This window comes from Neovison vison, chromosome 6 (genome assembly GCF_020171115.1).
Source record: "Neovison vison isolate M4711 chromosome 6, ASM_NN_V1, whole genome shotgun sequence".
Classification (NCBI taxonomy): domain Eukaryota; kingdom Metazoa; phylum Chordata; class Mammalia; order Carnivora; family Mustelidae; genus Neogale; species Neogale vison.
Genome location: NC_058096.1, coordinates 121536904 through 121672691, shown reverse-complemented (window position 1 = coordinate 121672691; position 135788 = coordinate 121536904). Strand labels below are relative to the sequence as shown.

At 47.3% G+C, this 135788-nt stretch overlaps 1 protein-coding gene across 1 annotated transcript; it reads left to right on the top strand.

Moving 5' to 3' along the window:
• The first annotated feature begins 18655 nt into the window (after positions 1–18655).
• On the top strand, positions 18656–109653 carry PDIA5 (protein disulfide isomerase family A member 5). Its single transcript, XM_044252201.1, has 17 exons — positions 18656–18811; positions 39613–39739; positions 42662–42749; positions 52333–52416; positions 52711–52756; positions 56765–56857; positions 60212–60272; positions 68790–68857; positions 75939–76030; positions 76121–76192; positions 82503–82639; positions 94692–94762; positions 95282–95442; positions 98397–98527; positions 102523–102593; positions 108884–109018; positions 109416–109653. Exons 1-17 carry the CDS (start codon positions 18767–18769, stop codon positions 109494–109496), a joined length of 1563 nt encoding a protein of 520 aa, XP_044108136.1. The 5' UTR covers positions 18656–18766; the 3' UTR covers positions 109497–109653.
• The last annotated feature ends 26135 nt before the right edge of the window (positions 109654–135788 follow it).

Below are 135788 nucleotides of genomic sequence, written 5' to 3'. Positions count from 1 at the left end.
TCAACACAGATTGGGGAGCCAGAGCGATTCTGAATGTAGAAATAAGGAGCGAAGGCACCGGTCTGCAGACATTTTAAGGAAGATATTTTTCTGTCTCCTTAGTCTCCCATTCAACGACTCTGAATGCACCTGTCGCTCGTTAACATCATCTGCATTGTCACATTTCAGAACCGGACATTTCTTGGGCATCCTCCTCATTGAACCTATTGTTTCACAGACGAAAAAACTGAGGCTCAGAATGGGGACTGATTTGCTCATGGTCATCCTGTAAAATCCAGGCAGGACTGCAAAGCAGACAATTGACTATTTGTCCTTTGACAATTATCAGGACTCTTGGGCAGGGTGAAGCGCTGGGAGCTATTCAGGGGCTTCCGCAAGGTGTGTAGTGACTTCCTCATTAAGGTGTTCCCAGTCTCAGACAGACATCTGAAAATACACACAAGGCATTTGTTTCCACTGAAGTAGTAACACAATCACGTGATAAAATCTTGGGGAGTAGGGAAGAGAAAAAAAATGATCCAATCATTATTGGATCATATCATCCAATCATCTTATTGGATGATATGATCCAATCATCATCACACAATCTATGTTAGCATTTTGTTCTTTTCCTCTCTGATTATTTTTCCTTTACATTTAGTCTTGCCTGCATGCAGTTGTGAAGAGTGTGTATCTGCACAATCTTCATTTGAACAAATGGAAACAAATTTTCATTTAACTTTATGGCACAAGCACTTTCCATGTTATTGCTTCGTCTCCATGACTGTAATTTTCAGGATTACTTAATATTTTACCAGATAGATATGCCACCGCTCACTTGCCCATTCCTGTATCATTGGACATTCAGGTCGCTCCGGTTTCCCATCATTACAAATAATGCCACAATGAGCGTCTTCCGCATAGAGCATCCCACTCCCCTCCCCTTATTTATGTTATTTCTCTAGGATAGTTTCCAAAAGTGAAATAACTAGGCCAACGATTCTAAATAGTTTTACAGCTCTTGACACACATTGCCAAATTGACCGCTAAAAGCTTCTTACCAATTTACATGAACAATTTTGAAGAAGAGTCAAAAAGGTGACCAAATAAAAACTTAGCAGGGAATTAAGAACCCCTTCATGTATGCACCCCAGGTCAGTGCACTCTGACTTGTCTGTTGTGGGATAATCCTCTCTCACAGGGTTGAAAGAGAGGATGAGAGTAAAGACCCTCAGGCTTGTCACGTTGTTATCATCTCCCGGCTTCTAGGCTGTAGTTCTTGTGATTATACAATAGAATCACCTGAAATACTTTCCAAACTGCTAATGTCCTGGGTGGGTCCCCAGGGATTCTGGTTTAATTGGCCTGGCGTGTGGTCCAGCTCTGAGATTGCAGAAGTTTTCCAGGTGATTCTAGTGGGCAAGCGAGCTCCCCTGCGTGGACTCAGAGGCAGGCAGGGAGGCAGAAGAGGTCAACAGAAGCAAAGACCCTGAGTGATGTCTCCAGACATACTTCCTTCTCTGTTTCCTGTGCCCCAGGGAGGCCGCAGCCCATGGGTGCCAAAAAGTCTCCCACTGCTCCTCCCATCCTGAGGCCGGATGTGTCTGCTGCATCCAGCTCTCACGCCCTGACTTTAGAGGCCCAGGGAGTCCAGCAATTAAGACATGTGGAAGAGTACAATGTCAGGGACAACTGGGGAGACTCTGAGTTGTCAGCCTTAGGGGACTTAAAAGGATGGGAATGTCCAACCTCAAGCACCTCATAGTACCTCCATTCACCTCGTGGAGTGTCATTCAAACATTACATAATTTATTTGTGCTACAATGAAATGTTCTTCAAGATACTGAATGAAAGGGACGCCTGGGTGGCTCAGTTGGTTGAGCGGCTGCCTTCGGCTCAGGTCATGATCCCAGCGTCCTGGGATCAAGTCCCACATCGGGCTCCTTGCTCGGCGGGGAGTCTGCTTCTCCCTCTGCCTCTCTGTCTGCCTGTGCTTGTGCTCTGTATCTCTCTCTCTCTCTAACAAATAAATAAAATCTTTAAAAAAAAAAAAAGACACTGAATGAAAAAAGCAAGGTGCAGAAGGGAAGTACAGAATGTTCTGATTCGGAGATAAAAAGAACCTATTGAGAGCAAATTCACTTGCATACACACGGAAGGTGTCTGAGAGCTACATAAGAAAAAAAAAAGGAGGGGCTCCTGGGTGCTCCATCGTTTGGGCCACTGACTCTTGATTTCTGCTCAGGTTGTGATCCTGGGGTCATGGGATCAAGCCCCATGTCACGCTCCACACTGAATTTGAAGTCTGCATGAACTTCTCTCTCTCTCCCTTTTCCTTTGCCCCTCCACCTGCATTCTCTCTTTCAAATAAATAAAATAAAATCTTTTTAAAAAGAGGAAATGAATAGGAGTGGTTATCGTGGTGTGGGGTAGAGGCATGGGATGAATGAGGGGAAGTTGAGTTCTTCACCTCAGGCTGTTCTCTCCCACTTTACTGTGTGTCTCAAGCATGTGTTACTTTTAATTGTAGGTATAAGAAAATAATTACAAGGTTTTCCAATAACAAAGGGCAGGAAAGAAAGACAACCATAGCAATAATAAACTTGTACGTCCTTCAGTACCTTAGCGTTCTAAAAGCACTACTACTATCTCTTACGAGATGAGTTGTGTCAGTATTTTCCTGTTTTAAAGACAAACCGAAGCTCAAAGAAGTAAAGAGCATTGGGACTACTAAGAAGTAGAGTTCAAGGCTCCAGACTTCCAGCTTCTGACCCCAGCATCCTTTCCATAATCCCATACTTCAGAAACAAATTCCAGGGGGACAGGGTTCGGAGGACCCAGAAAACACTTATTTTCATTTGCCCTAGCTTCTCCTGACCCTGCCCCATACATGGTGAGGCCTCAGGTAGTATCAGAGGAGCCCAGAGGAGATGGGAGGTGAAGAAGAGTTAGGTAGCTCACCTTCCAGGACCTCAATGGCAGAGATGAGACCCAAGAGGCAAGCAGGACCCCCTTCCCGGAGGGTCTACGGTGATAGGTCTCTGCCTCCCAGCCTGTGGGTTGAACAGAGGAGAATGGCAGTCTGAGGGTGAGCTGGCTGGAAGGGTTTTGGGGGAGAGGAGGAAATACAGTCATGGACAACTGAAAATGCAACACATGGCACGAAGCTTACCGGCAGCTCTTTAAGCAGCCAAGACCTGGCTCCCAGCCCAACCCTGTCAAACCTGGCCAGAAACGGTTAACCATCAATCACCACCTGAGTCTGGGCCTGAATTCCCCCAGATCTGGGGCAGAGCCCTCCAGAGTAGGAGAGAGAGACTGAGTGAGACAGAGAGAGAGAGAGAGGAGAGAGAACCAGAGAGAGGAAAGAGGGAAGACAGAGACAGAGAGACACACACACAGAGAGTGACAGAGACAGAGAGGTAGAGAGGGAGAGATGACAGAGGAGAGAGACAGACAGACAGACAGACAGACAGAAAACACCTCCAACACTGTCAGAGCCCCAGAAAACACCACACCTACAGAGATTATCTTTTAAAGGTCATCTGTGTAGCTGCCTTTTGTGCCGTATCTTTTCACCTCTCCTCAAGACATCTGGAGTGCTGCGGGCTGGAGTGCTGGGAACGGGGCGGCGGCATGCCAGCAGCCACCAAAGCTCAGAGGGAGGCCTGGACCAGATTCTCCTTCACAGCCCTCAGGAGGACACCCTGCTGACATCTTCGCTTCAGATTTCCACCCTCTAGAACTGAGACAGTGAATTTCTGCTCAAGACACCCAGTTTGTGGTACTTTTTTATGGCAGTCCCAGAAAACTCATACACACACTGCTTTTGGTGAAGGTCTCCTCCCCTCGCAAGCCTGTGGTTTACTCTTTTGGCTTCTGCTCCTGCTCCCTCCTCAGGGCCGTGGCTGTGCTGATAACACAGAGCCCCCCAGAAGGTCCTTCATGGTAGGCACCACTCCAAGCACTCTAAATGCAATCTCAGTAATAATCTGTGAGGTGGGTCCTCTTGTCATCCCTATTTTACAGACAAGGAAACTGAGGCGTAGCAACCATAAGTGCCAAGTGTCACACTGCTAATTAATCACAGCGGCAGGGTTAAAACGCGGGCAGTCTGGCTCTGGCATCTGTGTTCGATCCTCTGCGCTGGTCTGGCACCCCTCCCACCTGGCCCCGGAGTGACAAGATGTGCCCCGAACTGGATCAATGCGAGCACACTCTAAGGATTTTCTTAAATTGGATTTTGTGGAGAAGAGCCAACCTTCTCAGAAGCCAAGATTTATCGGGTGCCATTAGTGTCCTTTACCATGTGGAAGGAGTAAGCGTACGTTAAGAAAAGGACACTCGCAGGCAGAGATGAGAAGCGAAGAGATGAATGACGTCCAGTCCCTGTTACCCTCTGTCCAGGGGGCCTCATGTCCGCCCTACCCATCCTGAAGCTTGTTTATCAGAGCCATAAATCATGTTTTTGTCCAAGCTAGTTATGTTGGTTGTCCATCACTTGCAAGGAGAAGATTCCTGACGGGCACACCTGCAGATTGGAACCCGGGACTGAGAGACTCCATTCCCACTGGGGAGTAGTTGCTTGAGTGGTGGGGATAAAAATCAACCTTGGCTCTAGTGAGGCAGCACCCTTGTGCCAGGAGCTGAGTACCAGAGAGAGCCCGGTGCATGGAGAAGCAGAGGCTGAGAAAGGCAGAGAGGGGATAGGAGAGAACCCCGTGGAGTCCCGAGAGTTTTCCAGATGTGAGGCTTGGTTGCATTCCTGCCCTTGGGTTCTAGGAGGTCTCCCCTTATCCGAGTAATCAACTCCTGTTCTCCATTTAAGCTGTCGCATGATGGTTTCTGCAGGCTGCGTGCAAAGAATCATAAATAATACACACGCAGTAGGAACTCAATACTTCAACTATAATTGAAGGTTTTTAAGGGAAGGGCTCAGTAGGATGGGGACTGTTCCTTAGGAATCTCACTCTAGAACCTGTGTGTGGGAGAGACTACTTGGGGGAGCCTTGGAGAGCCTACAGAAGCCAGTGTGAGAGAGGGGCTGGGCTTCAGTGGCCTCAGAGACGTGGGGGATGTCAAGGGAAAGGACATGAGATGTGAGGGGAAAGATCAAGGAATGTCAAAGAGGACAGGGAATTGGAGCCTGGTTTCCAGGACGAAGGATGGTACATTAATAGAAAGAGGGAGGCAGGCAAGAAATGAACAGGCTTTCACACACTGATGAGCTGAGCTCCCAGGGACAGAACTAAGTGAGCCGCTGAACAGAAAGAAGTGTGTCCTGGCATTCGGGAGAGGGGTCGGCAGTAAGAGTAGAGACCCGGGGGTCACCCTCAGCTGAGAGGCCAAGGCAACTGAAGGAGAACCTTCTGAAGAAAAGACACCTTGCTTTTCCTGAGGCACCTTGCTCAGGAAGCCAGAGAATAAAAAAAGAGAGTAGCTGAGAGATGGGGCTGGCCTATGGCACGGACAGCGTAGGAGAGATGGAGGAAGGTGACAGTTTCAGAAGTGGTCGTCGGGGGCCAGAGACCAGGTGCTCTAACTCCGCAGGGAGGAGAGCATGGGAACTCCCAGGGAGGTGTGAGGTGATGATGAGGGTGGAAGATAGATGTCAGGGAGTCAGGGAGAGGCGGGCCCTAAGGAATTGAATGCCACAGCAGTCTGCAGCTGCTTTTGCCTTCTCAGGGAGTGGCGGGGATGATCTCACAACTGGGAAAATATCTGGATGGTCTGCCTGAGAGAGAAAGGTGAAGACTTCAGGACATATCTGGGCTATGCCTGGGAGAGCAAGAGAAACCAGAGACTGAACTCCCCTGCCTGAGAAAGGGGGAGGGCTGAGAGCCTGAGGCAGCAGGCTGGGGGACGAGGGGGAAGGTGTGAAGAGGTGGTACTAGCCAGCGCTCTCGGTTGCCAGCAGCACAAATGGACTCTAGCTAACTTCCACAGAAAAAGAATTTATTGGAAGGTTTTTGGGTGGCCTACAGAATCCATAAGGGCCTTCACTATTCATGCTACATCACAAAATGATTTCAAAAGTTAGAGGCTAAAAACACTGTACATTTATTATCTCGTAGTTTCTGGAGTCAGGTATTCGGAGCAGCTTAGTGGTGGTGGTTCAGGTTTGGAGTCTCTCAGTAGGTTGTAGTCAAGATGTGGGGGCCAGGGGAGGTTCAGTCATCTGAAGTTTGACTAAAGCTGGAGAAACTGCTTCCAAGTTGGCTCACTCACTTGAATGTTGGCAGGAAACCCCAGTACTTCATTGGCTATTGGCAGGAGGCCCTTTTCCCTTGCATATGGGTCTCTCCATAAGGCTGCCTGAGTGTCCTTATGACATGGTAGCCGGCCTCTTCCAGTGGGAGTGATCTAGGAGAGTATAAGGAGGGAGCTGCCATGCCTTTTATGACCCAGTCTTGTGAGTCACACGTTGTCACTTCTACCATATTCCATTCATGAGAGGTGAGTCACAAAATCAAGCCTATCCTTGATGGGAGGGGAAGGAAGCCCCAGCTCCTGAAGAGAGGAGTATCAAAGAATTTGTCGGCATATTTTTGAGTGAAAACCATTCCAGGAAAGTGGGAGAACTAGACTTGAAAAGCAGGCTGGAAGAGGTACCACAAATGGAGTCCTCAGATGACCCCCACTTTTGCCTGCCTGACTATAAACTTAGGGTTTCCCACAATTCCTCTCAGGTTTGATAACTCACTAAAATGACACACGAACCCAGGAAAACACTGTACTTATGTTTACTGGCTTGTTAAAGAGGATATTCCTCAGAAATAGCCAAACAACACAGTACATGGCGGGGAGGGCACACAGAGCTGCCACGCCTTCTCTGGGGACACCACCTTCCCAGAACATCAGTGTGTTCACCAACCCAGAAGCCCTTCCCAATGTTATTTTTCAGGAGTGTTTATTATATCTCAATCTCCAGCTTCCTATGCCTCCCTGGAGGTTAGGGTGGTGGCTATAAGTTCCCACGCCCTAATCAGGTGTTGGGTCTTTTTGGTGACAGGTCCATCCAGAAGCTCTCTAGGTTTATGCTCCTTAGCAAAAATGCAGATATAGTCAAAAGAGGCTCTTTATGAATAACAAAAGACACTCCTGTCACCCCTTGGGAAATCCCAAAGGTTTCAGAAGCTCTGTGCCAGGACCTGGGGACAGAGACCAAATACGAATATGAATATAAATATGAACATTTTGGGTGGGGCTTGAATCCAGACCCTGAGATCAAGACCTCAGCTGAGATCAAGAGTCAGATACTCAGGGGGATACAAATCAAAACCACAATGAAATACCACCTCATACCAGTCAGAATGGCTAAAATGAACAAGTCAGGAAACAACAGATGTTGTCAAGGATGCAGAGAAAGGGGAACCCTCCTGCACCGTTGGTGGGAATACAAGCTGGTGCAGCCACTCTGGAAAACAGCATGGAAGTTCCTCAAAAAGTTGAAAATTGAGCTACCCTAAGACTCAGCAATCATACTCCTGGGTATTTACCCTAAAGATACACATGTAGTGACCCAAAGGTGCATGTGCACCCCAGTGTTTATAGCAGCAATGTGCACAATAGCCAAACTATGGAAAGAACCTAGATGTCCATCAACAGATGAATGGATAAAGAAGATGTGGTATATATACACAATGGAATACTATGCAGCCATCAAAAGAAATGAAATCTTGCCATTTGCAATGATGTGGATGGAACTAGGGGGTATTTTGCTGAGTGAAATAAGTTAATTTCACTGAGTGAAATAAGAATTATCATATGATTTCTCTGATATGAGGAATCTGAGAGGCAGGGCAGGGGGTTTGAGGGGTAGGGAAGGAAAAAAGAAACAAGATGGGATCAAGAGGGAGACAAACATAAGAGACTCTTAATCTCAAGAAACAAACTGAGGGTTGCTGGGAGGTGAGGGAGGTTAGGGAGAGGGTGGTTGGGTTATGGACATGGGGGAGGGTATGTGCTATGGTGAGTGCTGTGAAATGTGTAAGCCTGATGATTCACAGACCTGTACCGTGGGGCAAATAATACATTGTATGTTAATAAAAATAATTGAATAAAAATAAAGAGTCAGATGCTTAACTGACTGAACCACCCAGGCGCCCCAAAATATATTTTGGTTATACCGTTGTTCCAGAGAGAGGGTATGTAGTAGCATGGTGATGGGGGAAGGAGGAGGTCTGAGAAGAAACCCCAGCCAGCGAGGAGTTCCTTGGGGCAGATGCCACAGGCTTTTATTATGTATTTTTTATTCCATTTAGGCCATTTGCCATTTGTGGTGTTTGCCTGTTAGTCACATATTGCAACTCTCCTCCCTAATCAGTAAAGCTTTCAATAAAACTCTGTTGGATCCTTGTATTAATGCTTGCCTCCAAGAATGGGAGGAAAGGGGGCTGCATCATGTTTGCGCCAGCACAGGACGGAGAGAAATCAAAGTGCCAGTGAGATTCAAAAGCTTCGGTGGAAACCAGATTTGCGTTCTCAGCCCTGAGACTTCTCAGAACTCCATCCTTGATTATTCCCAAAACCTCTAGAGGTACTTGATGGGGGAGGGTCTTGGGTTTTCCACCCTATGTGGGATGAGGTTTTGAGCCATTTACATGTAACTATTAACAGAAGGGTGACCCCACAAGGCAGAAGATATGAGGACATTCTGGCTTTTGACACTGGGCTTTAAATGTCAACTCGAAGTCTTCCATAATGTGAATACCGTTGATAAGGAAGAAAATGGTATCATCTAAGGTCAATTCAGGATTTAGTTGGAGCAAGCCAAAGATTTTTTTTTTTTTTTTTTTTTTAATGAGCTAGAGCCTGAGGCCGTGTAGGTGAAGTCAGATAGAGAGCTAGCAAAGTTCTAAGAAGAAAGGAGAAAGTGAAAAAGAGGTCAGGGACATAACTCTCTCGGACATCTTCTGACCATGACAAAGGAGTCGGGGTGCACAATTTCAGGGTGCTATGGTCTCACCTCTAAAAAGACCTAAAAGCTCAGGCCAGAGGACAGTCACATGGAAAGGATGATGGTTCCAGCCGAAGGACAAAGGGTCAGCTCGAGGGGCCTCAGGTTTAGGCAGTAGCCTGCTAACCATAGGTAAGAGAGGCCGGTGGGAAGGAGGGTGAGGCAGCTGGAAGAGAGGGATCAGTCTCCAAGAGGACAGCAGAAAAGTGCTCTCACTGACTTGAGAACTGGGCTTTTTAATGTAATATTTTTTTAATGAAATGTCAGAGGGAGACCCTGCAAACGAGCCTAGGATGGATGTTCAATCGATGTCCAATAATGAATTACTAATTATTATTCAATGAACAAGCATACTCTTTCCAGGCCTGCCATGGAAACGCGGGCTGACAGAGACCCTGAAAGGGTCACCTCCACACCCTGGTTTTGGGAAGGACATGCTCTAACCCAGACCTGTGAGGATTATTTTGGGTCTTCAAATTACTTGATCAGCCTGTTCTGCCGTTTGTCTGGATTAATGTTGAGAAGGTTTCCTTTTCTGTGTTGTCAAACCCTTTTGCTAAACTTCACTTCAAACATTTAATGATCTCCTGCTATGTGCCAGGCACTGGCTGACCACTGGGAACAAAGGCAAACAAGGTAAAACAGAGGTAGTCTTTGTCCTCAAGGGTTTGCATCTAATGCGCATGTGTGTGCAGGGGTGTAGGCAGTTATGGTGGTTGAGAAATGGGAAGCTGTAGGAGATTATAATGCTTTGTAAAGAGGGTTGTCAGATAAGAAATAAACATTCATACAGTAGAAATGCTACCTAGATATTTTGCACATATAATCCCAAGTAATCCTCAATACTGCCCTGTGAGGAAAGTACTCCTCCTGTCCCATTTTACAGAATGGGGATCTGAAATCACATGACCTCTCCAAGGTCACACAGCTAGTGAGTGGCAGAGACAGGACTCACATTTCATTTTTTAAAAATTGTGGTAAAATAGACACAACATAGAATTTACCGTTTTAATCGCCTCTTACAAAAAAACTGGAGTCTTATTCTTTAACTTATTTTGACATTTCATTTTTTATACTTTCAATTTTTTTACTTTTTTTTTTTAAGATTTTATTTATTTGACAGTGCGAGACACAGTGAGAGAGGGAACACAAGCAGGGGGAGTGGGAGAGGGAGAAGCAGGCTTCCCGCTGAGCCAGGACCTGCTGGGATCATGACCCCAGCCGAAGGCAGATGCTTAACAGCTGAGCCATGCAGGCACCCCTATACTTTAAGTTTTTAAAAAATTGTGGTAAAATATACATACCATAAAATTTACCATCTTAACCACTCTTAGGTATACATTCTGTAGTGTTCAGTATACTTACACTATTGTGCAACCAATCTCCAGAACTCTCTTCACTTCCCAAAACTAAAACTGTATGAGACAACTGCCCATTTCCCTCCTCCACCAAGCCCTGACAACCACCATTCTGCTTTCTGTGTCTATGAGTCTGACTACTCTATGTACCTCCTATAAATGGGCTCATAATATTTGTCCTTTTGGTGACTGACTTATTTCACTTAGCACAATAGCCTTAAGATTCATCCGTGTTGTTCACATGCTGGGATTTCCTTCCTATTTTTTTTTTTAAGATATTATTTATTTATTTGACAGATAGAGATCACAGGTAGGCAGAGAGACAGAGAGGCAGGCAGAGAGAGGGGAGGAAGCAGGCCCCCTGCTAAGCAGAGAGCCCCATGCAGGGCTTGATCCCAGGACCCTAAGATCATGACCCACTGAACCACCCAGGCGCCCTGATTTCCTTCCCATTTTTTTTAAAGTTTTATTTATTTATTTATTTATTTGACAGACAGAGATCACAAGTAGGCAGAGAGGCAGGCAGAGAGAGAGAGGAAAGCAGGTTCCCTGCTGAGCAGAGAGCCCGATATGGGGCTCAATCCTAGGACCCTGGGATCATGACCCAAGCCGAAGGCAGAGGCTTTAACCCACTGAGCCACCCAGGCGCCCCTCCTTCCTTTTTAATGTGGATCATACTCCATGTCTTGAACAACACAGAAGCTCTTCTGCACAGTCAGACATTCACATATGGGGGTGCCTGGGTGACTCAGGTGATTAAGCATCTGCCTTTGGCTAGGGTCATGATCTCCGGGTCCTGGGATCAAGCCCCATGTTGGACTCCTTGCTCAGCAGGGAGTCTGCTTCTCTCTCTCCCTCTTTCTCCCCACCACTCGTGTTCTCTTTCTCTCTCTCAAATAACTAAATAAAACCTTTTAAAAAAAGAAAATAATAGAGAATAAAAAACACATTTATAGTACTGTCCTGTAAACAATTTGCTTGTGAGTGGACCCTCGCAGTTCAAACCCATATAGTTCAAGGATCAGCTGTATATTCCACATCTTATTTATCCATTCATCTGCTGATGGATACTTGGGTTGCTTCCACCTTTTGGCTATTGTGCTGCTATGAACACCTATGTACAAATATCTCTGAGATCCTACTTTCAATTCTTTGGGGTATATACCCAGAAGTGGAATCGCTGGATCATTTGGCAATTCTATTTTTAATTTTTGAGGAATCACCATATGATTTTATATAGCTGCTGCAACATTTTATATTCCTACCAACTGTATGTTAGGGTTCCAAATTCTCCACATCTTTGCCAACGCCTGTTATTTTTTGCTGGTTTTTTTTTTTTTAAATAGTAACATCTTAATGGACGTGAGATAGTAGTTTGTTGTAGTTGTGCTTTGCATTTCCCCTGATGATTAGTGATGTTGAGCATGTTTTCATGGGCTTGTTGGTCATTTGTATATCTTCTTTGGAGAAATATTTATTCAACTTCTTTGCTTGTTTTTAATGTTGTTGTTGTTATTGAGTTGTAGGTATTCTTTATATATTCTGGATATTTAGTACTCTCAAAAGAAACATTCGGAAAGTTTTATTTAGTATGAATATTTTATTGAGCAAGAAAAAACTGTTCAAAAACAAGGGCTTCAAACCCAAAATGGTTAGAAGCTTGTTTTCAGCAGTGACAGCTCAGTTTCTAAAGGATGAATGAGGCAACACCTTCTTCTCTATTGTGATTGATTATTAGAATCTTATATTCCTTCTCATGGCATAAGCTTGCTTATTTGTAGCTGACTGGCTTGGAAGCTAGAAGATCTGAAGAAAGCTTAAGCTGAAGCTCCAAGTCAGCATTTGAGGAACATCAGATGAGTTCTAAATTCTGGTTATGTGACTATGAATGATGGGTCCAGGGGTATATTCAAACTGTGGCCTGTGTTTTGGTTTTTCTTTAATGCATCCTTGAATATATGATTTGCAAGTATTTTCTTCCATTCTGCAGGTTACCTTTTCACTCTGTTAATGGTGTCCTTTGATGTAAAGTTTTTGTAAAATTTTGATATTGTCCAATTTATTTATTTTTACTTGGGTTGCGTGTGCTTTTGGTTTCATATTTAACAAATTGTTGCTAAATCCAATGCCATGAAGCTTTCCCCACATGTTTTCTTCTAAGAGTTTTATGGTTTTAGTTCTTACGTTTAGGTCTCTGATCCATTTTGAGTTAATTTTTGTATATGGTATACGTAAGGCTCCAGCATCATACTTTTGGGTACAGGTATCCGGTTTTCCCAGCACCATTTGTTGAAAAAACTATCCTCCACTTTTAACCATTTTAAAGCATACCATTCAGTTGTAGTAAGCACTTTCATGTTGTGGGGCAAACATCATCACTTTCCATCTCCAGAACTTTTCATCATCCAACTGAAATTCTCTACCCATTAAACAAAAACTTGTCATTCCCCTCTCCCCTCAGCTCCTGGAAATCACTGTTCTACATTTTTGGTCTAGGAATCTGTCACAATCCCTGCTCTTTTTTTTTTTTTTTAAGATTTATTTTATTTTATTTTATTTTATTTATTTGAGAGAGAGAGACAGTGAGAGAACAATCCCTGCTCTTAACGACCATGTTCCAACAGGATGGAACTAAGAGCTCCATGCTGTGTGGGAGCCCAGAGAAGGGACACTTAGACCCAGATGGGTGGGGGTATTGGTGGGAGGCTGATGAGTGTCCCAAGAGGTGTTTGGAGCAGAGTGGGGAGGATGCCCCACCTCGGTGTGTACCAGCCGAGCAGGGGAGGCTGGGGGAGCAGCACACCTGCTGACATGAAGAGCAGAGGCAAAGGTTGGTGAACAGCACCAGGAACTCTGGGCACTAGGAGTCATCGTGTTCAATCTCTCTTTGTTGGGACTAGAGGCTCACCCCGGTGTAGGGATTACAGAATGATTTCCCAGCTACCTCTTCTTTACAAGTTCCCTTCTTTTCACCTTTCCTTTTCAGAGCTGACTTTTCTTTCCCTCCACCTCCTTCCTCTTCTTTTTTGTTCTTAATTGTAAATTGTAATTGTAAACTTAATGAAATGTAACATATGTTCTGCTTCCCCTGTGAATATGGGTGATGAATTTTCACCAAGCTGGCCTCCCCAGGTGCTCTGTGCTCAGAGAACCCCAGCACTCCAAGAGACCCCTTCTGGCGATTCCCCACACCCTTCCCTCAAAGGGAACCACTACCTTGACTTCTCACAAAATAGGTAACTTTTGCCTTTTTGTACCTTAAATATATGTGGCATCATATGGAATATGCTCTCTGTGTCTGGCTTTTTGGCTCATCATTCTTCCTGTTTTGTTCTGGCCAATTCTCATCTGTGCTTGAATGTTGTGAAAATGGTCATTGTGTTAGACCTCATCCAACCTGAGATGATGGAGAAGAGCTACACAATATATAACACAAATATAAGGTGGCGACACAATTCACAATAAACTGCAGGACAAGAAGTTTCTCTGGCCTGACCCCTGGGGCTACTGCTGGGAAATGGATGGCTCCCACGGAGGGCTGTAATGGAGGAGGGACAGCACTTGCCCTGTGCTAGTCTCCTAATATTTCAAGGAGAATGGAGCTTAGAATTGTTAAACATTCCCAGAAGGGCCATAAATCTCATTTTAGTTAGTTTCAATTGCAGAATGAAATGGCCTGTTTTCTTGGCAATTTTTATTTTCCCCTCTCAGTCCCTTGCCCTCTGGTTCTCTGGCTCACAGGCTCATGACTTCCTTCCTTCCTCTCCCGGACTCTTTCCCTTTTGGCACTTAAATTTCTGCAGAGTCCAGTCCTCCTCCCAACCTGGGAGCTTTTAGACAGCCCTGGACTCTGGAGATACAAGAGTTACAAGGGATGATAAAGATGAGTGGATTCACCCTACCCTGCTTTTTTTTTACTTTAAAAAATTGAGCATGATTTACATAAAGTGCATGAATCTTAGAGTAAGCTCATTATAATTCAGTTCAATTAATAAGTCATTTTTACATATGCAGGCTGTTATGTAACTATTATTTAATCAAAATACAGAACATTTCTAGCACCAAGATTTGCTCATATTTTTTCCCAGTTGATTTCTCCTTGCCATCTCGCCCCACTCCATATCACCCCGCACTGGTAATTCCTATTTCTCTTCTAACACAATAGATCATGCTAGCCTGTTCTTGAACTTCTGATAAATGGAATGATACAGTATGTGCTTTTTGTCTGGTTACTTTCATTCAACATTATGGTTTTGACATTCATTCATGTTGTATATCTCTACATTGTTCTCTTTGATTGCGCAATATGCTATCATTTATTTAACTATTTTTCAAGGGCATTTGGACTGTTTCCAGTCTTGACTACTATATCAGTTTGTTAGAGCTACCCTAACAAAGTGCCACAGACAGGGTTGCTTAAACAAGAGAAATTTACTCTTTCACAATTCTGGAAGCTAGAAGTCCAAGATCAAGGCCTCAGCAGGGCTAGCTGCTTTTTTTTTTTTTTTTTTTGAGTGGGAGAAGAATCTTTTTAAATTTCTTTATTGAAGTATAGTTGACATACAATGTTATGCTAGTTTCAGGTGGTTTCACAATTCTATACATTATGTAACGCTCACCATTATAAGTGTACTTACCATTCTGTCACCATACTAAGTTATCACAATATTATGAGCTATATATTTCTATGTTGTGTTGTTCATCCTCATGTCTTACTTATTTTACAGCTGGAAGTTTGTGCCCCTTAATCCCCTTCATCTGTTTTGCCTGTATTCTCTATGTTGTACTTTTTATCCTTGTGACTTAACTGGAAGTTTGTACCTCTTAATCCCCTTCACCTATTTCACCCCCCCTCTTTCCTCTGGCAACCCCTTGATTGTTTCTGTATTTATGGGGGGTTTGTTTGTTTGTTTGTTTGCTTGTTTTCATATTAAGTTTCCACATATAAGTGAGATCATATGGTATTTGGTTTTTGCCTGGCTTATTTCACTTAACATAATACTCTGTAGGTCCATTCATGTTGTCACAAATGGCAAGATCTCATTCTTATTTTTTAAAGAGTTAATTTATTTATTTGAAAGAGAGAAAACAAGAGAGAGTGAGAGAGAGTGAGCACAAGTGGGCGTGGAGTGAAGGGCAGAGGGAGAGGGAAAAGCAGGCTCCCCGCTGAGCAACAAGCCTGATACGGGACTTGATCCCGGGATTCTAGGATCATGATCAGAGCCGAAGACAGATACTTAAATGAGTTGTTGCCCAGGTATCCTAAGATCTCATTCTTTTTAATGGCTAAGTAATGCTCCATTGTTTATTATGTGTATATATACACTACATCTTCTTTATCTGTTCATCTATCAATGGGCATTTAGATTGCTTCCACATCTTGGCTATTATAAATAATGCTGAACTAAACAAAGGGGCACATATATCTTCTCAAATTAGTGTTTTCATTTTCTTTGGGTAAATACCCAGCAACAGAATTACTGGGATTGTGTGGTAGTTCCATTTTAATTTTTTTTAAGGAGCCTCCATACTGTTTTCCACAGTGGCTGCACCAATTTACATGCTCACCAACAGTGCACGAGGGTTCACTCTCCTCCACAGGACTGGTTTCTCCTGAGGACTTCTCTTCTCGGTTTGTAGATGGCTGTCTATCTCTGTCTTCACATAGTCTTCCCTTCTGTCTTCCCTACTGTCTCTTTTTGTAAGGACACAAGTCATACTGGATAAGAGCATCCACCCAATGAATCCACTTAACCTTAATTAATTCTTTAAAGGCCTTCTCTCCAAACAGTCAAATTCCAAGGTACTGGGGGTTAAGATTTCAATATATGAACTTTGGGGGACACAACTTAGCCCACAATAGCTACTATGAATATAACTGCTATGAACATTTTGGTACATACCTTGTACTGTTACCCAAAGTGGTTGAGCCAGTTTTCACTCCCATTAGTAAGTATGAGAGCACAGTTGTGCTAACATCCTCACCAGCCCCTTCATCATATAGATGAGAAATGGAGACCCACAGAGCTGAAAGGCCCACTTTCCCCAATATAGATCACGAACTTGAAGTTCAGAGCAGAACATACAGAGAAAGTCCTGTTTCCAACCTGAATTAGGATTTCTTGAAAGTCCCAAACATATCCCCTTACCTAATCATCCAGTCACTCATCAAGAACTCTGAGAAACACCAGAGGCTCTGGTCCGGTGCTAGGCTCGGAAGGTGGGTGGCAAACAAGAGAGATGTGAAACTTACATTTCGTTTGTAGCAATAGACAATGTGACTAAGTGTATATTGCAGATTGTGATAAGTGCTAGGCAAGAGATGAACAGAACCTGAGCTAGAGAATAAGGGGCTTGGGAGTGGGGAGGGTAAAATCTCCTGGAGATGGGTGGCTCCAAGGGCCTATCTGAGGGGAGAGTCATGGAGGATTTGAAGGAGCCAGTCAGACCAAGGGCGAGGGAAAATGTCAAGGCAAGGGATATAGGAGGAGTATTGTCCCAGAAGCAGTAACAGCTCTCAGGTGGGAGATGGGCAGAAAAATGATGGTCTGTGTAACTGGAGACAAGTGCACAGGGTAGGGGAGAGTAGGAGATGAGGTCTAGAGGGCTGGGCCCAGAGCATGCAGGGCTTACAGGTCATGTGGAGGGTCTGAATTTCATTCTAAGGGCAACGGCAAGCCACTAGAGGGTTTCAAGGAAGTGACAGGCAAGCTCTAACTGACATTAACAAATGCATTATGGGGGGTATGAGGAGAAAGAAGCAGGAATACACCAAGAGATTTTACCCTTGCTCAGGTGAAACATGTCAGTGACTTCAACTCAGGAAGTGGCAGAAGAGATAGATTGTGGAGGTAGAAATGATGGGACATGGTGATGGGTTGGATAAACTCACTGTCAGCTGAGAACCGATAGTGAGTCAAGGATGACTTCTAGGTTTTGAGCTTTGAACCTCTAGCCAGTGGGCAAGGATCTTTCACCTATAACCTACTAAGCCCAGTCTGTGCATTCCCTTGTTCATCTTACTGGTGTGTATCTTGAACCTCAGGATTTAGTAGGTGTTCAATAAACATTTTTGAATGAATAACTGCATGCAAGAATGTTTTAGCATGGAATGTGTTCAATAGAGTTTTTTTTTTTAAAGATTTTATTTATTTATTTGATAGAAAGAGCACAAACAGGGGAAGAGGCAGGCAAAGGGAGAGCAGGCCCCCACTGAGCAAGGAGCCCAATGTGGGACTCGATCGCAGGACCCTGGGATCACGACCTGAGCCAAAAGCAGACACTTAACCTCCTGAGCCATCCAGGCATCCCAGTAGAGTTTTGTGGTTTTTTTCTTTTTTAATTTTTTGCTGATGTAAAATTCACATAACATTAAAGTAACCATTTTAAAATGGACAATTCAGTGGCATTTAGTACACTCCAATTTTGTCCAATCATTACCTCTTTCTAAAATATTTTTACCACCCTCAGAGGAGGTCCTGTACCCACTGAGCATTCACTCCACAAACCCTCCTCCCTGCCAGCCCCAGGCAACCACTAGTTGCTTTCTGTCCTGATGGATTTACCTATTTCTGGATATTTCATTTAAATGTAATCATACAATATGCAATCTTCCGTGTCTGACTTCTTTCTCAGCATAATATTTCAATAGATAATATTTTCTAGGTTCATCCACATTATAGCACGCATCAATACTTCCTTTATATGCCTGAGTGATATACCACCGTACGGATGTACCATATTTTGTTAACCATTAATCCCTCAATGAACACTTGAGTCGGAAAACTCTTGGCTATTGTGAATAATGGTGCCAGGCACATCTATGTTCAAACATTTGTTTGAATACCTATTTCCAATTCTTTTACATATATGCTTAGAAGTGGATTTTTAGGTCATGTGATAATCCATGTTTAACTTTTTTTGAGGAACTGCCATAGTGTTTTCCGATAGCTCAGTAAAGTTTTTCTGAATGAACAAAAGACAAGGTAAGTGTGAGATTTTTCTACCCTCCACAAGCAGCACGTTTTGCTGCTTTTGCACCTTTTGCAAATTATGTGATTTGAGTCAAATTACTTAACTGCTCTGGGCTGCCTCTTCATCCTCAGAGTGGGGAAAATAAAACTTACCTCCGTTTCTGAAACTTCAGGCACAGACTTAGCCCTGCAAATTAATTGTCTTCCCTTACAGGCTGACCTTGCCATTTCGCACTCCACTCAGGCCCCTCTGTGCGCTTAGGGCCAAGTCCACGCTAGAGGCCCCCAGCCCAGCCTTGCTGCAAACTACGACTCCCAGCAAGCACCTCTTCCCGGCCGCCTCTCCCACCCTGGTGCGCATGCTTTGGCAGACGTGGCACCGGGAACTCGGAGGCGGAGAGCGGCTGGGAAGTGGCCGTGGCTGTTGGACCCTACGGAGCTGCGGGAGCGGGAGCCTGAGTGGAGAGCGGAGCCCTCCGTAGGCAGCGGCGGCAGGGATGGCGCGGGTCGGGCGGGCATGGCTGCTGCTGCTGGCGATCTCGGTGAGGCTGCGGAGCTGGGGTCCGGGCGGGGGCGGCACGTGCGCCCGGCGTTGGGGTCCGCGCCCTCTGCTCCCGGCCCTCGTGGGACAAGCGGGGAGAAGCCCCCAAGTCCCGGGGTGGAAGCGTGCGTGCTGGGCAGGCAGGGACCCAGTGGCTGTTGGGGGGAGGCGGCGGGGCGGCCCCTGCGCCTTCCTCACGGAGCGCTCCAGGGCGCAAGGGTTGGAGGGAGCCGCGCTGGATGCTTGCGCCGCGGGCACAACTTTGCGGGGGTGCAAGTCAAGGGGCAGCCGCCGCCTAGGGCGGGACCCGGGCGGTTTGGGGGGTGCGCCGAGCCCGGGCTCTGGGCCCTACACTTGTGTGAGTGCCGGGTGGTATGGGGGTGCTTTATACCTGCACTGCCGGAAACCTCGCTTTAGGGCCACCTCGCTCTCGGTTTTCACCCTGAGCAGCCGGGGTTTTCCACCCTGAGCAGCCGGGAAACTGCCTGTCACCGCCTGGGCCCCCGCCTGCAGGCACTGCCGGGCGGGCTGGGTGGGGTCCGCGGAGGAGTTCTGCTCATACACCCGACGGCCTCCCGCTGGAACCCCAGCCACTTTCTAGCTTGTGACGCAGACTATCACTTAATATATCTGACTTAGTCTTTTCATCCATGAAATGGGGACGGTAAAGGCACCCCGCTCACAAGACCGTCAAGGGGGTCGGATGAGGGAAGTTCTGGGAATTGCAAAATCGGAGGAGAGTGAAAGAGGGGTGGTCGGGTCGGTGTGCTGGGAGTGGTGGATTCTCTGAGAGGAGTTTGCTACACTTGGGGTTGGGGGTGGTAGCTGTCCCGGGGCATCCCTAGAAGAGGCCAGAATGTGTGTGGCCACCGTGCCCTGGACTCTCTGGGTTTGGCCTTGGTGTTACTGTGGGGGTGTGATGGGATAATCTGGCCTGTTTCCACTTATCTCCATAACTCCTGGTCTCCCTTGTTTTAGGGCAATCTTGGTTCCTTTTTTTTTCTTTATTCCCTGAAGTTCCAGTGGAAAGCTTTCTGCTGCACCCTCTCCAGCCCAGATTTTTCAGTTTTTTTCTTTTGGGTGTGGCAAGGATGCAGGGCAACATGAGGAAAACTGGAGTGTGGATTTAGTTACTTGAAACACTTCCATCTCCAGATACCCTGCCTTCTGGGGATCACCAGTGAGGAGCGGCCCTGTCTCTTCCGATTATCTGGAAGTGGGTGGGAAAGGAAGCTCCCTGCCTCCTGGATCTGGCCTTGCTCGCTCTGGGAGAGAGTGTGGAGTGGGACACTGTCCCTTCACTTGCATCTGTGTGTGTAAGATCTGTTTTGCATTCTGTTTTCTGGAGCCAGCTGGCCAGGGCTGGTCTCTAGGCCAGGTGGTACTGCAGGACTGGGCAGAGGGGGCCAGCTCCAGTGGGAGCCCCTAGCAGGTCTTTGCACTTGGGCTGTTTTAGCGGGTCCTGCTTCCCTCCCCCCACCCGTCTGTAAAAGTAGAGGGCTTGGGAACCTGACTGGGAAGAAGTTTCATTCAGCAAACATTTATTTGTCAACCACATTGTTTGGGGTTGGATTGGATTTTGGATGGAGAGCAAAGCACAGACTGTCCCTACCCTCCCCAGTGCTGTGCTAGTTTGGGCAGGGGAGTCAGTCCTGTGAGCAAATAAAGACAGGACAGTGAACTCTAATACCCGAAAGGCTGAGAGCCTCCATTGAAGAGGGGGGCCACACATTAATTTGGTGGGAAGGTCAGCCCCAGCTTTCTTGAGGCAGTGGGTTGTACAGTCTGGAGGGAGTGTGGGGAGAGTGCAAAGTGCAAAGACCAGCCTTTGAGGTCTGCTCCTGCATTGAGGTACAGAAGGGTGGTGAGTAGGTTTGCCAGGAGCACTAGAATGGGGAATCTGCAGAATGAAATAGACATTATCCTTTCCCCACGCCCTAGCTCGGCTCAGCAGGTGTCATTGGTACAGTTTCATTGTTGAGTGGCTTGTGGATACCAGGGTGGGCCTCTGTAAATTTAAACTCTATGTCCATCTGATAAGGGCTCCCAGGTCCTGGGAGTGTATTGGGTTTCCTTGTTCACTCAATATTTACCGAGAGCTGATATGTGCAGAGCACTAGGCTGTGACCCAAGGAACATGAAACAGTATAAAGGGGTCTACAGAGATTCATGAACAGTGATCCATACCTACCACATTTTTTACAACAGCAAAAATTTGGAAATGGCTTAAATGCTCAACAATAACAGTTTAAATGACTTTTGGTCCTGTCCATGCCGTGGAAAGTGATGTTTATAAAGAATGTTTGTATTTACTAGAATGCCATGATTATCAAAATATTTTATGATGCTTATGAGGAATATTTAGGGACGTGGGAAAGTGCTTGAGTGTGATAATTAGGGGGGAAGCAGGGTACAGCATGAGTCCCAGGGTGGCTGATGGTAGCTGCGTAAGTGGTTGAGGAATTAGCCCTGCACTGGAACGCCCATAGCGATTGTTTAGGAAGGCACAGTTGTGTGTGATGTTTGTTTACTTCTTTGCTTACGCTTTTTTTTCTGTTCCCCCAAGTTTTCTCTATGAATATGTATTAGTTTTTGATCAGAAAAGTTAATAAAGGAAAAAAATGTTCCTTTGGGTCCGGCCTCTCAGCCTTGCACAAGAATATGGGGATGAAGAGAGTCACAGTTAATTCTTTGGACCAGTTAGTTTCAGCCCCTCCCTCCTGGCTGGGTGTCTCTGCCCTAGGCCTGAGGAGGCTGTGCTGTCCTGCCCGTGCCTCTGGGGCTGACTGTCCCTTCCTGCTGCCCAGCTCAGCTCCCCTCTGCGGCTGCCCCTTCCCCAGACCATCCACGCTGACTGTGGTGTAGTCTTTTTCCAGTCCTCAGGATGGAGACTTGTTGCAGCTGGAGAGGACGCCAAGTCACCCAGCTCAGCTGGTTACAAAGTTAGGCCAAGGACCAAAGCTGGGCTCTGACAGTTTTCGTAGGATAATAGATACATTGGAAAAGTAGCAACAGTGAATGGTTTTTCCATGAATCCAGATATTTTCAGTTTAAAAACTTGTCTGCTTTTTTTTTTTTTTTTTTGACATGATGTCATGTTGGAGGGAGGGGGTGGCTTTCAGTGTCCTTTTGAAAAATTAAAGTAGGAATCATATATTGTGTGCTTTTTTAGAAGGTATTGATAAAATTCTTTTAAATATTTAATATACATTATGTATTATATTTAAAACTTATGTATTTAAAGTATTTTTTAAATATATGAAATATATTTAAAAAAAATATATCCTGACAATCTCTGAGATTCAGAAGTCTGAGAAATACCAACGTAACTCAGCTCTTTCATTTTAGAAAAGCAAGGCTTTGAGAGGGAAGGGTCTCGAGGCCACCATGTTTGTAAAAGCAGAGCTGGGATTGGTGCCAGGCTCCTGAATTATAAATCAGGTTTCTTCCTGCTCCATCTCTGCCATCCCAGCCCCCTACCTTCCACCTGCTTCCCTCGTCTTCAGTCCCTGCTCTGCTCTCTGCCCTTGACAGTGGCTTGACGCTCAGCACCTGGTGGGATGGCGGGCGGGGCTGCAGGAAGCAGAGGTCTGTCCCCAGTCTTTCCCGCAGAGCTTTCAATGTACATGTATTTAGGTTCTACACCATTATATATTTAATAGGCTTTTGTGGGCTGGCCTGGGGACCTAATTGCCATTTATAATGCTGTTTGGAACCCGGAGTGCACTTTTCCCACAGAAATAAACACATTACAGAGGAAGTTTTAAAACAGAACCGGCACATGAGTTGGAGGAACAGCTGAGAGCCATATGGAAGGGAGACACTGAGCACTGTGGATCTGGGCCAGGGTGGGGCCACGGGGCACCTCGTCATTGAGTGCTGTGGATTTGGACCGGGGTGGGACCATGGGGCACCTTGTCACAGAGAAGGGTCCCAGGTCACGCCTTACAACGAGAGCTGGCTCTTGAGTTCTGTGCCAGTGGGGATCCTCCTGGTTCTGCCCATTGTGTCCCCAACACCTAGCCCAGGACCCAGCATACAGTCGTCCCTAGTCCATAGTTAGCCGAGGGAACCATTGTCATAGGCAGAGAAAGGAAACTGTCTGAGACAGAAATACAGGCAATGAGGAGTTATGGTCCAGGCTGAATGGAAGGAAAGATTTGAGTCTGACGAGGGGGAATAAGATTGGGAAAGTGGATTGTGAAGAAGATTACATGACTGGCAAAGCTTTGGGGACTTGATTCTGTAGGTAGTGGAGAGATATGATGAAAGCTGCCCTTTTAATAACAAGAGCAGTCAGTGCACAGTGTAGGCTTGGGTTGGAGTGGAAGAGACTGGATGAATTTTCCCAGAACACTTTCTTCTCTGTTATCTACAAGATAAAGTCAAGTGTGATGCTGTGGACAGAACATGGGTTTTTAGCCAGCCTGACACTCAGTAGCGGTGAGACCTTGGGCCCTGCCTCCGTCTTCTTTCTTGTTAGTCATGGTGATGATACCCTTTTGCAGAGTTGAAAGCATCAGAAATAACACAGGAAGCAGCCAGCACAGTGCCGGCACACAGTGGTGGTGGTGGGGAGGGGCAGTAAATGGGAGCCATGGCAGTTATCTCAAGTTGGAGAGGAGAGGTACTCAGGAAGCCAGTTAGGAGGCTGTGGCCGTGGAGGGCCAGAGGGGGTGTAGGCAGAGGCTTCAGGCTGGGAGTTGGGGGGCTCTGGTGCTGGGATTCTCCCGTCACAGGTCCTCTGAGCTGGGCTCTGGACTCTTTGTCCCTCTCAGTGGGTGGGCCCCCACAAGAGGCCCTGGATGAGGGGGAGGGGCTGCCAAGGGGCTAAAGATTTAGGCGCTCTGGGTTTCTGTCCCGTTTCTTCTGAATGTGGATCCTCTCTTGAGAATGAGGAGAGTAACCACACCATCTCCCCAGAGGGTTTGCTCCAGCTGTGTGGTTTTGTTCCCTGGGGCTCTCGTGTGTCATTTAGTGGTGGTGGCAGGTTTTGGAGGCTTAGTGACAGTGGTCAGAGAGTGATGCATGGGGTGTAAGGAGCCCAAGTTCTCTTGTGTTCCTAGGACTTCGTGGTTTCTTTGACTCCCTCCGGCCCCATACCTAGCATCTCAGGTCCCACGGGGAAGGGAGGAGCAGTGATGCCTGTCTGTCGCTGGACTGCCTGGTGTATCTTGCAGCGCTGACTGGAGCTTCTGGCTACCCAGTTGATCTGTTGTCGAGGATTATAGGACACTTGGCACATTTGTAGAGGTTGTTAGAGTTTGCAAAGCATCTCCATGTATTTTATGCTGGTGAAACCACTTCTAAATACTAGCTTTGCCATCATGGGGTCGGGGGTTAACTACACTCAGATGGACTGTAGGTTTAGAATATCCTTCTGATGTCTTTTTATTCTCCAAGGTCATCCTGAGCCCCCAGGTAGATGTGCATTTTGTTGCCAGATGGCCTGATGGCAAGCCTATGGCTGACTTCATGGCAGCTGGCTGGGGTCAGGGTAGAGGTGGCCACCCTCTGCCCCGCCCCCCCATCTTACCATTCTCCCAACCCTTTGGCTTGAGCAGATGTCTTTAACTCATAAGCAGATGCTTTAATCCTTGCTTTGGAAGGTATTGATGGAGACCTAGGTCGAGGGCTCTATGCTGGGGCTGAAACATGGAGGTGATCTAGTATCTGAGTTGAGAAGTGGGGTTGCCTGGAAAGTTCTGTTGTTGGGTCGAGTCGAGCTGGCTTGCAAAGACTAAGTGGGTCTGCTTTTGTCAAGGGGTCTGACTTTGCTAGGCCCTGGACAGAGTACGGTACATGCTCTGTATCTCTAAGGCATGTGGACAGACATCTGCATGCTACTTGTGTCACGGTGTTCATTCATCCCCCAGGTCTTTCTTTTTTCTTTATTTTTAAACAGATATTTCTTGATGGTCTTATAAGTTAGATATATCATGCTGAGGCATTAGGGACATAATGGTAAATAAGATGGACATCATCCCTTCCTCCCCTTGTCTGGTGGGGGAGCCACTAATTTATTAATTCGGGCAGGAAGTGCTGGAAAGAGGAAATATAAGGTGATAAACGAATGTGTAACACGGGTCCCTAACCTTAATGCAGGGAGGCAGGAAAGACTTCTCTGAGGACTTATGGACTCTTTCTTAGAATAACGTTGTTGTTTTTTTTTTTTTTTTTTGAGGGTTTTTTATTTTTATTTTTATTATTTTTTTCTTTTTCCCCAATTTATTTATTTTCAGAAAAACAGTATTCATTATTTTTTCACCACACCCAGTGCTCCATGCAAGCTGTGCCCTCTATAATACCCACCACCTGGTTCCCCAACCTCCCACCCCCCCGCCACTTCAAACCCCTCAGATTGTTTTTCAGAGTCCATAGTCTCTCATGGTTCACCTCCCTAGAATAACGTTTTTAAATGTATAAAACAATGCACAAGATTACAAAGCAAACCAATGGTACTGAAATACAGTTAACAAAATACTACAACAAGTACGTAATAAAAATATTTATATTCATAAATGCATCATTTAAGAAGAACTGATGGCAGGTTTGGTATTTTCTGTACTATTTAGTGATGAGCATCAACGATGTTTCAAGATCTCTGCACCTTTTGTTATGAGAAAAATGTGGTTTCTGTGGGACGAGGGTAAAAAAATTTGTACGATTTCTGTGTCACAGACACCTGCTAGTGCTTCTGTAGTTTTTTACCTACCTTTGTAATAAAGGTAAGGCCAACTTTCATTTAGAGGTTAGTGAAAATAAAGGTAGAATTTTTCCCCACCCAAGTTCACAGACCTCATTGTAAAGAAGAATTATCCCAAAACTTGGAAAGAAAAGCTGATTTAGTGTCTTTATAATGTCATACTAGAGCATTGTCTAAGAAGGATGGCTAAGGGCCACCTGGTGCTCTAGGGAATATAACTTTGTTTATTATTCTTTAGGACCCATACTCTACAGGTAGATGAGATGCAAATGATTTCTCTTTGGTAGAGAAGAGAGAGGTGGTTTCTCTGCAGGACATTAACCAGTTTGATACCAGATTTAGCAGCCTTCTAACAGGATGCCTTTTCCTCCCTGTGACCTATATGCATATTAGTTTCTTGTAACTTCTTTTTTTGAAACATTTTTAAGTCTTTTTTTCCTTATATCTTTTTTTGATGTCCCTTATTAAGAGCTCAGTGACACTTTGGAAGAGGCTCTGTATCTCTTTGTTTGAGATTTAGGTTTTTAACATTTGAGAATTCTATGTGACCCCCATTTAAGAGCCACTGAGTAGGTAAGATGTGAGGACGTGGCACCGAGGAGGGAGGTCTGGGCTGGACATGTTAACTCAGGGGTGCTGCTCCAGAGGTGGGTGAGGCCCCCCCATGGCGAGTGTAGAGAGGGGAGAGAAGGTGGAGGCAAGTGAGCCCCGAGGAACTTCCACACTGAAAGGCTGGGGGGACAAGGGATTGCAAAGAAGATGGGAAGCGTGACTGGAGAGGTAGAAGGAAGCCAGGAGTGACCCGCTGGGGCTTACAGGTTGAGGCACAGAACTGGAGATGTCTGTGGGGCTATCTGTGTGGAAGTCATTGCGGGTCCTCCTCAATCAGCGTCTTCTTGGTGGTGGTGGTAGGGGAGCGTATGAGGGGGCTGAGGAATGGACAGGGGGTGACTGGAGATGGGGGATTCTGGCTGTGAAAGAGAACGGAGTGGCGTGGAGTCCAAACATGGGTGGGTGGCAGAGGTTTCCCAACCTGGCTGTGGATCCAAATCCCCTGGAGGGGATACGTGTATGGTTGGATTCCCGGCCTCTCCAGATCTGTGGGCTGATGCTCTTCAAGGATAAGGCCCAAGAATCTATTTCTAAAAAACCTATACTTAGAGCTGTTGTGCCTACAAAGCAGGAAGATTTACCAGTTTTTGTGCATAGTGTTTTGCCCGCCGAGGCCGTTACTCTGTGCTGAGTGGCGTGGAACACGCTCTCCCGTGTCGTGATCCATGGGATGCTGCAAGGTGGCCCTTGGCTCGAGCCTACATTGCTTTGCTTTCCTCTGAAGGCGTGTGGGAAACTGCAGGGAGCAGGTAGCGGGGAAGATGGGTCAGGTTGTCGCTGCAGCTTCTGGACTTGGTGTCCCTTAATGGCTGCCCCGGAGGGGAAGGCGGTCCTGGTGGCCTCCCTGGTCTTGTTTTGGGTGGAGCTCTAGGGAGCCCAGCGGGCTTGAGGGATATCTGGGAAGTGTTCGTGTGGACTCGCTGTTCTCAGAAGTCAGGCAAGTCTTCAGCTTCACCTGAGGGCTCTCCCTTCGCTTCTGTGAGCCTCAGTTTTCACATCTCTAAAGTGGGGATAACACAACCTCTCGCCCAGATTGTTTATGACAGTTTTTTGAGTATTTTTACTGCAACTGCTGCAAACACAACTCTACATTTTACATCATTGCCAAGTGTATATGTACGTAACTACAACAGATATAAAGGTTTTACAGAACACTTAGTCTTGCTGTTTATGATACATACTGATGTTTTCTAGTTAGCATCATTTTTAAAATGCTGGTGGTAATCCACTGAATTGATTTTGTGACTCGGCTCGTGAGTTGAAGCCTGAAGGGGAGAAAACACTGGTTTAAACCCTGCACCTTAAGGGACACAGAGAGAGAATGTGTGTAAAAGCATGGATATACACCATGGGTCGTGAGCACCTGAATTGTTACCTTCTTATCAATTAACGAAGCTTTGAGGCAGAGTTGGATTTCCGGAGTGGGAATTTACCTGCTCTCCCTCCCTCCCTGCTGCCTGATTCACTGCTCCCTCTACCCCCTCTTCCTTGTTAGCAGGCCTGGCACACCAGGCTGGCAGCAGCCCAAAGCCCTCTTGGCGCTAGGAGAGGTTTTTCAAAACATTAAAAGCTTTAGGGACTTAAGTCCTGGTTAAATGCACTGCAGTTGCAATTTCAGGATAAGAAAACCTGTTTTCTTAAGCTCTCGGATCAGTTGTCCTGCCCCTGAATTGTCCCTTGTTGACCGCCACATGCTGTGGGGAGCACTAGGGAGGAACCCTGTATTGCGTGGCCCACATGTGCGGTGTGGCGTTTAAACGAAGCAACATAGAGGAAGTGCACCTAGTTTGGTGTTTAGACGAGCCAGCAGGAACATGTGTGTGGCTCCAGGGGTCTGTGGTCTCCATGGTCCGGCCGGGGCATCCGAGCCTGTGAGTTGGGGCTCTGGGTCACTCTGCACCTATCTACTCGCTGTGTGATGTTGAGCAAGTTTCTTAGCTCCTCCTCGTCTCAGTTTCCTTATCTATAAAATAGTGATACTAAAAGGACCTGCAGAGTTCTCGTCAAAATGATTAAGTGAGACGGGCGTGTGGATTTCTTAGCTGCTCCTGGTCCCGCAGGAAGCACTCCGCACTTGGAGCTGTTGTCATGATTGGGGGCTCATACCTAGGCCCTGGATTTAGGGACTGGAGAATTTGGTCTGTTCCATGCCAAGTGCTTTCCTATCTCTTTCTTTCTTTTTTTTTTTAAAAGATTTTATTTATTTATCTCACAGACAGAGATCACAAGTAGGCAGAGAGGCAGGCAGAGAGGCAGAGGGGGAAGCAGGCTCCCTGCTGAGCAGAGAACCTGATGTGGGGCTCGATCCCTGGACCCTGGGATCATGACCTGAGCCAAAAGCAGAGGCTTTAACCCACTGAGCCCCCCAGGCACCCCTCTATCTCTCTTTCCTAATAAGCACATTTAGCTCCTAAGCTGCAGCTAGTCAGGGCTCCATCACTCAGAGCCAGGCCCTCTCTGTGTGTCTGACACACACATACACACACGTACACACTCACGCACACACCCCGTTCAGGGACTCACGGTACTTGTTTTCATTTCAAAGGCTGCTGGGTAGACATTTGTACATTGGGAAGGATCAGTGGTGAAATTCCCAAATTTGGTTTCTGGTGAGGCCTTCATCCTGGCAAAGAGTGCTGTTTAGCCGTGGTGGTTGGTGACAGATGCTTAAAATTTGCCTTATTAAAGGGCATAAATTACCCATATTTAAAAAGGAATGTTCTTTTGTATTTCTTTTTCTCTCTCATCAAAGCCATTCTAGGTTTGCGCTGCATGCAGAGTGCTTTGCAGATTTCATATAATAGATCCTATAAAAAACTACAGTGTCAGGTGAGCAGAGGAGCAGAGAGTCAGCTGGAAGGGAAGAAGGGCAGATAAGCACTCCTCCTACCTTGGAAGGTGCCACCAGTGTGTGCTGGCTGGCACAGGGTTTCAGGAAGAGGTGGGGACAGTATTTGCTTGTGTTCTGGGCATCTTTTTTTTTTTCCTCTTCCCTGTCTTTTTTTAGGGAAGTTTTTTTTTTTCTAACTAATTTCAGACTTACAGAGGAGTTGCAAGAAGAATACAAAGGATTCCCATCTGCTCTTTACCCAGATTCCACACATATTAACATTTTATCACATTTGTTTTTTCACATTCTCCCCCAGCGTTTATGAAGTTCAGAGGCATGATGCTCCTTTGCCCCCTTCAGTATTTCCTAAAAGGCAAGGCTATTCTCTTACATAGCCACAGTACAACGATCGCAGTCAGGATTGTGGCATTTGGCTCAGAACCCAGTTCAGAATCACACGTTGAATTTATTTGTCGTATCTCTTTAGTCTCCTTTAATCTGGACTAGTTTTTCAGTCTTTGTCTTTCATGACCTTGATAATTTTTAAGAATGTCCTTCAACTTTTTTTTTTTTTTAAGATTTTATTTATTTATTTGACAGAGAAAGCACAGGTAGGCAGAGCCATATACAGTTGGAGAGGGAGAAGCAGGCTCCCCACTGAGCAGAGAGCCCAATGCAGGCTCAGTCCCAGGACCCTGGGATCATGACCTGAGCTGAAGGCAGATGTTTAACCGCCTGAGCCACTTAACCGACTAAGCCACGCAGGCGCCCCTCAGCTGGGTTTTTGAATGATGTTTTCATTCAGTGCATTCTGTCTGGAGGCATATGATGTCAATTTTACCCATTATCTGTGTTGCTAGCACTGGTCCCTTAGTTAAGGACGTTTCTGCCAGGCTTCTCCCCTCTGAAGTTATATTTGCTTATGGGGTGATAGTGTGAGATTGTTAATTATTTCCATGATGGTGTCCAAATGGTGATAATTCCTTTTTTTTTTTAAAGTTTTAAATTGGACATGCATATTGTGGTGACAGAAAAATAGACAAAGGGGAAGAAGAATAAAATCTATCCAAGGACAGAGTTTTACTTTGGTGCATTTTTTCATCCAGTCTTTTTCTGAGCATAATTTTGTGTATAGTTGTAATCATACTGTGCACATTTGAATTGTTTTTGATTTAATTTTTATTAAAAAAAATTTATTTCTGTATTTGAGAGAGAGAAAGAGCAAGGGCCCACACACGAGGTGTGGGCGGGAGCAGAGGGAGAGGGAGAAGCAGGCTGCATGCTGAGCAGGGAGCCCAATATGGGACTTGATCCCAGGACCCTGAGATCATGACCTGAGCTGAAGGCAGACCTTTAACTCACTGAGCCACCCAGGCGCCTTCCTGGATTTTATTTTGTAACACTTAATATTAAAACAAGTATTTTTTTCATTGTGCAGTCTTTGAAAACATCACTTAAATGGCTGTGTTATTCCATTGAATGGTTTCCTCGAAATAACCATTCCCCTGCTCTTGAATATTGAGGTTGTTTACAATTTTTGACTCTTACAAGTGGGACCCTGTGAGTCATCTGTCAGAACCTCTGCTCATTTCCTCAGGACAGATTCCCAAAAGTGGAATTACGAAGTCAAGGAGCATAAATACTTTTAAGATACTTGACCAATTGTGCCAAGTAGCTTTCCAAAAGAACTGTACTTTTGCCAGTGCTGTATGACATTTGGGCGCCATAACTTAAGAGATTCGTTAATGATGTGTCTCGGCTTTTTTTTTTTTCTTTCTCACTGTGACCCACTGGTCAAGATTTGTGTTGAGATTAATTTCCTATATTTTGAATTATGAAAGCAGAGGTATTTATTTCCCAGAATAAATTCTAGGAATATAGCACGTTGTTCTTTCCAAGCTCTAAAACTTGGCTGCTGGCGTGGGATAGCTCTGAGAGCCATGAGCATCGTCCTGTCTGAGGTATGTCATTCAGAACGGTGAAGGGCTTGAGGGCATAGGTGAGGAACTGAGGTATTTTACCTACAGAATCCTAAGAAGGAATGCGTTTGCCATATTCAGAGTGTGATGGGCTGATAGAGTGGCCTGGGAGAGGGGGCCATTTTTGCTTTCTAATGACCAAAGCTATCTGGAATGAGATGGTAGTGTGGAGGGCATGGACGTATGAATATTTAGTTCCCAAAGCCATGGGGACCCACTACGTTGAACAGCATCCAGTTTTGAGTCCTTGGTCTGGAGGGCTACCTGGAGGCTGCATATGGCATGTGAGGAATGTGGAGAGGAGTCCTGTATCGGGGAAACTGACCAGCCCTACTCTAGTCTGGGAAGTGCAAGGCCTTTTGGTCTCCTGCAGTGACCCCACTTCTTAGTAGTAAAAGCCCGAGGTTGCTGGGAAACTGAAGAGCTACTAGCTAATTTTCCTTTCATTTGTGGGTAGTTGTCACTAACTGACCAATATACATGATTGGAACAGACATAATGAAGCACACAGTAGATCAAGTAGATCACAGTAGATCAAGCCTTTGATACTTTCTCTATCTCCTTCCTTATAACAATTTATCTGAAGTATAATACATGATTTAATGCCTTAGACACTTTGAAATATCCCAACTGGAGCAGGTGTTAATATTTCTTTCTAGTTTAAGCTTTTGTTCCGCAATAGATCCTCAAGATCTATTTGTGTGTGTGCCGGAACACCCAGAATGATAGTACCTTACAAAGATAATATATTTCACTCATGTCAAAGCCTAGAAAGCAGTGTTCTAAGGCCAGTATATACCCGTGGAAGTCAGGGACCCAGGTATTTCTATCGTACTACTATACATCTTTAATAGATCCATTCTCCTCATTGTCTCAAGGTGGCTGCCCGAGTTCCAGCCTTCTTGTCCAGATTCCATCTGGCAGGGGGAGGAGGGGACTAAGACATAGATGTCTATTAGGAACAGCTCCTAAAATTTGCACATGACTCCTCTGCTTATATTCCAAGGGCTGGAATTTAGTTACATAGCTACACTTGCTGCAAGGGAGACTGAGAGGAGTGGCTTTTAATGTGGGTGGACATATATTCAGAGAAATTTGGCAGGTTTTTTTCACAAGGTGTAATTACTTTGAGGTACTCTCTGGTAGTGGTCATGAGGATGGATTTACCACAATGTCATAGTTGCAAAGAGCTTTGGAAAAATCACTTTTGGCCCCTTCATTTTACAGGAACTTAGAGAAGAGAGAGGACTTGTCCAAGGTCACACAATCAGTAAATAAAGCTAGTGCAAAACTTGGGTTTCTAGCTGTTTCCACCGAACCTTCCGCTCTAAATTCTCAGCCACCTCAGGTTCTCTGATCTTGGGTTCAGGTCATCTGTTTTTAACATTTTTTCCTGGATTCCTTTACCACCAGCTTCTTAAGAGTCTAGACTTTCAGATTCTGACATTTGAAAACTATTTTGAGCCAAATGTGGGTTACACTAAATTAAACTGGTTTCTTCACAGCTCCCAACATAAGAAGGGTATCTTTTTTCAGGTGACAGAGTGAAAAAGGTCAAGTCCCACCTCCACCCTTTTTCCTAAATGCTAAACTTCTGTCTTCAAATCCTCCTTCTTCAGCAAACTGCTTTTACATAACGGAATACCTCCAGCTTCGTGGTCAGCATTGAGGAGTGAATCTGTAACACCAGCCTCCCCAGCTGGAGGGAACATGAGGGTACCAGCATGCACCCCAGAGAGCTGGAGCTTTTTAAAGCTGAGGGTGTGATGTGGCAAGGAGTGTTCTCCCTGTTATTTTCAAGAATCATATTGCTCTTTATCTCATTAGTCTGGTGGGGATCATGGGTGAGGTTAAGTGAAGAGAGATGAGCTTAAGCGTGCTGTGGGTCAGGGAGAGAGGGAGCTGGAAAGGGGCACAAACTCCTGTACATGACCTCTGATGAGCAGTGGATCTGGACCAGTTGCCCCAGCAAACTGAGAACCAGGACAGACAACTGGGCACTGTGGGCTTGCAGGAAGCAGAAGTTTAGAAATCCCTTCTTGCTGTGGGATTCTGGAAGTTGGGGGCTTTTCTCCAAAAGGCCCTGCTTGGGAAAGAGGTGCTCCTTTTCTGCATGGGTCCAGGGAGCTCATAGGGTTGAGAGAAATAAACTTCCTCTGGCCAGGAGCTGGGAGACCCGAGGTGTAGTCCCAGCTCTGCTGCTTACCTACTGTGTGACCTTGGTAAGTGATAGAACCTTGCTGAGCCTCAGTTTCCTTTTCGTGGGATGAAGCTAGTCCCCAGTTATTGGGTTTGGTGAGGGGCAAACGGGCATGAAATCTGGAAAGAGTGCTCTGCCTGTGCTGCGTGGGCTCCTGGTCTGGGTTGCCATGCGGGTGGGTGATGATTTCAGGTTTTACATCCTGAGTGTGTGTACGTGCATGCTCCTTCCTGCCTGGACTTGCTGTTTTGCCTGATTGCAGCCAAGGCCCTGGAGAGGAAGAGGTGGTGCCCATTTCACTGTTGTTCTTGCTCTATCTCTGATTTGTCTCACTAATAGTACTAATAAAGATAATTATGATTATTATGTACTTCTGTGTGCCAAGCATTATGTTAGGTTCTCTATGTACTTTTCTCCCCCTCATTGAACCCTCAGCTAGCCCCACAAGGGAGTTTCAGTACAGTCCTCCCCTCTTTATGGGTGGGGAGATGCCCCCCTGAGAGGGCTACTAACATCTGAGGTCATGTTGCTGTAAATGATGGCCCCTGGGTCTGACCCCAGGTCTGTATGGCTCCAGAAGCAGTGCTTTCTCCCTGGTGTGTCTGAGGGGTGGGACTCTGATGAGGGTGGGGTTCTAGGCTGGCCGTGATACAGGCAGGAGCACGCTCAGGGCGTCTGGAAGATGAGAGGACCCATTGCCTCCAGCTCTGGTGGAGGTGGGGCGAGGGCTCCTGCCCCTGAAGAGGGCCTGGGGCGGGGGATGAAGGCCCGAGGGCGGAGGTGGCTGCTACTCTGATGGAGGTGCCTGGTGTTCTGAGGGGGTGTGCACTGTGACGGGGTCGGGGGTGGCATTGGGGGCCTGGATTCCCGGGCAGCAGAAAGAGGGCAGCTGTCCTTCCCAGCCATGGCCTGCCCTGCGTTGGGGGCGGGGGGCAGTTTTACGAGCCTCAGCCCAGCCCATGGTGGGCAGCCCAGCCTTGCTGTAAACACTGCTGAAGCTGAGGGATGGTGAGCAGAAAGAAAGCAATCATGGGGAAAGGTCAGAAGGAGTTTGCATGGTGGACAAAGGGGATTTTTTTTTTTCCTCTCTCCTCTAACACCAAAGCTAGTGACTTAGAATGTAAAGAGCCTGCCACACCCGGGGACAGTTCTGTGGCTGGCTGGGCAGGTGGCTGGCTTCTCAGATACCGCCCTCTCCTCCAAAGGCTTGACAACCTGAGCGTGTATGCACCATTAACATGGTTGTTATTGCTGTTATTTGTGGGTTGTGACTTAGGAAGTCTGTGGGAAGGTGCTTGGCAAGGCGATCCGAGGCTCACTGGAGCAGCATCTCAAGGAAGGGAAGGAGCATGCACTCTGCAAAGGTTAAAGAATAGAAGTGGAGGAGAAGGGAGAATGTTAAGTGGCTGGAGGAGAGGCTTAGGGAGGGAGGAAAGGGACGGCCTCCTGGCCGCCCCCTGGTTGTGAGCTAAGGGGGTGGTTCCTCTGGGGCCAGGCACCAGGGGGCCTTTCATCCTTCCCCCTCTCAGTGATGTTAAGCCTGCCCCCTTTGCTCCTAGCACACCACGCCATCTGTTTCCCCTGGATCTGGCTCTCCTGACTATGTTTTCTCTCTTGCTCCTGAATCTCCTCCCCTCTAGGTAGTCCTGCCTCTCTAGGCAGTCCTGCTCCCCTGTACCCACACGCGTGCATCCCTCCACAGGGGAGACTGCCCACCCTTCTCCTGACGGCTGGGCCACCTGTGCGGCTTCCTGTTGTCAGTCACTGCAGTTCCCAGGCTGGGTGTGTAAGCTGGCTTCTGGCTGCCCTCCCCGCTTACTGCTGGGATTCACTCATGATGTCCCAGGGGACTTCGCCATGGCCTCGCCCGCAGGGTCATCACCCCCTTTTCTGTGGGTCTCCTCCCTGGTCTGTGTTGATGCAGCACTTCCCACCTTCTCCTTCCCGACTTTCCTCTCAGTCCTCTTCCTCCCCTCAGCTGAGGTGTTCCCTTGTTGTCTTCCTCTGAACCTGGCCCTGGAGCCTTCACTGGCCTCAGGGCTCACTCTCCAGCCTGGAGGATGTCTGTACTGGCCACATGTCCACACCTGAGTGTATTATCTACCAACTTTCTCAACAGAAGACTACAGCCTTTCCTGCCACCACTGCTCAGTTCTTCCATTTTGGCTGTCATTGTGCATGCCTAGCCCAGAACCCTTTGAATCATTTTAGCCTCTTCTCCCTTCCTTCCTTGCTTACATAGGAATAATTGCTGAGTTCTCTTGTTTCCCTCTGAGGCTCTTGGGTAGACCCATTTCTATCCCCTTGGGCAGCTGCCCAGCTGGTCCTCCCACCTCCAGCCTCCCTGGTGGCTGCCCAGTCTAAGGTCATGGCCGGATGAGGCTCTTGAGCCAGGCTTTCCAGACCCCCCAGTTGGTCCCACCCGTGCTCTCCCACGATTCTCCAGTCCAGATGATGACTGCCCTATGGTCTGTCTGCTTTCGGTGGTCCATCCTGGGTCTCGCAGGAGCTGCCACGGACTCACTTTATGACCTCCTCTGTAGAGGTCAGGAATGTGGTGACCAGTTGATTCTTCATGGTTATGATGCTGAGTAGACACTTCCTGAGGGCTTTCAAGGGGCTAGGCACCATGCTGGGCTCCACCCTCCAGACTTCTTAGTCTAGGGGTATGGTAGGGATGGAGGGAGAGGGGGAAGGAGACACTTCCATAGGGAGTTCTAAACCAGGCTGGCCACGGGCAGTGCCCAGTTTAAACCCTAGCATCATACTGGGTGATAGTGTTCAAGTATTCCGTTAGCTCAGTGCGTTTCTTAGGGTGAGCTTAAGTTCTCTGCTGTGTGAGGGTAAATGTTGGGTCAGAGGCTTTGGTGGCTGGCTGGAGAGTGGTTTGTTTACTATGAGGGTGGCTGTTGGTTAGATGATTGGAGGGACTGATTGGGTTTTAGAGAAAGGAAGCTGTGGGTATGCCATTGGACTTGACTCTTGAGGTTTCTGCTGTAGACCCTTTGCTATCAGTGGCCCAGCGGCGTGCCACTGCACTGCCTGGGCAGGTGGGCACTGGGTCTGGCCTGGCTCCTTTCCCTCCCCTTCTTCCCCATTCCACAAGGGTAGGTGCCTGCCAGTCTCAGGAGGGCTGGTCTACAGGGTAAAGTACTGAGGCACTGGGCAAGGGCAGTTTGTTTTTCCCAAGTTACCGTATTATCTGAGGATTAAAACCACAGCAACATCAGTGTGTTTTTCCAACAGATTCTTTTCTCTTTTTCCTTCAGTCATGTGTTTGAGCTATGGAGTTTTTAGTCTGAAGTCCATTAGCAACCTGAGAGCAGTAGAATAACAGGTAATAATATAAGGGAATGAACTTTTTGGCGGGCTCTCAAGGTGGGTTGCCCGGCTCTGGCAGGGCAGAATGAGGGGCACAGTTCCTCAACTCTTCCTCTTTGATGGTTTGACCCTGGGCAGAAGGAACATTTGAATTCCAATGGCAGATCAGATTTAGAAATGCTAGAATATGGCCACATTTTGGTCTTCTACTCTGCAGAAATGGGACATTGTATTATATACTATGGTAACTGATAGCGTTGGGGTGCTTTATGATTTATAAAGCATGTTTGAGAAGTTACCCCATTTCATCCTCACAGCCATCCCACTAGGGAGGTATCATTATTTCCATGTCAGATGCAAGGCACTAGGCTGTAAAAGGTCAGGTGATATGGACTAGGCATCTTAGCTACTGACTGGTAGAGCTCAGATGCAGCCCAAGATTTCTGGCTGCAAAGAGGCAATGGACTAAGAGGGCATTGGGTCCAGTAGAGAGACTAGGGTTCAGGTTCTGGCCCTGTTACTTATTAGCTGTGTAACTTTGGTCAGATTATTTAACTGATCAATACAGTTAGGCATATCAGATAATCTACAGTTGCCTCCTTTTATTGGCCACATTCATCCATAACTCTTTCTCCTTTCTCCATTACGGGCTGGTTGCTGTGTAGTCTACAGGATATATATCCTGGACTCTTGTTCACCATCGACATAGTAATTCTTGCCTCCCTTTGTGGGATCCTTTGTTTCTTAGATTCCCTGTCTTTCTCATTTTTTTTTTTTTAAAGGTTTTATTTATTTATTTAACAGACAGAGATCACAAGTAGGCAGAGAAGCAGGCAGAGAGAGAGAAGGAAGCAGACTCTCTGCTGAGCAGAGAGCCCGATGCAGGGCTCAATCCCAGGACCCTGGGATCATGACCCGAGCTGAAGGCAGAGGCTTTAACCCACTGAGCCACCCAGGCGCCCCATCTTTCTCATTTTTTACTATTTTGTTTTAATAGAGCATGACTTCCAGTATTTTCCTTTGAAAAGGTATATTGGTGGTAAGTTTTTCACATCTGAGCTCTTAAGCCTAAGTAAATCTGTACTTATAGTTGACAGATAATTTGGCTGGATATAGAATTCCAGTTGGAGATAGTGTTGCATGAGAATCATGGAGGCAATGCTTCATTGTCATCTTGTGTGCTGATGAGCAGTCTTAGGCCAGTTTTGACTCCTGATCTTTTTGTGTGTGGTAGGTTTTTTTTTCTTTGAAACTTTCAGAATCTTTTCTTTGTCAGCAGTGTTCTGAAAGTTTTCAGTGATGTTCTTTGTTGAGAGTCTTTTTTAATTCATTGTCTGGGACCTTCTCAACTGGAGACATATATTCTTGAAGTCTGGGGTATTTTCTTGAAGTTTTTTTTTTTTTTTTTTCTTTTTTAAGTTTCTTTTCCTCGAGTTACTTTAATTTGGCTCTTGCACTTCATGGATCCATTTTCTTATTTTCCTTAACTTTTTCTTCTATTTTGTATTTCTTAATTTTATATTTTATTTTCTAGGAGTTTTTTCAAAATTTTACTTTCAACTCTATTGGAATTTTTTTAGTTGAGAGTTTTACTTTCCAGGAGTTTTTCCTGATCCTCTTTGACTATTCCTTACTTGTGGCATTCTATTCTTTTTTTTTTTTTTTTAATTTTTAAAATTTATTTGACAGTACAAGGAAGAGCACAAGAGGAGAGATCAGCAGAGGGAGAGGGAGAAGCAGGCTCCCAGCTGAGCAGGAGTCTAATGTGGGGCTTGATCCCAGGTCCCCTGGCATCATGACCTGACCTGAAGGCAGACACTTAACCGACTGTGAGCCATCCAGGCGCCCTGCATTCTATTCTTGTTTTATGGATGCGGCATTTCATTTCTCTGAGAATAATAATCATAGTTTTTCTGTTTTTTGTTCTTTTTCTTTTCTTCTAAGTATCCTCTTTCTTCTACTTTGTTTTCATCCCTGTCTTTTGTATTGAGGGCTTTCCTCAAATATCTGGAGAACTTGGGTTATCTGTCTTGAATAGCAAGTCACTGGCACATGCACTGGAGACTGTGAGTGTGAGGAGGAGGTAGAGGGCACTTGTTTACTGAGAGGGCCTCACAGCGGGGATTTCAGTGGGAGCTCAGTTGTTTCACTGGAGGCTCTCCAAAACACCATCTTTAGGCTGTTTTTCTTGTGCTCCTCAGCTTCCACAGAGAAAAATTCTCTAATCTCCTGCCTGGGGGAATAAGACTGGCAACATTTTGGAAGATGGAAGGGAGATGTCAGGGGAATGGGGGCTCACGGGGTTGGGTGATCTCCAGGTTCAGTTTGCAGACTTTTCCTTAATCCCCTTGTTTTCTCTCAGGACCATACTTCTACTGTTTGCCTGGTGTCTCCCAGCAGAGCTTTTCTTATTCAGTCTCTCCATATAGTAACCCCGTGTTTTCCGTCAACTAGGCAAGGGGCTGCTGGCCAGCTCTGTGGGCTGGGTAAGGGGATCTGCTGTGAAACTGTTCCTTATTCAGACTTTTAACACATTTCCTCCCCAGCCTGCTTCCAGCCCACTCCTCGTGCCTGCAGAGGTGCTTGGGGCCTCCAGTACCTAAGGTTGTTCTCCGGGTTCTCTGGGAAGAATTGCTCGTTTCTTGTTGGCTGGCTTCCTGAGATCACTGGCTGAGTGGGAAAAGCAGAAAACCTTCCATTCCCATCCTAAATATGAGAAGTGATCTTACTTCTCTGTGGATTTGTGCTTCAGTGCTTCTAGGTGGGATGGAGTTTGCACATTGCTCTGGTGTGTGGTGTTGGGGTGCGGTGTGGGGTACAGATATGGACTTTCCAGAGAGGTCTGGATTGAGTAGGTGACTGGTACATCCAGCAGCCTGCTTGTGTAGAATGCAGCTCTTACAGCTTTGTATAAGGGCCCGAAGAGGAATGCTGAGGTGGAGACTGGGAGTGAGCTGGGCAGTGTCCTGGGGGAGAGCTGTTGGTGGTTTGGCAAAGCAGTAAGGTGGAAAGGTTGGAGTGTCCCGAGAGGGGTTGGTGTGCCCTTATCCCTCTGAAGTAAAGTGGGTTCTAGGCAGTGTGTTTGTAGGCACCCATCCTTCCTTGGGCCTGGCAGGAAGCTGGGGCTCACGGTCCTTGGTCTCTCGATCCCCAGGTGGTCCTGCCAACGTGGCTGTCCTCCACAAAGGTCTCCTCGCTCATCGAGAGAATTTCTGACCCCAAGGACTTGAAAAAACTTCTCAGGACCCGGAATAATGTGCTGGTGCTTTACTCCAAATCTGGTGAGTGCCCAACCTAGTTTTGGGGGTCATCCATCGGGAATGGGACGGTTTGAGTTTGGGGCACAGGTGGGAGGCAGAGACCTCAGGACCAGAAAGCATTCAGGGAGGGCCCGAGGGTCATCAGGCTTGTCAGCTTTCCCCAGAAAATGAAGCAAAGGCACAGAGGGGTGTTTGTTCCTGTCTTTTTGGATTCCTGAAATGCTGTTTCCATTCCCTATAATCAGTTGTTCTTAGGTAGAGCCTCTGGAGCCCTCACTACATCAGGAGGGAGAGGGTGTGTGTGAAGGGGAATGGAGGACGGTAGTCACTGGGCACGGATGTTCTGGCTTCCTGGACAGGTGCAGGCTGGCCACGACGGGCTGTTTCACCAGAGTTGTTGATTCAGTGATGGGGCTGGGCTGTCGTCAGCTGACTTGGTCCCAGGCTTGGGAGCACACACCCAGGCTGGCAGCCTTGGTCCTGCCCGGTCCCCATCTGTCCCACTCTGGGGTCAGAACACAGAATGGAGTTGGCAGTGGGCTCCAGGAGCAGGACAGAGTAGTTTCAGTGGGGGTTGGAGCTGTGGCTGGCCTCCTCTGACCTTGAGGCTGGCCAGGGCATAGTGGCTGGAGAGAGGTTTGCTTAGCTCTTGGCCACGAATATCCGAACATCTGACTGTTGATGTTGTTCCAGCAGAGTTAAGTGTTTTCACTGCTCCTCAGGATGCCAAGTTTTCTGTGCCCTGGAGAAGCAGCAGCCAGAGGCTGGGCCAGTTCCGGGCCCAGTTCTCCCTGGCAGCTCATCCTCGACACTCATTGGCACTGGGGGCTGATGGATGTTTTGGACGTGTGTCTCTCCTGAAGCCTGCATCCGCTAAGCACCCTGGCACTTGCTACTTCTTGCCCTTTGGAGGGCTTGGCACACCCTTCCTGAGCTGTTTGTTGGGAGCCTGGCCCGTGTCTAGCATTTCTCCGTTGTCAGGAGTAGGGGGAAATTGAGGCAAAGGAGAAGCAGAGCTGCTCCTAAAGCCTGGGGTGCAGGGCTCTGAATAAGCCTGGCTTACCTCCTGGGATGCTTATGCGGCTGCCAGTACAAAAACATGCTCCATCCCTTCTCTGGGTCCGTCCCGTCACAGGAGCTCATCATCTTACACAGGCTCCACAGGGAACTTGCAGGACACATTCCCATCTGCTCCTTTGCCACGAGGGAGGCACTGCAGTTTGTCAGAGAGCGTCTGGTTGTTTGGTGGGGAAACTGAGGCTAGCTGACTTGTCTGAGCTCTACTGGCTGGTGGATGATACAGCTGGCCCTCTGTGCTTCCCCCACCTCATTTCCTCTGCTGGAGCCTAGGAAGAAATGTGTGGATCCTGCAATGGCGGGGGTGCTCTGAGATCAGGAGATGATTAGGGTAGCTGTGGGGCAGGACGCAGGGCCTAGACCACTCTTACTTTCTCTTCTGCCCCTTACCCAGCCTCTGGCTCACTCATTGGCGGTGGGGTTGCGTTGCTTCCTGGGCGCCTCTCCGCCTTGGACTGCCGGGCAGTAGGACCCACGTGAAAATTTTACCTTCCTGCCCCCTTACCCAGCTCGTCACAACAAGCACAGTGGGCTGTGGAGCAGTGCAGTAACTGGATTTTCTCCACTTCTCTCCTCTCAAGCAGCATCTCCCTTTCCCCGGCTGAAAGATGGGGTTCAGAGAGGGGTGCTTCATATAGCTCAAGTTGAGCTCCCCCGCTGCCCCAGGGAGCCCCATCTGAGCCCCGGTGCGTGGTGGGGCAATGGCTTTCCCCCCTCTGCTGCACCCCCTCCTCTGGTTGGGTTTGTGGGGGTTCCCAGGAGTGCCTCCTTCGGGTGGCTTCATGCAGTTCTCTAGAAAGATCCTTTTTGTTCACTTCTGTGAAAGGCTCAGCGTGCTTTGTATTCACAAACAGCTACCATTATGCCTGCTAGAAAAGGGAATCTGTGGAAGCAAATAATTCAGACATCTTTTCTGCTCGGCTTTGGAATGTATCTTATGGTTTGGGGTGGTAGTGGGGGACAGTGGACCTGTTCTCGCTCCTGATGTCTGCACAGTAGGCCCTTCAAGTGAGCTCCCAGGTGTGATGGGGAAAGGCGAGGCGCCGGCCACAGACCCTCACAAGCTGGCCATGTTGGAATCCTGGCTGTGAGGCTCTGTCCCCAAGCACCTGACCTCCCACCATAGGTTCCAGGGCTTTGCCCAGATGCCTGCGACACTTGGCCCAGATGCCCAGTGACAAACTTACTTTCTCATGCTCACTCCACCCTGCCCCCAAGGCATAGTGCCTGTTTTTGCAGGTCACCCTCCAGGTACTGGGATGGCCCTTCTGTCACTGCTGGGGAAATGGGCTGTGAATTGTGACCTGGATCCACTTGACATTGGTCCATCAGGGACTAGTGTCACATATAAACCTCCTTTAACCACCAGGCTGTCCTGAGCCCCTGTTGAGGTGAGGATGTGATGCACAAGTAAAGGAAGAGTCTGGTCGTTGCTCTTGTAAGCTCCCAGCATGGGCTTCAGGACAGAGGAGTGTGGAATGGGCAGACTTGTTCCCAGTGTTAGTTATAGAATTGTAATCGTTTGGTTACAGGATTTTCACAGTTTGTCCCAGAAGAGTAATGAGTCAGAGATTCTACTGAGAGTTGAGCATCTGGCTGAGAGATTCTTAGAAGAATGGGGTGTGAGGTGTGGTGGAAAGGAGGGGTGAGTTGGGGGCTCTGTGTCTTGAGGAGGGCTCCGGAGGCTGGCGGAAGCAGGGGTTTCTGAGAAGAATTCTCACCGAACTGTTGATCCCAGGGTCAGCGTTGTAACCGGTGCTCTAGACCTCCTCCCTGGGACAGGCCTCCATCCTTCCTTGCTCCTGAGGGAAGATAGCTGGTGTGCTTGGGCACAAATGTTTAATTTTTTTGTTGTTTTTTTTACAGAGGCTGCAGCTGAAAGTCATCTCAGGTTATTATCCACTGTGGCCCAGGCAGTGAAAGGACAAGGCACCATCTGCTGGGTAGACTGTGGGTATGTCCAGGGGACATGGGGCACGGGGGCTGAAGGGCAGGGCCTCCTTGGGGATTTTACCCCTCCTTTGGGTGGGGTAGGGAATGGTTCCTGATGAAGGCTCTGGGAGAGAGGATGTGATGGAGAGACTGGGGTGGGAAAGCCTTTCTCACCTTACCGCAGGGTCACCTGTTTTCTGGAGAAGGGGCAGTTCTGGCTTCCCACCTTTTCTTTCCAGCCTCACCACTCTTCTTCCCTTTTTCCATAGTGCCACGTATGAAATGATTTTTTTCTTCCCAGTGGGTGGGAGAGGGGGCCTTGATTTCCTGAGAGCAAGGTTATTTTCAGGGTCACCCGGCAGGCTTGCCTAGAAGGGGTCTGTGGCAAGAACCAGGGGCTTTACCCCCAGCCCAGGTCATTCATAGAGCTCTCCGATGCCCACGGCATGAAAGTGGTGGAATCAGCTGGTCTGAGGGACGGCTGCCTTGCCTTCTGAGGTAGCTCCATTAGATCAGGCCTGGACAGGTGGCTTTGTCCTTCCAGCGCTCTCTTCTGACCCATGTCTCCCTGCCCGCCCCTACCTGTCCCCGTGCCAGCACTGCCCCGCTCCTCCTCCTCCTTTTCCTCCTTCCTGACCTCCCTCTACCCAGAGACTTTCTTGTCAGTGTTAAGGTGGCAGGATCAGACCCCAGCCCACAGGCAGGCGTCTGGGGTTTCTTGATGGAATTTTCTTGATGGAATTCCTCGGATTCTTCCGAGTATGGGAGTTTGAGTCTAGGGTGTGCTCAGCTTCCCTTTCCTTTCAATCATCAGGAATAATTTCCACATCTGTCTGTGCTGTGTGTGTGTGTGCACATACACACACCCCCTCATTATATAATTAGCTCCCAATTTGGTATAGATTGGCCTAAGTACAGAAAAGGCACATAGAGTGAATGAACGTAGGAAGAACTGTAACCGGGAGCAGGTTTGTCCTTTGTATGTTTGGAGCACCTACTGTATGCAAGGCTCTGTGTTGCCCTTGGTGGATGCCAGTGGACATCTGCTTCTGACTGAGGATGGGAGTTGTTTCCAGAGCCCCTGTGTCTAGCCACATGTCACCTGGACTTCGGGTCCCTCAGGGGTATGGGCTTGGGAAGAGAAGGGGAAAGGAGGATATTGCACTGTTGTTAGTATGAGGAAGAGGCGGGGCTCTGCTGGGAAAAGAGGCAGTTCTTTTCCTGGATGGCCTACAAAGGCCATCCTAACCTTTCCTGTAGCTGTTCTTGCCTGGGCCACAGCCCAGCTACGAGCCCATGGGTTAATTGGGCTTTGCAGATTTTGCTCCAGTCCAGTCTTCTCCCACTCCAGTTGGAACTCGAAACGGCTGTTTTGGGCATGAACTTCTGGGACACACTGATTTATATGCTGACGGCCTCAAGTTTGTCTTCCGCATGATTGGTGAAAATTGAAGGGGGATTTTATTCTGACAAAGCTCTGGATGAGACCAGGAGGAGAAGTCTTAGCTGAGTGCTGTTTGCCGTAGGGGTATCTGTGTATGTGCGCGCTCCTGTCTCCAGCCTCACCCCTCCTGATTTACTCAAACGTTGTTTTAGTGGAAGAGACTGCTCACCAGATATTTGGGGAGATCTTGGCCACTGGTTAATTCTAGTTCATAGTTGATGCAAGAGTGTTTTTGTGTCCTAGGTGTGTCTGAGTCTCCTGCATTCTCCCAGGAGTGCACTGTGGAACTGGCAAAGCGACAGAGCCTCTTTGAGGGGACAGGGCACTGTGGAGTCTCCGTATTTGGAGATGACACTGGCCTGCCAACCAGGAGAGCCTATCCCAGAGAGTTCATAGTCTTGCAGGTGGCAGAAATGGGAAGGAGAACTTTGATGTAGTTGCTGCCTTCTCCTGGAACATTCCTAAGCACTTCCTTTATGCCTTAAGGTACACAGATGGATAATAGTGTCCTCAGCGTGTGAGGCGGAAGCAGACACTGAACCCGGTGATTACAATTCTTGTGAGAAGTGCGGTCAGCAGAGGCTCTGGGTGTGAGGGGTATCCCTTTATTCTGCCTGGAAAGGTTGAGAAAAGCTTCACGGTGAAGGCAGAGTTACAGTTTGGGGCAAAGACCTTTGAGTACCCGGTCTTTAAAAGTGCCCCGGCTTTCCCTGCAGGCAGCTCCCTGTAGTGTGGGCCCCGAGCATGGCCTGGGGCCCTCTGCTGCTGGGCGTGGAGGGAGCAGTCCTGCTCTGCTGCTGCTGGGGCAGGACTAAAAGGGACCAGGTTAGAACATCAGAATCCAGTGCTTGCTTGGAGACACGACATCTGGAGTCCATAAGAGTACCAATGGGAGAAATAACCCTGTGACTTCTTATGTGCTAAGATGAAAATCTAGGGGGGCACCTTAGAGCTTAAAGGGGTGACCTTAAGACAGAAGGACACACTGTGCCACATAGTTGCCACTCAGTTCATCCCTCCAAGAGGAAGTATGAACTGAAATGTTAGATGGCTCTTAAAATAGCTGAGATAAGTAGATGGGTTATGGAGCTCTAATGGGTTGTGTTGGAAGCAGGAGGAGGAGGATCTGGGTCCAAATCTGAAGTCAGAGGCAGGGTGCAGTGAGATCTTCCCACAGCAGCCCAAGAGACAGAACCCGGGGCTCTAGTCCATGCAGGCCATTGGGGGTGGCAGTTCTCAGGGACAGCCATGACACAGGGAGTTCCCCAGGGGCGTGAGCTGGTTTTGCCCTCCTGCTCGGCTGCTCCAGGTCATAGACTTCTCAACATGCTCTATAAACCATTATGGGATCCCGCCACGTTGACCCGAGGGCCTGGTGATGACAACTCTCATTGTGTCCTAAATGTGTTCAGTGTGTGTTTTTGAGTCTGAATGAGAGGATCAGGGATGGGCTGAAGCGCTCGCAGGAGGACTTCCTCTTATTTTCTGCAGTGGGGTGTGCAGGGGGAATGGAGCCAACGTCTGCTCACTTTTTATCCTAGCAGCTACTAAACAGCAGGTGGTCAGCCCGAGCGTGCCTCCCCTCGCATGGGCCCTCCTGAAGTTTCCCTTCTCTCCTCCTTTCCAGCTGTGCCTTCTGGCTTGCCAGCAGAGGGTTGGAGGCTAGACTGAGGATGCCAGGGCTTGGAAGGGGGTGACAGGAAGGTCTCGAGTGAAGAGCCCACTCTGCTTTTCTCCCTCTGAGGGCAGGTGATGGGGATAGAAGGCCTCTTAGGGCAAGAGAAGGCAGTGCTGTGGCGTGAAGTGTCTTTGAATGTGTGCGGAATAATGGCAGAGGCCTGGGTAGAAGGGTCAGCTCTGCTACTTATGAGCCCTATGACCTTGGACAAATCTGTTTCCTCATCTGTAAGTGCAACCATAGTATATATTCTGCTGCCTTTCCAGGTCCGTGGTGAGGAGCCCGTAAATGCAGGTTCTTTCTAGATCGTAATTTTAAGTGTGAGATCCCATTTTTCCTGTTACTTTTCATCTGGGCAGGATTGTTTTGAGCATTCCCGGAAGAAGCCAAGGGGGAGAAACCATGCGTGCCTTCTTCAACGGCTTTCTTGGGGGAGGGTCCCTTGGGTGTTGAGAGGATGTCCCTGAAGAAAGTTCTGAGCATGAGAGTCAGCCCCAGTGCACAGGCTGTTTTGCTCTGACCTTTAAAAAGTTTAGGGTACAGTGGGACATGTAGGACTGTAGGTCATGGGACCTGGCCTTGAGTCTAGATGGACAGCTAATAGCTGTGGGACCTTTGGCAAGTTGCTGCCCCTCTCTGGGCTTCAGCGTAATCTTGTGTGAACTGTGGAGTTCGGCTTTCCGGTTTGCTCTCATTCCTGAATAGCATGGCTCAGAAAATCCTGGAAGCTGCCAGGTTTGGTGTGTGTGTATGCACGTGAGTATGTGGCGGTCTTGTGGCGGGCGTCTTCCTCTGTGTCTCCCCCCATTCTGGGTGTCTTCTCCTATGTTTCTCCTGTCCTTCCCTCGGAGCTGCTGGCCTCTCTCTTGCTTTGTTCCCTCTCCCTTACTAGTTTCTACCGCCTCTTCCCCATCTCTGGGTCCCTGCCTCCCCCAGGTGTTTGGTCTTTCTTCTCCTCTCTTTTCTCTCTGGGTGTTTCTTTCTCCCCTTTTCTTGATTTTCAGGCTCTTCCCTCCCTCCCCTTGCATGTGTGGCTGCAGTCACACGTGCCCCTCTGTGTCGGTTTTCTCCCAGGTTCCAGACCCTGTAAGCTTGTCGCTGTGAGGTGTCTGTGGCGTGTCTGGCTTCCGTCCAGGGATTTGTCAGCTCTCCCTTCCCCTCAGTCTACCTCCTGGCTCAGAGCTCAGCAGCCGCGCTCGGGTTGGCTGACGACGGTTGTCCGGCCGTGAAGTGGGTTGTGTGTGAGGGCGTTGGTATTCCCCTCGTGCCCCGCAGCCTGGCATCGCGCTCGGCCTTGGCGCGGAGAGCTGCTGTCGGGGCAGCTGAGCTGGAGCCAGGAGGTGGGAGCTGAGCCTGGTATGCTAATTCCTCAGGCTGATTCTCACTGGGCCGAGACTGCGCATCTATCTGGAGCTCACTTCTCGGCTCTTCCTGAGGGTGTAAGGTCATTACCTAGCCGCAGTTTCCGTCTTCCCTGCTCTCTTTCTCCCATCTGCTCTGCTTCCCCCGGAGTGGTGCTGGCTTCCCAGATCCAAGCCATGGGGCCTTCCAGGGCAGGTATCACATATTTTGAAGTCTTCTGTTTTCTTCTAAAAATTGTTTGCGTTTAGCATTTGCTTCTTCATATGTAAGCATGTTTAACACAACTTACCAGGGGATAAAGAGGACTCCCAGGAGAAGTGCTGTGTTTATGTTGTGGCTTCAGATGCCTTCCGGCACATCGCCCCATGCTAGTGGAGAGGGGGGCCATGCTCCCTGCTGAGGAGCACAGCCTGAGACTCTCTGGGCTGGTGGTGGAGGGGGGTGAGGGGGAGGAGAGGAATGTGGAGATCTTCTTACACCCTGTGCCGTCTGGAGGTAGGTACCATACAGAACGGCCAGCCTGGGATGATCCCTGTTTTTCCAAGTCCCTCATCAGAAGGTGCTATGTGACCACCAAGACTGGTCCAGGTTTAAGATCCAGCCCTTCCAGGCTGTTCTGTCTCCTTCCTCAAGCCCTCCAGCAGCGTTCTTTCAGGTTGTCCTGGGTACGTGGCACCTAGCAATCACTCTGACAGCATTTTCTTGCTCACTCGCTCCTAGTCCTCTCCCATTTTCTTCATGTCTTGGACGTGAGACCCTTCTTACATTTCCTGTAGGAAGTCCCAGGTCCATCTGCTCAGAATCCCACCATGTTGGACCCGGCAGATGGGAGAAAGAGATTTATTCTGCTTTGAGGGAGCGATAGAACCTGGAAAGTCTGGGTTATCCAGCGGGCACGCCATGGCTGGGACAGCATGTTCCACATCCTGCCCATGTGACTCTAAGGATGCCGACTTGTTGAGCCAGGACACGGTTGGGGGGCTGGAGGGAGAAGCCTGAGGTTCAGCTTTCTCTGAGTCTCCACCTTGTGTCCTGGGGTCTGATGCACCTGTCAGGATACAGGCAGCCTGCTTTATGTGTTAGTAGTATTGGATCCTACAGAGGAATTAAGAGCTCTATTTGCCTTGTGTGGGCAGCTCCAACATTTTGCAGCTTGGGACACCACAGGCCCCACCAGAGGTCACAGGCTGGCTGATGGCTGGGCAGGATCTAGAAGCTGTCAGTCCCTCCCACCGGTAGCTACACCTTCCTCCAGGGAGGGCGTGGTTCCATAGGCTGTGATTTGGGAAAGGCATGCCTCCCTTCTCTGAGCTTCCAGCACCTTGTTTCTTCTCTTCCTTCCTACTGTCTCCCCCAACCTTTCATTCCTGGGTCTGATTCCCTGGAGCAAGAGTGGCCAGCCTCTTGGACAACCATGCCCCACAGGAAGATCTAGTAAACACGGCAGCATGCCCCATGGAGGCCACACTGGGCTCCTAGCCCGCCAGCCCACAACACCTACAAATACATGTGTGTGTCTTGTCCCTCCGGCCTGGCAGCCTCTGGAATCTTTCCCTCACATTCTGTGAAGAGGAGGGCCAAGGTGGGGTGGGGTGGGACAGGACACAGCCGGTCTGGGTGAGTAAACAGCGGAGTGAGGCAGGGCTCCAGCCTCCCTGGCAGACAGACCTGCTGACAGTCTGTTCTTGCAGGACTGTGGGGAATGGCAGGTGAGGGCCTTTGCATAGCAGTCCTCTCTCTGATCCATGCTGGTTTTCCCCTGCCTCCTTATCCCAACAAAGCCTCTCATTTCCCTGATTGCTGCCTTTGTCTCCCTGCGTTTTTCCCCCCAGAGCCTCACTCACTGGCTGGGGGAGGGAAGCAGAAGGGGAGCTAGCCAATAAATCAATTAGTTGTGCTTCATCTATCAGCTCAGATCCTTTTAAGGTCCTGAGCTTGGGTAATTTCTCTGCCTTTCTTGAACTCTTGAAGACATTTATTGTGTGTACTGAATGATTAGCATGTGCATGTGTGCACACATGCATACACACGTATTCTGAGAAACAGGAGGACGGGGCACCAGTCGGAGGAAGTACTATGAGGAATTGTCACCTGGCAGGATTCCTGGCGCTAAGGATACAGAGCCCAGAGAGCCAGAAGTGTAGAGCCTTACCCCAGGAGTGACAAGACACCCTCGTCCACTCCCTCGCTCACTCAGGCTTCGGAGAGTGCCCGCTATGGGCCAGCTGCAGAGTTGTCTCTGAGCCAAGAAAAGCCCTCGCCTTCCTGGAGCAGACGGGGGTGACAGTGGACACGGTCAGATGTGGAGCCACACTGCCGTGGACAGAAGACCATAGGGAAGGGCATGCGGGCCCGAGGAAGGTGCTCGGCTGAGGCTCTGGGGTCTGGGCCGGAGGTGCTCGGACAGGCCAGGAGGCCACCTCCCCACAGTCCACTCTGAGCACGTATGCATTCACAGTTGTGTATGTGCGTTTGTGAGTATAGGGAGCAGGGAAGAGGAGGAGATCCTTGGGGAGTATCACAACCCAGAGGGAAGCGCATTGCACCGAGTCTGCAACAGGGAATCATGTGGCAGAGGCAGCTGTGACTTGCTTTACCGGGGCGGGGGCTGCAGCTTGGGGGTCCTTGCTGAGGAACTGGCGGGGGACCCTCTGTACCCTCCTGGCTCCGCTCAGCCCAGCAGGTTGCATTGGAGCATCAACCCCTGAGCCTGTCCTGAGCTCACCAAGGACCTATAGCTGTGGCAGCCAGACTTTTCTTTGGAGCAGGTTCTGGCAGATCAAGGCGGGGATTGGGGTTCGAATGACTCTGAGCCCTGTCCCACCTAAACTCTGCTTTGTGAAAGTCACATCGAAGAGGGTGCCAGCTGGGCTCCTGGAGGAGAGCCAGCGTGGGGTGGCACATCGCCCCTCCATTGGCTGCCTTGTGCAGTCTGAGCAGCCCCCTCAGGTGTGGCAGTGGAAGCAAGCTGGTTGGGTGCCCCTGCTGGGTGCCGGGATGGGGCTGAGGGAGGCCTGAGCTCTCAAGATCCCTTCCTGACCTGGCCGCTGTTTCTTGTTGTGGTTGGGTAAACAGCAGGTGGTCGCCCAGGAGAACAGTTGAGTGCAGCAGAACAAAGCTGGACCAGGCAAGGGCCAAGTGAACAGTTGTAAACACCCTGAGTGGAGTCCTCTCTTGTGGGGAGTGAGTTCAGGCAGGGAAATGGCTCCTTACATGCAGTGGTCTGGAAACAGACCTCCCCACCCCTTCAGCCTGACTTCACTACAGAGCCTCTGCAGCCAGCGCAGGCCCAGGCTGTAATGGCTCCTGTCAGTGGAGGGGTGTATGGCATCCCCACAGGGCTTCTGGGTATGGCTTTCTAGCTCCTGGATTCCGGGGGCTGCCCTTCCCCATGCCTTCAGCTGCATCCTGACGGCCTATCTGCATCTCCTCCCTGCCCCTGCTGATCCCCTCTCTGGGGATTCCCTGTCTCTGAGTGTCCTTGCCTCCTTGGGGGAGCAACCACTGTCATGTGAATTAGCCTTTCATTCTGGAATTCATCATGCATTTTGTTTGAGTCCCCGCTGTTTGCCAGGCCTGGGGCTGGAAGCCACAGCGGCTGCAGGGGTGCCTGCCCCAGGTAAGACTAGATAGGGAGGGAAAAGCCTGGGCCTGAGTTAGGCTAGGGCCAGGAGAGTGGTCCCCTCTCTCATCCCCACACATCTCTCCAGTCAGACAGGCTTCTTGAATTGCATAGTGCTTATTCACACTGAAAATGAGATGCCACAATGTCACTTGTCCATTAATGGGAGTTGCTTTTAGAGCTGAGCTGAATGGTTTAATCTGCCTGTCCTGAGGCCAGCACACAGCTGTGTGGAGCCAGTGGCTGTAGAAGGTGGTGGGATGTATGCACAGGTGGGAGATGAGGGGACTTCCCTCAAGTGGCTGTCACTCCCGGCAGAACAGAGTGGTTCATGCAGTGTAGCCAAGGGGAACCAGTGGGGACCTGTGGCTGACAGACCCTCGCCGAGCCGATGCTGATCTGGGGAGATGGCCCTGCCTGGGTGGGGCAGCTGGCTGCCTCTGGCTGGGCAGACTTGGCTGAGTATGGTGAGGTTATAGGGAAAGCCCTGAGTCAGATGAGGCTGCTGAGCAGCTGGTGGAGGCCATAGGGGACACGAGACCTTGGAGAGGTTGGGGAGAGGAGGAAGAGCCCAAACAGGACAGGGGCCTACATCAGAATCACCTTGCAGGTTCTTTAAGGAAAACATACTCGCTCAAGTCCCCACAGAGTTTTGATTCAGTAGGTTTGGGATGGGGCTAAGAATTTGCATTTCTAACAGATTCCTGGGCGGTGCTGATGCTGCTGGTCCAGGGACCCCATTTTGAAATCCATTGATCTTCCAGGAAGAAAGCCAGGTCAGGTGAGATCAGGCATGAGCACGCTGTAAGCCATCAATGGCAGGGGACCGATGGCATGGGACCGATGCCATCGATGTTTTGTAGGAGAATTGCTAGAGTGTAGATACTGCAGATGCTGCACTTGGCAGAAGCTCGCTCCTCTCTCCCGGTGGCTTTGGTCAAACCTGGTCCAATTTCATATCTTTGTCAGCATTGTAGAACGTCTTCTCTTACCCTGGTCAGATGGTGTCTAGCAGGTGGCATATGGCACACATTTGTGCTTTAAAAACAAAAACTGGCATGGCCCTGAGGCAGAGAGTCTGAAGTAATGATCTGGGGAGGGCTGGGCTAATCTGTCTTTTTTTTAAACTTCCCCAGATGATTCTGATGAGCAACCGAGATGGGGACCACATATGTATACCGTAGTTTGTTTTCTTCTTAGAATGGGCTGCCCACCCTCTGTGCTGCCGGGCCCTGGCTTTGTCCAGAGCTGTCCACGCTACCCCTCACATGTAGGGAGACACTCTCCACATCTGCTTGTCTCTTTCCTGATTGAGCCTATCTCCCGTTGGCTACCCTCCTTTTCCAGTCCTTGGAATATGCATCTGCCATCAGGGCCTTACCTGCTGTTGAGAATTCTAAGGTACCAGGCTCTTCTTAGACCAACAGCAAATTTTACTCTGTCAACACCTTTGTGAGGACCTCCAGTAACAAATGGCTTCCGACATTTGTGTCTTTCAGTGATGCCGAGAGTAGAAAATTGTGCAAGAAGATGAAAGTTGACCTGAGTCCAAAGGACAAAAAGGTTGAATTATTCCATTACCAGTAAGTACCTGTGGGCATTTCCAATTTCCAAGTAAGTGCTGAAAGCTTTCATTGGTATTCTCAGGGAATGGTGGTTTTTAGTTAGGTTAATTTTCTTTCAGAATGATATTTTTTCCCTGTGTTTACAGTTCATTTGTTCTTTCTTTCTTCTTTCTTTCTTTCTTTCTTCTTTTCTTTCTTTAAATCTTGAACCGTGTTCAATAGCTGAATGTTACTGAGATGCTGCAGGAAACCAAAGGTATGTATCTTCACAACCATTCTTAAAGTTAACACCTTTTTCTCCTCATTTGACAGGGATGGTGCATTTCATACTGAATATAACCGAGCTGTGACATTTAAGGTAAATTTACTTCCCTCATTCTCAGCAGAGATAGCGTCTGAACAGATGCCAAAGGCCTGGCAGGTTCCCTCTGAGAGAAGGAAGGGCAGATTGCACAGATAGCTCTTCCAAATGACCTGAGGGATTCTTATCTCTAGAGCACATGTCAGCAGAATATCTGGAGAAGTTTGTAACTGTTAACACAAGGGGGACTGGCCTCGTAGATAAGTGTGCAAATCTATCAGCAGTCATCCCAGGAGGCAAGCCACCATCTGCCTCTCTCCTCCAGAGGCCTGGGTCTCCCTTTGCTGTGATGTGAACCTCGCCTCGTCTCCGCGGCAATGTCCATGCTGGCTCTCCAGAGGCTTGGGGGTGGGGGGACTCCCTGTGCCCAGGTGAGCACAGGGGGTGGGACATAGGCAGGTAGACCCCGTCAGTGGCTGCAGCTCTGTTCAGATGACATCCCCATGTCACCGAGTTGCTCCCTGCTACAGAGCCAGTTGGGAAGTCAGTGGAGAAAACCATCAATGAAAATAAGTGTGGAGGGGCTGTGACCCGCAGGTGCTGTCACCCCAAGGCCCCAAGACCTTCTGTTGCCCTTGGATTCTCCTCCTCCAGCATGCCCATCCTCTCCATCAAGCCTGTCTCCTTCTTTGTCTGGTCCAGGCGGAATCCCCCTGCCCCAGAAATACCTGAGGCCATGTATTTCCTCTCTTCCCAACACAGGCAGAACTTACTTTTTCAGACTCTCCTGCTTATCTCACTAGCTTGAACCCCATGCTCCTCTCTCTCTGTCTCTCTCCATCTCCTTCCATTCTTTCTTATCTGTCTGTCTGTCTGTGCAGCCTCCAGGACCCCTCTACTCTGCCATTCATCCTCAGCTCCCTGGTCACTTCCTGTTTACCTACAACTTTCATTCTTTTTTAAGTCTACAGATTTTACCTTCTACAGACTCGCCCTGATTACTCATCTTAACACCCACTTAGACACTTAGAGAAAGTTCTCCCAACTAGGGTTGCTTAAGCCTCTTATTCTGTGTTGTTAAGACGTCAGCTAAAGCCCTGGGAGAGAACATGTGCTCCCCGGGAACAAGGTGGGGAAGTGCCATGCAGGGATGGAAGGGGGTGCTGGGGGCTCTTCGTTTTCATATCTGAGGCTGTGTCCAATTTATGTTTCGTGGCTCCCTCCCAGCTGGCTGTTCTGGGGTCGTGGAGCAGGAGATAGCAGATGCTCAGAGCTGTGGGGGCGGGGAAGAAGCAGGGAGCCTGAGCACTTGGAGCTGGCCTAGGTAGGGGAGGCTGAGGCCTGGTCTTTGTCCACCCCTTTACCAAGACAAGGTGTGCGACATCTGCTCACTCTCCATCCTTCCTGTGACTTCCACTTGGCGAAGAGGTCTAAGTGTTGGATAGGATCAGGGTCTTCAGTGGAGAAAAAGCATCCTTAGTCCCAGGGTCTCTAAAAACCCCAGGGCTATCAGGGCCTGGGGTAGAGCCCCTGGAGCTCTCCAGAGCTAAGAGGAAGTGGCATAGTGTTTCCCATGACTGCCTGAGGGCTTCTGCTCTTCATCCAGCAGGAGTGGTCAAGACCAAAGCCCTCCTTGGTCCCAGGTTGGTGTTCCTCTCAGGGAGTTTCCTGGGCCTCAATGTGCAGAGAGCTAGAGGAGTCCAAGCCCGGCCGGGTGCCTGTGCAGGCCCCTGCTCTGGCTGCTGTCGCTGTCCTGCTGGATGGTTCGGCAGGGACCTGGCCGCCGGCACTGTGCGGTGGCCCCTGCAGAAGCCAGAGGCCAGACAAGGGAGGGGAAAGAGGGGGCCTTCCTGTGTAAGTGGCCTTCTGCTGGTCACCAGTCTCCAGCAGAATCCTTACTGTGTGTAAGCACTGAGGCCCGGAGGTGCCTGGAAGTCAAAACTCAGATGAGCCTCTGATGACCTCCCAAGGCTGTGTAGCTGTGTGTTTTCTCAGACACCAGGATGTCCTGAGAACCAGGTGTGAGTCCTGGGGCCATTTCCCTGGGATTCAGGGCACAGAGAACAAGAGGGCTGGGAGAGGGAGGCATTCCAGGTGCAGACCTCCACTTCTGATGTTGTCAGCAGATGGACTTAGAGAGAACCTTTGAATGGGGTTAGTCATCTTCAGTTAAACAAGAGTAATCTCCACCTGAAAAGCAAGTATGAGGATTTCAGTTACTACATCAGCAGAGGTGACCCCTTCCCTTTGGTGTCCCCATGTCTTCTCTCCCTGACGCTGAGGCGGGGCTGGGGCTGGCATAGGGGGGATGGGAGCCAGGGCTCACTCTCTAACTCAGCTCATCTCGCTGTGTGGACAGGAGCCCCCTGGGAGCAGGAGTTCCTAACCTATTTTGGGTTCCTCATCCCACTGAGAATCTACTGGAAGGCATAGATCTTCTCCCTAGAAACAGTATGTTTGCAAAAATTAAATGTAAAATGTGGACATGCCAGTAAATGGAAATGCTAAGTAAAGTAGTGTATAAAGTAGGGCTTTCTTGGGAGTCTGAGGTCTCACAGGCTCCCGAAGGCTGCCACATGTCCTGCGCTGGGAACCCCTGCCCTAGGTTTTCTGAAACAGGTGGGTGCCTAGAAGCATCTCTCTCACACGGCCTGGGTGGCAGCTGCCTCTGCAGCTGTGGGTGAGCGTGGGTTTCAGGAGGCCCCGCCATTTCCATTTTGGCTTATCTTGTCGCGGCAAAGCTTTTGCAAGGACAGACCTGCCTTTGCCATGGTGCAAATGGCCCCTCTTCTCTTGCCAGGAGTTGTTTTACAGCTCCATTTGGACAAATAAGGAGCATTACCTGAATGAAATTCTGCGAAATCTTAGCTGTTTCCCAGTGTTCCTTGGTAGCTCTTTCCAAATAGGAGTTTCCAGAACTAGTCAGTCTCACTGAGGTCCTGTGTCTGTGACCAGTGCCTGGGCCAAATGAACCGCCTTGCTAAGAGGGTGTTTCCTTTTCTCGCCCAAGCCCACCTCCTTCCCACCACACTTGTGGACACGCCTAACTTGTCATCTGCTTGTTGGAACTTGATCAAAGTGGAAAAAAGTTTCAAAATCTTGCATCAAACTGGGGACACTGCAGGCTCTGTGTGTTGACAGGGAGACCAGCAGCTCCCCTCTGGGGATGGAGGGATGGAGGTTGGCTGGTTTCTGGTACTCATTCCTGGCTCTCACAGACTTTGAGCACCGGTTCCCAGAGTGGCTGTCTGAGGGAAGGGAATGCCACTCCTGTCCCGGACCAGTGAAGTATGGCAAGGCTGGAGGGCAGTGGAGGGACGTGGCTCCTATTTCCTGTCCCATGTGTGTCTTCTGCAGAGGGGGGTGAGATTTGAGGCAGTTGTCCACATGACAAACGCTAAGTAAGCCCTTTAACCTGCAGGTCTTTGTCAGATCTTCATCCTGGGCATCTAGAAGGGGGCAGCAGTCTTCAGGGAGAGAAGTGCACCAACCAGGCAGGCCTGGGGTTGAGCACCCTGCCTAAGCCCCACAGAGGATGCAGGATTTAACCTGCTCCCTAGCCAGTTTAGATCACACGGTGTTGGGCAGGTGACAAGTAGGTGTGCTTACCTGCTGATACAACTGACAGTTTTGGTGCCTGAATGTGGAGCACTTGGACAGGACTGGAGGCCTTTAGTCAAATTGATCAGAGAGCTTCCTGGAGATGAAAACTAGCCGAAGCATCAATGTGTCTCTGATTTTAGTAAACCAGTGAATTGTCTCAAATCTCATTTCTGTGTATGAAGAATCACAGAGGTGTGGATCAGCTGACCAGAGTCAGGTGTCACGTGGCTGAAAAATTTTGGTGGAGGTGGTGGGGGTGCGTTTTTTAGGGCCCTCAGCAGGGATGTCTGTGGACAATGGAACTGCACCCTTGCCCCCCATGTGGTTGGCCACATACCACACGTAGACTCTTTCCATAGGTGCATGGGTCTCCAGGTAGGGAGATGGGGCAGGTTCCTGATTTCCCCACCTCCCTCTTTACCTGGCTAAAATGAGTTTTTCCTTTTCTGTTCCTTTCCTCAGTCTATAGTGGCCTTTCTGAAGGATCCAAAAGGGCCCCCACTGTGGGAGGAAGATCCTGGAGCCAAAGATGTTGTCCACATTGACAGTGAAAAGGTAATTTATTCCCCGTCAATTCTTGAAGCCTCCCCCAACCAGGCGCTCCCTAGGAGCAATGCCCAAGGAAATGAGAAAGGGGAGTCTTCAAGGACGAGTTGTGCTTTCCTCCAAGATAACTGGACTGCCAGGCCCCTAATATTTGTTCTCCTTCCCAGCTCCATGATGGAACCCACAGAAGATCACAGGCTTGCTGCCTGAGAGCTTCTTCCCTTCTTCACCGCCTTATTTAATGTATTTTAATGGGTTTAGATTTCCTCATAGGAATATCCATTTAAACGTCCTTTCCTTATGTAACTCAGTTGTTGCTGGGTTTGGCTTTGTGCGTGTGTGTTTTTAAAAGCGTGTTTTTTTGTTTGTTTGTTTTGTTTTTCCTTTTCTTTTCTTTAAGAATAATCTCAGAGGTTTGGGTTGGATTTCCAGAGACTTGGGTCAGGTCTCTACAATTCTAAGTAATATAAATTTGAACAAATTATTTATCCTTTTAAGCTTTCAATTCTGGATTTCGCTAGAATGGGGTGTTGGGGTGGAATGGTGGTTGAATTATAATCTTCAGACAACTGTGACCCTCCTTCTTTCTAAACCTGCCCCACCTGTCCTGAATGTGCATCTTTACCCATGGGTACCTTCATATAGGATGGGCAAGAGCTTCTTTGTTGTATTAACAGGGACTGTAACAGTGAGGCAGGCAGTGCTGTGTTGTAGATGGAAGGAGAATGTCCTTTTTTTTTTTTTTAAATATGAAATACTGTTGACACACAGTGGTGTATTAGTTTCAAATATATTAACAATGATTTGACAGTTCTGTATATTACATAGTGCTCACCATGAAAAGTGTGGTTGCCATCTGTCACAATATAAAGTTATTCGTGTTATTGACTCTATTCCCTATGTTGTACTTTTCTTCCCTGTCACTTATTTTTCTATAACTGGAAGTTATACCTCTTAGCCCCCTTCACCTGGTTCACCCATTCCCCCCCACTCCCTTCCCCTCTGGTGACCACCAATTTGTTGTCTGAATTTATCAGTCTGTTTCTGGTTGGTTGGTTGGTTTTGCTTGTTTGTTTGTTTGTTTGTTTGTTTAAAGATATATAAGTGAAGTCATATGGTATTTGTCTTTCTCTGACTGGCTTATTGCACTGCATTATACTCTCTAGATCCATCCATGTTGTTGCAAATGGTAAGATCTCTTTATGACTTTATGGCGGAGTAATATTCCATTGTGTACACACACCACATCTTCTTTATCCATTCATCTGTTGACGGACACTTGGGTTGCTTTCATATCTTGGCTACTGTAAATAATGTAGTAAACATAGGGGTGCATGTATCTTACCAAATTAGTGTTTTCATATTCTTTGGGTAAATACCCAGTAGTGAAATTACTAGATCATATGGAATTTCTATTTTAATTTTTGGATGAACCTCCCTACTCTTTCCATAGTGGCTGTACCCAGTCTGTATTCCCCTAATATTCATATTTCTCCTAAAATGTTTATGCCCTGAAACTCCAAAGATCGTTCTGTAACTAGAAATATTAAGCAGAAAATTTTTTTTCATACCTATAGGCAATACTCTTGTTATACTTTGTGCTGTTTGCTCTCTTTTAGAAGTCTAAGGTACAGCTGCCTTTCTCCTGATTGAGTCCCCACGTAAAATAACAAAAAGTTCCAAATTCAGGTTTGAATTGCCGATCCGTATGCGTGAGCTTAGAATTCCACACTGTTGAAGGCAGTTAAGGATCTTTGAATGTAATGTAATATTTGTTTTTGCCCAGGGTATGAAACCACATTGTTACAGGCCCAGAAAAACCTTTTTGTCTCAGATCTTTACGAGGTTTTATCTCCAGGGATTTCAGAAGATCATTTTCAAAGCGTTTGCATTTTCTACCCATTGTCAGGGTCAAAGATCTTAGTAATTCTTCCTTATAGTGAGTAGAATTACATATTTCTAGTTACTTAAACAAGAGTGAACATTTTCAGAATTTATTATAAAATGTTTTGAATTCCTACAAAATCTTTGTAATGTTTTTTATCTAACCGAAAAATTATGAGTAATACATATGCATTGTTGAAAATTTGGAAAATACAGCTGAAGCTTAAAAGAAAAAAAGTTACCCTTTCCCTTCCCATTGAGAGATACCCACTGCTGGTATTTTCTCTAGCCTTCCAGGCTTTCAACATAATGCATGCATAAACATTTTTACTCACAAAAGTGTTGTTGCATTTTATATGCTGCTTCGTAACTTGCCCCTCCCCCACTTAATGTAACATGCATATCTTATTGTGACGTTAAATATTCCTCTTCATCGTTTTTAATGATGCACTGGTATTCCATTGTGCGGGATGAACCCTCATCTATTTACCTAATGCCTTGTTGTTGCCAGAAAGCGGCATTTTGTAATCTCCTTTTATTTTCTTTATTATTCAAAAGAGAAAAACCTCTAATTTTCTTCTATGGAAACTGGTTAGAGAAGCAAATCATTTTAATCAAAATATGCTCTGTCATTGCGCTTCTCTGCAGTCCCTCAAAGATTTGCTTTTTCTGGAACATTGTTGACTCTCGTTGGAAGAAAGGTCTCCAACCCTGCTTTACACCAAGTCTCTCCATTAGCACTGTTGTGACCGTTTGTCTTTGTACATTTATTGTATTTATTTAAGAAACAGTTATATATTGCCTAATAACATGCCAGGTGCTATTCTTAGGGTTTTACAAATACAGATGATCTGTTTAGCTTGTAACCTCCTGGGGCTTTGGGGCTCGCTTTCTCTGTATGCTTCTGTGCCCAAAGTGGACTCCTGGGCGCTTGGACAGCAGCAGGGCTGGGGAAAGAGATTAGCGGGTGTGGGTTAACCCTGCGTTACCCTAACAAGCAGCTAGATCCCCATCTGGCCAAGCTGGGCTATGAGTAAGCAACCACAACCACCCCCAAGACCAAACCACTCCATAAATCCCATGAAGGGGCAGCCTCATTCAGCCACGTGGGACAAGATTAGCTCCTTGCAGTCTTTGAATGGTTCAGGCAGAGCTAAAAGTGAAGCTGTTGGCCTGATGCTAACTACTTCCTCCCACTAAGTGGCCTTGGGAAAGCTGTGTGCCCCCATGGGGCCTCTGTTTCCCCATCTGTCACATGTGGTAACATGGTACAGATTGTCACAGTCCTCCAGCTCCTGACCGGCTGTAACTCTGACTACATGTCCCTCAGCTCAGGTCAGCCCGTGGGGCTTCTGAAGTGCCCATCCACCCTCTCCGGCCGAGGTGCCCCCCCACCCAGCGGATGCTGATTCCCCATTGTGTTCTTTCGTGTCTGTGTCTGACGTGCCTGACCTGCCGTGTTCTCTGTTTGTGCCTCAGGACTTCAGACGGCTCCTGAAAAAGGAAGACAAGCCACTCCTCATGATGTTTTATGCTCCCTGTGAGTGATCTTTCTCCTCCCCTTCAGACTTGTGGAGGGACAGCTTGGAGGTGGGAGGCAGGGGACTGGGAACTCGCCTCAGCTTCCTGAAAGTGCGAAGTGTGTCCCTCACCCTGTTCTGTCTCTCTGCTTCTTTGCCGTTTCCCCTGGCTCCTCCCATCCTGCTGTCCGCATCAGTTTGTCTCTCACTAGAAGACATCCTTCTGCCCTCCTTGCCCTGAGCTCCACCCAGCAACAGCACAGGTCTCCTCTCCAGATCCTCCCGCTGGCTCGCCTTCCCGCCCCCCTGCACCCAGGGGGCCTGAAGCCTTTTCCCCCGGGTGTCTGCCTGGTGGAGCCATGTGCTCCTGGAGCCCTGCCTTCGGTGTCCTCTCCAAGGTGCTGCTGCTGCTGCTCACCCTGCTGAGGCTGGCTGGCCTCCCGGGGCAGCTGTTCGCCCAGTAGAGCTGCTGGAGCTGCCTACGAGGCGTGGGGGGATGGGGACCACAGAAGAAAGGGCCCCAAATTCTGGTTCAGTCTCTAGATGAGACAGGAGGCCACAGGAATAGCAGGAAGACTGTTGAGATGACAACCAGAAGACCTAGGTTCTAATCCCAGCTGTGCCACCAGCGAGCTGGGTGACCTTGGTCAAATCCTTCACTTCTCTGCCCCCCAGTTGCTATTTCTATAAGAAAGAGGGTTGGATCAGATCAATGGCTTTCAGAATTTGTGACTGTATTTCATAGTATTCATGTAAAAATATTTTTCGGGACACCTGTTTGGCTCAAGTCAGTGAAGTGTCTGCCTTCAGCTCTGGTCTTGATCCCGGGTCCTGGGATTGAGTCCCACATTGGGCTCCCTGCTCACGAGAGAGCCTTGCTACCACCTCTGACTGCCGCTCCCCCTGCTTATGCTCTCTTTCTGACAAATAAATGAATAAAATTTTTAAAAACCATAAAAAAAGAAATACTTTTCATTGTAGCCTAGCACTGTAAGTATACACAAATTATATATATATACACATATATAATATTTATGCACAAATTATACCTATACATAAATTACAGAATTTGTGTATACTTATAGTACATAAGCTGAAACAAGTTTTACAAAACCATACTTAAACTCTCACTACTTGCCATCCACTCTGCCAGATGTAGTACACACTATTTTCTTTTTCTGTTTTGTTTCATTTAGAAGTTATTGGTTTTTCCTACTATTTCATAACCCTCTAATAAAGTGTCCACAAACTGTGGCCCATGGACTGTCCACCTTTTTGGTAAGTTAACTTTTGTTGGAACATAGACACGTTCATTTGCTTATGCCTTGTCTATGGCTGCTTTCAGGCCAAGCAGAGTTGAGTCCTTGACAGTATGTTCTGCAAAGCCTCAAATACTGCGCCTGGGCCACCCCTGTGATCTGATAGGTCCCAACCCACTAACTGAAAATCCTCAGATTATAGCCTATGGGAGGCCCCTAGTGACTCTGTGTTCAACATATGCTCTTCAGGAAACCAACAGCCCGAAGGCTGGGGCCATGCATGGTGGGAGGGCAGTGTGCCGTAGCCTGTCTGTGGTTTGGATGAGGCTCAGAGGCTATGGCATTAGAGTTCTGTTTAGTTTTTTGGTTGGTTTGTTTGTTTTTTCCACTTTGGAGCTACTATGTTTATTTCAATAGTATGCATAAGACACAGTGTAGGTGCTCAAATCAATTATATATCACCCTGCCTAGACTGGATTTCTGCCTAGAAGACATATGGCATACAGCACATTTTCATTTTCTTTCTCCCTTTTTTTTTTTTTAATTATGTAAGTTTCAGGCATACCAGTTATAATTTGACTTCTGCATATACAGCAAAGTGATCACCCCCAAAAGGCTAGCTACCATCCATCACCCCACAGTGGACCCCCTTCACCCACGCCCAAGCCCCTTTCCCCTCTGGTAACCACTGAACTGTTTCCTGTACCTAGGAGTTTGCTTTTTTTGCCTTTTTTTTTTTTTTAAAGATTTTTATTTATTTGCAGAGAGAGAACACAAGTAGGCAGAGTGGCAGGCAGAGGGATGGGGAGAAGCGGGCTCTCTGCTGAGCAGGGAGCCGGATGCAGGGCTGGATCCCAGGACCCTGAGATCATGACGTGAGCTGAAGGCAGCCGCTTAACCGACTGAGCCACCCAGGTGCCCCTACTTTTGTTTTCTTTTTAGATTCCACATGGAAGTAAAGTTAAGTTTTTTCTTCTTTCTCCCTCTGATTTATTTCATTTAGCATAATGCCCTCAAAGTCTATCCATGTTGTTGCAGGGGGCAAGAGTTCATTCTTCTTTATAGCTGAGAAGTATTCTGTTGTACCTATATCCCAGATTTCTTTATCCATTCATCTATTGATGGTTATGTAAGTTGTTTACATATCTTGGCTATTGTAAATAATGCTGAACTAAATGTGGAGGTCCATATAGCTTTTCAAATTAATGTTTCTGTATTATTCAGGTAAATACCCAGTAGTGAAACAGCTGGGTCATATGGTAGTTCTAGTCTTAATTTTTGGAGGGATCTCCATACTGTTTTTCATAGTGGCTGTACCAATTTACATTCCCACCAACATTGTACAAGTCTTCCTTTTTCTCCACATCTTTGCCAACACTTGTTATTTCTTATCCTTTTTTTTTTTTTTTTTTTAAGATTTTACTTATTTATTTGATGGACAGATATCAAGTAGGCTGAGAGGCAGGCAGAAAGAGAGAGGGGGAAGCAGGCTCCCTGCTGAGAGCCCGATGTGGGGCTTGATCCCAGGACCCTGGGATCATGACCTGAGCTAAGGCAGAGGCTTTAACCCACTGAGCCACCCAGGCACCCCTGCCTTTTCATTTTGATGATGGTTTCCTTCAGTGTACAGAAGCTTTTTAGTTTGAAGTAGTCCCATTTGTCTATTTTTGCTTTTATTTTCCTAACCTTTGGAGTCTGTGCCATAAACACGTAGCTAAGATTCATGTCAGGGAGTTTACTGCCTACATTTTCTTCTGAGAATTTTATAGTTTCAGGTCTTGTGTTCAAGTCTCTAATCCACCTGGAGTTAATTTTTGTGTATGGGGTAAGATAGCTGTCTAGTAGTTTCATTCTTTTGCAGGTGGCTGTCCAGTTTTCTCAACACCATTTATTAAAGGGCCTGTTGTTTCTCTTTTTATGATCTTGACTCCTTCATTATCAATTAATTATCTATGTATGTGTGGGTTTATCTCTGAACTCTCAATTCTTTTCCTTTGGTCTGTGTATCTGTTTTTATCCCAGTACCATATTGTTTTGATTATTATGGCTTTGCAGTATAGTTTGAAATCAGGGAGCATGATCCTGCCAGCTTTGTTGTTCTTTCATATGTTTTGACTATTTGGGATCTTTTGCAGCTCATAAATATTTGAGAATTATTTGTTCTAGTTCTGTGAAATATGCCATTGGAATTCTGATAGGGTTGGCATTGAATCTATAGTTTGCTTTGGGTAGTATAGACATTTTAACAATATTAATTATTCTAATCTATGAGTGTGGAATATCTTTTCATTTATTTGTGTCATCTTCACTTTCTTTTGTCAATATCTTATAGTCTTCAGTATATGTACAGGTCTTTTACCTCCTTGGTTAAGTTTATTCTTAGATATATTATTCTTTTTGATGCAATTTTAAATGTGATTGTTTTCTTTATTTCTCTTTCTGATAGTCTGTTATTAGTGTATGGAAATGCCACAGATTTCTGTAGATTGATTTTGTATCCTATGACTTTACTGAATTTACTTATTACTTCCAACAGTTTTGGGTGGAGTTTTTAGGGTTTTCTATGTGTAGTATCCATATCATCTGCAAATAGTGACAGTTTTACTTCTTCCTTTCTGATTTGGATGCCTTTCATTTCTTTTTCTTGCCGAATTGCTGAGGCTAAGATTTCCAATAATGTGTTGAATAAAAGTGGCAAGAGTGGGCATACTTGTCTTGTTCTTGATCTTAGAGGAATAGCTTTTAGCTTTTTCCTGTTGAGTATGATGTTAGCTGTCGGTTTGTTGTATATAGCCTTTATTATGTTGAGGTATGTTTTCTTTATACCCACTTTGTTGAAGGTTTTTATCATAAACAGAAGTTGAATTTTACTGAGTGCTTTTTCTTTATCTGTTGGGATGATCTTATGATTTTTATCCTTCATTTTGTTGACATGGTATATCATGTTGATTGATTTGCAGGTATTGAACTATCCTTGCTTCCCTGGAGTAGATCTCACTTGATTGTGTTGTGATCTTTTTAATGTTGAATTTGGTTTGCTAATATTTTGTTGAGGATTTTTACATCTGTGTTCATCAAGGATATCAGCCTATAATTTTCCCTTTTTGTGGTGTCCTTCTCTGGTTTTGGTATCAGAATAATTTTGGCTTCATAAAATGTGTTTGGTATTCCCCTCCTCTTCAATTTTTTTGGAAGAGTTTGAGAAGAGTAGGTATTAAATCTTTAAATGTTTGGAAGATTCATTAGTGAAGCCATCTGTTCCGGGACTTTTGTTTGTTGGCAGGTTTTTGATTACTGATTCAGTCTCATTGCTAGTAATTGGTCTATTCAGGTTGGTTTTCTGTTTCTTACTGATTTAATCTTACAAGATTTTATGTTTCTTTTTTTTAAAATATTTTATTTATTTGACACAGAGAGAGAGATCACAAGAAGGCAGAGTAGCTGGCAGAGAGAGAGGGGGGAAGCAGGCTCCCTGCTGAGCAGAGAGCCCGATGCGGGGCTTAATCTCAGGACCCTGGGATCATGACCTGAGCTGAAGGCACAGGCTTAACCCACTGAGCCACCCACGTGCCCTGAAGATTGTATGTTTCTAAGAATGTATGTATTTCTTCTAGATTGTCCAGTTTGTTGGTGACCAATCATCCATACTAGTCTCTTAAGATCCTTTGTATTTCTGTGATGTGAGTCATAACTTCTCATTTCAGGTCTGTTTACTCTTGAAACCCTGTCTTAAATCCCCCTTCTAGAGAAGTTCTTTGAGCAGAGACTCCTCCCATTTCCACCTGAGTGATCATGCCTCCCTGGATGGCTGTCCTTCTAGGAGGATCTGGTGGTTCTGCCTGACTTGGACCTATGGTTTATTCACCATGACAGTAGCCTTTCTGCTACCCCTGTTGATTGCCAGGTGTCTCTCTAACCCAGCCTCTTCTCAGACACCTTGCTTGCCTATAGAAGGGAGATCCTGGTGTCTTGTTAGAGCTGGCTCTGCTCAGAATGATCTGCACTTTAACCCTGGGTCATTCTCTTCATTAATGTTCACTGGTTGGCTTCTCCCCTTTTTGTTTCTCCTTGGAGGGACATTATTAATGGCCCAGCTGCGAGTTGCCCCAGGAATTGTCCTGCCTACCCAGCCCTTGAGGTCAGGGCCTCTTATGGTTCATCTCAGAACACTTCAGAGCTCAAGGCACTGGTTAAATGAGACTAAAACTGAGTGCATATCGGTACATAGTACGTGTCACAAGGCAGGATCATGGTACAGTTGTGTGGGTTTCAGGATAATGATACTAGTTGACCACTTAAAAGAGTAGCTCCCTAGCAGTTTGTATTAGAATATGCAAGACATCTCTCCCTAGCCCTTCCCCAGGCTGTCTGGCAGTGGGCCCATCCTTCTCACCACAGCAGGCAGAGAAGCAAGCATAGTTATTATGGAATGGAAAGCTGGGGTAGGAGAAGTTAGACCCCTTGTTGGGGTCACAGAGCAATTAGTATTTGGGGAAGGAGGGAGAAAACTGGGAGCTGTTAAGTTCGGTTCTTGGAGGGTTCAGATTGGACAGCCTCCTGGGTCTCAGGTAACCCCAGGACTCTTTTTTGTGGTTGTTTTGATCGAAACAAACTTGTGCTTTTATTATACTAGTCCACTCAAGCCTTCATGGCTTCATAATTCAGCTTATTGCTGGAAACACCAGTTCCCTAAGTGGGAAGTCTTTTAGGACTCTGATCCTTTGATTGTGTTTGGGCTGAATGAACCCTAAGGCATTGGGAGGCTTTACTTGTGACAAGGAATCCAGGTCCTCAGGACCTACTGCTTATTCAGTGAATGTTTGTTGACTGAATTAGTGAGCAAATAAAAGAGTGACTACTATAACTTTGGGGATTTGAGAGTGACAGCTAGTCTTATTTCTTCCCCTGCCTCTCAGTTGAATCCATTGAGAGATAAATTCAGATAGGGATCACAGTCCTATCTCTATTTTTGGTGAGGTTAAATTGGAAACTGACTGGCTTGGAGCTTCCTATTACTCTTCCTATCACCTCTTCACCTCACTAACTTCTTCCAGAACTGCCGAGCTCCACCCACAGGGAGTTGGGAGGACATAGAGTTGGGAGGGCGTGGCAGAGGGTAAGGTCACTGCCGCTGCAGAGGGTCAGAGCTGGACGAGAGACGCCACCCCTGTGGGGACAGTTCATAAATTAGGCTCCTGACAGATGAACATGGCCCAGGGGGTGTCTGACTCTCACCCCCTCATCCGGTCACCAGGTAAAGAGTGGGTAAAAGCAAGTGCCCCCCACCCCCATTCGTTTTCCTTCCCGAGAGTGACAGCCTCTGTCCACTGTGGAGGAGTGTCCCCCCACCCTCTGAAATTACTCTGCTCCCCCGCCCCCCACAGATGTAGCGGGAACATACATTTTTGTCTTGTGTTCACAGTGCTGCCCCTGCTGAGTGTCAGGCACTATCCTTAAGCCTACGGGACAGGTACTGTCCCCACTCCACAGATGGCAAAGCTAAGGCTCAGACCACATGGCCAGCCTTTCAGAGGCAGCAAATGGCCAAGGGGAGGCACAGGCCTGGGTCTCCTACTCTCTCAGAGCTTCTTACTCTTCTGTGTGGCCTGTTGTCCCTACTGTGTGGCATCCAGCACGGGGCACTGGCCGAGGCGCCCTTGTTGTCCCTGTGTCCAGCCTCTGTGCTGTCCCACAGTGGGAACAGTGTCCCCTGCAAATGTCATGTTCCTTTCTTCATGACACTTGTGAGGGTGGTGCTGTGTGGGCTGCTGGAGAGAGGTACCTCTTATGTCTCCTAAGGGCAGAAGCGGTGGGCTTGTGCTGCGTGCTGGCCTGGCAACAGCTCCTGCTCTCCTGAGTCTCCCGGAGTCTAAGCCTGAACTAATGGCATGAGCCTGAGCCCACGCTTCATATGCTGGCATGTGTCCAGTGTGTGTCCGTCGGTCTGCCAGGCCGGCATGTCAGGGAGGGACTGTGGGCACTTGGGGGACTCCACGTCAGAATAGCCTACGTTACATGTGGTCCAGTAGAATTGGTGCTGGGGAGGTTACTGAGGCGCTGGGGGTAGCTTGGACCTGCTCACAGTTCTGCAGTGTCTGTGTGTGGTCCAGTGGGGAAGAGCACCTCTCTGATCAGTATCACTCTGCCTGAGGTCTGCCGCGCATTAGCTAACATGGATTAGAGCTTGTCGGCCTGCTGCCGCATGGCCCTGTCCCTACGGTGTCATGTTGAGATGAGATCTAGCCTGACATGGGGTTCTAGGCAGCTTTGGTGTCTGCGGCCTTTAGGTTGCATCTCAAAGCCTTTTTGCAGCAGAGTGGCTGTCAGAAAGAGGAACAGCCTGTCATGTCAGAATTCCTTATGTCTGAAGAAACCTGCGCTCATGTCCTGTGGGACTCAGTGCTGAAATGTGGACTGCTCCGACTGATGCAGGGTGGGGCGAGCTTCTAAATCAAGGTCAATCAGAAGTAGTCGTGGATCTTTGGAGCCTGACTCTCTGGGCCCTGTGTCCCCCAAGTCTTGGGGGACCTTCAGTGTCCTGGGAGAAGAGTGTGACCATGGTAGACCACAGAATCCCACAGAAGACTGAGCTGACCTCATAGGATTGTCCGATGTCAGAGCTGGAGGGGCCCTGAGGTGGTGTGCTTCAACCCGTGTCATTTGCCAGAAGGAGGCATCGGCCAGAGAGGACAGGTGACCTGTCCAGGGCCATGCAGTGCATGATGGGAAGATGGGCACTCAGGCACCAATCCTGGCCTGGTGCTCCACTCACTGCCTAGCTATTCTTGTGGGTGGAAGGAAGAGGGTTATGGAAATCCAGAGCTCATCGTCTCTGATGGACCATTTTCTTCCTGATGGCATGTGGTTCATGTTCATTCGTAGCCCCTGACTGGGCAGTGAAGGGAGGCTGTTAGCTGAGCTTTCCTGTCTCCATTCTGGTTCCTAGAATTCCTGGTGAACTCCTGATCAGCCCTAAATTATTCCCTGCTTTGCCCTTCTCCAGCCATGTTATGTTTGCTTAGGCCCATGTTTGATGAGGGACTGCTGGGCTGTATCCTATTTTATGCCATCGAGACTGTAAGCTCTTTGGAGAGCCGGGCCTCTGCCTCCCGTTCTTTCTGTGTTCCCAGGCCCTGGGGTGGCCCTGCCCTTCTGCAGGCTGGGTGAATGTTTGCTGCCGGAGGTCAGCCTGGGGTGAGGGGGAGCAGGGGGAGGACAGGGGACAGGGGCCTGGTACCTGGTGTAACGGCATCTGCTTTCTCTCCCACCCGTGACCAGGGTGCAGCATGTGCAAGAGGATGATGCCACATTTCCAGAAGGCTGCCACCCAGCTGCGAGGCCACTTCGTAAGTGAGGCCCATGGACCTGGCAGGGCTGGCTGGCTCTCCCGGAAAGTTGTGGGAGGAGGGGTTCAGGGCAGGGGGAGGGGGAGGGCGGGTTTGAAAATTGTGAGCCCACCCCCTCCTGTTACTGCCCCTGTTCCCTGCACCTGTGACCCAGACCTATCCTTGTTGGGTGATAAGAACTCTGCAGAGTTGCTGAGACCGGGAGAATCTGGTGCCTGTCCTACCAAGGCCAGTAACGCAATAGCCAGGAAACCAACGAGAAGCACAGGTGGAAGTGCTGGGTGCCCGGGGCCATCAGCAGACCATCAGGGCTCCGGAATGAGGGGGGCTAGGCACCAAGGTGGGCTGAGGCTCTTGGTGCTGGGTAGGCCAGTGGTAAAGAAAGGGGCGTGGTAACCAGTGGTGGGCCCGAAGTACAAGTGGGTTCAGGGCAGTTCCCTGCCAGGCTTGCCAAGGCTCTGGGTCCTGTGCTGTGGGATGACCATGGAGCTGACAGCAGGAAGAAGCTGGAGACCTGAGCTTACAGGCACTGTCTGAAGGAGACGGTGCAGAGTGTGGAGGGATGGAAATCCGACAGGAGGCAGGGTTGTCTTGGGGTTACCTACCTTTCAGGAACAGGATGGGGAAGAGGAGTCACTGAGGAAACGGTCCTCAAGAAGGAAGAGCAGCCAGGATGGTGCAGTAAGGGCGGGGAAGCTGTGCAGTCAGAGCTCACCAAGCTGAGGACCCCTCACTGATGGTCCTGGTCATCTCTGTGTGGCTCCCACCTGCTGACTTGTCCCTTTTCTACCATATGGTCTGGTCAGCTTTGCATGTATCCTGAGCCACAGAGATTTGGGGTTTGGTTTTGTTTTGTTTTTGTTTCTGTTGGTGGCAACAGAAAAAGAGCTGTTGGCTCCTCCAGGGAGCATGGAAAAATTCATACACGTCTTATGAAAGGTTGTGGGGAGGCGAGCCATCATGATGGAGCCAGCCAGAGTCCCATGAAGGGAGTTCTGAGGTCTTAAATCTGAATCATGATATTTACAGATCAAATTAAGTTGGTGATTAGTTCAAAGTCAATTTAGAAAGTTGACATGGCAGCTCCTGGGCATAGTGACAGCCCTGCCAGCCAGGCTGGCTGCAGGATTGGGTTGCAGAGAACTGGTGCTTTCTCTCTTGACCTCATTTTGGGGCGACACCAAGGTCCTGCTTGTTTCTCACTAATGAATTTTTAGCAACTCGCATAGAGATGTTTGGCCTTGGGGCACAGATACATCACTTGGGGGGGAAGTTTCACTTTGCATTTTGGGACCTCAGTAGATAGCATATTTCACAATTATTTTGCCTGGAGAAAAGACTTAATTGCCCAGTGTTCTGCCTGCCCACACATACCCTTAGAAAAGTCCTTGACTCCACTTCTTGGCTCTGTGGTGTTGGGGAAGTCAAACAACTCTAGCCCCAGTCAAATCACAAACGCCTCGCCAGCTCCGTCAGAGCAGGTGAGGTCCTGGGGCCAGTCTTATGCAACATCTGAAAGATTCTCAGCCAACGGTGCATCTCCCTGCTGAGCTCAGTGTTCTTCACAACCCCACCTGTGCTCCCACAGAGCTTGTCCCTGCCATGCATGGCCGGGTCTGCTCATCTTCACTTTTATTCCAGATCACATTCACCCGTTGATACTAATTATGATTTTCTCAATGTAGTGTGAGCTTCTTGAGCACTAGGGCTCAGTTTGGTTTGTGTCTAGTTCTTCAGCACAAGCACAGGGCAAGCTCAGAGTGGTGCCCCGTATGTGTTGATGAATGAATGAATGAGTGTGTGGCTTATCATTCCTGGGGACATTGTATTTTAAGCTCTGCATTTACATAAAAAGTGATGTTCCCCTTTTTAAATATTTTATTTACTTATTTATTTGAGAGAGAGTGTGGAGGGAGGGGCATAGGGAGAGAGACTCTCAAGCAGACCCTGCACTTGGTCCCACGACCCTGAGGTCATAATTTGATCTAAAACCAAGATTTGGATACTCAACCGACTGAGCCATCCAAGTGCCCTGATGTTCCTCCTTTTTAAGGGAATTCAGAGCATCAGTTATTAAGGACAGAGACAAAGTGGGACGAATGTTTGTGGGATGAGGGCTTTCCCATTAGCCTTGGGCTCATATGAGGCTCTTTCTCAAGATTAGCCTTGAAGATTACTTGTTTTAAGGGTATTTGCTTCCAAAAAAATGAAACAAACAAACAAAAAAACCCAAACAAGCAGTGTATGCTTCTCCTGCCTGGGCCCAAGTCCAGAAACATGAAAAGTGACCCTTTCAGTTCCCTAGACAATATTACAGAAAATTCAGTGGGATTGTCCGGGTGCCTGGAGAGCCTGGCTGATCAAGCCCAGCTTTGGCCAGGTGTTAGTTATGTTGGCCTAAGGCATCTGTGTTGTGTGAGCTCATTAATTGCCTCGCTTCTGTGTCTTCTTGCTTGGGGTATGTTTATACAAAACATTTCTTAGGAGAGCATCTTCAGAAAATTCTCGGCCTTTCCCAGCTCCATAACTGGGGAAAGATGTGGCCCCGCACACAGAGCCCATGGCAGGAAGCTCCTGGAGGCAGGGGCTCATGGTACAGCCATAGCTCCCCAGAAAGAGGGCGACCAGAAGCATGATGCCTTAGTGCCCTCACGTACAGGGCAGAGATGGGTGGTAGGCCCCTGAAATCAAACACTTGCCCCCTCACCACTGCTGCAAGCGAGCTGGACTAGCACCTCCGAACTCCTCTTTGTCTCCTTCATCTGTGAACCCTTTTGGGCAAACCGTGTCTGTGGCAAGGGTCAGAAACCTTCCTCCTCTACAGATTTCTTGGGGCATATTCAACTTGATGATGTCTTTAAGATGGAAGCCAGGCCAGGTCAGCGATGCTCATCAGCCATTGCCATTTTCCAGGCTCAGATCTGCCTCTCTTTGGCTGTCATTAACTTCTGCTGACTCATCGGTGTCTGTCCTGTGTACTGCTGCTAATTGACATCCTCTTCAGCAGCCGTTGCTGCTCCCTCTCTGAACAACTTTCAGAGCCTCTCCCCATCTGCCTCCTCTTCCCAGCTTTGCTAGTTACTGAGGTCCACACTGAATCTTTGGTTAACCTTGGCTGTGAGGGCTGTCTAGGTACAAACACCATGACAGGCGTCGTCATGGTGACAGACTGGGGCAGATCAGACTCTGGTGCTTGCTCTTACTACCCAGCTAGGAGATCTTGGGCAAATAGCCTTGGAGTCTCTGTTTCCCCATCTGTAAAATGGGGATAATGATGCAAACCCCATCTATCTCACTAGGCTGTTAGGAACAGCGAATGGCTGGCATATGGAAACAGTTCTGTAACCTACAGATAATTCACAGACGCACACGACTGACTCCCTCCACTGCCCTATGCTTACCGTTCCTCCTACTCAATAAATGAGGGTGCTCCCAAGCTTCCTCTTTTCAGCCTCTTTTCTTTTTAGCATGGTGGAGCAAGGGCTCAGCATTGTGTTCCTTGTTGTGATGGCCTCTCCCTCAGTGATTTTATCTACGTTCACAGTTTCAACAAAATGTAGCTCCGTGGAGCCCCTAAGTTCCACGACTGTGTATCAGACTCCCTGCTTGACATCTTGGTCTGAATTTTTCTCCTTTATGTCCCAAATGCAGGATGTCTAAAATAAAATTCCATGTCTTCCCACCCAGCAGACCGCCAGCTTGCTTTCATGACTCTTGTCAAGTACCCCAGGCTCCTCTGCCAACATGCCTTTTTGCTGGGGCCTCATCATACATCTCTCTCCCTCATGTCCTCCGTCCTCTCTCTGCCCACCATCCTGGGTCAGGCTTGGTTAGCTCACACAGGGTGATTGCCAGAGACTGCTGACTTCTCTCTCTGACCTGTGACTTGCCCCTTACACCCTGACCTGTTTATATTTAAAAAAGAAAATGGGGGCGGTGGGTTCCTCAGTGGCGCAGTCAGTTGAGCATCCAGCTCTTGGTTTCAGCTCAGGTTGTGATCCCAGGGTCCTGGGATCGAGCCCTGCTCAGTGGGGAGTCTGCTGTTCCCTCTCCTCTGCCCCTCCCCCCACTTTGCTCTCTCTGTCTCTCTCTCTCAAAATAAATTAAATCTTAGAAAAAAAACAAAATGCAGCTAGAAAAACCTCCAGCACCCCCTGAATAAAGTCCTGGTTTCTTAGGCATTAAAGCCTTTTCCAGAGTGAGCTCAGCAGTGAACCTGTCACCCTTCTCTTCCTGCCCCCTTCTGTGTCTTATAGTCCCGTTAAACCAGCATATTCCCTGTTTCTTGGGCTGCGTCTTGTTTTGTCTCACCTCCATGTCTGTGGAAGTCTTACCCTTCCCTGAGCACCAGCTCCATGAAGCTTCCATCTTGTTCCTGTCAGATTGTGAGGCACAAGCTCGTGTGGTTCTAGGTCAGGACTTGTGACCTTAATTTTTAAGCTGAGACCAGCTTTTGCCTCATTTGGCTTTATGGACCCCAGAAAGTGTTTGTACATAGTTTTTCAAAAAATATTTGTCTCGGGGCACCTGGGTGGTACAATCAGGTAAGCATCTGACTTCAGCTTAATTCATAATCTCGGGGTCCAGGGATCGAGCCCTGAATCAAACTCCTTGTTCAGCAGGGAGTCTGCTTCTCCCTCTGCGTGCCACTCTCCCTGCTTTGTGTGCTTTCTCTCTCTCTGTCAAATAAATAGATAAAATCTTTAAAAAACACTTACCTAGTTAGTAAGTATCCCCAAGAAGCACAAGAGTACTAAAAAAAAAAAACTCAGAGAATTAAAAGTTCATCACAAGCAATGGTGGTTTGGAAAGGCTGCACAGGAAGGTGGAATTTGATTTACCTTCAAGGATGAATCAATTTTTGATAGAAATTGAGAGGTCGGAGTGGCCATCCTAAGCAAAAGGACTAGAAGACACAAACTAAGGGCCAGGGGAACACAGCATGTGTTCAACAAATTTGGGCAGAATCACAGAGCTTCTCAGTAGTGTTAATGAAAATAGGTAACATTTTTTTTTATTAATTTGTTTTTTAAAATTTAAATTCAATTAACTAAGATAGTGATATGTTAGGTATAGAGATAGAGGTCAGTGATTCATCAGTCTTCTACAATACCCCGTACTCATTATATCACATGCCCTCCTTAATGCCTGTTACCCAGTTACCCCATCTCCCTCCCTCTGCTCCAGCAACCCTTAGTTTGTTTCCTATGATTTCGTCTTGTTTTATTTTTCCCTCCCTTCCCCTCTGATCCTGTTTTGTTTCTTAAATTCCTCATATCAGTGAGATCATATGATAATCATCTTTCTTTGATCAACTTATTTCACTTAGCATAATACCCTCTAGTTCCATCCACGTCATTGGAAATGACAAGATTTCCATTGTATATATGTACCACATCTTTATCCATTCATCTATTGATGGGCATCTGGACTCTTTCATAGTTCAGCTACTGTGGACATTAACAGCTAACACATTTTGAGAGCTATAGATACCTTGAGTGTTGAAGATCCCTTCCCTTTACCATCTCCCAGCAATCACAGAATGTGGCTGCTGATGAGGAAACTAAGGCACACAGGCAGCCGACTTATTCAAGGAAATGCATCTACTGAGTGGGGAGTTAGGACCCAAACGCAACAACCTGATGCCTGTGCCCAAGCGTCCTAGTCACGATGGTATACCCCTATCTGCCGCGTCCCTTAGACTACAGGCAGTACAGCTTCCTCCCTGTGCAGCCGTGTCAGACTGTCCCATTCCTGGGATCCTAGCAGGTGCACAGTTAAGGGTTTTGTAGGAAAGAAAAACTCAAAAATGAGATAGGGACCCTATGGTCTCTGAGTGTGGAGTTAGATGCTAGCCCGTATTCCGTGGGATTGAAAGGTTTTGTGCGGGAAAGTGATATCACAAACAAGGAGGACATGGAAGATTAATCTCATGGTGGATGTGTGCCCACACTAGGGAGATCAATTAGAATAAAAACAGAACTTTAAAGTAGACCATTATTACTGGAACAGGCTGCTGAATCAGTCTGGGGAAATGAGCAGAATGGCCATTAGAGGGTCCCAGGGCTTCTAGTAAGTTCTATTTCAGGCTTAATCTCATTGCAGCATCCCACAGATGGGGCAAAATCAGTAATTTAGTAAGCATTAATTGTGTGCCTTCTGTATGCCAGGCATTGTGCTAGATACCTAAAATAATTGGGAAGATGTGTTTAGGTGCTTCTAGGGATGGCACTGCCCAAGGCTCAGGTGACTTCTGTCACTGGGAGAATTTGGTGGGAAATCAAGAACTTGGTGGTTCTGAACTCCCTTTCCCCTCCATGCTGCCTTGCTTTGTGGAGCAGTCCTCCCGTGTCTGGCCACTCCGTCTTCTTTCTCTCCAGGGACTCTGAGTTGTTCTTAGTATTTAGTAACCCAACTACTGCAATTCTCCTTTCCTACCTCGGGCTATTGGATATGGGGACCCTGCAGCCAGAACAAGTTCAGACTTTGGAGGTGGTTCCACCAGGCTGTCGGGGATGGTTACAAACAGTAGGAGAGAGGCGAGGGCTCTAACAGTCTGGAGGGAGGAAAGTCAGGCGGGTAGATTGCCGCACAGGAGCTGTGAGGTGTGAGGATGTTGCACACAAAGCCAAGGTGGGCAGATGGGGGGCAGGCCACGAGGACGTTGTGGAGCGGCTGAGTGGTGGCTGTAACCTAGGAGAGGAGTTAAGCCTGAGTTCACATCGGCAAGGAGAAAGCTAAAGCGTGCTTGGATGACAGTAGGAACTGTTTGAACTTGGTAGCAAGGCCAGGTGTCCTCAGCCCTTGGAATTTTGTTTTTGCTCTGGGTGAGCTCCTCCTGCAGGGCAAATAAAAAGAATGCCTCTCCACAGGGCAGCTCCTGGCCCAGACCCTGTTGTCTTCCAGAGCTCCGGGCAGTCAGTCCCAGCTGGGTTGGCTTGCCTTACTCCCCCACTGCCCGGGGCTACATGTCAGTCTGTGAGGCTCTGTCCCCTTGGTCTCTTTGCAGTGGGATAGGCGGACAAGGCGGGGGTGTCTGCAGGGCAGAGTGTGGACAGGTCTGTTCTCCCCTTGCTCCTAGGTGCTGGCTGGGATGAACGTCTACCCCTCGGAATTTGAAAACCTCAAGGAGGAGTATAATGTGCGAGGCTACCCCACCATCTGCTATTTCGAGTAAGTCCCCTGCTTCCCTTCCGATGCTCACTTGCCTCCCGGATGGCGTTTTCCCTGGCTGAGTCCACGTTGTCTGTCCACATTTCACAGGAAAGGACGGTTTCTGTTCCAGTATGACAACTATGGGTCCACAGCTGAGGACATTGTGGAGTGGCTGAAGAAGTAAGTGGGAGAGTTGCCTGGTGGGGGAGGGCGGGCAGGGAGGGGCCTCAGCTAGACCTCGGGCTGGCCTCCAGTCTCCGGGCTGTGGCTGGGGTTGGGAAGGAGAACCCGGAAGGGAAAGGTCCCACTGTGCTGCCCAAGTGATGGTTTCTGGGTTAGCTCTAGGAGAAGATGGGGCCTTTGTGGGTTTAGGATGTGGGAATTGGGAGGATTTGGTATGACTCTGGCCATGGTGACTGCATGTCAAATAGTTCTTTTCCCCTTAATGTCTATCCTGTGATAGGGGTATTTCTCATCTAGGATGTCAGTTTTGAGAGAAGCTCCCCTGCAGGCCCTTCTGAAAATTGCACTGTCAATAGAACCCTTACTTCAAATGCTGTACTGTATTAGGTGCTGTGAAGCTTCTAAGAAATACTCTGATACCTTAGATTTGCAGAGTGCTTTGCCATTCATGAGCACTCCCCACAGATGCTGCCTTGTGGCAACCTTGGGATCCTTGTTTGTAATGTGATTAGAGCTTCATAATGCAGAGTATCCCGTACTGGACCCCCACCATGCTAGGCATGTGACTGGCATGTCCTTGACTGGTGTGTTGGATGGGGAGTCTGTGTCCCCAACTGTGTGAGCTGGGGAGGGGCCACCTCTCCTGGCAGCCTCCTCGGGCCATCCCAAGCGCTTGACCTGCCTGCTTTGAGCTCTGCCTGTCATCAGTTTGGCACTCACCGGCCCCTGCCAGTGTGTGGCTATTTGTATGTAATTCTTGGAATAATACCAGCTCACATTTTTTTGGGCTCCACTTCATGGCCGAGCCTATTCTAAACACCATATATGGATTCTCATGGAATCCTCAGAACAGCCCGGTAAGGAAGACATTATCCTCAGCTTTATTTAATAACTGAGTAGTGGAGCACAGTGATAAGGAGCTTGTCCAGGCTTTTGCCGTGGACAGGTAGCAGTGTGGGGCTTGTTCTGGGCGGCAGCTCCCCGGGGTTCTGGTCGGAGCCCCCTTTCCCCCAGTTGCTGGCACGGTGGATATTCACTGACATCGTTCCCTGAGCAGCACAAGGTTAAAAAGAATTAGTTTAGCAAAGATACGAAGATGAAAATGTGTATTTTCGGAATGGGAAGGAGGGTGAATTTTGTACCCACCCCCACCTCAAACAAACTGGCAGATTCTAAAGGTTGAAACTCTCAGTCTTCTGTCCTGTGGGTCCCTGAGAGATGAGACCCAACGTTAACCCCGTGTGTGCACAGCATCTTTTGTTCCTCGGAAACATTTTCATGTCTCTGTCCCCATCCCTCGTTTCCCTCCTCGTTTCCCACCTCTGCCCGGGAAGGTGGCCCCCTTTTCTCATGTATTCATTGTTTTAACCTGGGCCTTCACTCCCCTGTTTTCCTTTTTCATTTGATAATAAGCATGTCCTCGCCTCCAGCCAGACACCTCTTACTCTGCTTCGGGAAAAGGTTTCAACAAATAGCAGTCTCATTTGTCACCAGAGCATAAAATCTGTCTGCCTCCCTCCCCCTTCTCTGACCTTTTCTGGTTTCAAAATATACTCCTATCTTTTGGACGGATAAGGTTTAGGTTTTTTGTTTTGTTTTGTTTTTTTAAGTGTTGAGAATTGCTTGCTAACCCTACACAAGGGGAGCATGTCAGGGGAGTTTCTGAGACAGGTAATTGTCTCTGTAGTGGAGCCTAGCCCGCTGTCCTGTCCCCTCCTCTCTGCCCACAGCCTCCCCAGCTCCTCCTTCAGACTCTGCTCTGGACCCAGACTCAGGAGCAGCCCAGGGCTGGTGCCTCCTGCCCCACTTCCAACCTCTTCTTTTCTCCCTCTTCTCATCCATGTGGGGAGGAAATGTTAGCAGTTCCTGGTTCATTGCTGGTCTCTAGGCTGAGAAGTTTGGTGGAGTGACTCCAAGGAGTGGGGCACAGCATCTGGGTCTCCCTTGGCAGCCCTGTCCAGCTGTCTGACCACCAGTGATAGCTGTGTCAGGGGCACTCATGGGGGCAGCTCCTCTGAAGGCATAACTATAGCCCACCCCCCCAACACAGCAAGGGTAGTAGACCACCTCCTAAAGAACCCCCAGTGAGCTCCCTCATCTCACACCCCAGCAAGAGCTAGGATCTGTCTGTGCTGCCAGCTGCCTTAATTTTTAAGGAAATATTTTTTGCTTTCAAGGCTCTTCAAGTGTGATATGTTGTTATAGAGAAACTTGAAAGATATATTATATATATTATATAAAATATATATTTATACATATAAATATTTATTTATATAATTATTTATTTAAGATTTTATTTATTTATTTGACAGAGAGACAGGGAGAGCATAAGCAGGGGGAGCAGCAGAGGTAGAGGGAGAAGCAGACTCTCTGCTGAGCGGGGAGCCCAATGCAGGACTCCATCCCAGGACCCTGGGATCATGACCTGAGCCAAAGGCAGAGGCTTAACTGACTGAGCCACCCAGGTGCTCCTAAAAATATATTTAAACAAAAGGGAAAGCCCTTCCTTCTTCACCACCCAAAGATAATGTGTTGTAATATTTTGGTGAATGTCCTTCAGTTTCCCCCCTACGTGAATGTGATTTTTCCTTGTGGCAGGTGTTTTAAGTCTTTACCGGTTTTGACCCACATCCTGGTGGTTGGCAGTGTTCCCACCTTTCCTGCTTTCTGGCGCCTCGTCCCCTGGTCTTTCTGTTGGCTGCTCAGGGCTTCCGTGTGGCCAAGTATGAAAGAATGAGCGTGGATCTGGCCTTATTGACACTCTGCATGACTTTCAGTAGCCCAGGAGAGAGGAACCCAGATCTCACTCCCGCCCCCCCCCCCGCCCCCGCTATGATTGGCTGGCCACTGGGCACTGTGTGGGGCCAGGTGGAGACTTCGGGGTCTGAGTGTGCAAGGACGCTGGAGTGGGTGGGTTGATCATGGCAGGTTTGCTCCCTTGTGCTCCCACTGGCTACGTTTCTCATTCTCTCCACAGGCTTCATGCTGCTGTGTTGGGCTTGGCACCTAGAGGGTGTACGCACGGTAGTCTATTTTGACTGAGCCGTCGTTTCTGCCTGTGTATTTTTATTTCAGCCAGAAGCGTACTGAGCGCAAAGTTTGCTTGACTTATAATGCTTACTGCATCTTCTTTTCTACCACATGGGCACTGGCCTCAGATAAGGGTCTGATCTGTATGAACTCCCCAGTCTGGAGAGCCCAGGAAATCGGAGTCGCAGGGTTGGAAGGAAATAGAAACATCCGTGACTCTGCCCCTAGCGGTCTGCCTTGTCATGTTTGCATGACCTCAGAACACTCGTCGTTCCCCCAGCCCCACTCAGACATCTCAGAGGACAAGGGCTTCACTCATGTTGGGGGTCATCTACTTCTGCTGGAATAATTTCTGCATTTCATATAAATGATCTCTAGGAACATGCAGGTAGGACTTTACACATTCCTAAAGTATCTTACTCTGGAGCATTGTCTGTCTAGATGTAGCAAAGAGGGAAAGAAAGGCCTCCAGATACATTGTCTTGTAGATGTTTGAAGTCAGGTTTGTTGCCTAAGCCCTGGAGCTGGTGAATGGAGGAAAGCAGGCTCAAACCCAGCTCGTCTGACTCCCAGCGTTCCTCGAGTCTGCTCTAGAGAGAAGAGTCTTACTTCCAGTGACTGGTTTCCTTCTCTGGAGCTTCCACTTGTTGGCATTGCTTCTCTTCTTCAGAGCCACAGGGAAGTTAATTTCTCTTTCTGATGCAGTCTGAAATATTTGAAGATCGCTATTGTGTTGCCTACGTCTTCTCTTCTCCAGGTTCCTTCAACTGTTCTTCTCTCATTCCATCATTTATTCAGAAAGCTTTCACTGGGTGTGTGCTGCCTGTTCGGTGAGGAGCGGTCAGAGGTTGCCCCGGTCTTCAAGGAGACAGATTGTGAAAGGTCTAAGTCAGGAATAGTGTTTGGCTTCAGACATCTACTCAGTCCTTCTCTTTGCAGTGAGCCGTCTTACCACCATGCCTAGCTTTGCAATCCTCTCTAGAAAGTTCAGCGGTTGTCTGCTGGGTGGGAGAGGGGTGTTCACCTGGCTGGTAGCCTGAGGGCAAGGATCTGAGGGCCGAGCTGCTCAGGTTTCTGGTATATGCCCTTGTTTCCAGCCTCTGCCGTGGCCCCGCTTCCAGAGGTGTTGCCCTGGGGTCCTTCAGAGCCTTCACCTTTGTTCCTGGTGTGGTTGTCGGGCCCCATAACCCTGTCCGCACCTGCACCTCAGGTCTCTGCCCTCTGTTTTGCTGGGTCACTTTCCTAGCTTCTAAAATTGCACTGACCTCTTTTCCTCTCTTCACCATCATCTTCTTTCCTGTTCCTTTTGTTCCTGTGGGTTCTTAGGTTTTTTAAGTCCTGTTCTGTTATTTTAGTGGTCTTAGAGTGTGTTCTTGTTCTCTGTGTTTAACTAGAAGTTTCTCAGGCGCTTTCATATGCTTGTACCGCATCTAAGCCGTGGCTTCTCCATTCTGTGCTCTCATAGGATGTTTAAAAGTTATTTTAATTTCTGAATAGATTCCATTCACTTAATTAAAATAATTCTTTAAAAGATACTTGAAAATTATACATTGAAAAGTCTCGCTTTCACCGGTTTTCTTCATCCTGTTCTACCTCCTCCCCCCTTGAGGCAACAACTTTGATTAGTTTCTTTATGCAGATGCAAGCAAATACGGATGACTATTTTTTTAATCTCTCCCTCCTTTATGCAAAAATTAGTACACTGTGGCCTGTTCTGTGTGTCCCAGTGGTCTATCCACGTCAGTGCCTCGAGAGCTTTTTTTGTTCCTCCTTATCATGCTCAGCCCCCGTTGTGTGGCTGGACTGCAGCTTACGTAACCCTTTCCTCCCAGTGAGCACTGGGTTGTTCTAGTCTTTGGCACGGCACACCGTCTGCAGTGAAGGCTTCAAACATACACAGTGTTGCACGTGTGCATTTGTACTGGAACGATAAATTCCCTGAAGTGGAATTGTTGATGTTTGGAGCCCAAGTACAGGAGCCTGGGTCTCTGGGTGCTGGTCTGGGACTGTTGTCTGGCTAGGGACTCATCCCAAGGCATGATTTTGCCACCAGCACCATCTGACACTGCATGTACACGGGCTGGAAATGGTTTGCCCCCTTCCCACTGTGTCTCTCTGCCTGGGCCTAGGAGGCCCCGCTGAGGCCTCCAGCAGGGAGGGCTTCTGAAGGTGACATTGAACCTGGGCTCTCAGTGGGGGCGGCCCATCCTGTTGTGTCAGCCATGTTCTCATGATCTCTACCCTGGCTGCCGACACTGTACACATTTTTCTACAGTAAGCTCTCAAAGACAGAAAACAATGGTTGTCTTTTCACATTTGTCATCCTAAAGGGCTTTTTCAGCACGGCAGTTAAGGGGCTCTGGCAAAGGTGCCTGTGGCAGCAAAGTAGCTGGAGCTTGTGGCCCCCGGCAGCCTTGTCCCCCACTCTGGAGCAGTAGAGGGCCCCTTCGAGCCTCTCCCTGGAGCAGCTGGTGATGCAGCTAGTGGCTTGCAGCCTGCCCAGGTTTTCAGCCAGCAGGTGGGGAGTGGGCATCTGACCTCCAAGCCCAGCTCCTCCTGCTCCAGCTCTCTGCCTCTGGGGGAGCTGGATAGCTTTGTTCCTGGTCTCTGGGAAGGACTAGTGATGTGGTGTAGATGCTGTCAAGGCTAGGGTGCCCCCAACGTGCTTCCCCTTGGCCCCCCACTCTTCCTCATGACCATCCTCCCACGCTGGTCAGGGAACAGGTTGCAGCTCTCATGTGACAGCCCCCCCCCTTTCCCAGCCCGGAACCCGGGACCCAGATTTGGTCCTTCTCAGACACTTGGCCTCTCTTTCCTCCTTACCACTGCCCCCCGCAACCCGTTCTTTCCTCTTCCCACTCTCCGCCCTTGCCTGTAGGGAGCTACCAAACCAAACACAACAGTGAGCCTTGCCAAAGGTCACTTTTTGTTGTTATTGATTCTCTTTGGGTTTGCTGGAAGTTTGAAAGAGCTTGAGGTGCTGTCAAACCCCCAGATTCCTGGGAGGCAGGGGGATTTCTTGAGCTGCCTGGGAAGCTCTAGCTAAAAGCCACTGTTTGTAAGAAGACATTTGGCTAAGCCCCCGTGTGGCTCTGGGGGGACAGCGAGGTGTGCAGGGCCAGATCGCTCAGCCCCTGCTCCTCCACTGAGGGGTTTCCAGTGAGCCCCGGCCACAGGCAACGCGAGCTGTGGGGGCTACGGCCAGGGGGCTGGATTTCGGAAGGGCTGCCCAGGCCCCGGGGCTTGCTCTGAGCTCTGCCTGTTTTTGGTCTTCCAGTCCGCAGCCGCCACAGCCCCAGGTGCCCGAGACTCCCTGGGCAGATGAGGGCGGCTCCGTTTATCACCTGACCGATGAAGACTTTGACCAGTTTGTGAAGGAACACTCCTCTGTCCTCGTCATGTTCCACGCCCCATGTGAGTGGAACCTTGCTCCTCCCGCCACGTCCTCTCCTCCCTGAGTAGAGGGCAGGCACTGCTCTGGGACATGTGTCCAGTGAGCACTTGCCTGTTGGATGCCTCCCCTGTGCGGATGCCCTGGTGCCAAGCGAGGTCCCCACCCCCACAGCTCACACAGCCTACCCCACGTCACCATCGGAATAACTCCGGCACCCTGATCAGGCCACAGAGAGCCTCCTTGCCTCAACCTGGAGGGCCTGAGCGGCTTCCTCTAAGTCAGCACAAATTGGGAAATGCAAACAAATTGCCCAGAATTGGAGGAATTAGGACTGGAAGGGCCCTGAGATACCAGCTAGAATAGTAATCACCCCCAAATCTAGGTGGGGAAATTGAGGCCCCCAGCAGGCCCTGAATCTTGCCAAATAGCTAAGAGGGCCTGGTGAGGCTAGGGCCAGAGCCTCAGATCCCCCAGCATCTGGAATGCCTTCCTTCCGCTTCAACCTGAGAGTTTCGTAGCCTGAAGCAGCCACAGTGGATCAAGGAAGGGACATGTGCGAATGCTGTAGAAGGCATTTGCAGAAATAACTGGAAAGCCTGCAGTCCGGGAATTTCCTAGGCCAGTGTTCTCCCCATTCCCACGGAGAATGGAAAATTGATAGTAATTTGTTTCTAAGCGGGAGCAGATTGCTCCTGTGGAGGTGAGCAAGGGGATGACAGCCCAGGAATGCAGAGTTCCTGGGAAAGGTGGGCCCATCCCCCACCCCCATGGGTGAGCAAGGTGGGTCCCCAGAACCCTGGGACAGGTGCGTATATGGTGGGGGGCGGGGCAGTGTGCTCTTCTCTCAGAGCTTCTTGCTGGCTCTTTGGCCCAGTGATGGTAGGGAAGGATTATGAAGAAGAAGAACGAGCAAGAAATAACTGCTTTATAGACCAGTGCCATAACCGTCCAGTCCACGGAGGCACCTTCAGCGGGGAATATAGTGGTCATCAGCACGGGGGTGAGGATCTGTGTGCTAACAGTTGTGTTTCAGCCTGTGGCGATAAAGCAGCTCTCTGCAGGGTCCCCTTCTTTCATCTTACCCACAGTGCCGCAAGGCCAGCAGGATGAACCCCATTTTACAGATAAGGAGACTGTCACACAGAAATGGCCCAAATTGTTCACGGCTCCGCAAGTGCAGTACTGCTGACCCCCCCTGCGCGCCCCTGCCTTGGGGTAGCATGTGGGTTAGTCAGGAGCGATCCCTGCTCAGGATTTCCCCAGCTCCTTCTTTCTGAGAAGTACCAAATTCTTGAACAGATCCAGAGGTAAAGTCTTCTTATGACCCTTCTTCTGAATTTTTAGAAAACTGACCAATTGCCCCCAAAAGCTAAGTTTCAGAGAGCCTCCTGATTAAGGGCAACTATGGGGCCTTAAGAGCACTTCACTCCCAGCTCTGCCCAGGCCTTAATGAGCATAGCACAGTGTGCTCGCGGCTGACATGTGTTCTCGAGCCCATCTCAGAGCTGGGGCAGAAGCCAGGCCGGCGGGAAGTCACGTGGTACATGGAGTTGGGATCAGCCCACCTGCGTCCCTGTCCCCACAGAGCAGGTTGGTAGTGACTGGCCGTTTTCACTTCCTCCCTGGGAGCTTTGTCCCTTGCAGCCCGACACAGTACCGAGTGGTTTGAGCAGGGGTTCATGGTTGATGCATCTGAGCATGAAGAGTGTGTATCCCCTTTGATGAATCCTGTGTGGTATCCAAAAACAGTATGTACCACATAGACTGGAATTTTTGTCTGTGTTCTTTCTTATAGTCTTGGGTGGTGAGCAACTCACTGTAGGAGCTAATGCCTCCAGGGTCTGGGGGCTGGAGCTTGTCTGTAGTGTCCCTCCCTTTCTCTTCCCCTCATGACTCATGCTCTTCCCTCCCTGAACCAGAAGGATCTTGTTCATCGCTCCCCTCCTCCCACCCAAGGGCCTCTGTGGGCACAGTGAGGGCTTAATGGACAAGAAACAAACCAGTGAAGTTGTTTAGAGCAAAGTTAGAGAAAGAGAACGGGGAACCAAATGGCAGCTTTTGTTTTCCCCATCAGTCATTGTTATTAATAAATATTTTGAAACCCACCACACTCCTTACAGAGCCCTGTTGAGGGGACTCTGATTTCAAACTTAGCAAACAGAGACGTCTGAGGCTTCTGTTGGTGGGTGTTTGCTTGGGAGGAACCCTCTGATGAGGCTAGCCCCGTGTGTGTGTGCACGTGCGTGCACACACCTATGTGGGTTTATTTCTGCTGGACTGACAGGGACAGGGATCAGGACAAAAGCGTGCAGTGAAGCTTCCTGTTAAAGCTTCCATTAAGTCCTAGCTCTGCACAGTCCCTCTGTATCCAAGAGCACGCAAAGGATGTCATCTGGCAAAGGATGGACTGTGTGTGGTTTTCAAGAGGATTCGGACCCCAGGAGGAGATAGCTGGGAGCAGAGAGCTCTTGGCTGCCTACCAGTGCAGCTCATGCTGGAGCTCCAGGGAATCCAGAGCAGTTGTGAACCACTTTTGTGGGGTTTGGGTAACCAGGAGAAAAGGACAGACATCAGGAGGCCAGAGACTGGCCATGCTGTCCCAAGTTTCCCAAGTGCATAAAAGGTGAATTCTGGAAATCACAGCAGTATGACACATTTCCATCTCAGACCAAAACAAGGAGTGGTTTAGAAACAGACCATGCTGGAGAGTTAGAAAAACAAGTTGGGGTCTGTCAACAGAAAAGACCATAGTTTATATAAAGGATCGCTGGTTTGTTTCTTGTGACAGGCCTACTGGGTTGATGAATTAGCATGTCTTTGTTCTGTTTTGTTTTTTTAATTTAATTTTTTCCAGTGACCCAAAATTCATTGTTTGTGCACCACACCCAGTGCTCCATGCAATATATGCCTTCCATAATACCTACCACCAGGCTCATAGCATGTCCTTGTTTTATCAAAAGCGAGTCTCTGCTTTCCTATCATGGGGGAAAAGGAGTGGAGTGGCCCACCTTCTTGGTGCTGAATGACTGTGAGTCTAGCTTCGTTCTAGCTGGAGGGTGGTACTTGTTTTTTATTCAGCAGTTTCGTTAAAACTATATATGTAAAAAAAAAAGGCATACTTCTAAATCTCCAAAGGTTAGAGCTGGAAAAAGGATAACTAGCTAAAATATTGAACAATTGCATGTAAGATTTTTGAAGATGCCAACAGACTGAAATAGTAGGGCCCAAACCGAAAAGCTGAATTTATTCTTAGGACTTTCTGGTAATTAAAGAGGAATGCATGTACATATTATAACAGGATAATATGGGAAAGTACAGAGAAGAAAATTCACACTCGTGATACTAACTCCCAGAGAGAGCCGCAGTCCCTCTTTACACTCTTATTTCTATGCACAGAGTATATGCTCAGTGTCTCTTTCTTCCTGGGTTCTGCTCTTGAAAGGCCAGGAAGAGAAAGGGTCTTTAGCTTTCCACCTGACTGTTGCCTGCCTCGGGTGGCTGCTCACTGGCATGTGTAGGTTCCAGAGGCAAATTACTTTGTTCCGTGCCTAGAACCTTCATGGGGGACCTATGGAACTACTCTCCTGGGTTCTTGAGGAAAGGCACATGGGCCCCTCATTGTTGGATATCATCAGCAGTCCAGTGGTCTGTTTCTTTCCCTTTTCCAGCTTTCCTGCCACTTGCTCCCTCAGCCTCATCACCTTCTCTCTTTTCCCCTCTGATTCTAGCTGGAATCACACAGATCCTTCTGCTTCCTCTACATCCTGATGTCTGAGTGGTCACTGAGCAAATAAGCACAGGCCCAGCACAGGGTGGGCCCCTCCATGCACATGAGCTCCAGTCCCGACCTAGGTCACACCGTGGGAGTGATGGGAGCTGAGATTTACAAGCGGGTTTGCCCCATGGACCTTGCCTTCCAGAATCAGGCTGAGCCTCGTGGGGAGGACAGTCTGTGAGTAGCGGGCTCTGAGAGGAGGGTGTGCACCGCACAGGGCAAGCACGGAGCCGGGGCCTCATGTAGAGCCCTGGGGGCAGCCCGCCCTCACTCTGCACTTCCCCCTTTCTTCCATCTGGCCCTCAGTGTGGAGCCTGGCATGGGTGCAGGAGGCTACAGCACTAGGCCCAGCTCTGCAATCCCCCAGAGGACACAGTGTCCACAAAGGGTGTGGCAGCAGAACGCAGATTTCTGCCGCTCCCTGGGCCTTTTGTTTCTTTTTGCGGCATCCTGAAGGAGAAAAGTCAGACTACACGTATTCACTCCTCTTCTTGTCCTGCTTACTTTGCTGCACTAACATCCACCTGCTCCTCCTTCTCCAAGAACCTCCGTTGGGCCAGAGGAGGTTGCAGTGCTGAAATAACACCGCCTGAGTGAGCATCACTCATGTGGGGACAGCAGAAGGAACGTAGGGGGCTTCTGGGGAGGGTGTCCCTGAGGAGCAGCCTGTCTTCTTTCTAGGATTTTATTTACTTATTTATTTGAGAGAGAGAGGGCATCAGAGAGAGAGAGAGAGAGAGCATGAGCAAGGGGAGAGCAAAGGAAGAGGAAAAGGCAGACTCCTCGCTGAACAGGGAGCCTGATGTAGGGCTCAATCCCAGGACCACAAGATCATGACCCAAGCCGAAGGCTGATGCTCAACCAGCTGAGCCACCCAGATGCCATCCTCCCCCCGCAGATGTTTTCTTAGAAATGTGTGCTGGAGGCTGCTGGGCTTTCCCTTTAGATTTGGTGGCAGATTGCTGTCAGACTCCAGATTTTCTGCTTCTCAGTTTCCTTCTTATTCTCAAGTAATACGACTTTTTTGTAGAAAATCTAGAAAGTACAGAGACGTATAAATGATATCGGGGGAAAAAAAAAAACCTAGCTATAATCCTATTATCCAGAAGCAACCATTTTTCACTTGGTTTCTAGTTTCTTTTCCCCCATTTTTAAGGCTTTTCAATTAGCACATAGTTAACTGACTTATTTTTCTGATGTGTAGATTTGTGTAACCGTCATGCCCTAAACTCCTTCGTGCTAGCACTTTAATTTTTTAATTGTACCAATAACGTAAGGATCATCATGGCATTTTTGTTACTGACCATCCAAAGTCCAAGGGAGACATAAGACTGTAGGGCAAACAGTAAAAGCCCTCGCTGCTCACCCTTCCCCCTGACCAGAGCAGACCACTGCTGCCAGTCAGTACGACCTTCTCCTTCTGTGCTTCTTCCTAAATAACAGTGTTTTTGTTTTTATTCTTTATGTAAATAGGATCATTTCCTGTCTTTCTGTTCTGTGGCTTCTTTGCACTTAGCAGTGGGTCGTGAAGATTGTTTTGTATACATGTAGATGTTGGTATATAAATCTACCTCAGTCTTTTTAATCTTTGAATAGCATTTAATCATTGAGATACAGATTTTTAATCATTTCCTGTTGATAGACATTTGCCGACAGCCTTTGATTATTCAAACAATGCCATGAACATTTGTAAACATATGTATTTGGGAACACGTCTAAATATTTATGACTAACTCCTGAAACCGCAGTTCTGGGCTGCAGGATGTGTGCTTGAGCTTCGATACATACTGCTAGCTTCCCTCCAGAAAGGTTCCACCACCCCCAGCCGTGTGTGACAGAGCCTGTGCCCTGGCCATGTGTGTGACAGAGCCTGAGCCGGGACGTGTGTGTGACAGCGTGTGCCCCGGGCGTGTGTGACAGAGCCTGCACCCTGGCCATGTGTGTGACAGAGCCTGTGCCTGGCTGTGTGTGACAGAGCCTGCGCCTGGCTGTCTGTGACAGAGCCTGCACCCTGGCCGTGTATGACAGAGCTACATGCTGGCTGTGTGTGACAGAGGCCATGAGCCAGAGCCTGCATCCTTGCCAGCTGTGGACACTGTCAGCCTCTCATCTTCCTGCCAAACTGGGCAAAAGGGCAACTTGTGCACAGCTCCACGGCCTCCAGGAAATCAAGTGTCCTTTCATGTGCTAGTCAGCCTTCTGTATTCCTGCGAACCACCTATTTGTATCCTTTGCCCATTTTTCTACTCGGTTGTCTTTTTCTTCTTGACCTAGAACTCTGTACTTATGGGTAGTAATATTTATTTCTTTTCTGTGTTCCAGATGTTCTCTTTGTAGTCTATGGCCAGCTTTTACTTTCATGGTAGTACCTTTCATTGCGCAAAAGTTTTACCTTTTGTGTGGTCAAAGAGTAAGTAGAATATTTATGGGGTACTTACTATGGATCAGGCATTCCTTCTAAGCACTTTCCATATACTAACTCATTTAACGTTCATAACAAATCTTATGAGGTAGGTATTATGATTATCCCCAGTTTACAGGTTAGGAAAGAAAGGCACCAGAATGTTGAGAAACTGGCCAAAGTTCGCTTAGCTAAGAAGGTAGAACTAGGATTAAAACCTGCACCCTTGTGCCTTCTGCAAGACTGCCTTTCCCCACCCTGACCTCTGGGATTCATGGCTTGCTCGGGAAATCCACCCCTCAGATATAAAACTAGTGCCCTGTGTTTTGTTATAATATTTTTTTTTGTCACATTCTTTAATTCATCTGGATTCTTCATTCTGTTGTGCCAGATGGGAGGAAAGGATTTAATTTTATTTCTCTAAGTCCTTTTTTCCCCGGATGTTTTTCTCTTTCATTTTTCTTAAGATTATCTTATATTTTCTTATGTTATTAAAAATGCTTTTCTGTACATGCTTTTTGTGGTCACATAATATTCCATTGTATAATGGCACCATAAATTACTTAACCAGCTCCATAATGTTGAAGGTTCGAGCTGTTTACCGTATTTCTGCATTATAAATCACACTGCAGAGAACAGTTTTATGCATAAATATTTGTCCACATGTCAGATTATTTCCTTAGGATAGAAGCCTAGAAGAAAAAATTTAAAAGCCTCTTATCTATATTTTCCACTAATACAAAGGAAGAAAAAAAACCCCACTCTGTTTTTGCACACGAAGAAGGCCACATGATGAATGGAAGCATCCGTCAGTGTGTGAGTCTGCCCCAGAGTATCTGTGAGTATCTGCGAGTCAGCTTTGTTGTGCAGACAGCTGGAAGCCTTAGAAGAGCCCTGAGGTCTCTGGGGGTGCGCATCACAATGTTAGAACAGGAGTGTTTCTGCTGGCATCTGTAGGAGCCCCACTTCCCTCACATGCCCTCAGCCAGGTTCCAGGCAAGGCAGCAGGAATGTGGATAGGAAAATCCAGGCTCCTGTAGAGGCTCAGCTATAAGAGAGCTTTCCAGATTAATCTTGGTTCCCTGGAAAATTCTTGTTCCAGGATCCAGGAAAGTCTCCAAAGCTGGTCTGTAATAAAACTGTAGGTGTATCTAAAGTTAATATAATCCAGGGGAATTGGAAAGCTTGGGGTTGACAGGAGGCAGCATTCCCATAGCCAGAAAGGAGTGTGCTCAAAGAGTTGATGTGCAGCCTCTGTGCCAGGCCATGAAAATCAGCATCCGCACACTTACACAGATGATAAAAACCCAACAAGGAACTTCGGCAGTAAAACTTAATGGCCTATCAAATCACAATCAGAACACTAAAACGCAGTGGGCTGGAGTCCTGCTCCTGCTTTCTGACCTCCCCTTCTGGCTGTCCCGCAGCCCACGCTGCCAGTATATCCTGAAGGCCAGGCCCAGGATTTGGGGGCTGGGGTCAAGGCTGGCATGACCCAAGACCCATGGGTCTCCAGAATAGGTGTGTGCCAGCAGAGGACATGTTTGCGCAGCCAGACCTTTCTCCTCTTTGGGGCCTGGCCAGTCTCCTTCTCATAAACTTTCTTTACAGAAGCTTGTTGCTTGGCCTTCCTATCTTGTTCAGATTGCCGAGGGAATTCATGGTGGAAGCACAAGCCATGGCTAGTTTAGGGTATGAATGAGAAGCTGTAGAACAACATCCATAGATGGATTTCCAGAGCTGTTTTCTAGACCTTGTAAGAAGCAGAAGTGTACACGTGGTGGTGGGGAGGGAGGGGACATGCCTAGTGACTGGCTTGGCTGCCAGTGATGCTAGATAGAGGTGTTTAGTCAAACCAGCAACTGTTCATGTCCAGGCAGGACTCTTGCCCCAAAAGAATTTCACCCAGTTAAACCTTGTGTGCACAGGTGAAAATCTGAACCATCCAGCCATGAGGTTAATTCATCCAAAAAGTGTGCGGACTGTCCTCCTCAGTACCAGGGATGTGACGGTGAGCCGGACAGATGGCAAAGCCTGTGGGGAGCTTCCACTCTGGTTGGGATGGACTGGTTCAGATAAGCAGGCTACTCCAACTATTCTGAGTACCGTTGAGAAGAGGAACAGGATATTGGAAGAGACGAGATGTGTGAGGCTCCTCGGGGTTAGCTGGTCAGAGGATTCTCTGTGGAAGTGAAATTTAAGCTGAAGCCTGAATGATGTGAAGTGATCAGCCATGCACAGACCTGGGGGAAAGATCGTGTTCCAGGTAACTGTACGTGACGAGCCCTGAGGTGGAAAGGAGCTTGGTCTGATAGAACAGAAAGAAGGCCACGGGCTGTGGAGCAGAGGACAGGAGGGAGGAAACCGGAGCTGCAGCTGGTGGGTAGGAGAGACCGATGGTGCGTAGGAGAGACCTATGGTGCGTGGCCTGTGGCCATCGTAGGGTCTGGATTTTGATCTGCCTGTGACGGGAAGCCATTGCAGAGTTTCAGCCGAGGGAGTGTAACCTGATTTATGTCTTGAAAAGATGTCCTGGCTGCTCCTAAGTATCAGAAGACAGCAATGGAACAGTCACAAGGCCGGCCAAAATTAAATGGCGTGGAAATGTATGCATAAGAAGGACTTTGTGAGTGGAAGAGGAGTGGGCGGTTTGGTGGGGTGGAATGAACTGAAGACTCAGAGCAGGGCCCGAGCCTGGTAGGCACTGTGTGGAGATGCCTGGTCCATCGGGGCCGTGGTTGTGGTGATGAGGAGCGGGTTCTGGGGGCCAGGAGAACTTTGGAGAAAAGGTGGGCTCATGTGGACATGGTGATGGGAACTCCAGCCAGATATTCCACCTTCATCCCGTATGGAGGCCCCACGTTTGTCACTTCATCTCCCAGAGCCACCACTTCTGGCTCTAAGGAGCTTTGTCTTGGCTGTCTCATTGGGCTGCCAAAGAAAGTGTGTGGAAGCCCAGGACAGAGGACAAGTACTTTCATTATTTTAAGGAGAGTCCTGAGAGACTGAGCTGGAAGTTCAGGAGAGAGGCGTGAGTGCGAGCTAGAGAGTCTGGACGTTTCCTGGCATATCTTCTACCTCTCCCTCCTATGTCTGACAGACCCTTCGTCCCAGTGAGCGAGTTCTCGAGCTCAGCGTGTATCTCTGGCCCACCACTGAGAGAAGCTGGCCCGTGATATGGAGTCTATTTGCCACCTCATCTGAGCAGTGACATCAAAGGGCCAGAATCTCATAAAGGTTTGAAGGTGAATTTTCTCATCTTCATGGGTCCTGCCATATTGACTGGGATATTTTGGAAAGAAATCACGGTTTTTCTGTCAGGGGCAATGGCCGGCTTTTCTTCGTCCTCCCCTCCGCTCCCTCCCCACTCCATCCGCTGCCCACCTTGACTGCAGCACTTATCTCCTGTTCAGGGGAGAGGGTGATCAGGGGTACATCTTCCTGCCTCTCCTGCCTTCTTTGGAGGCCAGCTGGAGTCTTGAGCCCAGGTGTTTTAGGCCTGCCCTGATGTTCTCCCTTGTGCCTCCTGGGCTGAGTGGGTCTGACTTAAGCCACTCACTTCCTCCTTTCGGGGGCAGGCTGAATTCTTGGGTGACAGATCAGCACCAGGAGTGAGCTTCCTTTTCTCGACTTGTCTTCATGTTAGGTGAGCCTCTAGCACCCCAGTCAGGGAACGCCAGCCTAGCAGAGGCTAGTGGGGCGCTTGGTACCTTGGGGTGGGTTGCAGGGAGCTGTCCGCCTGGAGGTAGGTGGGCAGGGGGATCCCCATTAAGAGTCTAGAATCCCTTCATTCCCACCATAACCCCCCCAAAATGACTTATTCCTTTTATTTTAGTGAGAACCAGAAAAAAAAAAAGTTCATTTTTACATATTCCATGTTATGTCAGTGGAGTCTTCCTGAGAACATCTCATTACCTGGATGGGTGTGAGAGGGAACCCAAGCCTGAAGTCCCATGGGGCGACTCTGTGCTCTTCTGCCCACCCCCACCACGGGAAAGTAAATGCCTCAGAGCTGGGCCTTGTCTGCTGTGGCTTTTAATCTGGGATCTGGGAGTCAGTCAGGGGATTGGATCCCTGTGAAGTGTTACATAAATTTGGACTATATTGGCATCAGTATTGGAGGAGGGAAAAAGAAGCCTTATTATATTCTCAAGCGTGTCAGTGACCCAGGAAGGACCAGAGCCCCAAGCTGAGCCAAAAGAGACATTCTCCATTCGCCACTGTGGGCAGCCATTGCCTATAGCGAGTGTGGGGAGAGGCCGGGGTGGTGGACGGTGGGTTGCGTATTTTCCATCTGGGCGATGGTTCAGTGGAGGAGAAGTAGCAGTGCGTGCTCTGTGTGCTTCAGGCACATTCTGTTAAATGGGGTTTTGTGGCTGTTCCTGAAAATCTGCAAGGAATCTTTGTTCGAAATTGTTTCTTTGGGGAAAACACATTTTCAGTTCTGAACAACCCCCTTACTAAAACAAAACAAAACAAAAAACCTTTGTAACCTGGTGGCTTAGAATATAACAAATGGGTTGTGATAGCATGAGATGTTTCTAGCTGGAAAACAACATTCTTGTGTTTCAATTTCATGACAACCATGTCACCCCTATGGTTCATGTAGTCCTGAGTGGGCTGTAGTCAGAGCACAGGCCCATAGGTGTCCCTCATTTTTTGGCCCATTTGAAAAGGGTCAAAATGCTGTTGCAGCTAAGAATCGTAGCTGCTCCCTGGGCTGCTCCCCTACAAGGGACCGGTATGCAGGGACTGAGGAAGGTGGGGATGGGCAGCAGCAGAGGGGACAGGTTTGTGTCCCAGTGCCACCCAGCTGTAGCTGGGCTCTGCGGGAATGACCTGAAAGAGAGAGGCACTTTTGTCCCAGTCCCCTGCTCCAATGAAAGCAGGAATGCCCGTTCTGTGGCTCAGTGGCTTCTAGAGGCTGTCAGAGGTGTCCTCGGCTAATCCTGGAGGTTTGTCTGCCTCCCTATTTCTCAAGACAGTTATGAGAATCGTGGTGCTGTCGGCTGCCACACAGCAGCCCCCGTCATGAGAAGGCGGTGGTTTGCCCCTCTCTGCTGCTTAGCCTGCCTGTCTGGAAAGATCCCGAAGCTGGCTGTGTGGGGGCCTGAGCCAGTCTGGACCACCTCGCTGAACAGCCCCTGCAGCATTAAAAGCCAGAAAGTACTCTTTATGCAAACAAAAGTTGTTTGCAAATTCTTGACATCACCTATCAAAGTGATCATTTACTTGTTAATGTATCATGTTTGATTATTCATGACATTACTGAGTTTGCGTGGTGGTAAGGAGAGGGTAGAGCAGTGTTCGTACCCAGAAAGAGGCATTCGGAAACGATGATCCAGATCCCTGCGCCTGTCCTATCATACATCCTCCCACGTGGGAACAGTTGGAATGTATTCTTGCTTCTGGGAATGCTTATTCCCAATTCAAGGTGCAGACCCCCTTCTGCCTAGAGGGTGGGGGGGATGACAGGGGTAGTGGCATGGGGCTGGGAGGCACACACTGCCGGTGGCTGTGTCTGTAGCCTTGGCCAGTTGCCTGCCTTCTTCGTGCCTTAATTTTCTCATCTGTAAAATGGAAATAATATCAGCTTATACCTTTGTAGGGCTGTTGTGAGGCTCTAAAGCACTTAGAGCAGTGCCTGGCCCTCAGGACCTATATATATGTGTGTATGTTGCCAGTATTTTTTATGTAGTTGCTTTGGTTTTGCCTCTGGCACTCCCTCCCACTCCCGCACTGAGTGGATTAGAGGAAAGGTTTCCGTCCTCTGCGCTGGTGCTGCTTTTCTCTCAGGTGCCCCTGGTGTCTGGGAATAGGGCGCCGCTGTCTTACAGAGGCAGGGGACCTCACTGGAGCCTCCGTGCCATGGGAGTGGTTTCTCTGCTTCCCACAGGGTGTGGACACTGTAAGAAAATGAAGCCAGAGTTTGAGAGCGCAGCGGAAGTCCTCCACGGAGAAGCAGACGTAAGCTTCCTTTCCTGAACCTCCCCCCACCATTTTTCTCTGAAGACTCAGTGACACGGATCCCTGCAGGGACTTTCCCCTGCAAGCTCCTGGAGGTCTACAGCACTTCACTGCCCCAAATACACATGTCTTAGGTCAGAGGAGCCCCTACCCGGGATGGAGGGGCGCAGAGTGACTCTAAAGTCCTGTTCCCGCCCTGTCCATGTGGCCTCTGCCAGGTTGTGGCCCTGGGGTGAAGCCTCAGAGTTCACCCTCTTTTCTCTGGGACCTTGGCTCTTGGGAACAGCCAGGGTCTACACAGCTCAGTTGGTAGGACAGATTTAAAAGTCTCCCTTCAGCCCACAAATAAACCGTGGACACCAGTGGACGTATCCTGGGGATGTATGAGCCCTGGGGACAAGCCACCTCAGAGAAATGCTGGCAGGTCCTGCGGGGGGTTGGGGGCTGGCATCTGGGCTCCTCTTCTGCTGGCACCGTGTCTGAGGCTGTGATGCATGGTTGGCCTCTCCCCCATCCCAGAGCTCTGGTGTCCTTGCAGCTGTCGATGCCACCGTCAACAAGGCCTTGGCAGAGAGATTCCACATCTCCGAGTTTCCCACACTGAAGTATTTTAAGAACGGAGAGAAATCCGCAGTGCCTGCGCTCAGAACAAAGAAGAACTTTATTGACTGGATGCGAAAGTAAGTGTGGCGGGCTCAGCAGCACATCCGACTCTTGGCCGCCGGCCCCTGGAGCTGGCCCCATGGACACAGAGGAACCCTGAGGAGCTCCTCAGGGCCACAGGAGCCAAGGTGGACTTGAATTCCCCAGTTCCAGAGCCATCTCTGGTGTGCAGGCCACTTGTCCTCACCCAGCATGTTTCACTGGTACCCGGGGCAGTGGGTGGCATGTTTCTCTTCTTGAGGGACCCCCCTTTCCCTGTGTCCTAGCCCCAGGCTTCATCATGGCATCTTATTCCATCTGCTTGAAATGGCTGAAGGACATACACAGCTCTTGACATTCAGAGCTGGACTCGTTCAGGCCCAGGTCTGCTAGTGGTTGACTGGACCTCTGGGAGTGTCCACGAGGCAGCCTGGCAGCCTGTGGTGGTTTGGGGTTGAGAACATAGACGGTCAAGTGCTCCCTCAGTCTGTGTAGTAGTTTGCTGATTTACCACAACAGGAAACACAGACTTACGGCTCAATGGCAGGAGTTTACTCTCTCACAGTTCCACAGACCACAAGTTCAAGATGAGATGTCAGCAGGGCTGGTCTCTCTCCTTGGCTGTCTTCCACTCCGTGTCTTCACAGGGTCTTCCCTCTGTGTCTGAGTCCTAATCTCTTCTTGAAGGACACCAGTAAGATTAGGGTAGGGCCCACCCCAGTGACGTCATCTTAACTTAATCATCTCTCTAAAGACCCCCATCTCCAAAGACAGTCACATTCCAAGGTACTTGGGGGCTGGGACTTTAACATGTGAATGGAGAGCAGGGCACAGCTCAGCCTATAAGGGCCTACAAGTCCAGAGAACCTGAGTAGCCTCATAATTACTGGCCCAAGGACCTCCCACTTCCCCAAGGTCTTTGGAACCTGCAGTTCTGAGCATTTCCTTCTCCTGTGAGGGAGAGGAAGCATCACACAGTTGTCCTGTGTGGAGGAAGCCCCAGGCCTTGCTTGAGAGCCAGAAATTGTTAAGTTGTAGTTAAGGAGACTTTCTCCTGTCTACACTCTTCCCCCAAGACACACACACACACACACACACACTTTCTCTCTCTCTCTTACTCACATAGAGCTTGAATATTTGAGAATATTTCCTCATTTTAGCACGGGGTAGGGGAAGATAAAGTAAAAGAAGACATATTCCAGCCTTTGCGGAGGTCCCTGGTACCCAGCATCAGGATGCCCAAGTGAAAACCAAGACTTTAAGACTTTAGAGTCAGAATGTGACATGAGAACTGTCCAAAATAGCAGTGTCCAAATTGAATTCCTTTATTAGGATGTTTGTGCTCAAACTTGGATGTACACATGCGCCACCTGGTTTGAGGTGCTCCTTTACAGATTCTGGGCCTGCTGTCCCTGAGGCTTTGATTCGGGAGCTGGGAATTGGAACTCTTAGCCATTGTTTTAAGAAATACCTGCTTGTAGAATGGGAGCAAATTTACCACAAATTCAGGAGAGGCTCCTGGGAGGAGGTGAGGGTGCTAGCAAGCTCCTGGTCTCAGCTCCTCCCGCTCTGTCCTGCTCATTACTGGGAGCAGGTTCAGTGGTTCACTTCCAGAAGAGACGAGGTACGTACCCTTTTGGGCCTCTCGGTGTCAGAAGCAGGTTGCTCTTCACACCTGCCTTGCTAGCCTGCATCAGGGGCCGGTGCTGGTACCCAGGGAGCATTAGCCAGGTGGGGGTTCTGGCAAGTCCTTGGGGCTTGCACTTGTGGTTAGAGAGGGAATCTGGAGTGGCCTGGACGCAGGTAGGGAGCCCCGAGGATCTGTGTCCCTTTTGTGCGTTGTCCCTGCTGCTGAGCACCTGAAAAGCACTTGGGGGAAAGCAGAGGTTTTGGATTCTGAGAGCCCTGCACTCCAATGGTGACCCCAGGCCATTTGCTTGACCCCACTATGCCCCAACTTCCCATCTGGAAAATGAAGACAACACTTTCCCAGAGACTTGTCTAAAGAATTAAATTAGACTCCTGTGCTTAGCAAGGTGTGTGGTGTGGCAGTGCTCAGAGGAGGAAGCTGTTTTTATTACTGATGTCAGGTGCTATGTGGAGCTGTCACTGACCGTATTGCTATGTAAGTGGTAATTCCCTCCCAGCCTTTGCCAAGTGCCTTTTTATCTGCTGCCCATTTCATGCTCAGATTCTGTGAGGTCAGGGGTTTTAGTTTTTGGTTTTTTAAGATTTGTTTATTTGAGAGAGAAAGCATGCACGCGTGTGCATCAGGGTGGGGGCGGGGGCGGGGGGAATCCCAGGCAGACTCCCGCATGATGCAGGGCTCCATCCCACGCGAGATCATGACCTGAGCCGAAACCAAGAGGCAGAAGCTCAACCAACTGAGCCATGCAAGCGTGCCCAGGTCAGAGTTTTTATTCCTATTTCCTTGACGAAGGGACTAAAGTTCAGAGAGAGGATAGGGGCCTTGTCTAGACACAAATAGCGGTTCTTTTGGGAGCTCAGAAAGCATCCTCAGGCAGAGCTGAGGATTGAGCATCCTCAGGCAGGACTGAGACCCGTCACCCAGGAGCAGGGTAGGCACTGGTGAGTCCAGTGGTGTTTCCAGACTGTGCACAAGGGGCGTGCTGTGGGTGACTGTGACATGCTCACCAGCAGGCTGGCCTGGGGATGCAGGAGCCCGGGCAAAGGAGCTTCTATCCCTATGCAAGAGGATAGCTGGTACCTGGAGAGGGGTCTCGCCCTGAAAGGGGCTCAGGTCTCCCACACCTTCACAAAATGGCTTCCTGGTAGGCTCCTCAGAGGGAATCAGAGTATCTCCGCAGACGGTACAGAGTTTTTCAGTTTAAACTCAGCTTGTGAATTAAATTTTAGAAAGGATGTGAAGTGATTTCTTCTTGAATGCTCCTCTGGGTGGGGGTGGAAGTGTTTGCCCTCACCCAAGCGTCTCCTTATGACTCTCTCCCCACCCTCCCCCCCATTCCTGCAGCCCTGAGGCCCCGCCACCCCCAGAGCCCACCTGGGAAGAGCAGCAGACCAGCGTGTTGCACCTGGCCGGGGACAACTTCCGGGAGACCCTGAAGAAGAAGAAGCACACCTTGGTCATGTTCTATGCCCCTTGTAAGTAGCTGGGGGTGCTCACCATGGTGTGAGGCAGAGGGGCGGGCCAGACCAGACCAAAAAGACCCCTCCCAGGGACCAGGGTAGCCACAGGGAGACTCTGGGCTCCTCTCTGCTGTCTCATTCCAGGCTGATATCCTTCAAAATCCAGGGCCTCCTTCTGTCAGTTCTTTCACGGTCTCTCCCTCTTTCTGGGGAGCCTTTCTCACATCGGTGCTAAAGCCATCCACTTCTGTTTGTGGCAGGAACTGCCATAAAGTTGCTCAGTCTCCTTCAGAATCTTCTAGGCTGCCTGCCTCCCACTTGCCCCTTCCTTCCACCTCTTGGCTCTCCTGGCATCCCACTAGGCACTGACTTCACCTTCAAACCTTGGAATTTAGCTGACTCATCTTGGCCTCTGCTTTCCTTGTCTTCCTGATCATCCCCAGCCCAGCCCCCTCTCTGACCTCCCTGACCTCCCCACATGGCTTTGACGCCATCGGGTTTGAGGCTGTGGGAAAAGCACACTACATTGTTCTGAGCTAGCTTCCCCTTGATCCCCATTTTCATCAGAGTTTAAGTTGAGGAAGTGACACGTGTGTTTGTGACCTTTGGATTTTGTGCATAAAATTTTGAAGTTAATTGATACTTAACAGGGAACGCTCTTGAATTTCCCACTCTTCTGCTGCCCTTGTCTCTCTCCCCCAGGTTACAGCTCTGCTTAATGGAGTGGGGATAATAAAGCTCTGCGCTGCGGAGAAGCCAGGCAACTCAATCTAGTCATAAACCCGCTTGCTTGTAGCCAGCCCTCCTGTTGGCTCCCCTCCTGCCCCACTTTTCCAGTGTCAGTAATACCTAATGCCTCTCCTCCCTCTCACTTTCTGGGAGGAGTTGCCTCCCCCTACCTTTCCCAGCCTCAGACCTCCACCCTCGGGCAGCCAGCAAGTCGCTCTGTTTTTGCCTTTTCTTCTCTAAGTGGGAGTGGGACTTTGGGTTCTTTCTTGCTGAGCTTCTTGCTGTCCTCATCTGTCCTTAGGGCATGCCTGGAAGGCTGAGTGGGGTTTAAGAAGCTGTCTTCTGTCTGGACAGAATAGGGTGTGCAGGACAGACAGCAGAGGGCATGTGACTGTCCCGAGGCCTCAGAGCAGCGTGTGACAGAGGGGCTCTGCTGTCCCAGACCTCGTTCTGAGAGGAGGAGCTTCCTCAGCAGCAGTGAAGGCCTGGCCGCACAAGTCAAGGTCCTTGATCGGATACTGGGTGGGCTTTTGTATGTCCAGACTAAATACTTTCCCCCCAGAAATGCTCCCCTCTTATCCCAGACTCCTACCCTCTGGGCTGCTGATGACCCCCCTCACAGAACCACTGGGTGCTGGGTGGTATCTGGGGCCCAGGATACAAGGGAAGGAGGTGTGGTCCCTGCTTGGCCTCAAGGGCTTCCTAGTCCACTCTAGCAAGAAACAACCCCATTCAGGGCCGCTCCACCCCGCGACTCAGCTTCTGTCAAAGGGCCTCACACCTAGAGGTTCCCTTTTCCTCCACTGCTTGTTCCTGTCCCTGAACTCTACTCCTGACGTGTACATCAGGGAAGTGAATCTATCCAAAGACAAGTCTTTCAAAAATTTTTTCAATTACAAAAATAATACATATTTATGTATTATGTAATACCTCTTGATGCTTATTTACATATAAAGAACCAATACTATAGGAAGGTCACACCCCTGCTAAAATTAGGTATAAAGTGAAAGCAAAAACCAACCCCCATAGCCTTCCCCAGTCTCCCTCCCACCTCCTGCCTCCCTGCCCCACTTCCCACCTCCCCACCATGTCCCTTGCTTCCCAGCTCCACCATGTACCCAGCCTCCCGCCTACCCCTACCTCCGGCTTCCGTAGTTTCTACACAGATCTTCCTCCAGCTGTTTCATTGTTCTCTCCTGTTCCAACATTTCCAGCCCCCAACACACACATACACTTTACTCTCAGTGGTCTGGTTCCGGTGACTGCCCTTCTTAGGCCGGCTTGCTGAGTCTCTAGCTATGGAATTTTCTCTCCTGTCCTCGGGCTTTGTTTCCGACTCCCTGCTCTGGAAATCTTTGGTTTCCTGCTACACAAAGGTGGTGCCTTTTTAAAGATCCCCAATTAAAAAATCATGTCTCTTCTGGCCCACCTGAGACCCCTGGGAAACGTGTTCATGCCCTTTCTAAAACAACCTCCCCTCCAGTTACCCATTTGCCTTGCCTTTTCTTTTGGATAATGATAAAATTAGATCCACCAGGTGATTAATCTGAGACCTAGATACTTTAAATTGATGGTAATAGGAATTTGCACTAAGCTGGCAGTTGCCTTTATACTTTCAGTAAGCAAAGAGCTTAAAAGGAAAAATTAATAGATACCAGATTTGTGGGGAGGGGACGGCTTAATTCCGGCCAGCCTAACGCTGTTAGTGGGGCATCCATGTGCCACTCCCGAGGGACTTCTAGGGGCCACAGGGCTGTCAGCCAGCACACTGTGCCCTCTGAATGTTTTGGAATATATAAACCATCGTTCCTTTTGAGTGTAACATTTTCATGAATATGAGCTATTTTTCCCTCTGCTGGGTCAAATTAGTAAAGTGTTCATATATAATTGCCATTGAGCCAGTTAAACAATCATCTGTTAGATCTGCCACAAGCGAGGCTGTGCTAGGCACTCTGTCGCATTCGGTGCTGCTAGAACCCATAGGCAGCCCAGCTCTCTTCCCCACACCTGCAGTGGATGTGGGCAGAATCCCTTGACTGCCCCTCCTCATCACTGTCCCACTGCTCTGGGGCCAGCCAGCCGTATGGGGGGCCCCCCGCCCCTCTGAGGAATTGGCTCACGTGTTAAATTCATATTAAAGTTGTAGCCTAGCCTTAATTTGGTTTCACAAAACTCTTTGAAATGCCAGTCATTATTATCTTATTTTAAAAAGAGAGAAAGCAGATGAGCAAAGCCATTTCTGTTCCCCACCTTGGCTGGTCCGACTGTTTGCCAGCTCTCCCTGTGGGGCAGTTGGCCTCTCCCACCTGTGTTTTGATCAGAATTAATTACCAGTGTCAGGGAACTCCTCCCTCAGAGCAGTTTGCTCTCCTGGCAGTTGTGTGCAGCGTCTGGGGAATGGTTACAGGAAGGGGGCTTGGGTTTGGATCGGCTGATGCTGAGGGAGGTTGCCAGGAAAGGGGGTCTGTCATGTCAGGTGACACTTGCACCACTGTCACACCCAGGGCCTCTGGAGTTATGGGTCCTTGTCCATTGTGATCAGCCTCTTCCCTCAGTCAGGAACCCAGGCCCTGAGAAGCACTGGGGACTCACTGTAGCTTATCCTCCTTTCAGCCTGACCTTGGATCTCCTGCCCCTGAATCGCAGGTTCAGGTGGACTGAAGACCGAAGGGTGGAAGGCTAGCATGAGGACCAGGGGCTTGGTTTGGCCATGTGGTCCGGGGTGGGGATTGAGCAGTGGGGGCTCAGGTGGAGTAGTTCCTTCTCCCCACACCTTTCCCAGTCCCGTTCTCTCAGCCATGAAGTGGACAGTATCTACCGCAGTCCCTAGGGAAGAAGAAGGGGACTCTGTGACAGGCTTAGAGAATCCTGAGCACACATCCTCCTTTTCCGAGCCCAGAGCTCCCCGCTGTACGCTGGCTCCGAGGGCAGCCCTCTGTGGAAGGAGCTTGCAGAGCAAGGCTACAGCAACTGTCTCCCCCAACCCCCAGCCTCTTCAACCCCAGTGTGTGACAGGAGGATGGGGTGGTAGGTCCCGGGCAAGAGCAGACCTCTCTCCAAAGTCCTTGTGCTGACAGCAGACACACAGGGCAGTGTTTGAGTGGCTGGGTTGACACGTGGACCCTGAGAGTCTGGTGTGTAAGGGGTGGGAGTCAGATGAACCCTCACGTGCTGTTGGGTGGAGGGAAGCCCCTGGAAAGGCTTCTCTTCAGTGCCAGGAAGGACCCCTGGCCCTGCAGCCTCCCTCACACACAACACTTGATCCTTCCCCTCCCCTGCAGGGTGCCCGCACTGTAAGAAGGTCATCCCACACTTTACCGCCACTGCCAACGTCTTCAAAGAGGACCGAAAGGTAAGGATACCCTTCCTCATTTCTTGTCCTGCCCCTGACTTTGCTCAGCCCTCGGTTCCTCTACTTTCCTCCCTTCCACTTCAGCTCCCTTTCCTGAATAGACTGCTGACATCAGGGAATTCCTGGGAACCAGGACATTCTTTTCATAAGGCAGGATCGGGCAGGCTGAGTTTCTGCTGAAGAATCAGCTAGCAGAAATGGGTACCCTGAACTGTTTCAGCCCTTTATGGGAAGAGGGGATTGGAAAAGGGGTCACCTGCTTATTTTTAGCATTTGAATCTTTTTACAGTAGGATTTGTAGTCATGCATTACTTACGTAATTGAAAATACAAATAAAAAATATCCAACAAAAATGAACTGGAGGCAGTCAAGGTGGAGGAGGGCAAGGCTGTCTGCAGAGCCTCGTCCCGCCGAAAAGGCTCCTACAGCTGCTGACTGATGAAGCATAAAATTAACAAGGTAGAACTGCAGATTGGATTAAAGTGTGGGGAGAGGGCACCCCCAGGCACCTCCCCAGGCAGCTCCAGCAGCCAGGACAGCGTGGGCTGCCACCAGGTGAGGGCAATGTGTGACTCTGGGGCCGAGGGGTGGCGTGGCAGGGGTAGACCTGGAGCTCAGGCACGGTACAGCTTGACTGCTGCTGAATCATGTGGCTTGGATAAGTCCTGTCAACTCTCCAGGCCTTGAGTTCTCCTCTCACCAAGGTTGGCATCCTGTTGTAGATGATCATGAAGACTCTGCCTAGCCTGGGACTCTGTTGTGGGAACCTGTCCCCCACCAGGCCACAGAAGCATGCTGATACATGCAACCCAAAGCTGCATGCGTGTGCACCGGGTGGAGTCCTTAGGGGCAGCTAGAGCAGGCTGGACACACATGCCAGGACACGCTGGAGTTGGCCCTGGGTGGGGTGACAGTGACGGCATGTAAGCTCTGTACAGGGACAGAAGGTCAGAGGGAGCCAGGCTGGGGCACAGGGACATGTGTGGGGAGGGGGGCAAACTTGGGACTCAGATCCCTGGACCCTTCCCTGGACTCAGGATGTCCTGTTGTCACCCACAAAGTCTGGCTATGCCTTGAGGATCCCTTCATCACATCAGGAGGGATATAAGGACCAGAAACCTTTTCTCCTTTGCCTGCCCCTTGGCCTGTATCAAGAGGGGCGTGGCAAGAAGAGGCTTCCTGTCTTCCATCTCCCTGCCCACCCAGACCCCCCTGCCACCCAGGCTCAGTTCCAGCATGACTCTGTCACAGTCTGGGTGTTAGTTGGTGTGGGGAAGACTTTGCTCCCTGCAGCCAGCATGGGACTGGCAGTCAGTCCACACTGACCCCCATCACCCCTCACCTGGAAAACTCTGGACAGACAGGAAAGTGACTGAGGTGTGGGGTCTCCCTGCCGCTGGCTGCTAAGGTCTCTATGGCTCCAGGGTCTGTGACGGGATCACCTCAGTCCAGGTGGGGCCAGGCTGGCTGTGCCCACAGTGAGCAGCCAACGGCCAGTCCTCCTCTTCCTCTCTGCCCTCTGCTGATGCACAGGGACTCCGTTTCCACAGGGAGCCCTCCTTCTCCAAGACACTGAAATGCCTTTGCTTAATTGTCTCAGCTTGGAACAGTAATGTTACTGGCCTTTTCCTGGGGTCATTCCCTGTCGGTTATTTCCTTGCTTCTCTCCTTCCAGCTCCCTTTATCCCAAGCCAGAGATCACCCTCACTCGTTTTAATCTCGTGTCCTCTCTGCCAGGCAGTTGGCAGGCCTGGGGTTCCTGGTTCCATGGCTCTCAGTAACCAGGGAAGCATTCACTCTCGGCCCAGGGGACTAGAGTTACCTGTGTCACAAGTGCTGGGTGCCATCCTAGAACTGTCCCATCAGAGGTCTAGGGATGGTTCTAGAAATTTGTAATATTTATCTATCTTTCTCTCTCTCTCTCTCTCTCTCTCTTCCTCTTCCTTCCTTCCTTCCTTGCTTCCTTCCTTCCTTCCTTTCTTTTTAGAGAGGGAGGGGGAGAATCCTAAGCAAACTCCACACTCAGTGCAGAGCCCAACGTGGGGCTCAGTCTCACGACCCTGAGATCATGACCTGAGCCCAAATCAAGAGTTGGATGCTTAAGCGACTGAGCCACCTAGCCACCCCCAGGAATTTGTAATTTTTAAGAGCTGCCTCTCATACTGGCCAGTAGCTGCTGTTTGGGGTCCAGTGGCCCATCCAGCCCTCTCCTGCTCATGGGGGTCACGTTCCAGAGAGGAGCTGTGTCCCTTGCCCAGGGACAGCCAGCCCCCAGTCGCTGACAACCAGAACAGAGTCTCTTGACTCCCACTTCTTCCAGACACCCTGTGCTGCTACCTCTTAGCTAGAATTGTATTCCACTCCCCAACACACCCAGAAGCCAGCCCCTGTTCCTTCCCCAATCAATATGCTGTTGGTTGTTCACTTCCATTTTCATAGCCAGAGTCAATATTAGCTCCTGCAGAGATTTATTTTACTGAATCAATAAAGCCGCATGAGGCAGCTCATATCTTAGGTGGGGAGCCTCCCCCCCTCCCAGGAGCTTACTAGGGAACTTGAGCAGTTGACACACTGGCTGGAGAGAGGGCTGCATGCTGCTCATGTTGGCACCAAAGGCCGTAGAGAAGGGGCCACAGAGGACACGGCCTGAGGTGGAAGGCTGGCCGATGCAGGCAGGGGCAGGGTTCCACTGGGCCGGCAAGGTTGGGCTCATCTCTCATGGCAGATCCAGGTGTCCCCAGCCTGGATCAGGCTGGCCAACGAAGTGGGAAGGTCATCCCAGGACAGGCGACCCAAGGCAGAGGGGGCTGCTGTAACTTTGGCCGTGGTGTGTGTACTCCCTTGCGTTGACAAAGCTGTCTGTCCATCAGAAAGGAAAGCTCCCTGAGCATAGAGACCTCATTGGTCCTTGAATTCCCTCCAGCCATGATGCCTGAAACCTCTGTAAATGTTGACTGAATGACCACACAGTAGCATTTGATATTTTCAGAAAACTCCTCTTCCTCTGATGCTTAAGAGGGTTATGTCATGTCCTTGTAGTAGTCACTGTAGCATAAGCAACTAAGTATTCTCTGTCTCCCATTTTACACAAGAAGAGATTGAATCTTTGAGAGGTTCAAAGCTCTCCCAAAGTTGTTCAGCTGGGAAGGGGCAGCTCAGAACCAGATAAACAGGCTTTGTCAGAGGTCTCCCAGAAGCAGACTCAGGTTCTGGAACTCGTGTATAGGGGGTTTATTTGGGAAATGGTCTCAGGCCACAGCCTCAGGGATGGAGGAAGAGGGGACAGTCAGGACAGGAGCCAGAACAGGTGTATTAATGAACAGATTGGTGCATGCGTAATTGGGTTCAGCTCTGGAGGCGTCACCAGGGACAGAATCCCCCACAGGTCAAGGAAGCAGGGGGACCTGTCCTCAAGTTCCAGCCAAGACTGGCCTTCCTTGGGGCTCCCTGCAGCTAAGAATTATGGGTGCCAGTGGCAAGTTTGGCTAAGGGGTCATGGCAAGATACCAACTATGGCAGAGCAAATCTAGAAATTATCGTGTACCTTCAGTGACAGTTCAGTCCGTGTAAACCTAGAGTGGGTTTTTGGGGGGGGGGGGCAGGCAGGCATCCAGACAGGAGAAATTGGGATAGGTGAGAAGAGGTTTATTGGCTGTCTCTCCTTTCCAGAGTCTAAGCTGCTTCCGTGAGAAAGAGCCACGCTCCACTCCTCTCCTCCCATAGAGAGGGAGTGTGAAGGAGCCTCTGGGGCCAGGAGCAGCACTCCATGTGAATGTGGCTGGCAGCTAGTTTAGGGGATTCGAAATAAGTATACATTTTTAATTTAGTCGATTTATAAAACTGTACACTACATTTCCCACAGCTTTGGGGCATGTATACAAATTAAATTCATAATTTAAAGCAGATGCAGGGAGAGCAGCACCCGGAGCAGCCCTCATCAAACACTTCCTCAGCCTAGCGGAGAGCCTTGGCCCTTCGCTGGGGGCGGACGCAGAGGGCTGCCGGGGTGAGCCGCCTCCCCCGGGCTGGGCCCCAAGAGCTGGAACGCTGAGGACAGCCGGAGGAGCATCTGCCTTATGTTTCTAAATAATCCAGAGAGCACTTTAGAGGGTGAGCTGGGGTTCTCAGAAGCCTGCAGGGGCCCGTCTGCCGGCCCAGTGAATTGGGCTCGGGGGCGGACACCAGCCAGCGGCTCGTTGAACCTGCCCGACAGAGACAGCTGCCCTCCGCTCCAGCCAGTGGCTGCCTGCGGGAATGCAGGGCGAATGCCGTCCAATCTGGCTTTCACACAGAAGCTGGAGAGCCAAACTTTTATATAAAATCTTCTGGCTCTTTTTCTAGGTTGGCAGCTAATTCAGGTTTATTTTTTTTGTTGTTGTTAAATTCTATGTGGGCCAAATAGAACAGGACTGAGAGCCAGATACGGATCGTGTGTGGCGAGTTTGCAAACTCGGCTCTAAGAAGTCTTATCGTACAGACGTTCTGTAGCTGAGGTGGGAGGGAAGCAGCAGAGCGGGGGGCCGGGGGGTTGCACTGGTGGCCCACTGGTGACAGGAGGAGAAGCTGCCCCTCGCTCTGCACTCTGTCGCCCCACTGCCTGCAGAGAGGGGTTCCTGCTCACCTGGGCACCAGGTCAGTGAGCCAACCAGGACTGTCGGTGGCCTGCAGGGTTCTTCTACTTGGAAAGGGGGCCTCCGTCCCCATGGGAAGAACCCGTAGCCATAGAACCATGTGAGCTGTGACTATGTAATCACTTGACATTTCAAGCATGGTGAAAGTTCAGTCGGAATGCCTTAATGGGCTCTGGCTCCCGGAGACTGCGTGCCCAGTCCCCTCCAGTCCTGGTGTGGGCAGGTGCCCCTTCTTGCACCTGCTGCCGAGTCCTGACTCGGGCTGTAGATCAAATCCTGTCTCCTGGGAAAGGCCTCCTTGGCCATAAAGCAGCCCCTCTGGCTATTGTCTTGAATCACCCTCTTTTAATTGCTTCAGAGCATTCACCAGGCTCTAAAATGATCTCACTTGTTATGTATCTATTAACTGCTTTCCTTCAGTAAGAGTGGCGGTCACTAAATGGCCGGACTTCTTCAAGGTCACCCGTGTGCCACTAGCACATAGCAGCCCTTGGGTACGTGCTCACTCATCAGAAGCTGCCCGCCCTGCTTCTGCAATGCTTGCGTTTGGTGTGTTGCATAAAGCGACCTTCTTTCCTCCTTCCCTGCTCTCTGACCAACAGACAGAAGGTTCCCCCGGTCTGCTTTATACCCTCTTATTTTAAAAAAACAGTAAAAATTAGGGAAAACTTCCAGTCTGTGGAATTTGTTAGACAGGCAGGAAGAGGCCAGTGGCCAATTTGGGAATCTCCTTCTAACTGAAAATTCCATTTGCTTTGGTCATGCCGAGCTCTTCCGGTCCCTGGAATGTGCTCCCCCAGCTGGAATGTCTTTCTCCTCCTTCAGGCCACTGCTCAGATGGCAAACGTGCAGAGCACCTCTGCCCCTCCTCTTGGCACCCTGGACCTTCTCCATCACCTCATACCTCCTTTTGTGCCTTGGAATTGTTTCTCTCTGACCCCTCTGACCAGACTCTGAGCCCCTACTAGGGGCAGAGCTCGTGTCTGGGGGCCGTAGGGAGGGGTGGTTAAGAGAGCAGTGAACACTTATTGACTACTAATCACGTGCCGGGTCCTGTGCCAAGTCACCGCCCCTGGATTCTCTTGCTCAGTCCTCAGCCTGATCACTTAGGTATTGTTATTACCCCCATTTTATAGATGAAGAAACTGAGGTTCCAAGAGACTAGGTCATTTTCCGAAAGTCTTCCTATGCTGCCAAGCCCAGATTTGCACTTCGGAAACTCGCCTTCAAAGCACTTGTTCTTAACCTTGGTCCTCTACTGCCTCCCAAACAGATGTTCGGAAAGTGTTGGTTGATAAATGAATGAGTCCCACCATGGCTCACAGAAAGCATCACAGAACCTGCAGTGTTTAAAAATGCTCTCAGGTCATCATTTCCTCGATGGCCATTATGCTCTTGATTTTAAAGGGTGGTCTGAGGCCCCTGCAAGCTGAGTCCCCTAACCTTACCTCTCTGCCTTGAGAACTGGAAGCAAGCCGTGGCGGTCTCCGTGGAGCTCTGAGCTGGGGAGGCTCTGGTTCAGCTCTTCGTCGCTATTGAGAGAAATCAGAGAAAGCACACGGTGTGGGCCTAAAGTGCTGTTCATGTGCAGAGGGTCCAGGCCTCGGGTCTCAAACAGGAGGCCGCCTGCACTGACCCAGCCTTTCTCCGGGCCCACAGATTGCCTGTGCTGCTGTGGACTGCGTCAAAGAGAAGAACCAGGACCTGTGTCAGCAGGAAGCCGTCAAGGCCTACCCCACAATCCACTACTACCACTATGGGAAGTTTGCAGAGAAGTATGACAGGGATCGGACGGTAAGCTGGGGAGAGGCATCTGCTCTGAGCTCTTTCTGTTGGGCAGGGAGACAGCCACTGAGAAGGGAGCAAAGGGAGACTTCCCAGACACCACAGAAGTTAGCCATGTGCGTGCTGCTGGGAAGGCAAGGGTTATGGGTCTGGCTGGGAGAGTGCCCCCAGAGATTGTTCTGGAGTCCAGCTCCCAGAGCCTGCGTGGGTTCCAGAGGTAGAGTGGCAAGGACTCCTCTGTAGCCAGGCAAGCCCTCCCGACATGGCCAGCTGCCTCTACTGGCCACTTCTCTGTGTCCAGAGGAGTGAGCACCTGGAGGGTCAGGGAAAGGGGAGAGAGGGAGAGGGTGCACATCTGCATCAGGGGTTAAAGGCTTTTTTCTCTTTCTCTTCCCCTTCCCTACAGGAATTGGGGTTTACCACTTTTATTCGAACGCTCCGGGAAGGAGACCATGAGAGACTAGGGAAGAAGAAGGAAGAGTTGTAATTTCTGCCTCAGAGAAAGCTTTTCCATTACACTGTGAATGATACCTGTTTTGTTGTTCTTTCTGAATTTCCACGTGTTCAAAAGACTAAATTTTTTATAGCCGCTTATGGCCATTTTGTACAATTTTTGAAATAAAATTAAACCGATTGTTTGGTGATATGGGTTGTTTCCACAGAGCCTGTGCTAACAGAGATGAGGAAGTGGACACTCGTGCTGTCCCTCATGCCACGCCCTCTCCTGGAAGGTGGGGAGCTGGCTGCACACCAGTGCCCCGTCTGCCCGGGAGAGACACGTGAGGGCAGAGTGGGCGCAAGGAGGAAGGCGTGGGACACTGCCCCTCTCAACCATTGGAAACCAAGACAGGGAGATCGGACCACAGCATATCCCATTAGAAACGACTGGTTTGGGGAGGAAGTCTGTTAAGATAATCAGAAAATGGGCTGCTGAAGCTAATGGTCACGAAGTACGAGCTTTTTCTGGATCATTTCGGTTTCAGCTTGGGTGTGTTTTCCTGGACTTCATTTACATGTTTCTCTTTCTTCAGCCATTTCTTGTCTTCTCTTTTCCTCTCTCCAGTCCTCCCTGCTCTCCCTTCACAAAAAAGCTGGGTCTCCAGTCTAGAGTTGAGTGCAGCGGTCAAGCCCAGGCTCAAACAGGCTTCTAAGAATGGAGTAGGAGAGGGGTCTTTATGCCACTGCTTGCTCTGCACACTGGAAGGGGCAGACGTGGGTGGCATGTTCTCCATAGGCATGCAGATGCTGGGTCAGCACCCCCTCACCCTGCCACAGTAACCTCCAGACATTACTCCCATGTTCTCTGTGGAGGGATGCCACCCAGGCGCCTGGTCTACCCCAGTGTCTCACTCTGCTTCCTTCCTTCATTCCATCTCTCTCCCAACTGGCTTTTACACCAGTCATGCTTTCTGCATCACTGGGTGACTTAACACTAGCCCTTGGAGTTGGAGAACCCTGTCCTGTGTCTTGTCTGCTCAGGGGGTAGAATGGCTCCTGCTCCCTCTGCCTTGACTTGACTTATAAGCTGCCATCCGAGCCTTGGATTTGGGCAGTTCAGAAGATGGGTTGCCCAAGTTGTAGTGCTTAGCTTCTCACTTGCATGTTTCTGTTGGCAACTTGGCTTTCAGGAAAAGCCCTGTTTCCTAGCCTGGTTTCCTCCCGGTGGCCTCCGGCCTTCCTGCTAATGGGTCTGCTGAGAAGGGACCAATAGCACAGAGCCGCAGAGCTCCTCATGGCTGTGCTGACAGGTGCCACGGCTCCGTCAGGTGAAATTGGAGGTTCCCAGCTCCCCAGTCCACCCCCTGCCGCTTCAGCCTTGCTTCTTTTCTCCTAAGCACGCACTTTCTCAGCAGTGGCCCTGGTCTTGCCTCAGGTGAATGGGCATGAAAGAAAGAAGCATGCATTTAAACACATGTCCTGCACTCCTGCTGGGTACTGTAGGCGGCCATACAAGGAGGCACGTAATCCTGACGCTGTGTAGTGTGCACCCATTCCTACAAGGGGCTCCCGAAAGCATATGTGTGCGCAGACATGCTTTTTCCCTAATGCTGACTTGGAGGTTTTGTGGGAGGAACGTATTTGCTTGTGTGTTAAAAAAAAAAAATGTTTTTAACTGCATCTTTAGAACAATACCTGACAAAAGCCACTTCCTGACTGAGGACAACTGGTGCTCACCTTCAAGGTGTGGGGCTTTCTTTTTGTCTATTCTGAGCCTCAAGGTCAGGCTTGCCTGGCCTGGCTTCTTGGTGTGGGCTTGAAAGCACTGGGAAATGGCATCCTCTTCTGCAGGATTTGATCCTTATAAGGCATTGTCAGAATGTCTAGTGATACCATGACTTTGGGCATGACCTGAGTAAGTTCACCCCAGCTCCATGCAGTGGCCTCTATGGACAGCGCGCCCTACCTCCACTCCCCACCCCACCCTCATCTATACACTCTGTCCCACCCTTCACCTCCATTCCCCCGTTCGGGAGCTCTGCGCAGATGGTGTCAGTACTGTGGCATCTAGTTAGTCCCGTTCCTCGTGCCCATGCTTGTTCCATGTGAAGTTCATTGATCTTCAGTGCAGACCCCTCCCTACTCCTCGAGGACCTGCTGTCATCTCACCCGCCTTGGTTCCCCTGGACCCTGCATTTGCAGGCAGATTTCTTAGCAGGAAGTGTCTGTGGGTTAGGGGAGAACTGATTCCCAATCTTCTTTCTGGGCTTTGACATAACCTTCACCTCAATTTCTGTCCTTTGGGTTACTCCTATTTCCCCTCCCCGCTGGTTTGCCTTAGCTTCCCGCCTTCCTCTGCATCCCCCATGCTTCTCGCCCACACCAGTGATTCCCCATCACTGCCTAACTGGAGATTTCAGAGCTGGCCCCCCAACACTTCTCATCTTCTCCATACTACTGCCTCCCTTTCTAGAAGTGCGTGGCTTCCAGAAACTTAAGGAGGTGATGCTCTGGGTTTAAGAAGTGATATGTGTGTGAGAGTGTGTGTGTGTGTGTGTGTAGCATTTCATTATGGTTTTGATTCGCATTTCCCTGTTGAGCATATTTTCAATACTTTTTGGCCATTTATAGATCTTCTTTGGAAAAACGTCTTTTGCCCATTTGCCACATGTGTTGTTTATTTTTTTTATCATTGCTGTCTTACATAAGTTCTGTGTATTTTCTAGATATGAATCCCTTATCTGATCTGATATGCAAATATTTTCGGCCATTCTGTGGGTTGCCTTTTCACTTTCTTAATAATGCCCTTTGATGCACACAAGTTTTTAATTTTGATAAAGTCCAGTTTATCTATTTTTTCTTTTGTTGTCTGTGCTTTTGTTTAGTATCCAAGAAATCATTACCAAATTCAGTGTCCAAAGCTTTTCTCCTATGTTTCCCTCTAAGAGTTTTATAGTTTTAGGTCTCATGTTTAGGACCTTGATTCATTTTGAGTTAAATGTAAAGTAAGGGACCAGCTTCATTGTTTCACATATGGCTATCCATTTTCCCCACCACCATGTGTAGAAAAGACCATCATTTCCTAATTGAATCTTGGCACCCTAGTCAGAAATCATTAGACCATATATGTGAAGTTTTATTTCTGGGCTTCCTATTCTATTGCATTTTTCTAGACATCTGTCTTTACGCCAGTACCAGTTTGGATTACTGTAGATTTGTAGTAAGCTTTGAAATTAGGAAGGGAAATTCCTCCAACTCCATTCTTTTTCAAGATGGTTTTAGCTGTTCAGGGTCCCTTGAAATTTCACATGTCTATGCCATTAATCATGTGTGTAATTTGTAAAACCAACACTGCAATCAAAATGCAAAACTGTCCACCACTATAGAGATTTTTGCTGCGTTCCTTTATGTTTACTCCTGTTCTCCCCTCCTCCTCACAAACATTGGCAACCACTAACTTGTTTTCCATCTCTAGCCTTTGCTCCTTTGGGGAATGTGATATAAATGGAATCCAACAATAAGTAATCTATTAAGATGGACTTTTTTCACTCTGCATAATGTCCTCGAGATCCATCTAGAGTGTATGTATCGGTATCTTGTTTCTTTTTATTGCTGAGCAATATTCCATGGTATGGAGGGATGTACCACAGTTTAACTATTTACCCAATAGGGAACATTTTTGTTGTTCCCAGTTTGGGACCATTACAAATGAAGCTGCCTTTTGTCTAGAGGTAAATTTTCATCTCTCTGGGGTAAATACCAGGAATATGATGGCTGGGTCATATGTTAAGGGTATGTTTAGCTTTTAAAGAAATTGCCAAAATTTCCAGAGTGGTTGTACCATTTACTTTCTTACCAACAATGTATGAGCGATACAATTTCTCCATATCCTGCCCAACATTTGTCATTTAAAAAATTTTTAGCTGTTCTAATAGGTATTAGTAATATATCATGGTCTCATTGTACTTTTCCCTAATGATTAGCAATGTTGACTATTTTTTAATGTGCTTATTTGCCATCTGTATATCCTCTTCAGTGAGATGCCTCTTGTCTTTTGCCCATTTTCTAATTGGACTATTATTTTTTTACTGTTGAATTTGGAAGTTCTTTATATATTCTAGATACTAATCCTTTGGCAGGTATGTGGCTTGTAAATATTTTCTCTTATCTGTAGTGTGTTTTTTAATCTTAACAGTGTCTTTCAGAGAGCAAAAGTTTTTAATTTTAACAAAATTAATTAATTTTGTGGATCATGCTTTTGGTGTCATATCTAAGAACTCATCACCAAGCCCTAGCTCCTAAAGTTTTCCTTCTATGTTTTTTTCTCAAGTTTTACATTTAAATATATGATCCATTCTGAGTTAATTTCTGTACAAGGTATGAGACTTAGATTAGGTCTGTGGTGTCCAATTATTTCAGCACCAGTTTTTGTAGACTATCCTCTACTACATTGCTTTTGCACCTTTGTCAGAAAACAGTTGGCTGTACTTACAGAAGTCTACTTCTGAATTCTCTGTTGATTATATATGATATATAGCATATATCATATATGATATTTATAATATATAAGATTATGCTTATATAATGTACTTGTTATATAGTAAGTCTCAATATCAAGTAGACTGATTTCTCCCTTTTTCAAAATTGTTTTAGCTGTTGCAGTTCTTTTTCCACATAAAATTTATTTATTTTATTTTTAAGATTTTTGTATCTATTTTAGGTAGTAAGCATGCATGGAGGGAGGGACAGAGGGAGCAAATCTTCAAGCAGACTCCCCACTGAGCGTGGAGCCCCTCATGGGGCTCCATCCCACGACCTATGAGATCCTGAACTGAGCCAAAACCTAGAGTCAGACGCCTAACTGACTGATCTACCCAGGCACCCCTTCGGTATAAATTTTAGAGAATCTTGTCTATATCAAAACTTTTTCTGGGATTTTTTCCTTTCCGGTGATTCAGGAAAAAAGTGAATATATATATATATATATATATGTGTGTGTGTGTGTGTGTGTGTGTGTACAGAAATGTGTCTGTGTACACATACATACGTACGTATATACAAACACAGAGAGAAAGATAAAGCCAAAGACACAAAATATAAATAACTGGTGAATCTTAGGCAAAGGGTATATATGACTTTTTATACGTTTGAAATTACATCAAAATAAAAAGTGCTTCTCTTACCCGCCCTCTTCCCCCAACAGCCACACACAGAGAAATTACACACGGAAAAAAAAAAAGCCTGCCCTCAATACATAAACTTGGCAACCCAGTTTAACAAGGAGGGCCTGAGTTTAACTGTCTCTAGGCAGCTGTGCGTCCTGCTTGGCCAGGACCCAGAGTTCCCCTTTGCTCCCACAGAAGACTGCAGAAGTTGGCAGAGTCTGGCTGAGTTTGCTAGAGGGTGTCCCCTCAGTGACATCACAGGCCAGCCTTTGGGGTTGGGGGAGCACTCCACCAGCAGGTATGAGGTGGTGCCCAGCCAGGACTAGAGAAGGAAAGACGACTAATGAGCCCCAGAGTACCCCAGAGCAGGGCCAGTTGGCCCTCAGCAACTACCACTCCAGGTGCAGTGTTGACTACCAGGGCACGCAAGGATCTGCAGGACCTGCTGTGGGTCTAGGTCCCTACTTGGCTGTCTCAAGGGTAAAGTGAAAGTTTGTCTGCACCTTGTAGGAGAAGGCGGCTCTGAAAGACTGGGCATTTACCTAGGGAGTCATCCTATAGTTACCTGAAGAGAATTTTCAGTTTATTGGATAAGACAGAGATCACAACTTCTACTAAATCAATTAGTAGGAAAACACACCCACTTCCAATTTTTTCTGCATAATAGGCACTGTGTAAATACACAACTCCTACATTTCTGATAAAATGTAGTGCCCAGTACTGAGCACAAGAGTCCAGCTGAGAACTGACCAGCATAGTGGGAAAAGACCATGAATCCCTCATTCCAAATCCTATAAGATGTACCTTGGCTGATCTAGTCCAAGCTTACCCGCTTGCTCTCAACAAAAGCCATCAAAACTTTTTGTACTGTTTACAGAAAGACCAACCCTTGATAGTTCATTTTCATTAAATTTTTTTCTTCGCTGATCTTCAAGGTAACACACGTGTTGCAAGAAACTTGGAAAAATGCAGAAAAGCATGCAAAAGAAAACTTAAATCACTCATAGCCTTGCTACTCATCAGTTATTCAATAGGTTGGTGTACTAACTTTTAATTTTGTAATAAAGGTTTTATTCGTTTGTTTATTTGAGAGAGAGAGGACGCACGTGCACAGGTTGGGGGAGGGGCAGAGGAAGAGGGACACACAGACTCAGCTCCTAGCACAGCCCCAACATGGGGCTGGATCCCACCACACCAAGATCACAACCCAAGTGGAAATCAGGAGTAGGATGCTCAACTGACCGAGCCACCCAGGCACCCCGTCTTCCAATTTTTTTTTAATCACATACAAATGAAATCTCTTAGTATTTTATGACTTGAGAATCATTTTACAGAGTGTGTAGAAATTTTTCTGTATCCTTAGGTATTCTTCCTCAATTTTTAAAGACTGTATAGTAGAGGGTCTCAACATTATTTCTTCGCAGTATTGACATTTTGGAACAGAATTCTTTGTTGTGGGGAGCTTTCCTGTGCATTGGAGAATTCTTAGCGGTATCTCTGGCCTCTTTCCCCTAAATGCCAGTAGCACTCCCCTTCCCAACAGGTCGTGATAACAAGAGACTCCAGACTTGGCTAAAATTACCCCCCAGTTGAGAACTGCCACTATGTATCATTTCAGCCTATGTAAATACCATCCTTTCCTTACAAATCTGTGTCATCAGATGTATATGTTATTTATAGTTATTCTCTGTCATACATAATGCTGGGATGGACATCTCTGGATTTGTTATTTTACACATTTTCAGATGTGACTTTCTGGGTCAAAGAATATACTTATTTTTAACACCTCTGATACATACTGTCAATTTTCCTTCTGTGGTGTGCCTATTTATATTCTTACCAAGAGTATATGAGATTACCTGGGTTGTTGTTGGTTTTTTTTAACTCTGGCTAGCTCTGGGAATTAGAATTTGTCAAGATCTTTGCAAATTATATTTTTGATATAATTGTAAGACAAAATTATTCTAGTTACATTTATCTCAAAAATCCATCATTGTTTTAGCCTACCAGGATGCTTTAGATTCTGTTTTTGTCTCTGACAAGCTTTCTATCTTTAACTTCATGTCACTTGCAAATTTGATAAGAATTAAAATATGAAAGACAGAGGATAGCCTGGAACTTTGTCACAGGCCAATAGAAACTTTCTGTCAATCCATTAGTTCCGCATCCGTAGGCAAGAGTCATCCCCAAGTCCCCAAGCCAGTCAGGTGTCCCAGCCTCCAGCCCCTATCTTCCAGCCTTTCCTGAAAAATACAGTGAAAAGTGACGTCGGATATTTTGTTCAGGTCTGGATATACTATGGCTACCACATTCCTGTGCTCAATCTAATAACCCCGTGAAAGAATAATAAGCCTTCACCTATGCACAACCCCTGCCACTTGGAAGCATCTTTAGCGGCCCCATTTCGTCCAGGGCTTATACACCTCCATGATGTTGTGATGGAGAGGCTGAGGCTCCGGGAGGCCAGATGAGGTTAGGCAACTTGTCTAAGTGGGTGGCTGAGCTCGCATGCAACTCAGGGGCCCTTTCTCTCCCCCATAACCAACAGAACTTTCAGTTGCCTCCTTTCCAACACCCACTAGTGATTGCTGAACTAACCAGCATAATGCTGCTCAGTGCCACTTCCCCTTCCTGGACCGAGATGTCACCACGTCTCACATTCTTTCAGACCCCAATGGAGAGATCCTTCCGGGCCAAAAAATTTGAAATTATACTTAGAGCAAGCAAGTGCTTTTCTTCAAACTCTCAACCAAAGTTGATTTCTTTCAAATTTGTCTTTGTTTTATATATCTTCTCTGCAAAACAAAATCAACTAACACCTAATACTTAAATATATATGAAATATATAACATAGTTATATTATACACAAAATATGTATTTAGTTATTAATTTAGTGTGCATATATTTTTCGATATGTATGTATACATATATGTATATTTATATATAGAAATATATTTATGTACACTAAGTTAATCAAATTATATACATATATGTAATTGTATATATATAGACAGAGGGAGAGAAATGTTTTTATTTTTTTATGATTTATAGGTTATTCAAATCTAATAGCACTATCAGTAAATACTTTTTAAATTAACATATAATGTATTATTTGTTTCAGGGGTACAGGCCTGTGAATCATCAGTCTTACACAATTCACAGCGCTCACCATAGCACAGACCCTCCCCAGTGTCCACCACTCAGCCACCCCATCCCTCACACCATCCTACCCTCTAGCAATCCTTACTTTGTTTCCTGAGATTAAGAGTCTCTTATGCTTGGTCTCCCTCTCTGGTTTCATCTTGTTTCATTTTTCCCTCCCTTCCCCTATGATCCTCTGTCTTATTTCTCAAATTCATCATATCAATGAGATCATATGATAATTGCCTGAGAAACTGTCTTTATTGTCCTCCAGTTTCATGCCCCAGAAATAATTGCTGTCAAGTTTGATGTGTATCTGGCCAAGAATTTGTTTTGTTTTCTTTTTGAGGCTCACAAACATAAGGTATGCTTTTTATGTGTGTGTATGTATGTGTGTACACGTATATGTGTATGTATATGTATGCATATGTAGATACACAGATCCAGAAAATTCTTTTCCACCAAGGTCACATTACATTTGACCCTTGAGTAATGTGGGGATTAGGGGCACCAACTTCCCCATGCACCCAAAACACTACATATAACTTTTTCCTCCCCCAAAACTTAACTGCTAATAGCCTACTGTTGACCGGAAGCTTTATTGAAAACATATAAAGTCAACTAACAAATACCTGGTAGGTTATATACATTATATACTGTATTCCTATAATAAAGCTAGAGAAAAGGTGTCATTTAAAAATCATAAGGAAGAGAAAACACATTTATAGTACTGTACTGTGTCAAAAAAGTCCACCTTGAAGTGGATTTGCACAGGTCAAACCTGTGTTGTTCAGGGGTCATCTGTATAAATTCATTTGTGTTCTTCCTGGTATTTTAAAGTACATCTCAAATTCATTTCAATTTCAGTTTTTTTCAAAATGGCTAGCCACTTGCCCCCAACACCATTTTGAAGAGCTTGTCTTGTCCCCACTGAAATGCCACTTCACCTCATTGTAAATTTCAAAATCTACTTGGATGCCATCCATCATGCCCTGTTCCATTACTTTGTCCATTTTCATTTCATTTGTTTTTTAAGTCCCATTCTAGGGATGCCTGGGTCACTCGGTCGGTTAAGTGGCTGCTTTCGGCTCAGGTCATGATCCCAGTGCCCTGGGATCGAGTCCCACATTGGGTTCCTTGCTCCACAGGGAGCCTGCTTCTCCCTCTGCCACTCTGCCTACCTATACTCTCTCTATCTCTCTGACAAATAAATAAATAAAATATTTAAAAAATAAAATAAAATAAAATCCCATTCTAATTACTTTTTTATTTTCAGAATTTCCCCGGCTGTTTTTGCATATTTTTTTCAGTTAAACTTTTTGTCTTGGATCTCAGTTCCTTATCATCCAAGATCATCCTATGCTTTTCAGTACAGTAATGGTTCTTTTTGATGGAGTAAACAGAAATAATCATTGTGGGGTTCACTCTTTTACCTGGTCCATCAACATGAGGCAGTTGGTTCTGAGCAGTGAGCCCAGGTCTCCTTCCCCTAACCCCTCACTCTTGACTTCATTACAGCAGCCCTTTTGTCTTGTCCGTAGCTTCTTGTTGCAAGCCTCAGTCCACTGGGCTTCCCAGGAACCCCCTCTGGATCTCCTTATATGCCCTCCTTATTCCCTGTTGCTTTCTGATATAAGCCAGCCTCCCAGTGCAACCCCCACTGGATTCTTCCCCGTGTGTTCCTTTTCTTTTCACTGAGATCACTTCCGATTGTAAAGTCAGAAAACATTTCCAGGAATGTCTTCATCCTCTCCAGCCACATCTCCTACTCCAAGTATTTCAGCTTAGCAGAAAGGCATTCTTTCCATGAGAGCACCCCACAGACTGAGCTAAGGACTATGCCCCATGGATCCCAGATGCCTTCCCCCCTCAAGCTCCAAGTCCCCCACAATGAGGAAAAGGAAGGAAGAGATGCCATCAGCATTTTGTCATTGGAAATCAGTAACCCCAAGGAATGAGTTTCCTGCAATCACCAGAATTTTCTGCCTCTTCACACCTTGGGAAAAGGATAGACTGACATTCTTGCCCATTTTTTTCCCCCCAGGTGCAGTGGTGCCCAATCCTGGCTCCATGATTAACCACTTGGGGACCTTGAAAAACTATCAGGGCCAGGGTCCCACCCCAAAACCTCCAAATCAGAATCTCTGGGAATGGGTCCCTGGCATTCACACGTGTTGAAAGATCTCCAGGTTGTTCTAATGTGCAGCTGAAGTTCAGAACTGGTTGGTTGAGTCCTGCAGGCCTCACCGGGGTGCACCGCTGAGCTTACGTACACATATGGAAGCAAGGCTAGGGGAATTTGGAAAAAATGAAGGGAAGGACGTTTTTCCAATGTTATTCTTCAAAGTTGGAAAGTTTTCATTATGATTAAGTAATTAAGTTGCTTGTGATCTACTGCTACCTTTAAGTCTCCTAAAAGTTATTTCTAAAAAACATTCGGTACGAAGTGATATATGTAAATCTGTCCACATTATCAATGCAATGCAGGGTCCATGCAGCTAAAATATCTTGGCTCCACGACTCAAAGGCAGCCGAGCAAGTGACGGTAACAGCACCACTGTATCTGTGCAGACTAGGGAGGGAGCAGGACAGGCAGAACATGACACTTCAAATGCGGCCACATCACTGGGTGATCAGCCTGGCAACAAGGCTGGGAGTCTGCCAAACAAATGTCTCCTCTAACAGGATGTTAAAGCCTCAGCAGACTAAGACTTTAATTCCTGTCATCATCTGACTGCTTTCAAACCTTCCACTTTCTGCAGCATGGAAAGAAATTGGTCTGGGTTTCAAAACTCTTCTATCAAGAAATAAACTAACACGTGGGGCTTATCTGAATGCAAGCAGACGCGGGGTTTCAGAAGTCTTTGACATGCTGGGAAAGAAAAGAGATGTCTGAGGAAGGTAAATTGCTGATAGCAGTAACTCAGAGGATGGACAAAGTAAACCAGGTCGCATCAGCCAGGGTGGGCTGAGGGCGGTTCCACCACACCAGGAAGAGTGGAACCTGGGAGTACACCTTTAGCTCTGCGTGTATTCCACTTGTCCTCTTGTTTGCAGTCTCACTTTTGGGTGTACTTGGGGCCTCCTAATCCTAAACCTGCCCAGAGTTCTATGATGTAAATCTGCTTCCAGGCTCGTCTCCTGCCAGGCTGGGCTTCTGGTCTACCAAGCCAGTGACCACACCACTGACAGGTGAAGGATGGATGCCCAAAACCATTGTTAAGAGGTACATCTCTCAGCCTCCCTTACAGAGAGTGCCTCGAGCCCTGAGTTCACCATGGGTGGGGACTGAAGCCTATACAGTTTAGGGACCCTCTTTAAGGAAAAGAATACAAAATTAGGGACAAAGGCAAATATTTATTCAGGATGAAAAGAAATCACAAGTGAAACACTTAACCTGAAATACACCAGAAATAACACCAAATCCAGAAAAATAATACTTGTTTCTTTCTTTCTTTCTTTCATGCTTTCTTTCTTTCTTTCTTTCTTTCTTGGATCTGCTCAACTGTCATCTCCTCAGGGAAACTTCCTCTCTCACCTCCCCATGCAAAGGGGCCAGCTCCCTTCCCCATCACCTCCACCCCTTACCTTGCTTTCCTTTATTTCCCTAGCATATTTCTCTTGGAATGTCATGTCTATTATTTGCTTGCTTATTGTCTTTCTTCCTCACTAGAATGTAAGGTCTGGGAAGGCAAAGACATTTTCTGTCTACTTTTCCATATTGCTCCAACACGCAGGATGTTATAAGTGCCTGATGGATGTTTGTAGAGTATTTTGGAAATTTTCATACAGAATTCAATATTCTACAAACTATATTTAGAGTATTATCTATGTTAGGGCCGATTTAATGTTAAAACCTGTTTAACTATTAGGGCCTGCTTAGCCAGAGCAACTCCATATTACCTGGGTAGCCATATTGTTGTTTACATCTAAAGACTTCATTCCGGGAATAAACGCCCCAGTAGTTCCTGGTATTGGTTCTGGGTGTCGATTCTGGGAGTAGACGCCTTAACAATAGAAGCCACGTAACCTGGGTCTGCTGTTATGCCCTATAAAACCAGCCTCTGAGACCTGGACGGGGTCGCCCTCTTCGGAGGCGGCCCTGGCCGGTCAGTCTGACTTCTGATGCTTGGCATAAAAATAAAGCCTTGCCTTACTTTCAATTTGTATCAGTCTTGCTCCTTTGGTAACGGACCCCAACAATCTAGTTTTTATAATAATATGCACAGGAATACACATAGGAAAGAAGACCAGAAATAAATAGGTCAAAATATCAAGTGATTATCTCTGGATGATAAAACTTTGGGTGATTTTCATTTCCTTTATCCTGCTTTCCTAGCTATTCCAATTTCTTTTCAATGAGGTATTACAAATTTTAGATAAATTAAAGGTAAGGTGCTCATGATGAAATGTAAAGTAAGAAAAGGTAAATTAAAAAATCTAATGTATCTAATAAAGGGGCACTCGGGTGGCTCAGTTGATTAAGAGTACTCGGGGTCCTGGGATCAAGTCTCACATTAGACTCCCTGCTCAGTGGGAAGCCTCCCTCTGCCTCTCTCCGCAACTCATGTGCTTGTATGCTCTCTCGTTCTCTGTCTCTCTCACATAAATTTTAAAAATCTTTTTTAAAAAAATGTGTCTAATAAGATCCTGATCCTGATTTGTTCAGTTGTGTTTTGTTTTGTTTTTTAGTTAAAAAAAAAAAAAAAAGACTTGGGCACCTGTTTGCCTCAGTCATTGGGCGTCTGCCTTCAGCTCAGGTCATGGTCCTGGGGTCCTGGGATCAAGTCCCGCGTGAGGCTCCTTGCTCAGCAGGAAGCCTTCTTCTCCCTCTGCCTCTTCCCCATGCTTGTGTTCCCTCTCTCACTGTGTCTCTCTGTCAAATAAATAAATAAAATCTAAAAAAAAAAAAAGAAAACTTGAAGAAAATACAGCAATAAATTAATAGTGTTTATCCTCGGAAGTTGGAATAACAGGAAGTTTTCACTTCTTACTTTTTTGTGGTTTTGCAGTTGTTGTAATAGGCATGAATTACTTTGATGACCTACAAAAATTAAGACAAATACTAAGAAAATGTCTTAAGAAATAGTAAGAAAAAAACACAGAAATTATTTTTTAAAAAATGAGGTCCCCTTAACTAGAAATACAGCTAGATATTTGGTGGTTTTCAAAGAAAGGGCAGAAGACGACAAAAAGAAGGGCACCCAGAAGGAGGGAGTAATCTGGGAATGCAGACCTTGATGAGATTACAATAAAACAGTAATAAGGAAAGAAAGAAGAAACCAACTACAGGGAGGGACAAACATAATAATGGAGAAAGAGAAATGGAGCAAAGACCTTCAAATTAAGTAAGTTGAACTTTCCTTCATTTGACTCAAATAAATGCCCACCCTTGGAGCTTCCTAAATTTTGGAAAAATCCAAAGCTAGGTGGTAAGTAAATGGATACTATTTTGTAAACTTCTGATGGGGTCTTTTAAAAAGCTTTGAACAAAAAATACATTTTGAAATTGCCTGCAAAGCCTTAACTCCAGTTTTTCAGAAGAGGCATCTGAGTTGGGATATTCATGACTGGACCTAATTGTATATTAATTCCAATGGTGATGATTGGAATCATAACTGCAAATAACAGGACACATTCTTGTGGTCTCTTAAGACTACCTGGGTGATGGAATAATAATGATAATTAGGACATGGTGAATCTACCTTCTCACTGTGAAATAAAATCCCAAATAGAAGTAGTTAGTATTCATTGAAAGCAGCATGTGAATTATCAGATAAAAGAAAAGTACTTAGTGAAGGTACAAAAACACTTGGTGAAAAGTCCTTTAACACTATTTTTGTAGCACAATAAAATAAAAATGTGGATTAGTTTTAAAATTCATAGCTTATCTAAAGGAATTCCCTGGGACTTACTGCCTACATATAAAATTACTTTAAAGAGAGAAATAGGGGACTGTATAATACAATGGAAAGAATTCAGAGTTCCTTTTTACTAGCATACACATTGATATGTGAAAGTGCTTTTAATTAAAGATAATTAAAATAATAGGCTATATTTAAAATAATTACATATTGAAAGATGTCTACAAAATGATGGGAACTTGGCTGTAAAATTTTAACATGAGCAATATCAAGTCATAATAATACCTTATCTAAATGCATTTTTTAAATTAATCTATCTATTCACCTCACTTGCCTTTCTGCCTTGGAAAAAACCCCCAAAACTTTTCTTATGTATGGACCCTGGTTCAGCAAGTACAGAAGAAATTTACTGGAGTTGTATCTCTATGACAAAGTCATAAACATAAATTTACTGTTGAAATAAAATTTGAAAGTAATAGATCCCTGGAACTAAATATTCAAATTCACATATCTATAGCTATAGATAGCTATATATTTAATATATGACAGATCTGACCATGTTTCTCACAATAATAATTAAAGGAAATAAAACAAGAATGTCACACCTATGGAGGATGTTGAATTTAAGTACTAAAAAAGGAACTTTTATTTTCACCTAAACTATGAAGTACTTTTTAAATGATGGTACCCAAAACATGATCATTAATCACCATCAACAGCATTTTGAAGTGAATCAAACCTTTTGGAAAGTAATCTGGCAATATATATTGAGAGATACACAAAATTATAACTCTCAATTTAGCAGTTCTAGTTCTGGGAATGTATCCCAAAGAAATAATCCTAAGCAGGGGAACAACTATAAGCAAAGAAAATATTGATCTACACATTACTCGTAATAGATTTAAAAAAAAAGGAAAGGCGCCTGGGTGGCTCAGTGGGTTAAAGCTCTGCCTTCGGCTCTGGTCATGATCCCAAAGTTCTGGGTTCGAGCCCCGAATCAGGCTCTCTGCTCAGCAGAGAGCCTGCTTCCCACCCCCCTCTTTCTCTTCTGCCTCTCTGTCTACTTGTGATCTCTCTCTCTGTCAAATAAATAAATATATAAATAAATACGTCCATACATACAATCTTTAAAAACAACAACAACAAAAACAAGAAGAGGGAGATTTTCCTGGAAAGATGCCAAGTATTTAATAAAAGAATGGTTATGTAAACTATAGTACATTCATTTGGTATATTCTACAGCTGGTAAAAATGCTAGTTATGAAAACTAGGGAGAATCATGGAAAGAATCTTATGGCATGCTAGACTTAACAGCAGAACACAAATTTATATATACTATATGATTGCAATTCTTCAAAGATATGCTAAAAAAAATACCAGAACTAAGCACACAAAGATGATAATGATGGGGCTACTAGGGTGATCAGAGTGAGGCCACTTTTATCCCTTTTCTCTACTTTCTGTATTTTCCTGATTTGATTATATTATTGAAAAAAATCAATGTGTTAATAAATTTTTGGACCAAGGGTTTGCTAGTGTGGGATTTTTTTTGGGGGGGGGGGCAATGTTTTTCCAGCATTTTCAATTCTAGTATATTTCTGAAGGAAATAGGAACTTAAAGTAAAATTTTGCAGAAAATTTTATGTAAATTATAGGTGGAAGGCTTATGATGAAATATGTGAAAAAATGTATGGAGAAAAAAACGTTTTATGTAACATAATTCCTATTTTTGAAAAGTATTTTTTATTAAAAATAAGCCTTGACCAAGACACCTGGTTAGCTCAGTCAGTTGAGCATCAGTCTCTTGGCTTTGGCTCAGGTTGTGATTTTGGGATCCTGGAATCAAGTGCTGAGTGGGTTTCATGCTTGGCTTGGAATCTGCTTAGGATTCTCTCTCTCCCTCTCCCTCTGCCCCTCCCCTCTCCTTCTCTCTCTCTCTCTCTAGAATAAATAAATAAATCTTAAAAAGCCTTGACCTTCCTCTTTATGATATGAAAATCAAAAGCAACAAAGGGAAAATAGATACATTGTATTTCATCAAAATTGAAAACTTGTTCTTCAAAGGATATTGTTGAGAAAGTGAAAAGATTGGGGCATGTAGGTGATTCAATTGGTTGAGTGACAGATTCTTGGTTTCAGCTTAGGTCATGATCTCAGGGTCATGAGATTTGCCCCACATCAGGCCCCGCATTGAGCTCTGTGTCCTCTTGTCCATCTCCTTCCGTTCCTTCCCCTGCTCCTGCTTGCTCTCTCTCTCTGTCATAAATTAATTGATTAAATCTTTAAGAAAAAAAGAAGAATAAAGTAAAAAGGCAACCTGCAGAGTGGGAGAAAATGTTTGCAAATCAGATATCCTATAAGGGATTTGTAACCAAAATATGCAAGGAATTCATAACAATAAAAAGAGAAGTCAGCCAATTTTTCAAAGAGACAAAAGATTTAAGTAGACATTTCTCCAAAGATATACAAATGGCCAAGAAGCACATGAAAGATGCTCACCTATACTAATCATTAGAGAAATGCCAACTGAAAGCATAGTGAGATACAACTTCACACCCAGTAGGACAGCTCTAGCCAAAAAGGCAAGACAGCTAGTGTTGGCAAGGCTGCAGAGCAAGGGAACCCCTCGTTCACTGTGGTGGGAAGGTGACATGCTGCACCTGCTTTGGAAAACCGTTTGGAAGGTCCTCAAAAAATTAAGCATACAGTTATCATGTGAACCAATAATTCCACTCCTAGGAAAAATGAAAATGTATGTCCACACAGAAACTTCTACGTCCATCTTTAAAACAGCCATATGTAATAGCTAAAAAGTGCAAAGAGCCCAAATGTTCATCAACAGATGAATCGATAAAGCAAATGTGGTATACACATATCATGGTATAAAATTCAATGGAATAAAGTTCTGATAAGTGCTACAACGTGGATGAACTCGGAAAGTTTCATGCTAAGTGATAGTAGCCTGCCATCACAAAAGACCACATATTATATGATTCCATTTATATGAAGTGTCCAGGGTAGGCAAATCTACAGGGACAGAAAGTACATTAGCGGTTCCCCAGAGCTGGGAGGTAAGAGTGTAGGGGAGTGGATATGGAGCTTCTTTTTGGAGCAATGAAATAATCTAAAATTAGATAGGAGTGACGGTGGCACACCTCTTTGCAGGACTAATTGAACTGAATCCATATACTTTAAATGAGCCACTTATGTAGTATGTGAATTTTACTTCAACAAGGCAGTTAAAAAAATAATGTCACCTCTATTTTGACCCAAGGGTGTGGGAAGAAAAAAAGGTGAAAGGAAACACAGCAATAAATTAATAATGGTTGCCTCTTGTTGTAACCTCTAGAAGGACAGATGATTTTCATTTTTTCCCTCTGTTTGGTGTTAACCAGTATTCATGTCAAGAATTCCTGTTATGTATTATCAGGGGTCTGGTGAGGAAAAACCACTCCACACTTCAGCTAGGGCCTAGGTCACAGTCCTTGCTCAAGGCTGCTATGATCTTGTTGTGCGATGTTGAACAAGTCACCCGACCTCTCTGTACCTTAGTTGTTTCTTCTGCACAAAAGACATCATGATGATTTCTCGATCCTGGGTTGGTTGTTATTTTGTTGTCGTTGTTGTTGGTGGTTTTTTTAAATTAACATATACTGTATTATTTGTTTCAGGGGTACAGGTGGGTGATTCATCAGTCTTACATAATTCACAGTGCTCACCATAGCACAGATCTGGGTTGTTTTAAGCAAAAACAGAAAGTTTGTGTTAGCACAGAGTGCGGTGCATGGCCTACAGCAGATTCAGGAAATGCAGGTTAGTGATAGGAGTCGCAGTGGGCTAACAGAGATGGTCGTAAGGCCAGGGGGGTAGTGGTAAGAGACCTGCACTGCCAAAAGTAGTGAAGAGCAGACACTCTCAGTTGCCAGGCCCCTCGCCGCAGGCCAGCCAGTTGTTGGGAGTGAGGAGGGCGAGGAGGGGGCACCTCCCCAGCTCCCAGGGCTTTTGTAGAAAATGTTGAGAGAAACCTTCTTTTAGGTTTCTGGACATTTTGAATTCTTAATACTGGTTAGTATTTTGTTTTTTCCTCTGAGTTTTGTGGAGCCCAGAGGGAAGCCAGGCAGAGCCAGATTTTTTTTTTTTTTTAGTTTTGCTCTTTTGCACCATTAATTTGTTCCCTTTCTTTCTTCTTTTTGGAACTCACATCCAAGTAAATGGTTGAATTTGGGTTTCTTTTTCAATCACGTGAATTTACTTTGGGTTCAAAAACAACACTTTGAGAGACATAAAGAAATAGACCTTAAAGGGATGAAAGATTTATTTATCACTAGCTGATCCGAATTGTCAGCATAAATTCTACAATTGTACTGAGCTTTACATAACTAGGGAGAATAGGGCTGGACTTTTGCTCTTTTTAGACATAGATTTGCTGTTGAGATCAGCAGTTGTATGTGAAAAGTCAGGATTAGTTGCTTCTCTAAGTGGCCACATGCTGCCTATTGTCCCACTCATCACAAGTTAGCAATTTTTGATTTTGTCAATAAGTTTTCCCAATACCATCTCTACCTGATACTGGTAGAGATGGTACAATGCATTCCTAGCCCCGTTTGCTCTTCTTGGGCCCCCGGGATGACTTCGTTTCCAGCCTCCCTTGCAGGTGTGGGCGTCTTTGGCTTTTATCCGTGTAATGTAGGGGAGCGAAGTAAGCCGCCTTCAGTTAGGCTCTTAAATGTCCTGTGTGATCCTTCTGCTCTCTCTTCCCGACTTGCCATGTGCTCTAGATGTAGATTCCTGGGTCCCTCTTTGGAGAGGAGCTGCCAAGGGAACAGCCTGACACCAGACTGTGACATAAATGAAAAATAAAAGCTTTATTATTTTAAGCCTATTTTCTGTCTTGCCTAAAACAAACTGCATTTTAATGAAGAATTCCCCAAATTCTCCCATCACAGAGCTGGTGTCACATCGTGTTAGCTGGGAGTCATTTTGGTATATATTTGGTTCTGCTTTTAGGAGCATAAGTAGGATCAGATGTTCAGGAAGCCTGTATCTTTCCATGTTGCATGTGGCATCACTTGGATATTTGCCTTTATGTTCTTTTCAGTCCCACATGGGAGAGGGCTTGTGCTTACCCACGCCAGGGACGCGCCATCCTTCGCCAGAGCTCTCTTTTCTCTCGATGGGCTTCTCCTTGCAAACTGCACTCATCGGTCCTTCACTTGAAGCCAAGTGCAAGAATTCAAAGGAGTTGAGTACTTGGAAAAGGGCATTCTCTATGAAATGCCTTCCTCCGAACACAGGATGGTAGTCTTTTGCCCCTTTTGGAAAAAAAAAAAATTGTTTGGTAACCAAATTACTAATTCATTAGAGAGATTATCGTACTGTCTTTCTTGCTAAGAATCCAGAAATTCTTAGCATTTTAGAAGCCATCACATTTATATTACAATTTTTTCCCCTTCTAATTCATAGGCACCTCAAGGTCAAGGGAGCAGGTGGGTTTTTTTGTTTGTTAGTTTTTATTATTATTATTTTTTAATCTTACATGCTGAGAGTTGGGTTAGTCTTGCTCCTTGATTCATAGCAAATTATCATTATCAGTCCATATAAGGCCCTTTTCTAGTTTTATATAATTTTATTTTATTTTTATCCATTTACCCTAATAATCATCCACCAATGTATCTGATATGTGTTGTTAAATATGTATGTATCCTTATAAGATATGGGTTGGTGTGTGTGTGTGTGTGTGTGTGTTTAAAATCTTTGCTTCCTTTCCATGGACATTAAGTGACATTGTTACAAAGTCTGATGCAAATGTCTGGACTGGTTTCTAGAATGTACATAAGTAAGCCACTTCCTCCACAGTCTTTCAGGTAACAAGCTGATGATTAGACTATGCAACTTTATTACATTTATATGGTTTTCAGTGCCCTTTGAAATGTGATTAGTTCTTTTAAGGATTGGGGACCCTTTTGACACTTAGCTTATGAATAATTAAATCCTATTAATACTCCAGACTGAACAAGACCTAATTTATTTCAAGTTCCGAGTCTCGGTAGAGGAGGTCTTGGCTCACCACCTTCCAAATAATATCATTACCTCATTTCATCTTCCCCTTAATTCATTTAAGTGGTAAAACACAGATGACAGAAGAGGAGGTGTTGTGTGTAGAGTATTATTGAAATATATTTTATTAATTTGGGAAAAAACCTTCGAATTCTAGAAAAGTAGAGAGAATAATAAACCGTATGCCTCTGAATTTCTTCTTTAAAAAATAATTTATTTCAGATATATAAAAAGACACTAAAGGAATATAAAGAGAATCACTGTGTCCATTCCTCCACTTTAGATCTTACAAATAGAGTTGAAGGCACTTTCAGGATCCAATTCCCAACTATCCTTCCACCCCTAAAATTGAATTTTGTTTGTCATTCCCATGTAAGACTTTATGCTTTTACTCATCCTATATGCATTCAAAACAGTAATATTATTTTGTAGATTGGAAACTTTATATAAATGATATCATACTCTTAGTAACCTTTTGTAACTGACTTTTTTTTTTTTTAATTATTTATTTATTTGACAGAGAGAGAAAGATCACAAGTAGAGCAGCAGACAGAGAGGTCAGGGGAAGCAGGCTCCCCGCCGAGCAGCGAGCCCCATGTGGGAGTCGATCCCAGGATCCCGAGGTCATGACCCGAGCTGAAGGCAGAGGCCCAACCCACTGAGCCACCCAGGCGACCCTATAACTTACTTTTTTATTTAACTTTTTTTGGAGGTTTTTTTTTTTCTGGTTAATATGTGTGATTCTGATTCATTTAAATTCCATTGCCACCTGTTTTGTTGCATGACTAGGGTTCATTTTTGCTATGACAAGCAATGCTAACGTGAACATTCTTGAGCATGTTCTCTTCGGTACATGAGCGAATTTCTCAGAGTGGATACTTGGAGGTGAGGAACTGATGGCTTCTGGTGCTCCTTCCCCTGCCTGGCGCTCCTGCCTATCCTGCTTCTGGTGTAGCTATCTCCTCCGGGTCTTGCCGCCAGCCGGGCAAATTTTCTGCTGAGTATAGCCACCTGTCAGTGGCTGAGTGCTTGGAAGGTGGTGCTCCCTCTGATCCTCTTCGGCTTCCACAGTTGTCGTGACTGTCCTCTCTCTATTTCTGGCACCCAGGCTCTCAATGGATCCTCCGGGAGAGCAGTCAGGGGTTTGGAGGAACCCCTCCAAACGCTGGCTTGTCATCAGCTTGGCGCCCATCCCTATTGCCTCTGCCTCAAAGCCCTCCTCGCCATTGGACTCATTGTATTTTTCACCCCGGTCCCCAGCTTTCTCATCTTGGCCACCAAGATCCTCTCTCCTGCCAGACCACCTCCCACCAATGTTCTCTTTGTCACCAGTGACCCCATTTTGTTCACCCTCACCACTGGGCATCTCTCTACCACCAAATCACTTAATTCCATTAAGCCACATACTTTTTTTTAATTGAAGTATAGTTGACACACAATGTTACATTAGTTTCCGGTGTGCAGCATAGTGATGGGACAACTCGGTATGTTAGAGTCTGCTCACTGCAGTGTAGCTAACTTCTGCCACCGTATGATGCTATTATAATGCCACTGACTCTATTCCTAAGGCTCTGCTTTCAATCCTCTGACCTGTTCATTCCAGAACTGGAAGCCTGTATCTCCCTCTCCCCTGCACCTGTTTTACCCAATCCTCCTCCCCCCTTCCCTCTGGCAACCATCTTTCATTCTTTGTATTTATGGGTCTGTTTCTGCTTTTTGTTTATTTATTCATTTGTTTTGTTTTGTTTTTAGATTCTGCACGTAAGGGAAATGATGTAGTATTTGTCTTTCTTTGTCTGACTTATTGTACTTAACGTATTACCCTCTAGCTCCATCCTCGTTGCAAATAGCTAGATCTCATTCTTTTTTATAGTTGAGTAATATTACTCTGTGTGTGTGGTGGGGGAGACATCTTCTTTTATTCCTCTGTCAGTGGACACTTGGGCTGCTTCCATGTCTTGGCTATTGTAAATAATGCTGCAGTAAGCATAGAGGGGCATGGATCTTTTCAAATTAATGTTTTCATTTTCTTTGGGAAAATATCCAGCAGTCAATTCCTGGATCATATGGATCATATGTTTAATTTTTTGAGGAAACTTTATATTGTTTCTACCCCAATTTACATTCCCACCAGCAGTGCACAAGGGTTCCTTTTCCTCCACATCCTTGCCAGCTCTTGTTATTTCTTGTCTTTTTGATACTAGCCATCCTGACTGGTGGGAGGTGATATCTCATCGTGGTTTTGATTTGCATTTTCCTGATAATTAGTGATGTTGAGCATCTTTTTCATGTGTCTGTTGGCCAACTGTACATCTTTTTTGGGAAAAAAAATGTCTATTCAGGTTCTCTGCCCAGTTTTTAATTGGATTATTTGTGTTTTGGGTGTTGAGTTATAGAAGTTCTTTAACTATTTTGGGTATTAACCCCTTGTTGGATATATCATTTGTGAAAATCTTCTCCCATTCAGTGGGTTGCCTATTTATTTTGTTGATGAGTCCTTTCACTGGGCAAGGGCTTTTTATTTTGGTGTAGTCCCAATAGCTTATTTTTGCTTTTCTTTCCCTTGCCTGAGGAGAAATACCTAGAAAAAAATTTAGACTTAACACCCCTAATGGACAGTCTTTACCGCTAACAGTTGCCTTTTCTTCTCTCCCCCAGACCACACTCAGATCTGAAACTTCACCACCAAGACCTTACTTTCCGTCACTGGCCCTTCCCTGTCATTTGACACCCAATATACATCACTTTAACCCAATCCCATGGAATATTGTCCTACAGAGCTTATCTCCACGGACTCCCTGTTGGTTGGCCTCTGCTGTCCCAACAATCTCAGGCATTGATCCCTTGAGCCTACTTAAGAAGGTGGGCTCCTCCTCTATGCTGATTTCCACATTAGAGAAGTGATGTGGAAGATTGATTTAGGAATTCCTTCGAGGGTCAGGGAATCCCAGGAGAGAACCAAGGCTGAGCTCCTCAGCTGCAATCAAGAAATGCTCCTAGATACCATGACCTGGGAAACTCCCCAAAGTAAAATGGATGTCTATGCAGTCTCAAGGTTCCAGTGACCCAGAAATGCCCTCCACCAAGGAATGTTAGTTATCATATCTAAAGAGTGGCTTGCTGGTGATTTGGAGCTCAAATTCGAAATGAAGCCATAGAACCAGTGTTAGGTCTGCCCTTTGGTGAGGCACTTTGGCTTCTCAGGTCTCACTGGCCAGAATGTACCCAGTGGAGACAGGGCAGTTTCCCAGGGGCTGTTTGTCCTTATGGAGGCCAGAGGGTGCTGCCTGGGATGGTGGGAACACTGGCCTCTGAGCTGTTGTCCCCAGTAAAGACGCAGGTTAAGTATTTTCCCCCGGTGGAAGAGAGAGGCCTCTAAAAGATCTAATGGAGGGGCGCCTGGGTGGCTCAGTGGGTTAAGCCTCTGCCTTCGGCTCAGGTCATGATCTCAGGGTCCTGGGATCGAGCCCCACATTGGGCTCTCTGCTCAGCGGGGAGCCTGCTTCCCCTTCTCTCTCTGCTTACTTGTGATATCTCTCTCTCTGTCAAATAAATAAATAAAATCTTTAAAAAAAAAAAAAAAGATCTAATGGAGGAGAGCAAGGAGAACAGGCAGAATTAGGGCCTTCCCAAGCCAGGGAAGAGCCAAGCTGCTTGGGTAAGAACAGAGACTCTTGTAAACAAGACCCCCCCACCCCCACACACACACCAGCTGATGGCACAGAATGGGCAGGCTACTGCAGAATATAAATTGGGGAAAAAGATAAGGCACTTTTTACAGTGGCTTTTCCAAGAAAAAAAGACAATGGTCAAGAAGATGTCTTTCCAAAGGCCAACTCAGCGTCAATTCTGCATAGGGTCAGGCCCAGTAGAAACTAAAGCTGTCTTTAAGGGCAATAGGGATGCTCAGGGGTTCAGGAATGCAAGACAGTCATGGGTCTGACGCTGGAGAGGAAACTGGAGCTTAAGAATGGACTTCATACATGGGAAGAGGGTTAGGACAAGAAGGAAGCGTGACCCTGGAAGATCCTAGAGATGGGCCTGCAACCACAAGGTTCCCTTTTTCCCGGAGCAAAGGAAAATGAAAAGCACCATATCCTGTAGCAACGAAGCAGGCTGTAAGGGCCAGAGCTGTCCCAGCAGCAGTAAGTAGTAAGTCACCAGTAATAAAGTATGTCCCTATCACATAACGCTCAGTGTGATGGTGCATGGAAAAAGATACAACACAACTTCTGGGATATTCTTTTTTTTTTTTTTTTTTTAAGATTTTATTTATTTGACAGAGAGAGACACAGTGAGAGAGGGAACACAAGCAGGGAGAGTGGGAGAGAGAGAAGCAGGCTCCCCACTGAACAGGGAGCCCGATGTGGGGCTCGATCCCAAGACCCTGAGATCATGATCTGAGCCGAAGGCAGACTCTTCTAACTACTGAGCCACCCAGGCATCCCAACTTCTGTGATATTCTTGCCAGAAGTTCATAAGCTCAATATAATCAAGAAAATATCAGTCAAAATCAAATTTAGGGACATTTCATAAAATAAGTTACCAGTACTTTTCAAAAGCATCGAGTTCATGAAAAACAAGATGGAGGAAATGTCACAAATTGAAGGATAATAAGAAGTTATGATAAATAAATGCCTTGGGGAAAGGGGAGATTCTGGACTGAACCCCAAAGACATTTTTGGGAGAACTAGTAAAATTCTGCAAGTCTGCAGATTTTAGTCATAACACCAATTTCTGGGTTTTGATTCTTGTACTGTAACGATGTAAACTGTTAACGGTGGGGGAATTAAACAGGAACTCTGCACTATTTTTGCAACTTTTCTTTAAGTCTAACATTATTTCAAACTAGAAAGATTAAAAAAAAAAAGACCCTGCCTGACACCTTTTGATGGGGGGCAATTTTTGACCATTGAGTCAGTTTCTTCATTAACTATTGGTTCATCTAGGTTTTCTAGTCCTTCTCTAGACAACTCTGTAAATCTTTCTCAAAAGCTTTCCATTTCAACTCTGCTTTCAGAATCATTGGCATGATATTAATTTATATTATTCTCCAATATGTTTTGAAATCTTTGCTGGGTTTACAGCCATAACCCCTTTTTCATTAAAGCTATTATTTACTTGTGCGTTTTCTTGCTGTTTTCCCCTTTGATTGGGACTGCCAGGGGATTGTCTTTTTATTAGCCTTTCAAAGAATCTGCTTTGGTTTTGTTAGTCATTCTTTTTCTATTTTCAATCATTTCTGGTTTAACTTCACATTTTCTTCCTTCTTTTTTGGTGTGTTCATTCTATGGCTCTTTTTCTAGCTTCTTGGATTGAACACCATGCTCATGGATTTCTCGCCCTTTTTGTTTATACTGTAAGCAGGGCACAGTTATTGTTTCTAGTTCTATTTATATTACTTACGTTGTCATATATAGTATTTTCATTGTTGTACAATTTTAACGGTCATAATTTCTGTTATAACTTTTTCTTTAATCCGTGGGTTATTTTTAAGTGTGCCTTTTATTTCAAAACATACGGAATATATTTTTATATAATTTTAGAATATAATTCATTTAAAAATATATAATTTAACAGGACTTGTATAATTTTTAACTATAACTTTTTATTATGATGATATTTATTTTATCAAAATACATACATTCTTGGGGTGCCTGGGTGGCTCAGTGGGTTAAGCTGCTGCCTTCGGCTCAGGTCATGATCCCAGGGTCCTGGGATCGAGCCCCGCATTGGGCTCTCTGCTCAGCAGGGAGCCTGCTTCTCTCTCTCTCTCTCTGTCTGCCTCTCTGTCTACTTGTGATCTCTGTCTGTCAAATAAAAAAATAGAATCTTAAAAAAAATACATACATTCTTATAGTCTAAATGATATCACTGCTATTTGGCACAAAGATTCCTAATACAATTTTAATAAATACTGTCCATCTGCTCTTCACTCTTCACACCAAAACAGTTATTGGTTGCTTGAAATGAGGAAAGTGTTTCAAAATAGAACATGTGTCATTGACTGTATGATCTAAGGTTTCAGTTTTGACTCGCTGTCCCTGTACCTTTCCAACAATTCTGTATACTAATGGAGAGTATTGAAGCACACCTTGAGCTTGATTTGTGATT

Coding starts and splice junctions, on each gene's coding strand:
- PDIA5 (XM_044252201.1), top strand. CDS start 18,767: ATGGCGCGGGTCGGGCGGGCATGGCTGCTGCTGCTGGCGATCTCG. Junction 76,031..76,120: donor CCCACCATCTGCTATTTCGA/GTAAGTCCCCTG, acceptor CACATTTCACAG/GAAAGGACGGTTTCTGTTCC. Junction 76,193..82,502: donor ATTGTGGAGTGGCTGAAGAA/GTAAGTGGGAGA, acceptor TTGGTCTTCCAG/TCCGCAGCCGCCACAGCCCC.